This window comes from Lepus europaeus, chromosome 5 (assembly GCF_033115175.1).
Source record: "Lepus europaeus isolate LE1 chromosome 5, mLepTim1.pri, whole genome shotgun sequence".
NCBI lineage: Eukaryota > Metazoa > Chordata > Mammalia > Lagomorpha > Leporidae > Lepus > Lepus europaeus.
The window spans coordinates 151,707,835-151,849,148 of NC_084831.1; the positions used below are offsets into that span (position 1 = coordinate 151,707,835).

Here is a 141,314-nt window from a genome sequence, read left to right on the forward strand (position 1 = left end):
ATTGTATTATGGTTTTCCCCGGAGCCACTGCTGTCACCAACACAGCAGTGCCTGCTTTCTGTAGACCCTCCTTTCTATTTTCAAGCTGGTGACTTAGTAAATTCCTCCTTCTAAAAGGATTATAACATGAATGAAAAACAGAATAATGATTTAGGTAGAGATTATCTAAAATACAGATAGATAGTTTTGATCATGCATCCCCAGTGGGGGTAAAAGTTCTGGGAGGTTCAAAAAAAGGCTATTTTGTAAAAGCACAAAAATATATATAGTCCATAAACACATACATATGTTTAATGTTAAAATTTCAGGGAAGGCCGGCGCCGTGGCTCACTAGGCTAATCCTCCGCCTTGCTGCGCCGGCACACCGGGTTCTAGTCCCGGTCAGGGCGCTGGATTCTATCCCGGTTGCTCCTCTTCCAGGCCAGCTCTCTGCTGTGGCCCAGGAGTGCAGTGGAGGATGGCCCAAGTGCTTGGGCCCTGCACCCCATGGGAGACCAGGATAAGCACCTGGCTCCTGGCTTCGGATCAGTGTGGTGCGCCAGCCACAGCGGCCATTGGAGGGTGAACCAACGGCAAAAAGGAAGACCTTTCTCTCTGTCTCTCTCTCTCTCACTGTCCACTCTGTCAAAAAATAAATAAATAAATAAAATTTCAGGGAAAGGGATGATTAGGGAAAAAAACCTAATGAGGTTCTTTTGGAAGGTGATAAAGAAAAATAAGGAAACACTGCTGTAGAGATTCAATTGTCAAGTCAGAAATACCAAAGTTAACTCCATCTTTAATTTAAAGTCCTGGCAAAAATCTTGGCTTCTCCATTTTTTTTTTTTAAGATTTATTTTATTTATTTCAAGGCCGGCGCCGTGGCTCAACAGGCTAATCCTCCGCCTTGCGGCGCCGGCACACCGGGTTCTAGTCCCGGTCGGGGCACCGATCCTGTCCCGGTTGCCCCTCTTCCAGGCCAGCTCTCTGCTGTGGCCAGGGAGTGCAGTGGAGGATGGCCCAAGTGCTTGGGCCCTGCACCCCATGGGAGACCAGGAGAAGCACCTGGCTCCTGCCATCGGATCAGCGCGGTGCGCCGGCCGCAGCGCGCTACCGCGGCGGCCATTGGAGGGTGAACCAACGGCAAGGGAAGACCTTTCTCTCTGTCTCTCTCTCTCTCACTGTCCACTCTGCCTGTCAAAAAAAAAAAAAAAAAAAAAAAAAGATTTATTTTATTTATTTCAAAGACTGAGTTACAGAGAGAGGTAGAGACAGAGGTCTTCCATCTGCTGATTCACTACCCAGGTGGCCACAATGGCCGGAGCTGTGCTGATCCAAGCCAGGAGCCAGGAGCTTCTTCCGGGTCTCCCACGTGGGTGCAGGGGCCCAAGGACCTGGGCCATCTTCTGCTGCTTTCCCAGGCCATAGCAGAGAGCTGGATCGGAAGTGGAGCAGCCAGGACTAGAACCAGCGCCCATATGAGATGCTGGTGCTTCAGGCCAGGGCATTAACCCACTGCGCCACAGTGCCGGCCCGGCTCTTCCAGTTCTAACCAATGTACTTGAGAATGGCCCCAATTCTCTGGCTTTTAGTCAAAGCCACTAAAATGGTTCAGGTGTAAAGAAAACATTTGGATTAAACAAAGAAAAAAGTTTAAACATTGTTTATAATACACAGAGTACAAACCAAGAAAGTAAATTTATTTAAATTACTAAAATAGCTTTTAAAGTCATTTACAGATCAGCTACTGCAATTATTTTTCCTGAAAGATAGAAGTAACATATTATTTTAAAATTATTTGGGTTAGTGAAACATTTAATAAAAACATGTTTCTCTGTATAATATGTATATATAAAATAAGCCTTTTCAAAAACTCTTGTTTTATAATCCTCTATAAAACAAATCAGATGACCTGACTTCTGATAGGAACAAACTACAATTAGGGATATCAATTTACAAAAACTGGTAATCTCAGTGGAAAAACTTAGCCCATTATCTGTTACCAGTTGTGAGACCCTGAAAGGGTAAATGATGAAGCTCTAATACTCTAAAAAGAATATTTTCATTCGCGGGCCTATGGCTAACGACAAAACGAGGCAGATTCTGACTGAAAAGATGTTAAGAAAACCAAAGCAGCTGACAGATGAGAAAGCTCACTTACAGAAGCCAAGTTACCACTAAAATACTGTAGAGGTACAGAAGTATTTTACCATTCTTTTTCTGCGGTAAGGTCACCATGTTTGTGGCTTGAGGCACTCAACGGAATTTGTCCCGTGCATAGTACATCTTTATGTTTGCTGCGGAGTGTGATTAAAGGAGGCGCAGGAAATTAACATCTGTCTTCAGCAGCCCAGGAATAGCTGGTTAAGAAAGTTTAAATTCCTGAAACTAAATTTCTTAATTCAAAGCAATCGCTTCAGGATAAGTACAAAGGAAACTGCTCGGGATTTACCCACTTTTCAGAGCCAAATAAGCAAATACATTAAGCCTTGTGATACACAGGCTTTGAGAAACCTTGAAAGGTCGAGGACATTCTTAAAGGGGCGGGGAGCGGAGGGGGGAGAGAAAAGGCTGCGTAACAAACAAGCCCCAGCAGAATTGGCTGAGGTAGGAGTTCAGATACCTGTGCTGACCACCCTACCTCAGTGACGACTTGTAACAACATTTCATCTTGAAAATCCACCCCCACCCTTCCCCAGGTCAGCACTTCTCTCTCCCTTTGCCTCCTCCTCCCTACCCTTCAAAAACAAAGGGGAAACAGAATCCACACACACGCACACACACACAGATGACCTTTCATTACACTTGTTCCTGTACGCAGAGTCTAAGGAACTCAGGTCTGAATGACCCTACAGGAAACACAATGGGAAAACCCTCGCTTACATTCAGGGAGCTGCCTTCCTAATAATAATTCAACAAAACTCTGTGAGCAATCCAAGTTAAACGACCAGGAAGATTCCCTGAAGGCAGCCTCATGCCTCCCACGGGCCACCCCAGGCAGCTCGGCATGAGCGCTCCGTGGGCCGCGCATGGCTTCCACCTGCACACCCCGGACCCGCTCTCTGTCTACAGGGAATGACTCTCCCAAGTGACCGGTCATTAGCTAGGCCGAATACATGACTCAGATGTTCCATGTTTACAGAAGAGCTTAACTTCCTCTCAGAAGAAACCAGTGGTTTCACACAGAGCTTTGCACTTGGTGTCTGGTCCGCAGGCCCGCCGGGTTCTCGGGCTCAGGCAGGACTTGCTCCTCTTTGAGGCCTCACAGGCAAGCGCCCCCGCTGAGCGCAGCCTCGGGCTGCACAGGCAGGACCAAGTGCGAGATGCGGCTCCAGAGCCCGTTCAGCTTGTCTGGGTCCATGTCCTTGTAGGAGCTGGGTGTGTCCGCGCTGGTGAACTTGGCTCTCAGGAAATCCCTCACTTTCTCTTCGACTTCCTTTAAGCTGGGACTGGTGCCCAGCGTCTCCTCCTCCAGCAGGACGGTGAGCACTAAGGCCACGTCCTTGAAGGCCGCGTTCTCGTGGTCACAGTACTTGTAGAAGATGAGGGTGGCGCCCGCGGGCAGCGACTCGAAGCGGTGCACCACAGCCGCGCTCCGGCCGTTCCTGAAGCCGGCGCTCAGCTCCTGGTCCACCTCCTGCTTGACGGCGTCGCTGTCGCGGGCGGCCTGGCCGGCCCCGTCGATGCGGATGGCGCGGACGCTGCGGAAGGCCGAGTAGGCATCGGCGATGTGCTCGCCCAGGCAGCGCAGGGCCTGCTCGGCGTCGCGGGCCGCGGCAAGCAGCAGGATGGCGGGCTGTGGCCGCGGCCGGGAGGCGTTGAGGTGCCGCTCCAGCAGCGCCTGGCTCCTCCTCCAGAGCGCCTCGTCCTGGCCCCGGTACCGGCTCCTGAGCTGCTGCATCTGGTCCTGGAACTGCCGCACCGCGGCGGCCTCGGGCGCAGGAGCCGGCAGGACCCACAGCGCCGCGCAGGCCAGGGCTGCCAGCAGAGCCAGGAGGCCCCAGCACCGCGTCCTCGCCGGTCCGCTCGCTTCTGCCGAGACAAAGGCGCCCGTGAGTACCATTTCCCAGGCTCAAGGACCTCAGACACACGCCTCTCCGGTGTAAAGAGGGTGCTGTCTTCCAGGAAAACGTGCAGAACTTAAATATGTGCAAGGTACACAGGCCCGAGTAACACAATTTATAAAGTAAAACTATTATGGCCACTGCTGATAGCTGGGGAGATGAACAATATTAAAAGTCACTATAAAAAATTCTAATTTAGAAAATCAGTAGTTCACATGGTTTATTATCCAAGGCAGAATATTTCTGAAGTAAATAAAGGGGATAAAGAAAAGGCTGTAATAAAAGTGAACATTTTCCATGCATATTTGAGTCTTCAAAACGTTTGTGGAAAGTGTACATTATAAGAAAATGAGGCAAGGATTTATTTTGCATCAAAATAACACTTCCCTTTTAATTAAATTTTCTATGAACTTTCTAAAGTACCCTCATAACAGCTAGCTGTGCCTGATATTAACTGCACTAATGCCTACCTTTTTGTGATATGCAAGTTAACACTGGTAAAATTTAGTTTCCAACTCATTCCTAATTATTGGTAATAATATCAATTTATATTAATTTAGTACTTTTCAGTTTATAAAACTATTTCATATAATCAGTTTATATTATGATAGTAACAATAACACTTTTACACCTGTTACTGATTGCCTTAGGGTATTTGTACTAGAGCTCTTTTATGGGGATGGTCAGTTTTAATGTCCCCCATTCCCTTGTTAAATCCCAGTCCTGGAGTACTATCACCTCAATACTCTGTGTGTGAAGAGATGGGAGGCATACAGAGTACTTCTTCTGCATAGCACAGTACAAAGGTTGTCTTAAGTAAAAGAACTTTGTGCACCTGAGATGCAAATCGAATCTGTGCTTTTCTCACGCAATACCATTTTTACCTGACACAGCAAGTCAGACTTGGGTATTTGCTGCACATTTTTTTTGAATGAACAAATTAAGCTTATTACTTCTGGGAAAACAACTGGCAGCGGACTGAACATTCAAGTTTTCAAGTAAATATTAGGCCTCTGGAAATGTAAATCTGCCACCATGAGTTTGGTAGCTCCAAACACTTAAAAGCTTTTTTTTTTTTTTTCTTTTTGACAGGCAGAGTTAGTGAGAGAGAGAGAGACAGAGAGAAAGGTCTTCCTTCCATTGGTTCACCCCCTAAATGGCTGCTACAGTTGGTACGCCGTGCTGATCTGAAGCCAGGAGCCAGGTGCTTCTCCTGGTCTCCCATGGGGTGCAGGGCCCAACCACTTGGGCCATCCTCCACTGCCTTCCCGGGCCACAGCAGAGAGCTGGCCTGGAAGAGGGGCAACCAGGACAGAACCCGGCATCCCGATCAGGACTAGAACCCGGAGTGCCAGCGCCGCAGGCGGAGGATTAGCCTGGTGAGCCGTGGCGCCGGCCTCACTTAAAAGCCTTTTTAAAGTCTTAAGATTGCTGGCAGTATTAACAAATGTGATCTTTTACATCATGCTATGAAGGTGTCAACATTGGGAAGATCTATATATTAGTATTACCCAAATGTCCAGTGCATGACACTCCATTCAAAGTATAATAAAGATCAGTTAATTTTAATGTAATAGAGTACAAGTAAGTTCACTGGTATGCTTTCTTACTTCAAAATAACACTGAACAAATATCACTTGTGGGTTTTAGAGATTATCAGAGAGTATCTACAATTATCTGAAAAGGGCATTAAATTCTTCACATTTGTATGGAGTTGTTTTTTGCAGATACGTCAGTCAAAATGATATTTTGTAATAGGCTGAATATGCAGAAGCAAATTTAAGAATTCAGAGAGGACCAGTGCTATGGCGTAGCAGGTAAAGCCACCACCTGCAGTGCTGGCATCCCATATGGCTGCCTACTTGAGTCCTGGCTGCTCCTCTTCTGACCCAGCTCTCTGGTTAAGGCCTGGAAAAGGATCCAAAGACGGTCCAAGTGCTTGAGCCCCTGCACCCAAGTTGGAGACCTTGAAGAATCTCTTGGCTATGGCTACTGCGGCCATTTGGGGAGTGAACCAGCGGATGGAAGACCCCTATCTCTGTCTCTCTTTGTAACTGTTTTTCAAATAAATAAAATAAATCTTAAAAAAAATGCAGATGGGTATAATGTATATATTTTTTAACAAAAAAAGACCTTTGGGCTACTTTACTAGTACAAAGTGGTATCTGAGACCAAACTTTGAGATTAACTGCTAATTTTCTTAGCACTCAATTTCAGGATAGCAGGATTAGCAAATTAAAGGAATCTGTCTCAAGGCTATACAGAAGTAAGGCTTCCAACCCAGTTAAAATACCTTTAGTTTTGGTCTCTGGACAAGCAAAGGGGAAAACCAGATGTTGTTTCATAAAGTTTACTGTTCAACTATGGACCACCAATTTTAGAGACTCGTTTAATAAAAACTGACAAACTTACGTTGGCTGGAGGCTACCGGGGATTGGTTTCTGAATCCAAGCTCTGATTTCTGAATCCTGTTATCTAATGAAAGGAGAAATAAAGAGACTGTTAGGTTTCATAGTTTCCGTGTTTGTTTCTACTGCAGGAAGAAGACACAAACAGCATGAGGAGAAGGTGGAGACCAGCCAGAAGCAGCAGAGGAGCGGGCATCTGCCTGCCGGTCAGGCTGCCGCTCCCTGAGACACAGAGCTACTCCCCGCAGAGTTAGGCTCCGCCTGCAGCACTCTGATACGAAGTATACACTTCAGACTCAGTTGTGAGGAAGCCAGGATTACTTAATGGGACTGGTAAACTTCTGGGACCAAGTTAAGAAGACAAAGGAGATGGCACACCGTAATACAAGGAAACACATTGTACCGTCTGAAACACGGCCATATTCTGCACTGTTGCCTGGTGAAGATGCTGGAGAGGGGAAAGGGATAAAATGTGGATTATGGATTACTGAGCCTTCTGGATAAGATGTTTTGATATAAAATTCAATTTATGTGCTCTGAAGATGAGTTTTATTTCTTTGAAAGGCAGAATGACAGAGAGAAAGGGAGTGATAGAGACAAAAAGAGATCTTCCATCCCAAAAAAGGGCTACAACGAAGCCAGGAGCCAGGGACTCCATCTAGGTCTCCCATGAGTGGCAGGGACCAGGCACTTGGTCCATCCTCTGCTGCTTTCTCAGGGGCATTAGCAGGGAGCTGGAGTAGAGGTGGAGCAGCCGGGATTCAAACTTGTGTTCTGATATGGGATTCTGGTGTTCCAAGTATAGGCTTAACCTGCTGTGCAACAATGCCAGCTCCTAAAATTCAATCTTTTTTTTAAAAATAGATTTATTTATTTATTTGAAAATCAGTTACATAGAGAGGAGAGGCAGAGAGGGAGAGAGAGGTCTTTCATCTTTCACTCCCTAATTGGCTGCAGCTGCGCCTGAAGCCAGGCACTTCTTCCGGGTCTCCCATGGGTGCAGGGGCCCAAGGACTTGAGCCATCTTCTGTTTTCCCAGGCCACAGCAGAGAGCTGGATAGGAAGAGGAGCAGCCAGGACTAGAACCAGCGCACATATGGGATGCTGGCCCTTCAGGCCAGGGCATTAACCCACTTCACCATAGTGCCAGCCCCAAAAAACTCAATCTTAATCCTAACTATTTTCTACCTCAAACTGACTCATTTTCTTTGGGGCTTCTGTTTCAAATATTAGTAATATTTGTATAATCACATTAAATAACAACATTTTGTTAATAGACAAGTAATTCTGTTTTAGGTTTGTGGTTAATATTTTTTTTTGTACAACTCCATCAAATCTCTACTGCTCTCCTTACTTAAAAAGTATCCTTGGGGCTGGCACTGTGGGTAAATCCACAGCCTATGGTGCCAGCATCCCATATGGGAGCTGGTTTGAGTCCCAGCTGCTCCACTTCTGATCCAGCTCTCTGCTGTGGCCTGGGAAAGCAGTAGAAGATGGCCCAAGTTCTTGAGCCCCTGCACCCATGTGGGAGACCCGGGAGAAGCTCCTGGCTCCTGGCTTTGGACTGGCTCAGCTCCAGCTGTTGTGGTCCTCTGGGGAGTGAACCAGAGGATGGAAGCCCTCTCACTCTGTCTGTCCCTCTCTGTCTGTAATTCTGCCTCTTAATCACATAAAATCTTAAAAAAAAAAAAAAAAAAAAAAAAAAAGTGTCCTGGCCCTTCCTTTTCCTCTGCATCCCTCTTAGTAGCAGATTTTAACATCGAAGCCAGGGGCCTGCATTGTGGTGCAGTGGGTTAAGTCACTGCCTGTGACTTTGGCATTCCACATTGGAGTGTGGGTTTGAGATTCTGCTTCTCTCCTTCCAATACAGCTCCCTGCTAATATGCTTGGGAAGACAGTGGAAAACAGCCCAAGCACTGGGGTCCCTGCAACCCACGTGGGAGATGAGGATGGAGTTCTGGGCTCCTGGCTTCGGCTGGCCTGGCCTGGTCCAGCCCACGTGGGAGATGAGGATGGAGTTCTGGGCTCCTGGCTTCGGCTGGCCTGGCCTGGTCCAGCCCACATGGGAGATCAGGATGGAGCTCTGGGTTCCTGGCTTCGGCTGGCCTGGCCTGGTCCAGCCCAGGCTGTTGCAGCCATCTAGAGTGAATCTAGATGACAGATCTCTTTCTGTTACTCTGCCTTTCAAATAAACAAATCTAAAACAAAAAGATCTCAGTGGGAGGAAAGGGATGGCAAGAGATAGGGTTCTGAATCAGAGGCTGAGTTATCCCATGTGTACGGCCTACATTTACCAGTACCACCTTGTGTCATTTGCCCGGAGTTCAGTAACTTTTTTTTTTTTTTTAAGATTTATTTATTTGTTTGAAAGGCGGAGTTGGAAAGAGAGACAGAGAGGTCTTCCATCTGCTGATTCACTCCCCAGTTGGCTGCAACGGCTGGAGCTGCACCAACCTGAAGCTGCCAGGAACTTTTTCTGGGTCTTCCACATGGTTGCAGGGGCCCAAGTACTTGGGCCATCTTCTGCTGCTTTCCCAGGTGCGTTAGTAGGGAGCTAGATCAGAAGAGGAGCAGCTGGGACTCAAACCAGTGCCCATGAGATGCCAGCACTGCAGGTGGCGGCTTTGCCCTCTAGTCCACAGTGCCAGACCCAGTTTCATAACTTTTGTATATATGTGATCTGCCTGGTGTTTATCAATAGCTTTCATTTGAGAAACACTGCATAAAACAAGAATAATAAAATTACTACCACTGGGGTATAGCGGGTCAAGCCTCCTTTCTGTAGTGCTGGCATCCCATATGGGTGCTGGTTCCAGTCCCAGCTGTTCCTCTTCCGATCCAGCTCCCTGCTAACGTGACTGGAAAGCAGTGGAAGATGACTCAAGTGTTTGCATCCATGCACATGTATGGGAGACCAGGAAGAAGCCCTGGGCTCCTGGTTTTGGCCTGGACCTGCTCTTGCTGTTGCTGCCTTTTGGGGGATGAACCAGCAGATGGAAGATCTCTCTCTCTTCTCCTTCCCTCTCGCCCTGTAACTCTGCCTTTCAAACAAAATAAATAAATCTTATGAAAAAAAAAAAATAGCACCACGAAGATATAAAAATAGCCTTTTTGATCATATGACAACACCCCAAGTAAGAAAATGACATCAATCCTAACTCTAAGAGATATATTCTTTTTAATCACTAGTTTTTAGCTTAGGAAACTTTATTAAGAAGCTTCTAAGTTAGGCCACCAAAGTTACAACTGTGTTGCTTAAAAAAAAAAAAAAAAAAAAGACCTATAAAATCTAACCACACAAAACATCCCAAACCTATCAGATGTTTACCTTGAATATCTCTCTACATGGCTACAAAGATCAAACGACATAATACATGTGAAATGCTGAAGTGCTATTTTGTGTGATCATACTTATGATGACTAGCGAAAGATCACCTGATTTATAAGGGCTATAAAACAGGAATTTTTGAAAAGGCTTATTTTATACATACATTATCATACAGAGGAACAAATGTTTGTGACAACACTGACCCAAATAATTTTCAGATAATATGCTACTTAGGTCTTTCAGAAAAAAAATTGTAGTAGCTGATCTGTAAATGTCTTTAAAATTAGCTATTTTAGTAATTTGTGGCTGGTGCTGTGGCATAACAAGTTAAACTGCCGCCTGCAATGACAGCATCCCATGTGGCTGCCGGTTCAAGTTCAACTCCCTACTAATGGCCTGGGAAAGCAGCATATAACGGCCCAAGTCCTTGGGCCTCTGTACCCATGTGGAAGACCCGGATAAAACTCCTGGCTTCGGCCTGGTCTAGCCCTGACTGCTGTGGCCATTTAGGGAGTGAACCATAGGATGGAAGATTTGTCTCTCCCTCTCTCTCTCTAGCTTTGCCTTTCAGATAAAAAAATAAATCTACAAAAAATTAGCTAGTTTAGTAATTTAAATAAATTTACTTTCTTAATTGTACTCTGTTATAAACTTCATGTTTAAACTTTTTTTCTTTGATTAATCCAAGTGTTTTCTTTATATCTTGACAATTTTAGTGGCTAAAAGAAACAAAGCCAAAGATTTGGAGCCATTCACAAGTACATTGGTTAGAAATGGAAAAGCCATGATTTTCTTTCTCATGCAAGGATGTTTCATTATGAAGATAAGGTTAATTTAGGTACTTCTGGCTTGGTAAATGACATCGCTACAGCAGTGTATCTTGTTTTTCTTTATAACCTTCAAAAAGAGCCTCCAAATAGTTATTTTAAAAAGTCTGCTAATAACAAGAAGCAGGTATTGTAAAGAGTGGAATTTTCTATCATACACAGACTGTAATGCTGCTAGAACTGACAGCTTGTCACATTTAGACCCATCATTATGCACTGTCTCACACCACTATCCACAAAGGGTCTTCAAAAAGTTCACTGGAAAATGCAAATTACGAAAAAGCTATGCATGGATTTCACACCAAAATAAACTTCCCTGTTAATTTCATCTTCCGTGAAGTTTCTGAAGTACCTTCCTACATTCTATACCCAGTCCTTCTGTTACCTATCCAAGGAAATGGAAATCCCTAAACTGGTAATCACAGTTACACTTCATCTGTAAAATCACAAGCAACCTAAATGCATATCAGAGCACTCAATGTCTGTATGTGAGGAAATCAAGAAAAACAGCAAATGAGCTACTTACTTTGCATCCCAACCCTCATTCTCAAGGTTTGTTCGCCCCATTCCTGAGGGGTTTTTTGATATCCCGAGCCTAAAGCAAATGCACATATCAAAGTATCATTTCATACTCTTTGAAAGTTAACATATTATATTCTTTGTTATATATCTATCAGGAAGTCTAAGTAAAGTAGGAGAGAAAAACAATGAAAGCAATAGTTTGAGAAGTAAAAGATAATTTCAAGGGAGTGTATCAGTAAGGATTGAATCACTTTTTATAGCAAAACAGGTAGCAAAATAAATGCATCACCACCCACCAGAAAAAACTATGTGTAAGTCCTGTGTATGTGTAAGTGTAAGTCTATGAGAATGACTTAGAGGAAAAGTTCACCACCTCCTCTTGCCCAGAGCAATTACCACATGCAGTACCAATGTGTGTCAGAGAAGAAAAGCAAAGAGGGTAAAATGACTTAAAATTCTAACAGGATCTTTTGTTGGCAGTGTAACGTGGGGTTGGAACTGACCGCCTGAAGAGAGGGGCAGCCACCAGCCACTTACTCAGCACTGCAGGCTGCTTGTCACGGGCTCTGACATCTCCACCTGAGGCAGGAGACAGGGGTAAGGTCAGAAACATTCGGAATAGAAACAAAAGATAGGCTGTACAGACACTGCTCACTACTGCAGATCCAAACACACACAAAAACCCTTCTCTCACCAATCCCAAACATAAACACTAAATGTATGTATTCCCTTTCCTAAACTTTAAAATTACCAGGAAGTGGACAATAACAAGGACCCACTTTTAGGATCATTACCATCAAAATAATGGCAATGTATTATATGTTTACCAGGTGTCAAATGTAAATTTACTTAGTTCCTATGCTTTATGTGTGGTAGATACTATCATTACCTTTTTTACAAACTCATAATTTTATCAAGGTCATGTATCTGAAAGTAGCTGAGATACATGTCCAGGCAGTCCATACTAAATATCATGCCATATAGAACAGTATGTAATATATATGTAAATTTGTGGACATTACAAAGTAGCTATGCAGAAATGTTATTTAATGGTATTTAAGGATAATGCTAAAATGGTACAATGGAATAATTAGAAAATAACATTTAAAAATTACAAAAAAGTAGATTTTCAAATTATCTTTGAAGAAATAAGGTATTTTTTTTTTGACAGGCAGAGTGGACAGTGAGAGAGAAAGAGAGAGAAAGGTCTTCCTTTGCCGTTGGTTCACTCTCCAATGGCCGCCGTGGCTGGCGTGCTGCGGCTGGCGCACTACGCTGATCCGATGGCAGGAGCCAGGTGCTTCTCCTGGTCTCCCATGGGGTGCAGGGCCCAAGCACTTGGGCCATCCTCCACTGCACTCCCTGGCCACAGCAGAGAGCTGGCCTGGAAGAGAGGCAACCAGGACAGAATCCGGCTCCCCGACAGGGACTAGAACCCGGGGTGCTGGCGCAAGGCTGAGGATTAGCCTAGTGAGCCACGGCGCTGGCCCCGAAATAAGGTATTTTTACCCACTGATGATAAAGTATCAACGGAAATTTATTTTCAAATTTATTTTTTTGAATTCAAATGAAATACATGCTAGCTATAAAAAGGTACCATTCTAGGAATGCATAACATAAAATTCATGAATATTTGTTGAGTACCTACTATGTTCAAAACACTAAGTGTTAGGGATACCATGATATTAAAATTATGTATTTTTGGGGGGGCTGGTGCTGTGGCACAGTGGGTTGAGGCCCTGGCCTGAAGCGCCAGCATCCCATGTGGATGCCAATTCTAGTCCCGGCTGCTGTACTTCTGATCCAGCTCTCAGCTGTGGCCTGGGAAAGCAACAGAGGATGGCCCAAGTCCTTGGGCCCCTGCACCCATGTGGGAGACCCAGAAGTTCCTGGCCCCTGGCTTCGGATTGGTGTAGCTCTGGCCATTGCGGCCATCTGGGGATTGAACCAGTGGATGTAAGACCTCTCTCTCTTTCTCTATCTTTGCCTCTCCTCTCTCTGTGTAACTCTGACTTTCAAGTATAATAAATAAATCTTTAAAAAATAAGTAACTCATATTCTAGGACTTGATTTAAAAATGTAATACCAAAAAAAATCCTAAAAGTATTATTTTGCTTAACCTAAGAAACATACATACATCCACTATATTTCAAAATACCAAAAATAATGAACGAAAACAAAGAATGTCACTAATGATGTCACCATCCTCAACGAGTCACTGCTGGCACTCAGCACCTCACTTCCCAGTCACCGTAAACTTTGATGTGTTTGTTTACTCGACAGCACACAGAAGTCTCAGCAAAGTGAAGACTTCTGTAATGAATACTCACATGCCTACCACTTAGCTTACCATTCATTTTTTACTACATGTGCTTTTTTTTTTTTTTTTTTTTTTTGACAGGCAGAGTGGATAGTGAGAGACAGAGACAGAAAGGTCTTCCTTTTGCCGTTGGTTCACCCTCCAATGGCCGCTGTGGCCGGCGCATCTGCTGATCCGAAGCCAGGAGCCAGGTACTTCTGGTCTCCCATGCAGGTGCAGGACCCAAGGACTTGGGCCATCCTCCACTGCCTTCCCGGGCCATAGCAGAGAGCTGGCCTGGAAGAGGGGCAACCGGGAGAGAATCTGGCGCCCCAATCGGGACTAGAACCTGGTGTGCCAGCGCCGCAAGGCGGAGGATTAGCCTGTTAAGCCACGGCGCCGGCCTACATGTGCTTTATAATTCATTCATTCTTGCACACTTTTTCAAGAGTTACAATCACATATACAAAAAATTTTATAACTACTAGAGTATGGGCTCTAGACTACTAGAGGTGGGCTCAAACCACTACACTAGCCAATCTAAAAGCAATCGTACATTTATAGTGCAAGCAAAGATACTGAACAAATCACAGAAAACGGTCTTGTTTTTTAAATGGAAACTAAGGTTTGTAATATAAAGTAACTCAAGAAACAAATTAGAGAAGTAGGGAGATACTAAACGAAGTTGTGCATGTATAAATTTCACTTATATTAAATTGCAAAAGAGGATATTCAAAAATAAAAACAGAAGAGGCTGGTATTGTGGCACAGTAGGTTAAGTGCCTGCCACATGGGAATGCTGATTTGAGTCACACCTGCTCTGCTTCAGATCCAGTTCCCTGCTAATGGGCCTGGGAAAGTGGCAGCTGATGGCCTAAGTACCTAGACCCCTGCCACCCACGTGGGACAACTAGATGTGGTTTGGGCTCCTGGCTTTGATTGGCAATATTGCAGTCATCGGGGGAAGAAACCAGCAGATGGAAGATCATTTGCTAAATCTCTCTCTTTCCTTCCTTCTCTCTCATTCTGCCTGTCAAATAAATAAATCAATCTAAAAACAAACAAACAAACAAACAAACAAAACCCACCCCAGAAGCAGGCATTTGACTTAACAGTTTAGACACAGGTTAAGATGCTTGTAATGCCATTTCCAAGTGCCTGGGTCTGAGTCCTGGCTCTGTTTCAACCAGTGATGGGACTCTTGCCTGGCTCTTGAATGAAGTAAAGTAAGTAAAACTCCGAGAAAGTGAGAGCAGTACTTGACCAGGCCTACAGATACTCCGGTTAACACGTCCGTACGTACTTTGTGGTGACTGCCAAAGTGATTCTGGTTGATGACCAGATAATCTGGTGGTGTGATCTAAAAACAAACAAAACATATACTATAAATCATGACTTTAAAAATGCATATTTTATAAGAGAACAATGAATATTTAGTCAAAAGAGCAAAAACAGATAAATCCTAGGGAATCTAATACTTCAGCACACAATTTACCAAAAAACTGATTTTTTTTTTTTTTTGGGAGCAAATACTTTTTAATGGGTTATTTATCTTTTTTACAAATACAATGGAGGATCACGCAATGCTGCCTGCATTGGATGCAATCCTAGGCCACAAGTCTGCACACTCCTTTGCAACTGGTCCAGTGATGGCAGAACCTTTCATCTCGCCTTTATTGTTTACTATGACTCCTGCGTTATCTTCAAAATAAAGAAACACGCCATCTTTTCTCCGGTATGACTTTCGTTGTCGAATTACCACTGCTGGATGGACCTTCTTCCTGAGCTCCGGTTTGCCTTTCTTGACCGTGGCCATCACCATGTCACCCACACCAGCAGCGGGAAGTCTGTTCAGCCGTCCCTTGATCCCCTTCACGGAGATGATGTACAGATTTTTGGCTCCCGTGTTGTTGGCGCAGTTGATCACGGCGCCTACCGGAAGACCCAGGGAAATCCGAAATTTCGCGCCGGAGGACCCGCCACGTCCTCGCTTCGATTTTTAAAGAACCATATTTTATCTAAAAATCAATTATATCTTGCCTTTTTTAAGAATTTATTTGAAAGGTTGAGTTATAGAAAAGAGAGAGAGACAGAGAGATCTTCCATCTGCTGGTTCATTCCTCAAATGGCCACATCAGCCAGGACTGGGCCATGCTGAAGCCAGGAGCCAGGAGCTTTATCTGGGTCTCCCACATGGGTGCAGGGGCCCAAAGACTTGAGCCATCCTCTACTGCTTTCTCAGTGCATCAGTGGAGCAGTTGGGCCACTGCCAGTGCCATAGGCAGCAGTTTAATCCCACAGTGCCATACTGCCAGCCCCCTAACTTCTTCATTTAAAAGTTTTATTTGTTTATTTATTTGAAAGGCAGAGAGCCAGAGAGACAGACAGAAAGATTTCCCACTGCCATTCAACTCTTCAAATGTCTACAAAAGTTGGGACTACAGCAGACCAAAGCCACGAGCCAGGAACAAGATCTGGGTCTTCCTGTGAACGGCAGTGACACAACCGTTTAGGTCTTTACGTGCTGCCTCCCAGGATGTGCGTTAGAAGGAAGCTGTAATTGGCAGCAGAGCGGGGACGTGAACCCAGGGACGCGGGTGTGGAAGTAGGAATCTCTAATAGCATCGTAACTACTGCGCCAACCATTAGCCCTCCTCCAACTATTCTGTAAAGAAAAACCTGTAAGATATGGAACATGGGCATGAGCTAAGGAAATAATGCAATATTTGAGCTGGGGACAGTTTTTCAAAGTTTATAACAATAGCTCTTCTTGAAACCATTAATACCCATTTTTGCCTTAAAATTTTTTTCTCTCAAGTAGGTAATACATTATGTGCTTTAGTCTACTCTTAAAAACATTTTTTTGGGGGACTGGTAAAAGGGGTTAAGACTTCCCAAATGAACACTGGGTCGAGTCCTGGCTGCTCCACTTCCAATTCGGCTCCCTGCTAATGCATCTGGGAAAGCAGTGGAAGATGACCCAAGTGCTTGGGCCCCTGCACCCATGTGGGAGACCTGGATGAAGCTCCTGGCTCCTGATTCTTGGCTTCGGTGTGTTCTAGCCCAGCCACTGTGGCCATCTGAGGAGTGAACCAGAAGATGGAGATCTCTCTGTCTCTGTAACTCTTTCAAATAAATAAATCTTAAAAAATAACCAACAAAAAAACAAAATTTTTTCCATATAAAATAATTTAAAATTACATTTGTTTAGAAGTGATGAGACTGTTATTTTGGAAACCGCATTTGACACATAAAAGTATGGTGGCGCAAACTTTTTGACAATGTATTTACTTCTATTGCTAAAAATATTTTGGGGGAGCATTCGGTTCAGTGGTTAGGCAGCACTTGGATGCCTGGGTCCCACACATGAATTCCTGGGTTTGCGTCCCAGCTCTGCTGCAGCGCACTTTGCTAACGCACATCCTGGTGATGGCCCATGTACTTGGGTCCCCGTCACCCATTTGGGAGACCTGGATTGGGTTCCAGGCTCCTGGCTTGGGCTTAGCCCAGCCCTAGCTGTTGCCAGAATTTGAGGAACTATCTCCGTCTCTATGCAGTGAAAATATATAAAGCTAAAAAGCATTTTTAGATCATCAATCCCTGAAGCATTTTTCTAGCAATATATACATATATACATACACACAATATATACATACAATATATACATATATACATACACACACACATATATATATGCACTTAGAAATAATGTATTAACTAATGTGTTATGTGTATGTATATTGTAAAACAAAAATATACATGTAAAATGAATGAAATAAAAAATAAGTGCATATGAAACTTGGACACTTTCTTTCTAAATTCCTATGGATTGTCTTATATCTCTTTAGTGAAGACTGGCCCAGAACAAACCTAGGAAACCAGTATTCTTCTTAATATTTCTCAATATTTTGTTCTTGAGCTAGAGTTTTCTTTTGCATTTGGGTATGTATGCTTCAAAAGGCCACAAGAACTTACTAGAATTCTAAAAAGACACAGGACCTGGGATTTATGTAGTTCCAAATAGCTATATGCTGGCAGCAATGGTAGCAAATTCTTGGCTACATGAATAGTTTACTTGGTATCTAACTTTTTAGAGCTTTAGGTACACACATATGAAACTAATAACAGCACTTAATTTGAGTGTCTACCACGTGCCAGACTTTCCAAAGGCTTTGGATACATGAAATAATTTAATCCTCACAATGACCCAGATGGGAGGCTGAGGAACATGAAGTCCGGCGGTTATCTGAGGGCGTGCACCAGCAGGTGGGGCACGGGGCCCAGCATGTGGCTCCAGGGCTTGAGTTCCTAATCGTGCTCAGGTGCTGCATTTCTCCTTTCAGGATTTCTGTACCGCAAGAAGGGGGAAAAGGACGGGTGGGAAGTGCACAGACACCAAATGCCCATAAACCAGCGTCCGGGCTTGTTCTGAGAGTGGAATAATGACGCAAACACAGGAATTCCAGGAAGGCTCAAGGGATGGGGAGGGGGCAGGGGAGAGTTACTTTTCCACAGGACTAAAACATAAAGTTACTCATTTGGCATTGCCTAAAACCTCCACTGCAACATGGTGCCTGGTGGATGTTCCAGGGGCGTGTCTGCGGCTGCTGCGGTTAAGCCACGTAGGATTGGACCACCGGCAGGGATAGGTCCGCTTTGGTTCCAGACACGTGCACAGTGCGTGATCCCTATACTTTGCTCAAGGTGCCCCTGTGCGTGGTCCACCCATGCCTGCGTGACCTTTTCGCTGATTGGCTCCCCTACTGCGCATGTCTTTATAAGCTTTATAAGCCTGCACACGTCCTCAATAAAGCAGTTCCTGCTTCGACAGAACTCACGGGTGCTTGCTGTGTTCTTCACCCATCGACCTCACCCTTCCCGTTCGCCTTGTCGGGGAGTGCTTGTACTGTTCCCTGCTGGTCAGGGGCCAGCCTCAGGCTTAAGACCCCAACAGTTACTCATTATTTATGGGGTTTATAAATCGCCCAGAGGGGCCAGCACTGTGGCGCAGTGGGTATTGCTGCCGCTCGCAGTGCCAGCATCCCATTTGGGCGCCAGTTCTTGTCCCGGCTGCTCCACTTCCAATCCAGCTCTCTTCTTATGGCCTGGGAAGGCAGTGGGAGATGGCCCAAGTCCTTGGGCCCCTGCACCTACTAGGAGACCCGGAAGAAGCTCTTGGCTCCTGGCTTTGGATCAGTGCAGCTCTGGCCGTTGTGGCCAATTGGGGAGTGAACCAGCAGATGGAAGACTTCTCTTTCTCGCTCTCTCTGCCTCTCCTTCTCTCTCTGTGTAACTCTTCCAAATAAATAAATTTTTTAAAAAAATTACCCAGAATGCTCTTAAGCCCCAAATAGGTATTTTTTTTAAAGATTAATTTCCTTATTTGAAGGGCAGAATTACAGAGAAAGAGGGAGAGATGGAGACACACATATATACAGAGATTTTTTTTTCCACTGATTTATTTCCCAAAATGGCTACAATAGCTAGGACTGGGCCAGTCCAGGCCTGGGACTCCATCCAGATCTCCCATGTACTTGGGGCGTCTTGTACTACTTTCCCAGGCATATTAGCAGGAGGCTGGATCAGAAGTGGAGCAACTGGAACTCACACAGGTGCACATATGGGATATGCCAGTGTCACAGGTGGTAGTTTAACCCACTCTACCACAATGCCAGCCCCCAAATTAGTATTTTTTTCTCTGAGACATCACATTGCCTACTCGAGCACTGGTTAGAGTGCTGGCTACTCTGCTTCTGATCCAGCTTCCTGCTAATGCATTTGGGAAGGCAGCTGATGACGGCCTAAATGCTTGTGTTCTGCCACCCATGTTGCTGTACCTGAGTGAGTGCAAACAAAGGTGCAGCACACACTGATTCAATCTGATGGTCCTTTATTGCCGGCGGTGGAGAGTGGGCTCATGCCCCAAAGAACTCTCGACCCCGAGGCCCAAAGCAACAGGGTTTATAAAGGCGGAAAACCACAAAATCGGGAGGAATACATGGTTACTGGGGTCAAGCTGACCTAAAGCCTATGAGAAACTAATATCAATTATACTCTTGACAATTTCAACTATAATCTTGACATTAATCCAGCTCTCGGCTTAAATCCTATGCAGGACATAGACAAATTACATTTTTATCATTAACCTAGGTGCAGCCTATCCGCTTCCAAGCTTGAGCTATCATGCTAGGGGGTTTCTATGCTTTGCCAAGTGTGACGTAGTGGACTGCTATCGTCTGACTGTTTTAGATCACAGTTTCAGACCAGAGTCTCATGGGAGGGGGGGGGGGAGGTGCTTTCCCAGAATGGAGTCTCAGGTGCTCCAAAATGGAGTTCCTACTGTCAAGGTGTTACTTCAATGTGTGAGGGCCAGATGGGTTCCAGACTCCTGGCTTCAGCCTGGGCCAGGGCTGGCTGTTGTTGGCATTTACAGAGTGAACCAGCAGATGGAAGGTCAGTCTCTCTCTCTCTCTAAAAGAAAAAACTTTTTTCTTAAAAGAAAAAACTTCCTAAAAATAAGTAACAATTCTGATAGTGTGATGAGTCTCACTTGCAATATGATCAGTTTCTCTACAAAATTAAAACACACTCTTCTTTTGAGCATAAAAATATCTAATTTTCCCTAAATATCAAAGTAGGTGAAAAGTGTTTTATTTCTTTAGATATTACATGACCTCTCATGATCTGTTTAGTTATTATACAGCCATGAGAAATAGACAAGGAATGACTTCGATAATCAAAAGCAAAGTTTGTACGTTTTTAAAAACTTTTTTTGTTTGAGAGAGAGACGCACAGAGAGGGGGGTGTTCCCCACCTGCCGGTTCATTCCCAAAGCGCCTGCAGTGGCTACAGGCTGGCCAGGAGCTAGGAACTCACACACACGGGTGGCAGGAGCCCAATTCCTGAGCCATCACTGCTGCCTCCCAGGGTCTGCACTGGCAGGAAGTCAGGGTCAGGATCTGGAGTCGATTAACCCAGGCATTCTGATACGGGATGCAGGAATCTTACCTGCTGGCCCAAATGCCTATCCTTAACAAATTAGTTAAAAAAACAAAAACAAAAAAAAACAAAAAACAAACAAACAAAAAAACACCGAACTATTTTTCTCAAAAAGAAAACTCATACATATGTAAAGCAGTATTACCTCCAGAGTCCACAGAATCCCCGGATCTGACCTTGACAGTGGTGACATCGCTGAAAGAGCTCTCCTGATCGTCATCTTCAGTTTCTCCTACAGAGAAGCCAACGACATACCAATGTAGTCTTTATTCTAATGCTCAAAAGATCTGAATTCAACAAGCAATTCAACAGAATGAAGACGTTTAGAAGATCAGGTAGAGAACTGCTGCTTGTTTACTATGCTCGCTGTTTTGAATCACAAAGTCCTAATGAGTTAAAAGTAGCTCGATTGTTCTGTGTTCTCTGGGGCACATGACTATCTCCTCAACAAATACTCAGAGTTGTAGCTATCGGCTATCAGGGATTTAATATAGAGTAAAACAGAACACATGAGCATTTAACAGTGCAACAATTCTACTCCATGGGGGAGGGGAACCACAAGAGTAGTGGGGACTGTACGTGTGTTGCTATATGTGTACTTTGGGGAGGGTAGTGTACACACACACAAGCACAAACATTTCAGTATGGAGGTGACTAATCTCGGATTGTACAGGCTCAAAAGTGGACTAAAATCCGCTCTTGTACTTTTCAAACATAGACTGGTTATAAAAATTTGGAAAAGTTCTCATTTTAATACCACACTCAAAGGACATCCATGTCCCAAACAGAAAACACCAGCTTTGTTAAACTGAACTCAGATAAAAGCTTAAAATTCACAAAGGCTGTCCTTCAGTCTACCTGCTATATTCTGTTTTAATCGTTCAGGTAAATATAAACTTTTTTTCTGAAGCAAAAGATACTATTTTCTGCTCTCACTTCCTATGTACCTACCGAAATAGCTTCTTACATAAAGAAAAATACTTAGAATATACTGCATGATATTTAAAAAGAAATACCTTCTTCAGAGAAATTGACCTTTGGTTGGATAATGGTGGCTTCTAGAAGAGAAAAACAAACATGTTGTATAAAACATCAAAAGCTAAAGCTTATTTATGAATAAATGAGTAACTTTTCTATTAAATAATAGTAACTTATTTATAAATAAGAGTAACTAATTTATGAAAATGAACACCAAGACACACTAAATAAACTCTATTAAATCATGAAGAATCTATCTACTTCCTTCCATCTCAAAAATAAGCCCAACACAAACTAGAATCACAAGTGTTCACTTTCCCATCAGTCACACGTCTGTGTGACTCCATCCCCTGGCGTTGGCGCTGGCATTCTCACTCTACTTGCCAGGTTGCCCAGACAGTGCGAAGCCTAACTCACCCTGCTGAACTGACAGATCAGTTCTCTAGAGCACTGGTGTAGCCAGAGAGGAAGTCAGGTCAGACACCCTCTCTCTAGTTCCAGTAGGCCCGTACACATCACTGTTTCTCAGGGCAACTGATGATTTGAACAAAGATAACTGAGCAGAAAATGTCAGCTCTTAAATGCAGTATGTTTACTTGGGCTTTACTAACCCCAACCCCTTTAACATAAAATAAAGGGTGATATGCCAAAACACGAGCATTGCATAACTTCACTGAAACACTGCTGAGTGATCAAACGGGACAAGTCTATGATCCAGACTGCTCCAAAAAGCTGACGATGTCTCTTTTCAGCTTCCATCTCTACTTAGTTTTAACTTCTATTTGCTCTTTAAAAGGGGGTCAAAGTTGTCACTACCAAAACGGAGCAACCCATGCCAGAGTGACTGGGAGGCCATGTAAGCTCGTGCTGAGATCACAAAGCACGTGCAAACACTCCAGGTAAGGGGTGGCACTGTGGCGCAGCAGGGCAAGCTGCCACTGTGACACTGGCGCACCATACCGGAGCCAGGGCTCAATTCCTAGCCACCCTGCTTCCAATCCAAGCTAATCTGCCAACGCTCTGGGGAAACAGCAGACAATGGTGCCAGTGCGTCGGTCCCATCCCTGCTCTCTTGGCTGGAGTTATTGGTTTCTGGCTTCAGCCTAGGCCAGGCCTGGCTGCGGTAGTCATATGGGGGAGTGAACCAGTGGATGAAAAAGCTCTCTGTAATCCCTGTCACTCTGCCTTTCAGATTAAAAAAAAAATCCTTAAAAATTTCTGAGTCATTTCTATGAAGATATCTCAGTCTTACAAATGAGTAATCACCAACTCCTGCAATGAGTTCCTGTAGCCAGTGAGGTTTATTTCAACACAGCCATGTGGACTTCCCCTTGCCCCAGCCCTCTCCGATGAGCCTTTGCAACACTACAGCACATACAACCCAGATTGCAATCCCCCACTATTCCCAAATAAACTCTTTGTTTCAGTATCATTATGATAATGCTTAAGTTTTATATTATTCATTTCTTTACTAATATAGCATGCAAACAGAAGCTTTAAAAAAGTCAATCATCATCTTAATAATACTAAGTCCATAATACAACTTTGTAGATGCTAGTTTTCAAAAAAATCTTCATGTAAGTTATCTGATTCCATTTGGGGGGGTGAACCAACGGAAGGAAGACCTTTCTTTCTTTCTCTCTCACTGTCTAACTCTGCCTGTCCAAAACAAAAAGTTGTCTGATTCCCTTAACATCATTGAGGAAATTTTCCAGGACCAGCACTGTGGCACAGTGGGTTAAGCTGCTGCATACAATGCTGGCAGCCATATGGGCGCCTGTTCAAGTCCTAGGTGCTCCATTTCTGATCTAGCTCCCTGCTAATGTGCCTAGAAAAGAAGCAGAGAACAGCCCACGAGCTTGGGCCCCTGCACCCATGTAGGAGACCCAGAAGAGGCTCCTGGCTCCAGCCTGGCACAGCTCCAGCTGTTGCAGTCATTTGGGGAGTGAACCAGCGGATCTCTCTCTCTCTCTCTTTCTCTCTCTAACTCTGCCTTTCAAATAAAAATAAAAAGATGAAAATTTCCACAAGTAACCATTTCGTTCATTTTCATGATTTTAACCTAAGCTGCAAACAACATATACATAAATATTTAAACACAATCTGAAGAAGAATCATAGCCATCTATGACTACAATTTCATTTCCTTCTCATTACTCAGCTTCCTTTATTTTAAAACTGGTGGCTATATATAGAAGGTTAAAGCACTTAAATTTTTTTTTAAAAAGAGGTATTACTCTTCCCTATGCTCATGCAGAAGCTTTGAGAAATTAAAATCTTATTTGGAGCAAAAACGTCACCAACAACAAGTTGCTTTCAGAGATTACAAAGGCTGTGGCTCTAATAAATACATGGATAAACGGCAAAAAACTATGCTGTTAAGGAGCAGTTACTTTTCCAACAACCCCAACCAAACTGACCTTTATGTTTAAGAATAAATCACCTGTGATCAATGATTTTCTTTGGTAGAAGCCAACTTCTTTCTGTTCACTTTTTTTGTGTGGCCATGTTATTTTTTTATTTAAAGGAAAATACCAAATTCCAGCTATATCCAGCCTCTGAGACCCAGAAAATTACTTGGATATTTTGAAAGCATCTACAGTTCCGCTACAGCTACTATTTCCAGGGACACATGGGATGCGCTTGGAGTGAGGAGTGATGGTACTCAAGAAAATACAATCTGCTGACTCTGTGAAAATAAATGGGACTCAAGGAAATAAAACCTGTATTTTGTCTGGGGCGAAGGTAAGAAAATTCCAGAAATTTGGCTGCTGTGATTCATCAAGAGAAGACTAGACAGAAGACAAGAGTTTTTATTTCCTTTCTCCTTCTGCTGTCCACATAAGCTGGCAGGAATGGTGTAATAAACAGGCATCCAGGAAAGAATAGTAACAACTGTATTTACTCTCAGAATAACCAAGTAGCAATTTAGGAGATTGCAAGCTTTAGTCCTGCCACTGATACAACTCAAAGGTTGGCAAACTGATTCCATAAAGGGTCAAACAGTAAATATTCTGGATTTTGTAATCCACATACAGTGTCTGTCATAATCCTTAGTTCACAGACTATACAAAAACAGATCGTGGGGAGATTTTTACCCTGAGAACATAGTTTCCTGATTCCTGGTATGGACACCTTGAAGACTGTTCGTGGTCAATCACACTACAGGCTGAGTACCCCTCATCTGAAATGCTTGGGACAAGGTGTTTTAGATTTGGGGTTTATTTGGATTTTGGAATATTTGCACATCCATAAGGACATATGTTGGGGATGAGACTCAAGATTATCATGAAATTCACTTATATTTCATGTACAGCCGTTACACACGCAGTCTGAAGCTAATTTTCTAGAACAAAAGAACTCTGAGCATGAAATAGTCTCAGGTTACAGAACTGTCCACTTGTGTCTTGTCAATGCTCAACAACTTTTGGATTTGGAACATTTCGATTATTTGGAATAGGGAAGCTCAGTCTATACTGAGAACAGAGTCATGGTGAGGCATCGTGAAGGAGAGATTAAAGTCTGAGGATATCACTAGTATTCAAACCCCATGAATGGTCATTTCATATACTTCAAAATGTACTACTAATATCACTATCAAGTAATATCAATCTCACAGAAAACTTTTAAGTAGTTTGAATTATACATCATTTATAAAAATGATTTCTAATCTTGCGTACAAAGGAAAAGTGTTGCATTATTTCAACTCCAAGTTCTCTTCCAACTAAGAATGTATGGCTTAAAATACTGAGTTTTTAAATAGAACCCTTGGGAAACTCTGGTGGGTTAAAGTACACACGAGCAACTGCACACTGCGAGGATCATTTTTAGCACCCACATACTACAAATCCTTAATCTCTAAAGAAATCAGCCTGAGCTTAAGCAAAAGATGAATTTAATAGAGGAAGTTGCAACTACTTATAAAGAAAAATGACAGTTTCCTCTTTTTGCCTCATCTACAAGTTTAGAAAAGAAAATTTAAAACTAAGTTCAACCACATTTAATGTGGGTCCACTTAAAGCCAAGATCTTGGCATTCTATGTCCTATACCAAGACAAATGCTGAAAAGACTTTAATCCAGATCAACAAACATGGCAAAAGACATTGATTTTTATGGAAAATATCTCAAATATAGGTTCTAAATTAAGGGGAAAAATCTTAATTATTAAATCATTATCTTTCTCTTGACAATGTGAATTTAACAAATGCTAATAAAATGATCCCATATGTAAGGAAATTAAAAGACTCCATTGAGAGACTACTGGGACTCATAAGACAGTTTTGTAAAGTTGTAGGATATAAATATCAATACACAAAAATCAATAGCCTGTGTATACACACACAATGCCATTGCTGAGAAAGAGGAGGCAAGATCAGTCCCACTCACAGTAACTATAAAAGGAAAAAAAAATTCAAATACCTTGGAATCAGTTTAACCAAGGATATAAAAGATCTCTACAATTAAAGTTACAAAATATTAAAGAAAGAAATAGAAGATCACACAGACACACACACTCCGAAAAATCTTTCATTGTGGAGATTGGAAGAATAAATATCACCAAATTGTCCATACAACCAAAGCCATTTCAGATTCAATGCCATCCAAATCAAAATACAAAGGACATTCTCCTCAGATATAGAAAAAAAGGATGCTAAAGTTCATATGGAAACACAAGAGATCCCAAATACCTAAAGCAAAGACAGAGGTATCATAATACAGATCTCAAGATACAGTATGGGGGCCAGCGCTGCGGCTCAATAGGCTAATCCTCTGCCTGCAGCGCCGGCACACCAGGTTCTAGTCCCGGTCGGGGCACCAGATTCTGTCCCGGTTGCTCCTCTTCCAGCCCAGCTCTCTGCTGTGGCCCAGGAGGGCAGTGGAGGATGGCCCAAGTGCTTGGGCCCTGCACCCGACGGGAGACCAGGAGAAGCACCTGGCTCCTGCCTTCGGATCAGCGCGGTGCACCGGCTGCAATGCACCAGCCATAGCGGCCATTGGAGGGTGAATCAACGGTAAAAGAAGACCTTTCTCTCTGTCTCTCTCTCTCTCACTGTCCACTCTGCCTGTCAAAAATAAATAAATAAATAAATAAATAAGTAAAAGACACAGTATGGGGGCTGGTCCGGTGACTCAGTAGGTTAATCCTCCGCCTGCGGCGCCGGCATCCCATATGGGTGCTGGTTCTAGTCCCAGCTGCTCCTCTTCTTTTTTTTTTTTTTTTGACAGGCAGAGTGGACAGTGAGAGAGAGAGAGACAGAGAGAAAGGTCTTCCTTTTGCCGTTGGTTCACCCTCCAATGGCCGCCGCGGTAGCGCGCTGTGGCCGGCGCACCGCGCTGATCCGATGGCAGGAGCCAGGTGCTTCTCCTGGTCTCCCATGGGGTGCAGAGCCCAAACACTTGGGCTATCCTCCACTGCACTCCCTGGCCACAGCAGAGAGCTGGCCTGGAAGAGGGGCAACCGGGACAGGATCGGTGCCCCGACCGGGACTAGAACCCGGTGTGCCGGCGCCGCAAGGCGGAGGATTAGCCTGTTGAGCCACGGCGCCGGCCAGCTGCTCCTCTTCTGATTCAGCTCTCTGCTATGGCCTAGGAAAGCAGTGGAGGATGGCCCAAGTGTTTGGGCCTCTGCACCCGCATGGGTGTCCCAGAGGAAGTTCCTGGCTCCTGGCTTCGGATCAGCTCAGCTCCAGCCGTTGCAGCCATATGGGGAGTGAACCAGCAGGTGGAAGACCTTTCTCTCTGTCCCTCCCTCTCACTGTCTGTAATTTTACCTCTCAAATAAATAAATAAATAAATAAGATCTTAAGAAAAAAAGGACATACTACAGGGCAGTTATAATCAAAACAGCTTGTTACTCACACAAAAATAGACATGTAGACCACTGGAACAGAACAGAAGCCCTAGAAATTAATCCACACAGCTACAACCAACCAATCTTTGACAAACAAGCTAAAATCAATCCCTGGAGAAAGGACAGTTTCTTCAACAAATGGTACTGGGAAAATTGCGTCTATGCGTGAAGTATGAAACAAGACCCTAACTCTCATACCTTATATAAAAATCAACTCAGAATGGATCAAGGATCTAAATCTACAACCTGATACCACCAACTTACTAGAAGACAACATTGGGGAAACCCTGCAAGACACTGGCATAGAATAAGACCCTACGCACAGGCAATAAAAGCAAAAATAGACAAATGGGTTTATATCAAGTTAAGAAGCTTTTGCAGTGCCAAGGAAACACTCAACAACGTGAAGAGGCAACCGACAGAACGGGAGAAAATATTTGCAAACTACGTAACTAATAAAGGATTAATATCCAGTATATATAAAGAGCTCAAGAAACTCAACAACAACAAAACAAATAATTCATTTAATAAATGGCAAAGGACATGAACAGGCATTTTTCAAAGGATGAAACTCAAATGGCCAACAGATAAATGAAAAGATGCTCAGGATCACTAGTCATCAGGGAAATGCAAATAAAAAACTCAATGAGGTTTCACCACACCCCAGTTAGCATGGCTAACATCCAAAAATCAAAAAACAGTAAATGCTGGTGAGGTTGTGGGGGAAGAGGTACTCTAATACACTGTTGGTAAAAATGTAAACTAGTACAACCAGATGGAAGACAGAATGGAGATTCCCCAGAAATCTATAAATGGATGTCCTAGTCATCCTACTCCTGACTGAGAACTTACCCAAATGGAATGAAATCAGCTTGTGAAAGAGTTATCTGTACCCCCAGTTCACTGCAGCTGAATTCACAATAGCTAAGACATGGAAGCAACTCTGATGTCCATCAGCTGGTGACTGGATAAAGAAAATGTGGTATAATACACATACACTATGGAATTCTACTCAGCCATAAATAAATGAAATCAAATGAAATCCTCGCTTTTCCAACAAAACAGATGCAACTGGAAACTATTACACTTATTTTAACAAATCAGTCCCAGAAAGACAAGACCAATATCATATGTTTTTTCTGGCATATGGCAGTTAATACAGAATATAAAAAGATGCATAGGAACCAGCCAGACCTCTTGTAATGTGATTGCTGTTTTCAGCCCTTGTATGCACTCCTGTGGAACTGTGTGATGTCTTCCTACCTTTCACTTGTTGAATATCATGTTAGTGCCAAACTGAGCCTGTGATTATTGAGTAGATTGAAAACACGTCTTAGAAAAAATTAAAGAAAAAAAGAAAGAAAGGAAGGGGACTGAGAGAGGGAGTGGGGAGAAGGGAATTTTGGTTATCGTCTTAGAACTGTACCTATGAAATATGTGAAATCTATTCTCTTTATATTAATAAAAACTAAGTTCATTTGTTACTATACTCTTATATAAATTTAAATAAGATAATTATAGACAGAACAAAAAGCAAGGATAGTAAGGTCAGAAGGACAGTACCTACAAGCTGAGATAATGAATGAAGTAATATTCTTTTTTTTTTTTGATAGGCAGAGTGGACAGTGAGAGAGAGACAAAGAGAAAGGTCCTCCCTTTTGCCGTTGGTTCACCCTCCAATGGCCGCCGCGGTAGGCGTGCTGCGGCCGGTGCACCGTGCTGATCCGGTGGCAGGAGCCAGGTGCTTCTCCTGGTCTCCCATGGGGTGCAGGGCCCAAGCACTTGGGCCATCCTCCACTGCACTCCCTGGCCACAGCAGAGAGCTGGCCTGGAAGAGGGGCAGCCGGGACAGGATCGGTGCCCTGACCGGGACTAGAACCCGGTGTGCCGGCGCCGCAAGGCTGAGGATTAGCCTAGTGAGCCGCGGCGCCGGCCCGAATGAAGTAATATTCTAAAGCCAGTGCCCAAACGTGTACTCTTGCATTCTACTGATATTCAGAACTCTCAAAAACAACCTGTACGAATTAAAAGATAAACGAACCTAATTCACTCATTTTAGTATTTCCATTTGTTTTGTTTGCTGAATCTGCAAGAGAGAACAAGGAAAGGATTAGAATGGCACAGGAAATGCATCATATGGTTCTTGACCACAGCTTCAGCATCAAAACCTTAACAGATTTTATCATCACAGCATTTAAAAGGAGAGTCAACCATCTACTGGAAAAAAAAAACACCCAATGTAATTCTTAAAGGGAAGGCTGAGAAGCAACAGAAACTTAACGATAAGTTTCCTTTTTAGTTCTCATGATAAAGCATGCAATAAACACAGAAAATGAAGCAGAAGTAGATTTATTTGAGTGATCTTAATACTTTTCTTTCAGAGTCATGAACCCATTATATATTGTAAATATATTTTGTACAGTTTTAGTCAAAAAGAAATGTAACTGAGGCAGGGAAACTCTGCAGCTCTTAGCCACAAAGCCTCAGTCTTGTTACCAACAAATAACCACATCAACATATAAGGAATAAACATTTAAAAAGAATAAAGGAAGTCTTTTTTATACTGGTATGAATCTCCTGACATATGCTAAATAAAAATAGAAACAAGAAGGTGCAGAAAAGAGTACTTATCAGACCTACATCTGTGTTTAAAAGGGAGAAAAAAGATTATTTATAAGTGAATTTCCTTAAATCTCCATTTCGAGTTTTGAACCAAATGAACACACGTACCACTCTACATTTATAGAAAAATTTTTACAGTCAAAGCGATCTCTTACCAGATCGTGGGCTTCTTAGAGGGGGTCTACAGAGGCTGATTACGGGATCTTCACTCAACACTAATACAGGAAGAGAACACATTTAAAAATATGTAAAATGTGAAACACAGCAGATTGATTATGCAATCATTCCCATATTTATGTATCAAAAGCCGACGCAGCTTTTCTAGAAAACTAGAGACAGGCTTCTTCGCTAAGGGACAGCCTCATGCAAACTAGTGACAACAGTAAACCAAAGACAAGTTTCTTGCCATATGAAATTTATGATCAGGGAGGGTACTGGGGCACAGTGGGCTAAGCTAGACATTGTATCAGAATGCCTGGTTCAAGTCCCGTCTACTCCATGCTTCCAATCCAGTTTCCTGTTAACGTGCCAGGGAGGCAGTGGACGATGGCCCACGTACTCGATTGGGTTCCTGTTACCCATGTGCAAGACCTGGATGGAATTTTTGGCTCCTGACTTCAGCCTGACACAGCCTTGGCTATTCTGGGCATCTGGAGAGTGAACCTGGGGATGAAGAGATCTCTTTCTGTCTTTATCACTCTGCCTTTCAAATAAATAACTCTTTTTAAAAAATTATGGTCTTGGCTGGCGCTGTGGTTTAACAGGCTAATCTTCCACCTTGCGGCGCCGGCACACCGGGTTCTAGTCCCGGTCAGGGCGCCGGATTCTATCCCAGTTGCCCCTCTTCCAGGCCAGCTCTCTGCTATGGCCCGGGAAGGCAGTGGAGGATGGCCCAAGTCCTTGGGCCCTGCACCCGCATGGGAGACCAGAAGTACCTGGCTCCTGGCTTCGGATCAGCGAGATGCGCTGGCCGCAGCGGCCATTGGAGGGTGAACCAACGGCAAAAAGGAAGACCTTTCTCTCTGTCTCTCTCTATCTACTCTGCCTGTTAAAAACAAACAAACAAACAAAAATTATGGTCTTGATGGAGAAATTCAGCTTTTCCTCAGCAGACCAGATTTGCACCAAAGGAAAAGAATACTAAATAAAACGTTTATAAATTGTTAGTTAAGACTAGTATTTAGCCTGGTAGGTCTACCTGTTCCCTGTAATAGGGTTTGATACCCAGCTCTGGTTCCTGACTTCAGGTTCCTACTAGTGTAGACCCTGGGAAACAACAGTAACGGCTCGAGTTCCCACCACCCATGCAGCAGACCTGGGTTACAGGCTCTTGGCTCCCAGCTTCAGCCTCGGCCCAGCCCCAGTGGTTGTGCACATTTAGGGAGTGAATCACTCACTGGATTGGAGGTATTCTCCCATTCTCTCTTTGCCTCATCGTGTGTGTGTGTGTATAGAAAGAGAGAGAGACAGACAGACCAAGAGAGAGAGAAGGAGAAAGAGAGAAAAGCAAAAAAAAAGAGAGAGAGAGAAAAAGAGAAAGCAGCTGAAGGTGGCTCAAGTACTTGAGTCCCTGCCACCCATGCAGAACACATGGATGGAGTCCCTGGCTCCTGGCTCCAGCCTGGCCCAGTCCTGGCTGTTGCAATATTCGGAGAGTGAATCAGTGTATGGAAGATCTCTCTGTCTCTCCTCCTCCTTCACTCTACCTTTCAAATTAAATAAATCTTAAAAAAAAAAAAAAGGAAAAAGAAAGCCAAAGTTAAATTTAAAGTATACAATTTTACGAGGAAAAAGGGCCTATCCTTAAACTTCTAATTAACACAGATCTCCACCAAAAAGTGACTCCCATTTAAATTATTTCTTAACACTTTACAAGCATTTATTTAATAATTCCCTAAATTGTTTTTCCTTTTATTGAAAGGCATGAAGTGGGAATATGCCAAATAGTAGCTGTAGTTAGATTTTAAAAAGTATCTTTCCAGAGGAAGAGACAATGAGTCTCCCAAATCTCCCAAATATGGACATCTCTCTCTCTCTTTTAAAAAAAGATTTATTTATTTATTTATATGAAAGGCAGAGTTAGAGAAAAGAAAACACAGAGTGATCTTCCATTTGCTGGTTCACTCCCCAAATGGTCATGGCTGGACCAGGCTGAATCCAGGAGCCAGGAGCTTCTTCTGGGTCTCCCATGTAAGTACAGGGGCCTAAGCCTTTGGGCCAACTTCTACTGCTTTTCCAGACACATTAGCAGGGAGCTGGATCAGAAGTGGAATGCCATATGGATGCTGGCACTGCAGATGGTGGCTTAACCTACCACACCACAGTGCCAGCCCCAGAGAGGGATATTTTTATTGCTGATTATCAATAGCACAGTGCAGTCAGTATATAGTGCAGGTAAGACATGGGGTGGGGGGTGGGGAGATTCACTCAATCCATCATCTATACTGGGAAAGGTTGTGTCTTTTCGATTTCCAATTATATGATAAGATTTCTTGCGAAATGGAAATACATGTTAAGCAAAATTTGATGAACCTCACATCTCTTGTAAAGTTCTATGATAAAAACAAATCCCTTATGATCTATGTTTTCCAGTGTACAAAGTGATTTTGCCTGTGTGACTCATGTCTCCAGTAGCCCCGTGAGTTACCCAGGATAAATAATACAAAGTCCAAGGCTCAAGGTAGGAGTCCTGTGCTCTCTCCCCGTTATGCAAGCCATGTGCCTCATTAGCAGCCCTGAAATACAGGCCTAATACACATTCCAAAGACTGTTCAAGAGTTTTGATTCTATACAAGTTGATCATCCCTAATCTGAAAATCTGAAATGCTCCCAAATCCAAATTTTTTTGAGCACTTACATGATGCCACAAACTGGAAATTCCACAGCTAACTGCATATGACAAGTCATGATGAAAATAGTGTATAAAATTACCTTCAGGCTATGTACAAAAAGTGATTATACAAAACATAAATTAATTTCATGATTAAACTTTGGGCTCCATCCCTAAGGAATCTCATTTTATATATATAGGCAAATATTTCAAAATCTGAACAAAATATCTCAAGCACTTCTGGTCCCAAACATTTCAGATAAAAGCTATTCAGCCTGTAACAGTATTACCATGGTCTCTAGGCTGGTGCTCAACAGTCTTCATTACACCAGCACTTAACTCTATAATTTCTTAAAATTTACTTTGGATTGAAAAATTAATATACTTTTGTTTTTTCAAGTATAAGGGACACAGAACTGAATCTACTGTAAATAAATTCAAAATTATGGCTGTTTCAAATGGTTTGCAAAATCTGATTATAGCTTTCCATATAACATTTTTCTAAGATGGTTTATAATCTTTTTTTGGGGGAAGGTTTATTTATTTGAATGAGTTATAGAGAGAAATAGAGACAAAGAGAGGTGCAGGGGCTCAAGCACTTGTGTCATCTTCTGCTGCTTTCCTAGGCGCATTAGCAGGGAGCTGGATCAGAAGTGGAGCAGTCAGGACTTGAACCATAGCCCATGTGGGATGCTGGCACTGTAGGTCATGGCTTTTAACCCACTGCGCCACAGTGCTGGCCCCGGCTTATAATCTTAAAACCACTAACAAGGCCTATTAAAGGAATTAAGCAGGGGCCAGTACCATGGCACAGCAGGTCAAGCCACTGGTTGCAACGCCTACATCCCATATCAGAGTGCTAGTTATAGATTCGGCCGCTCTGCTTCTGATCCAGCTTCCTTTTTTTTTTTTTTTTTAAAAGATTTTATTTATTTGAAAGAGTTACAGAGAAAAGTAGAGACAGAGAGAAGGGTCTTCTATCCGCTGGTTCACTCCCCAGATTGCCGCAACAGCCAGAGCTGCGCCAATCCGGAGCCAGGAGCTTCTTCTGGGTCTCCCACGCAGGTGCAGGGACCCAAGGACTTGGGCTATCTTCTGCTGCTTTCCCAGGCCATAGCAGAGAACTCTGATCCAGCTTCCTTTAAATGCACCGGAGAAGATAGCCGATGACAGCCCAAATGCTTAAGCCCCTGACACCCACATGAGAGACCTGGATGAAATTCTTGACTCCTGGCGTCACTCTGGCCCAGTCCTGGCTGCTGTGGTCACTTGGAGAATGAACCACTGGATAGAAGGGCTCCCTCTCTCTGAAGCTGTGTCTTTCAAATAAATAAATCTTTTAATAAATAAGTTAATTGAGCAAATAACTGTTCATTTGAAACTGAAATTGATTCCAAATCAAGAACAGAATAGTTCAAATTATACAGTGTAATCTTATTAGATACCAATAAGCCAGGATCTGAGTAATAAAAACCAAGAATGCTCAGTTTCAATAGAGCTGTAATCACTTATTATTGTGTGACCTTCCTTATATCAATAAACAAGCAGATTGCAAAGAAATGGAACTGAAAGACAAAGAATAATTGAACTTAATCTTTAAAAAAAAAAAAGATTTTATTTATTTCTTTGACAGGTAGAGTTACAGACATTGAGAGAGAGACAGAGAGAAAGGTCTTCCTTCTCTAAATGGCCACAATGGCTGGAGCTGTGCCAATAGGAAGTCAGGAGCCAGGTGCCTCTTCCCGGTCTCCTATGCGGGTGCAGGGGCCCAAGCACCTGGGCCATCCTTCCACTGCTATCCCAGGCCACAGCAAAGAGCTGGACTGGAAGAGGAACAGCCAGGACTAGAACCAGTGCCCATATGGGGATGCTGGCGCTGCAGGTGGAGGTGTGCACCATGGCACATGCCCCTAATCTGAATTTATTCTTTTCCCCAGCTTTTCAAAATACTTTCAATACTTAAAAAACCATTTATATATATAAAATAATCGTCTATGTATCTATTTGAGAGAGAAAGCCAGAGCCCCAGCTGCTGGATCACTCACCAAACAATCCCAACAGATGAGGCTGGGCCAGGCTGAAGCTGGGAGTCAGGCAGGACCCAGTTCAGGTCTCTCACGTGGTTGGCAGGACCCAACTACTCGAGCCTTGAGCTGGTAGCTCACAGGGTCAGCATTACCAGGAGTCAGAGTTGGGAGCAGCGTCAGAATTCGAGCCCAGTTACTCCAGTGAGGGATGTGGGCGTCCCAAGCGGCACCTTAACCACTAGGTCGAGCATCCTCTCCCCCCAAATTTTAATTTTAATGTCTGTTAAAAGTATTTCTTTGTCTTTGTTTTTAAAGATTTATTTTATTTATTTGAAAGGCAGAGTTATAGAGAAAGAGGGAGAGACAGAGAGATCTTCCATCAGCTAGTTCACTCTCCAAATGGCCAGGTCTGGGACAGGGCAAAACCAGGAGCCTAGAACACTATCCAGGTCTCCCATGTAGGTGGCAGGGGCCCAAGCACTTGGGCCATCTTTTGCTGCTTTCCTGGACACATTAGCAGGGAGCTGGATCAGATGTGGAGCAGCCGTTACAGATGGTGGCTTAACCTGCTGTGCTATGATGCCAGCACCAAAAGTGTGATTTATCTGAAAGGCAGGCTGACAGAGAGGGACAGACAGAAAGTTGGCATACACTGGTTCACTCCCCAACGCCAGCAATAACCGGGGCTGGGTCAGGCCAAAGCCAAGAGAACCTGGAGCTCCATGTGGGGTTGCAGAGACCCAAGTCTGCTGTCTCAGGATGTACCAACGGGAAGCTGGATCAGACGTGCAGGAGTCAGGACTTGCACCAGCACTCTGACAATGGCATGTGGGCATCCCAAGCAGTGGCTTGACCCGCTACACCACTACGGCCATCTGTCATGTGCATTTTAAAAATCTGGAGGGGACAGCGCTGTAGCGTAGCAGGTAAAGCCGCCACCTATAGTGCTGGCACCCTATATGGACACCAGTTCGCGTCCTGGCTGCTCCACTTCCAGTCCAGCTCTCTGCTGTGGCCTGGGAAAGCAGAAGACAGCCCAAGTGCTTGCACCCTTGCCATTGCGGCCATCTGGGGAGTGACACATCGGATGGAAGACCTCTCTCTCTCTCTACCTCTGCCTCTCTGTAACTCTGCCTTTCAAATAAATAAATAAATCTTAAAAAAAAAAAAATCTGGAATGAGCTGGTGTTTAGCCTAGAGTTAAAATGGCCACGTTCTACATCGGCTCCAGTGGCCGACTCCAGCATCCTGCCTCCCATGTGGGAGATGTGCGCTGTGTTCCTGCTCCCAGATTCAGCCCTTGGCCCAGCCCTGGCCAAGCCAGGCATTTGGGAAATAAGCCAGTAGGTGACAGTTTGCTCTCCCTCCAGAAAAAAAACAAAAGGGTGCGTGTGTGTGTGTGTGCAGTATTGTAGCATAGTGGGTTAAGCCCTGCGTGTGATCCCAGCATCTCATATGGGTGTCCAATTCAAGTCCCAGCTGCTCCACTTCCACTCCAGCTCCCTGGTAGCATGCCTGGGAAAGCCGTGGAAGATGTCCTGAATACTTGGGTCCCTGTCACTCCTGTGGGAGACCCAGATGTATCTCCTGGCTCCTTGCTTCGGGTCCAGCTCTGGCCATTGCAGCCATTTGGGGAGTGAACCAGAGGATGGAAGATTTCTCGGTCTCACCCTACTTCTGTAACTCTGCTTTTAAAAGAAATAAATCATTAAAAAAGGAGAAAATAATGTTCTCTGTGCTTATAAAAAATAGTTGGCAGATAAACAGAAAAACAAAAAGTTACGCTTACCTGGAATCTCTTGTGTTCTCCTGACAGTTTTCTTTGAGTCTGTTTGGCTTAAAACAGTTTGGGAAGATGGTTCATCTTCTAAAGAACAGACAGAACCAGAGTTAACATTCAGAATATGTGACATTGCAAAGAATGACACAGGTTTTGCATATTTAACAGCAATATGCAAACATAACAAAAATATAAATAATCCATTTCTTTAGAAACACACACTTAAGTTCACTTAGGAGTCAGAATTCTTGTATGGGACAGAGTATAAATAATTCATACAAATATAAAAATAAACTAGTCGCTATTGTTTCTGTACAATAGAAAAATCTACTTTAGAAAATTAAACGGGAGGGAAGAATGGTTATCTTAGAATTGTACCTATGAAATACATGAAATTGTTCTCTTTACAACAATTCTTTAAAAGAAAATTAAAAAGATGGACTATAGTGTCAAAAATGATGCAGAGACAGCAGCTGGAAGAGTGAAATGTTGAGAAGATTTACGAAAATAGAGATCAAGTCCTTATATGTTTTTAAAAAGTGCTCACTGCATCAGGCTCTGGGGGAGTCAACACAAGGTAACAGGTGCTTAGCCCGCCTACCAGGTGCCCAGCAGGGGAGGAGAAACAAAATTAACACAAGTCCTTAAGTTACTATTTAGTCCATGTGTTAGGGTCCTCGCCTTCAACAAGTCTCCAATCTTCCCAGAGAGCGATAGGCTAACAGAAGATGGCAGAGGGTCTTGGGTGTCTATACCCAAAGTATGGACAGCAAGTCTTCAAAGGCGTCAGCCCGCTGTTGACAGATACAGATGCCCCGGCAGCCGTGCCCCGGGCTGACCGGGGCTGACCCTCGGGCTCTTTGTCTGCATCACAGGGCCCCGAGCGCACCTCACAGACGCCTGGACTTCACCTGCCTGCGACTGGGCGGCCAGGCGTGGGCGCGGGGCCGGGATTCGCGGGGCTGACCCACACTCATGGGCCCCACGCTCGCGGCCACGCGGACACCGCGGGGCTGACCCCCACTCATGGGCCCACGCTCGCGGCCACGCGGACAGAGGGGGCTGACCCACACTCATGGGCCCACGCTCGCGGCCACGCGGACAGAGGGGGCTGACCCACACTCATGGTCCATGCTCGCGGCCACACGCCCTGCCCAGCCCAGGCCGAGGGGCAGCTCCTGTCCTCACGTCCATCTCAGCGCCAGCTCCTGGGGCGGGGTCTCCACTCTCTCCCGCGAAGCGCCCCTTCTCCGTCCCCCACCCCCGCCCTCTCTCCCACGCGGATGGAGGAGGGGGACAGACTAGCGCGTCAGCTCGAACCCCGACTCCCCGGAGCACGGAAGGAAATGGAAGTGGCTCCGTCACAAACCATCCGCGGGAACTGAAACGCAAGCGAGCCGGGAAGAGACCCCCACCCCTGAGGCGACGGCCAGGGACGCGCAGGGGCCCGCAAGACCCCCTCGCCCCTTCTCCGGACCAGCGGACCGAGGCCCCATGGCGCCCGCCCCGCCGCCCGGGAAGAGACCCCCACCCCTGAGGCCCGCAAGACCGAGGCCCCCATCGCGCCCACCCCTCCGGCCCCGCCGGCCGGGAAGAGACCCCCACCCCTGAGGCCCGCAAGACCCCCTCGCCCCTTCTCCCGGCCCGCTGACCGAGGCCCCATGGCGCCCGCCCCGCCGGCCGGGAAGAGACCCCCACCCCTGAGGCGACAGCCAGGGACGCGCAGGGGCCCCCTCGCCCCTTCTCCCGGCCCGCGGACCGAGGCCCCCATGGCGCCCGCCCCGCCGCCCGGGAAGAGACCCCCACCCCTGAGGCCCGCAAGACCCCCTCGCCCCTTCTCCCGGCCCGCGGACCGAGGCCCCTCGGCGCCCGCCCCGCCGGCGGCCGCACCGCTCCCTCCGCCGCGCGCACCTTCCGAGGACTGAGAGTCTCGCAGCCCTCTCCGCGTCGTCATGGGAGACGCCTGTGCCGGGGGCTGCGGGGACAGCTGCTCCTGCAGCTGGCGGGTCGCCCTCCGCGTCTTCATCTCCCCGGCGTCCCGGGGTGGCGGCGGCCTCCGCTGCCGAGACCGGAGGTAGTAGGCGCTTCCTCTCAATTCCTCTTTCCCAGAGCCGGGCCGGAACTCTTCTGACGGGACTCGTCTTCCCGCCGGAGACCTTTCTCCGCCCACCCGGGGCGCGAAGTCGCCGTACACTTCTGGCGGCTCCTCGGAAAACCTCACTTCCCGTCGGCCCTGGCGCGACGGAAGCGTTCCGTGCGCAGGCGCGTCACCGCCGCCGCCATTGTGCGGGGCGAGCCGAGGCCGTCCCTCCCGCAGAGGGGCCCTGGGCGTGACGTGCAGCCCCCACGCCTCCCGCGCCAGCTCCGCCCGCCGCCCCTCGCCCGCCATGCTTGCTGACGTAGCTCGAGCGGATTGTGAAGATGGCTCTGCGGCCCCGAGAGTCTGCGGCCGGCGGTGGCGATGGCGTCTCTGGGGGGGTGTCGGGCGGTGGTCGCGGTGGTCAGGGAGGCAGCTGAGAGTCGCCGGGGCCGCCGCCTGCGTCGTCGCTGCGGTGCCGCGAAGCAGCCCCTGGGCCCATGGTGTGTCCTGCGGGCTGTGCTGGAGGCAGTGCCTGGCTGGGTCAGCTGCGCGTGGGGTCACTCCCGCCTCTTGGCTGGAGGCACCAAAGAGGAGGAGAAGGAGGAGGAAGGCGTCGCTGTCCTCGGCCGCGAGGGAGGGAGCGGCGGGGCGACGGAGCCGCGGCCGCGCCGAGGGCTGCGAGGGCACCTGCGGTCCTCGGGCCGCCGGCGGGGCGCTTTCCCTGGGACCCCCGCCCCCCTTGTGTTTGATTGACAGCTGCCTGGCGGTGCCCCCACGGCGGTGAGGATCAGAGACTTTTTGCCTAGGGCATCTGTCCAGGGCGACAGTTTGAGTTTCAAACCCCTAATGAAGACGGTGACCCGGGGCGAAACGCTGAAACACCTGTTGGCCGTGTGCGAAATGTCGGGGCGTTCTCGCTGGCTGGGTTTCCGCTGGCGGAGCGCGCCGGTAGCAGACAGGCGCCCGCTCTCAGCTTCGTTAGGGAGGCTGGTGGTGCGGCCTGTGTGCGCTGAGAACCGAACGCCTTCTTATTAAAGCTGCGATCCATTTGATGCTGGGAGTGACTTGTGCACTTGACTTATTTCTGACAAAAATACTGAAAAGTACTGGTGCTTGGTGATACCTGGCTTTTATGTATGTGTTAAGTACTGCTTTCTCTGTGAGGTGGCTTTTACTTTACTCATCACCACGTAATAGTGAAAGCTCTTTAACAGGTGTACTGCAGTTATTAAAATCTAAATTTTATAGGGTTACTAAAGTTCATATGGTGAGCATTAATGCCTGCATTAAGAGCCTTATTAAAACATTTACGGGTACAGGTGGCTATAGACTTGCATATAGGCTTGTAAAACGTAGATTTGGGGGCCCTGTTAAAGAGGAGAGGTTCTGTGTCCTGACCCATCACAGGTGAGATTCGCATGTTACTGAGTAATCAGTGCATCTTATTTTGTCATTAAAACGGAAGGTTTTCCAAGACACGAATGATGAGAACCTCACAGTAAAACCAGGGGCACAGTAACTAGCACTAACCCATGTGTTGGTGTAGAATTGCCCGTTTTCTCCAGAATATCCAAATACATCATCCTGGCTCTAACACAGTCCCCCACACCCAGCAGACTTACAGACTTTGACCCCTCTCTGTGAAGTAAAGCCAAACGCCAGCCAAATATTCTACTGTTGGTGCTTTCCAGACCACGAAGGTGACGCAAAGAGGTGACATGAGGGAGACTGTGGACTCAACCAATATTTTAAAGGTTTTGTCTGGCCCTCAACGCCTTAAGGAAGCCTGAACTCTGGATGCTAAAAGCAGTTCAGGAGTTTGTAGTGTGGAGAATTGAGTGAATCAACAGAGAAAGAGAAGAAATGCTTATTAAAGAATACACTCATTCAGGTATTGATTAAATTTCTGTGCCAGCAAAGATGAAGACAGTGTGACTCGGGGGTACCTGCCACATACTGAGGCAGATACACATCAAATATTATAGTTCACGTTGAATGGCATTAGTTCACATAACTAGCCGTTAGGGCTAGGGCTAGAATCCTGTTGTCACATTGGAGTTCTAAATAAAGCAGCTGATTTTATATGAGAAGCAGGGAGAAGGAGCTGTCTGAGGGTTCATTCACTCTCCCAGATGCCCACAGTGACCCCGGGGTGGGACAGAGCTGGGAGCCAGGAACTCATTCTGGGTCACCCATGTGAGTGGACCCAGCGACTTCACCATAGCCTGCTGCTCTCAGGGTGAGCCTTGTTAGTAAGACTGGAATAGGAGCGGATGCAGGAGTTTTAAATGCTAGGCCAGATGCCCCCCAAGCTGCTATTTTACTTTGTTACTTTATTTTTTGAGATTTAATAAGATGAGAATCAACTCCAGCCGGCGGGGCATGGAGGGGGCTTCCGAGAGAGGAAAACCCCAAAGGACCCCATGGCTCTGGGGTTTTGAAGTATAACTTTGAAGGAAAAAAAAACAACTTGACAATCAGATTGGCATTCAGTTACCAGGCAGGGACAAAAGCCATCACATACCTGTTTTACAATCCTTTATCCTGTCTGTCTTGCTCAGGATAAAACAGTTTCCAGAAGGGAGGGAGAGGTAATTTGTTTTCACAACACAGAGCTGCTATTTAGAATGGAAGTTCCTTTCACATAATTTCTGAGCAGGAGTTTCTTGTTTGAGTACACATAAGTTATTTAAAGACAAGGTCTCAGTGAATGCATTGTGCATAAATAGCTAGGCTATAATTAATAGAAACAGGTCACTTTTGAAAAGGTGGTTTTGTTGAGTCAGAGCGAGGTTTCCACCGCTGAGGGCTCCGATGGCCCCGGTGGGCGGGCGAGGCTGGCCCGGAGCTGGGTGGGCAGGAGCGGCGGGCACTCGGCCGACGCCTGGGGACGCGGGCCTCGCCGGCGGTGACAGGGGGAGTGGACTGCAGACCTAGAAGCTGGGTACGGCCACCTCCCCTTCTTAAAGGCCACGGCGGGACAAATGTGGCAGAACCCCGCGGAGAGCCATCGATGGCTGGTAGCCAGGAGCAGGGCTTTGCCCAGCCCGCTGCGTTCTTGGGTCCGCTGCGCACAGCCCTCAGTGTCGCGGCCGTGAAGTCGCTGTCCTCAGTGTCGCGGCCGTGATAGGCGCGGTTTTGGACCCGCTCTCGCTCCGCCATCCCCGCACACATTTAGTTATGCGGCAAGGCGCCCAGTGTAGGCAGCCCATAAACAAGTCATAGACAAGTCAAGGTCAGTCTTGGCTTGTGGAATTCCTGGGATGAAAAAAAGTCACCTATTCCCATGCTCCAGGAGAATGGTCAAACAAGAACACTCCGCTAAACTTAACTCTGTTATGACTGTGTTGCAGAAGCCTGATAAGTTGCTTGCCTGTGTTGTTCACTTCTGTGTTGCCTTGAGCTGCAGTTGGTAATGTATAAAATATCCCTGAGACGCTGGAATAAACGAGCCTTGATCAGACTTTTGTCTTGGCTCCATTCTCTGCGCCCTTGTCCCTCTTTTCATTCCCACTCCCTCCTTCAGGTTCCGTTCGACAGGTGCGGCTGGCCCGCATCAGCCCAGGAGCCAAGTGCTAGATGAAGCAGCCGGGTCGTGTTCGTGCCTGCCGCCGCCCTGCTCTGCGTGTCGGCCTCCTGGGTGGTTCCGGTGTGTGGACTGCTGGTCGGCAGCGGGGCAGGTGGCCCGGCGGCTCGCAGGAATGCCGGCGGCCCCTCAGGGGACGGGTGCCATGGGGCGTTAGCGCCAGCTGTCGCCGGGGCCTGGGCGGGGCGCCGGGGGCGGGGCCTTGGCGGGGCGGGGCAGAGGGAGGGGCGGGCCTGGGCGGGGCTCCGGGGGCGGGGCCGAGGGAGGGCGGGGCCTGGGCGGACGGGCCGGCGGGGCGGGGCGGGGCCGAGAGAGGGGCGGGGGCGGGGCAGGCCCTGGGCGCCTGGCGGGTGAGGGAAGGGGCGGGCCCTGGGCGGGGAGGGGGCGGGGCCGAGGGCCGTCCGTCCCGGCATTCCGCGGGCGCGGCCGAGCGAGCGCACAGTCACGTGAGCCACGACGCAGGACGTTCTGCCGCGGCGGCATTGGGGTGCAGCCCGGCGTCTTCGAGCGGACAGAAGCTCCGAGGGGCTCTGCTGGCGCGGACTGACGGCTCTGCGAGTGGGAAACCGCCGGGATCTGTGAGTAGACGGGACGGAAACACGGCTTTTGCGTGTCTTCTCCTCTGGAAAGGGCTTTGAGAAGCGCTCCCTCCCCACCCCCACCTCCTGCCGCGCAGTGAACGAGGTAGGTTGAGGGCACGGTTTTGGTTTTGGAGTTAAAGAAAAGCAAGCGAAATAGGATCTGGTCTATAATAGCGGACGGAGGTGGGAGCGAGTTCCCGATTGGAGCCGGAAGAGCGCAGACAGGATTCCTTGAAGCTGAACGTGCAGTGTGACCAGGGCTCCGTGGCGACTCCTCCCGTAACCTCCGTGCCCGCGGGGCCCAGGCGGTCGTCACTTTAACGCTTGAAACAGCTTCTCAGAAAGCCGTGCCGGAGCTCAGCAGGCCGGCCTGGGGCTGTAGCCAGACGCCGCCTTGACCGCATTGAGCACTTCTAGGTGTCCTGCTGGCGGTAGTACCTACCACCGGGGACGAAGGCCGCTCCTCGTGGTCCTTCCAGGTAGTAGTGCCTGTTACCTCCTTTATTTTAAAGGCTTATTTATTTACTTGAAAGAGTTACACAGAGAGGAGAGGCAGAGAGAGAGAGAAAGAGAGAGAGAGAGAGAGAGAGAGAGAGAGGTCTTCCATCCGCTGGTTCACTCCCCAATGGCCGCAACGGCCTGCGCTGATCCGAAGCCAAGAGCCAGGAGCTTCCTTCAGGTCTCCCACATGGGTGCAGGGGCCCAAGGTCTTGTGCCATCTTCCACTGCTTTCCCAGGCCATGGCAGAGAGCTGGATGGGAAGTGGAGCAGCCAGGACTCGAACCGGCGGCCAGACAGGTTGCCGGCACCGCAGGCGACGGCTTCAGCCCGCTCGGCCACAGCGCCTGCCCCTTGCCTGTTAAACTTCATACTGTGTACACAGCTCCAGAAATGAGTTATCTTCCTCTGATTAAGCAACCTAGCTTTGTTTTACCTGTCCGCAGGTTTTATATTTCTAAATTTTAGGTCTATGTGAGGGCGCCTTTCCTTGTCCTTTTTTAAGAACGAAGGCTGGCTCTGGCAGTCAGACTTATTTGTTTTGTTTTTTTCTTTCTTTTTTTTTTTTTTTTTTTTTGACAGGCAGAGTGGATAGTGAGAGAGAGACAGAGAGAAAGGTCTTCCTTTGCCGTTGGTTCACCCTCCAATGGCCGCTGCGGCCGGCGCACCGCGCTGATCCGAAGCCAGGAGCTTCTCCTGGTCTCCCATGGGGTGCAGGGCCCAAGGACTTGGGCCATCCTCCACTGCACTCCCAGGCCATAGCAGAGAGCTGGCCTGGAAGAGGGGCAACCGGGACAGAATCCGGTGCCCCGACCGGGACTAGAACCCGGTGTGCCGGCGCCGCAAGGCGGAGGATTAGTCTAGTGAGCCGGGCGCTGGCAGTTTTGTCTTTTAAGCACATGATGAATATATAAATGGTCCAGGGACACTTATTTACCGAAAAAGAAACTTTAGGGTGGAGAACTTCAAGGTTCTTGGAAGCCCTTGGGATTAGAACGGTTTGAAACACTAAGGTTTGCTATGAAAGCGTTAAAAGAGAGCCTCTCCAGTGATGTTAACTGTGGGGAATGCAGAGTCCGCAACTTGGTTATCAGTGTTGCCGCAGGTTTGTTGTGCAACCTTGCCTGACTCATTGTACTTAGTTTCTGTCCTGATGTACAGATAATACTAGCCGGAGAACTTCAATAATTAACGAGGTTACCAGAATTTAGCGAATAGAAGCGTGTTAGGTATTTTAATAGTGCATTGTGTCTTGGATGCAGTTCATTTTTGCTTAAACCCCATTCAATCCACATTTTTTTTGAGGTGCAACTTGAATTTTCTGAAGGATGCCTTGCTCAGGAAAACCTCGTCTGCTTGGAGGTTATACTCCAAGCCAGCCCTGAAAGCAAAGACTTGGAGATTCTATAGTCTCCAAGAATTTTTTTCTTTTTAGAGATTTTGTTTACTTGAAGGCAGAGTTACAGAGAGAGAAATAGAGCGCGCGCGAGTGAGTTAGAATTCAGTCACTCTGAATTCTAAAACTGCCGGTTTACTCCCCAAATGGCTGCACTGGCCGGTGCTGGGCCGATCTGAAGCCAGGAGCCAGGAGCTTCTTCTGGGTCTCCAATGTGGGTGCAGGGGCCCAAGTATGTGGGCCATCCTCTGCTGCTTTCCCAGGCCATCAGCAGGGAGCTGGATCGGAAGAGGAGCGGCTGGAACTCGAACTGGTGCCCATGGGATACCAGCTGCAGGCAGCGGCCCCTCCAAAGAATTTAAATCTATGCCACAGCACCAGCCCCTCTAAGAAATTTTAAAATTTGGCTTTTTAAAAAATTTTGCATCTAAAATTCTGTCAAAGTTTCACATTATTTCCATATTTTATAAATTGCTGATTAAAGTGTGTCCCACAAGAGACAATTCAACATGTTAGTTATAGTTTATCATATATTTTGCACAGTAGATCAGTCATTTGGGAATAAGGAAGTCTCTGGCATTGTGAACGTGGACTTCACAGACAGCTTGGTTCTGGCAGAGTGACTCGGCAGTTCACTTTGTCACTCTGAGCTCGTTTCCTCCTTAGTTAAGTGGGAATTCATTGGATCATTTGGAATACTAAGTGGAATATTTAAGGGTGCAGTCATTGGAAACATTATTGATTGGGTCTTCCTCCTCACTAATATTATTGGCACATGATTTTGGTAATCAAAATAGAAAGGACAAAAATTCACCAACATTCCAGACAAATCAAGATTGTTTTTCCTGTTTATCTCTGTCCCTTGACCATGATACATAAGAAGTTGAATTTGAATCATTAGTTTGTTAACTGCTGAGGGTTTTGTATTAATCCTACGAATAGGCCTGTCTGGTTCTTTATTCTGATCAGCTGGTGGAGCAGCAGCAGAACTTTTCCACTTGCTTTCCCCATTCCAAAAAGTAAAAACTCTAGCTGTGTTTTTCTTCAGTAGTTCGAGTGATAATGATGAACTATTTGAAAACTTTGCCCCCATAGCAAGTGTGGTACGTTATCTGGTTGAACTCTCACACTGTCTCTTTTGTCTAGATGGTGTTAATCCATTTGTGGTTAAGAAAACACAGGCACAGAATGAGTTCATGGTGTCAGAAGCAGGACAGTCTCACTTGGGCGTAGGCAGTTTGACTTTAGCTTTGGAATTCTATATTTGTAGACTGACTATTTGAATGTTGAGTCACACATTTGCGCAGAAATTGATCCTGGAGGATGACTTTCAACACAAATAAAAGTAATAGTATTTGTACTTTATAACTACTTTGACCCGTGACGCTTAAAAAAAAAGTTGTAGGAAAATAATAAAATAGGGAAGTATGTAGTGTGTTAAGAGATGAAGCCTTTCATTTGTGGTCTTTTTACTTAAAATAGTAGAAATAGGATTTTTTTTGACAGGCAGAGTTAGACATGAGAGAGACAGACAGAGAGAAAGGTCTTCCTTCCGTTGGTTCACCCTCCAAATGGCTGCTACGGCCAGCGCGTTGCACCGATCTGAAGCCAGGCTCAGGTGCTTCCTCCTGGTCTCCCATGCGGGTTCAGGGCCCAAGCTCTTGGGCCATCCTCCACTGCACTTCCGGGCCACTGGAAGAGGAGCAACTGGGACAGAACCGGCACCCCGACCGGGACTAGAACCCAGGGTGCCAGTGCCGCAGGTATTGGATTAGCCTAATGAGCTGTGGCGCCGGCCGAAAAATATGATTTATAAACAAGGGGAGTTATTAGGACTAAATTTTCCTTTGTTTAACTGGACATAATTTAAACTAGGGTTTATAATGAGGGTAGACTAACTTTGCTTTAAAGGGATGCCCCTTAAACAAGGTAGTGAGCACTGGAATCCTGTGGCAAATTGTTAAAACACAAATTCTTGCAGGAGACACAAGGATTCTGGTCTGTGGGTCCTGGGGTGGGGCCCAAGAATTTGTATTTCTAACAAGTTCCCAAGTGGTATTAATGATTCCTCACTAGTTAGTTTAGTAAGGAAACAATTATGAGGGTGCTTCAAAAACCTGATTTTTAGAGGGACCAGGACTTTTTGGAGAAGTAATTGATCCAGGACTGGGGTAAAGAAAATATAAGATGAGCCTGGAACGTCTCACGGTGAAGTTAAGGAAATGTTCAGAGTTTAGACCCTGGGGATCTGTTGAAGGAACATGGGAGATGATTTGGAGGAGTTCCCGAAGACCAAGTTGGGACAGTTAGAGCAACAAAATGAATAGTGAAGTGTAGGATTTTTAACCCATAAAAAGAAAGAAGTCCACACTGCGATAGCTGAGTAAATAAGTAGAGGAGAAGGAACTCTTCCTTAGAAGAATCCCAATCAGTAAACATAGAAAGAAGGAGGAAAATGGAAAAGTCACCATTAGGCAAATAGCACCATAGTGATTATTGTCAACAAAATCTGCCTGTGGTGCTAGTGGGTGGAAGTTTGAGAAAACCAGCTTTATTTACATGGTCTGATTTTCTCCCCTGAGGCAATTATTAACTTTGAAAGGAAAATACTGAGTGGTCAATAGAGACACCACATTGACCAACTGATCACTGTTAACATCACCAGTAGAAGATTTATGCAAACAAAACATCATTTCTGTGGTTTTTGTTATTCTTGCTCAAAATACATAACCTCTTTATCTTTGTAATCATAATACAATGTTGTACAAAGCCAAACTGAGGGACATTCTACACAATGACCAGTATTAAAAAATGTCAGGGTCCCAAAGACAAGGAAAGGCTGAGAACTGTCAAGATTGGAGACTAAGAACAGTAATGAGTAAACGCAGGGTGGGGTCCTGGGTTGGGAGGAGGTAGGAAGAGGGGTAGTAGGGACAGAAGAGTTTGTGTACAACTACTCCAGGCATCTAGTCTGTACAAAACAATTCCCTAAGGAAGTAATGGCGTTGCTGTTTGTTCCTAGTTTAGTACTTTTTCAAGCTTTCTTCCAAAAATCTGGAATAAGTCACCAGTTAGTAGGATTGAGTGTGAAATAGTAATACCAGGATGTGGTACAGAGGGATGGGTAAGACATAGATATTTAGTTTTGAACACAGACACAAATAGCTAGTAAAAATATAGAAATTTGAACTGTGGACTTTTGGTCCTTTAGGATAGCTTAGATGGAAATGTACCTGTATATTTCTAAGCTATTCTCCTTTATGGCCTTTCTCTCCCACCCACCCCACCCCCCACCAGGAAAGAATGCTAAAAACACAGATACACACACACACCTGTTTTGCTTGTCCATTCCTGGCATGAGAGAGAACATTCTTCAGCTGTTTTCTGGATCCTGTTTTTCATTTGACCTATCTGTTCTTAAGTGGGAACACTGTGTATGCTTCATAGTACCGAGTGAAGATGGTTATGCCTGTGTCTTCTCAATATTCTCAAGACTGCCAAATTAAACGTAGTTCTCACAAAAAATTGAAGATTTATTCAGGTGCACTTTTCTATTTCCAACAAAGAATTTAGATTATGTGAATTAAAAAAGAAGATTCTGTTTTTATATTCTGTAATCTTCCATAACCCAATTTAAAATTAGCTATAAAATATACATCTATTTTAAGATTTCACTGTATGTTTGACTTATTGGAGAATCGCATACAAGAGACCTTTAGGATCACTGAATAGCCTTAAGATACGATACCTGATGGAAGAAAATATTTAAAATGGGTATTCAAGATGGTCGAAAGCATTTGTAGTTTTTCGGTGTGCCTAGCTTTCGTTTTATGTGTCCTGTGAGTTGTTTGAAGCTGAAGTCCAAGGGATATATTGCCTAGAAAACTCGCCACAGTCCTGACTCAATCTGAAACCATCCTACCACTAAAAAGGAGGGAATGTTTGTCTCAAGGCAGATTTGAGCTTGCTTAATAGCAAAGAAGGAAGTAGGACGAGAATATTTTGGGAAGGTAGTTATTTAGTATTTATACAGCTGCCTAGGTTATTTGATGTTAAATTTCAGTAGATTAACTAGAACTGCATTTTCTATTTTTATATTAAAGTGCCATTTTCTTTTCTACATTTTTGCCTAATGAGGTTTCAGAAAAAATCTTAAGTTTGCATTAGTTCTTACAAACAAAAGCCCGATTCGTGTTTTGTTTTTGTGCATTATTTTGGGGGTAGTGCAGCTCTTTGAACTTTGTGATCTTTTGCCCACTGTTTTTGTTCACAAGGTTTGTTTGAAAATATAGGTATTCTAACACCTTTGGGCTTTGTAAATTTTCTCTAATCTCCATAAGCAATCTTTTTTTTTAAATTCATCTAAAAGCTGTTAGACTCCACCCAAAGCATAGTTCCAATCTTGATTTGATGGACACCTGAAAGTCCTAAAAAGATTTGCTTTGTAGCCATAATACTTGGCATCAGGCCCAGCATGTGGTGGTTTCCTCAATAACTTAAACAGTTATATTTAATACCAGTAGAGTAACGGAAGTTCTCGAGGTATTTTCAGCATGTGAGAATGGATATGGGCAGAGAAATGGGCCAGACCTTGAAATTTAGTCTAATTGCGAATTGTATCTTAAATCAACTGCTTGTGATGCCAATGGAGGTGAGGAAGGACATCAGTTCAGGACAGCTAAATCTTTTCCAACCTTCAACAAGCTTTTTATCTTATTGGAAGTTCTGATGGGCAGATTTACATGTCTGATTCATGAAAATGAGAATTAAATTTTTACTAGAGTGCACATTTTTGGATAGCTTTCAAAGGAGATTGGCGGGGAGGGAGTGCTGCTAGGAATACAAGTTGTCTTTGATAATAAAATGATAGGAACTGTTAATGCCTAATGGTTCTGAACCATTTCAAATTCCTTTGGGAGTCCAACGAAATATGAACATCTTTCTAGAAGAAATTTACATTTAAAAATTGTTATGTGCAATTTTGAGGGATTTAAGACTCAAACTTATTCTGGATCTTTTTGTGTGGAAGTGGAAAATTTATGTGGCGTGATTTCCCTCATCTCCACTTCAGTATATACATGGAAGAGTGTCTTGTAGCGTTGCAAACAGCCCATGAAAGGACTTTATGAAGATTAGCTGTCACTGCTTTAGGAAAGGCGTTATTTTGTACGGCAGTTGGGAGTACAGTTTCTGAAACCAGTTTGTCTGGATTCAGATCTGGTTTCTCTGCTGCCTATGTGATGTTGGTCAGGTTACTTAACTTTCTGTTTCATTAACCACAAAATGAGGATCATAATCGCTCATTGGATTATTGTAAGGGTTAATTGAGGTAATACATGTAAAGTGTTCAGAACAAGAGTGGGGTAACAGGGTTACTGTGTGGTGCTGACCACAGACCGCGTGAGGTTCCCAGGCTGCCTCTGCCCGGAGGGACCGTGCATTTTTCTCATTTCTGAAGTGCTGTGTGAAGTAGCAGCCTCCATGCACACAGATTCCTGCCTTTATGGAGTGTGCCGTGCCGGGCATTAAGCCTTTTCCACTTTTCTTTGAAGATTGCTTAAAACTTCATGAGAAGACAAAGATGAATATCTTTCTGTAGGGTTCCTCTTTATCTCAATCATGTCACCTGCTTTGCCTCTGAGCAGGGAAACTGCCTCCATTCTGGTGTGGTTTATCTCTTTCTGTATCCCATTGCTAATTGCACTTTCCATTATATTATATTTTTTTCCAAATGGAGATGTGGTTTTTAGGAGTCAGATACAGCGAAGATTCTTCTGGCTCCACCTGAGGAAAAATTAGGATTATCTTTGAGACTCACCGAATGCCTCCTCCATCCACCCCTGTCCCTCCCATCAGATGTAGCAATTATCCTGAGTTTTGTACTTATTTTTTCCTGCTTTTCTTTATTGCATATTTATCCTTTTTAAAAAAGATTTATTTATTTGAAAAGCAGAGTTACGGAGTGGGTGAGAGGCAGAGAGAGATCCATCTTCCATCTACCGGCTCAGTCCCCAAAAGGCTGGGGCTGGGCCAGGCTCCGGGTCTCCTGTGTGGGAGCAGGGGCCCAAGCACTTCGGCCATCTTCCTGCTGCTTGCCCAGGCGCATTAGCAGGGAAGATGAATCAGAAGTGGAACAGCCAGGACTGGAACTTGTGTTCATGTGGTTTGCTGGCATTGCAGGCAGCCACTTGTGCTACAACACCAGCCCCTACATATCTCTCTTTAAATGGTATATTAATTTGACATGCCTTTTAACTTTATGTAGATAGGAAGTTTATATAAGAATTTGTGTATGTGTGTATTTTCTACTTTTTTTTTTTTTTTTTTTGCTCAGTATTCTTAAGTTTCATCTGTGTCTGAGTGTACCATATTCCTTGTATAGCAATACCTTAATGTATCCATGCAGTCTACGGTCCAGGGACATTTGCTGTTATTTTGTTAGCACATAGTACCACCATGAATATTCCAAAAATGGTTGTACTCATTTACATTCCTGTGATTAGAATATAAGAATTCAAGTTGCCTTTTATTGTTTACTGCACTTAAAGAGCAGTAAACAGACAGAACAACCCTGCTGTCAGGGGATTTATATTTTAGTGGAGAGAAGTAGCTTAAGTATGTAATCTAGTAAAATGGTACATGGTTTATGGGGGGAAAAGTAAAGCGAGGGCGCGTAGGTGCTGTCTCACTGCTGTTAGAGCCACATGGAGGGTTAGAGTCTAAGGGGATGAATGTGGCCAGGAAGGCTCAGACTTCTTGTGGTTCATGTGAACAGAGATGCAGGTAGAGCTTGGGCCTGACACTCAGGCAGACAGTGGTAGTGAAGCTGCGAATGTTCAGGTGGGGGAGGGTGTGGACAGTCTTGCCAGGAGCATTTCTGGGGCCCCTCCCTTGGCTGGCACTCACCCAGCAGTGATGAGACTCAAGATTGAGGGAGGAGTGTGATGAGTGGCGTTATTCTGAGCCCTTGGCACTTGGGGCCTGTATTGGGTTGAAGGGCTGGGGGAAAGGCAGTTTGGCTGAAGTACGTGGACTGGTGGAGTTCTCTTGATTCAGGAATGCTTGCAGTCGGATGCTGGCTTGATGTTGGGGGGTTGGGGTAGAGTTATTCTGTCACTTGGAGCCTAGGGCTTTCTCTAGACGCCGGCAGTAGGGATGTGGAATCCTGGGGGAGAGATGATTTTGCCCAGAGTATGTGGAGTCCTTGTTGTCAAACCTAATTTTTGCCACTGTGGTAGATGTGAAATAGTATCTTGCTGGGTTTTAGTTTCATTTTCCTCTTTTCACCCTAGAAATTAAAAACTCAATGTCTTTTTAATGTCAGACTCAGTCATAAATTTACTTTCGCACTATGTTAAAGCGCTTCATGTCTGTGAGTTTTATTAGTCATCTGTATCATGACAAGACACCCAAGATTGAATTTCAGGAACTGAAACTTAATGTGGTGCTGCTTTGTCAACACACCTCAGGGGAATCTATTCCCTAAGCTGTCACCACCAAATATAAAGTGGATGAGTCAGAAGCCACCGCCTTGTCCACTCTGCCCCGGGAGCTGAGTTGGTTGTCCTCATCCATATGTTGTTAACGAATCTCAAAAAGCTCATCTATGCTGACTCTAGTTCATCTTTCAGGTTCCTATCAAAGTATGGGTCCTGTGACGCAGCACTGTCAGAGGCTCTTCAGTTGCTGTTTTAAATTCTGAGAATCACAGCTCCTCGTGACAGTCTGTAAGGAAAAGGCTTTGATTGAGAACAACAATGGCTATAACTCCTCCTTGTCAGGCCAGATCTGTATATGGTTATTCTGTTCTTGTTTTTTTTATTTCAAGATTGATTTATTTATTTGAAAGGCAGAGTTACAGTGAGAGAGAGAGAGACAGAGAGGCCTTCCATCTGCTGGTTCTCTCTCCAGATGGCCACAACAGCCAGGGAAAAGCCTGGAGCTTCATTCAGGTTTCCAAAGTGGGTGGCAGGAACCCAAGCACCTGGGTCATCTTCCCCTGCTTTCCCAGGCGCATTAGCAGGGAAGTGAAGCAGCTGGGGCTTGAGCTGGACACCCATATGGGATGGCAGCACTGCAGGCGGCAGTTTTACCCACGGCACCAGCCCCAATATTTATGCAGTTTTAACACCACACTTTGCATGGCGATCCCTTTTACTCTCACAAGATTGAGCTTCATTCAGAATATATGAAAACGCCGGAGACAGAGGGAGTATATATTGTACTTTGATGATCTGTGACCCTCCTTAGGTTACTCCCTATATCCTGTTTTTCCACTTTGTTTACGAGTTACATTTAGTGTCTTGAGGCTGTACAAGGGTAATGATAGCATCTGCAAATTCCAGCTGATTGACTGTGCAGTTTTCAAAAACAACTTAGGACTAATCCTTAGGGCTATGCCTTACTGCTTTCTCAAAATGACCATATGCATAAACCTGTAGAAATAATTGCAATGAGATGTTCCCTGGATAGTTTCTTTACAGGTTTCAAAAGGATTTCATCCAACTTCTGGTGATTATCTAACATTTTTGTAAACTTTTCCATGGACAAATTAAAGTCTATTATGGCAAGGCTGTCATCAGTCATGTGTCCCACACATTATGGGAATACCATATATGGCACCCATTTCACAGAGGAGATACACAAAAAATGCAGCAATTCCAAACTTTTACTAATATATAAGCATAATTAGACAGACTTTATTATTCCTAAAGTGCAAAAGGAGTAGAAAAAGGAAATACAGCACCCCTCCAGAAAGTAACTGGTGCTATTGTCAATTATACATGATCCAAAACTCTTCTCATGTTCGTATGAGCATAAGAATAACTCCCGCAAAATAAATTAGTTTGAACCTGCATTAAATTGACAAGGGAAAACCGTTGAGACAGTTCTCATCCACAGTGACCCAAGTAATTTTCACATGCATGTTTCTGATGATGTGAGCAACTGCCAAGCCCATATGAGTCGTCTGAAGTTTTATCATTTACAGGTGTGTGACGCATTCCCAGACCCTGCAACCAACTCCGCATCAGCTCCTTCTCAGACTGGGCCCTGGTTAAGGTCCTCCCAAGACAAACGCCACTGGATCCACGCTCAAGAGGACTCTACCAGGTTTCCCTGACCCCCTTACATCTCTGTAAAGCGCCAAGGCCTTAAGACTTGGGTACGTTTCACAACAGCAAGAGCACCGGTGCCGACACCAGACCCATTGGATCGCTCAGCTCTGCTGTTTCACCAAGCAGACAGAACCTTATCAACAGTGAGCCACGTGCCTCCGTGCGATACCACCAGCCTCGGCTAGAACCCTGGTTTTTCTTGAGAAGCTGGGATTTGAAGGAGCTATTCTGAGATCTGTGCTGCTAGTAAGTGACTGGTAACTTTATAGACTGGATTGATCCCTGAGGTCAGAGACTGAGTTACAATTGAGTGAAACATAGACTACAAAATCTTGAAGAATTTTATCAGGGTGCAAGCCAGGTTTAACCCTCTCCAAGTAAAGTTGGTTGAACTGAGAGATCACTAAACCAAACCTGTAATAGGACTGCTCACTTGGGTATCTGTCTTTGTCATATTTGCCTCTTGCTGTTACATTGCTACTTGTGCTGTCTTTGTAGGTCCCGATGTTCTCAGATAACTCACATTGCCCTGATTGTGGACAACAGTGGTTCCCTAGTCTAGAACTAGGCCACTGGTTGTACCAAACTGAGCTTGTTGAGAATGAATGTTACCAAGTGTTCTTAGACCGTATCAACAGGGCTGATTATTGCCCCGAGTGTTACCCTGATAATCCTGCTAATAGAAGCCTTGTTCTTCCATGGTCTTTCCCCCTTGAGTGGGCTCCACAAAACCTCACCAGGTGGACCTTTGAAAAAGCTTGTCACCCATTTCTTCTGGGTCCTCCGCTGGTTAGAAAAAGGATCCATGACTCCAGAATTGCTGGTTTTAACCCTGCTTTACAGCTGATCTTGACCAGAACAGACAAAACTTTAAACAAAAAACTTGGTCAAAGCAAGTAATTTCTGTAACGGTCAAGATCATGGAGACTCTAGAGTCTCCACAGATATGGAAAAATAACTTTTTAAAATCTGACCCAGATTCTCAGTACTTTGGGGAACTGCACCAGCTGTTGGATCTGCTTCCGTGGCCTACATACATTTTGTTCAGCATGAATTTAGGCAGTGTTCCAGCCAGACTGCTCATCTAGAACCAGAATAATCTATTTCCTCTATCAATGATGTGTTGGAACTAGCTTGTCCCACCCAAAAATTTCCACAGCCTAATCACTGACGTATGGCAAGATAGTCCTAGAGAAGAACCTGTACTATGTACTTTATAATGGTATTTCTAGTAATAACTTTTGTAGGGAAACGTCCTCATTGTAGCTGGATTCTACATTGTTCTGAAAATCTTAGTAAGAAACTACATTGTTCTGAATTTTATCTCTTACATATTGATCATTGGCTATATATCTATAATTTATTCATATATAAACATTTATTCATCATTGGCTCTGTTTGGCCCATCCTTATTGTGGCTCTGACCATACTGATAATTGGTCACCTTCAGAGAAGTTACATTCTGTTGGGTAAAACCTCCATGAGTTATTCAAAACCTTGTAGAAATGCCACCTGTCTACACTAACTTGGCTCCACAAAAATTCTATCCTGTCTTTGTGGGTGCCTAGCTTGCTGTGTCCCCTACCCTGGAAATGGAAGACTACTGTTACTGATCAGCTATGTGACAAAAAGAACTATCAAACCTGATTCCTTATAAATTATGAGCAGTCTGGGGGAGCCTGCCTTCTTAGAAGTAAGAAAATCTTGCTGGACGTTGGTGACATTATGGCCTTCACATGTTCATGTGAACATGAACATGGAACAGGAGCTGAAGTTAAGCAATTGAGACAGAGTTGCTGAAAACATCTGAGAGGCCACTGGGCAATTTTAAAATCCCATTGAAGATGCTGGGTAATCCAGGGCTTAAGTAGCAGGTCCACAGTGTGACCAAGGCCCCGGGTTCTCTCTGTGCTTCCCCTCTGGGATCTTTGTTTGCTTTTTGTCCTCATGGATATTTCCTCAGTGCTGACAATATGGCTTGTTGCTGCACCAGGCATTTCCAGAGGGTGGGAGGAAGGAGCAGAGGCTTTGTCCTTTCAAGTCCATCTTTCAGTTGGGAATAAAATCTGTCTCAACAGTCTCTAGCACGTTGCTTCTTACATCTCATCAGAAGGTACTGGTTCACGGGGAGCCTGGGAAAGCTGGCAAAGGGGTGCTGGGGCTTGGCATTGCCTGGGCGGGGCTCTTCCAGGAGGGAAGAGTGGGGAATGAATGGCTGTTGGTATGCAACAAGTCATACTTGCAATATGTTGTAAAAGCTAAAGTTACCTGTTAGTTTGTATAAAGAATGTAACCCAGAGATCCACCCTGTACCTGCCTTATGTCTGTCACCCTGGAGGTTCTCTCCTGTTATATTGCTGAATAAACTGTGTGGACTGCTGAACTGACTGAAGACGAGTTAGTTTATCATTAACCCTTAATTAAGAACTGCTTCCCTATCTAAAGGCTCTTCCTAAAAAAGTGAAAATTTACTTAAGATAGAGCTTTTGAGGATGGTGGGACTGCTCTTTTCATTGGTTAGAGAGTGCTCATGCTCCAAGGACACACATTAGGAAACACTCCACAAATAGTACCTTAGGAAATTCTTACACCACCACTTTCTGGACCAGACTTTGAGAAACTGTAGCAGCATGTCCATAGTGTATTTATCTGCCTTGAAAGGATGGGAGCTGAGCACTCCGCTACTGCATGGTAGTGCTACAGGTTCTCTGTCCCTAGTCCAAAATCCGAAATGCTCCAGAATCTGAAAATTGAGTGTCAGCTTTTGAATTTTGGATTTTTGGTTAAGGGTGCTTGTCTGAAAGTCTGTACAAATACTCTGAAATGTGAAAAACTGAAACCTGAAACACTTCTGGTCCCACACAGTTCAGATAAGGGAGACTCAGCCTGTACTTACTGTACTTTGCTCTACTGGTACAGACCATTTAATCAAGACTATTCTAGACCTCCTCATAAGCGATGTAGAATATGGGCAATAGAAAGGGGTACATATTAACCTTAAGGTTAAAGTTATTTTGCCTTCAAATGTGAATGTAATATCACATACTTGTTGTATAGTCAGCACTCAGAAGTCAACATTATGTGGTGGAGCTCATAAAATTGAGCAAAGGAGAAAACTTAGAAAGTATTTGTAGTTTATCAGCTTAGGTCTTTTAGGTATAACTTCATGTGGTTTAAAATATTACAGATTATTCCAGAATATCCCATAGTTTGTATGAGTAGTCAATTTTATTAAAATATAAGTGTGTTGCTAAAATTAGTTCTAAAGACACATGATCTGGAGAGGGACCTGAGTTATGGAAGGAAGACCAGACAAGCAGGTGGGCAAAAACAAGTCCATGGCTTCCTGAGATGCAGGTGGCAGTCTGCATGGCTCAGGGACATGATTCTGCCCCTTTCATCTTTCCATCTCCTGTGGCAGACCTGGAGTCTCCTGGAGTTTTTAAATGCTTTATACAAAAGTAAAAGTACGGCCTTGTAGCTAGCTGGGTTCTAATTCTGTCCTGATTCGGACTCTTTTTAAGATGTATTTATTTGAAAGCATTACAGAGAGAGGGAGAGACAGAGATCTTCCATCTGCTGGTTCACTCCCCAAATGACCACAATGACCAGGGCTGGGCCGGGCCAAAGTCAGGAGCCAGGAGCTTTATCCAGGTCTCCCACGTGTGTGGCAGGGACCCAAACACTTGGGTCATCTGCTGCTGCTTTTCCCAGTCCATTAGCAGAGGGCTGGATCAGAAGTGGAGCTGTGCGACTCAAACTGGGGCCCATATGGGATGCTGGTGCTGCAGGTGATAGCTTTGCTCACTTCACCACAACGCTGGCCCCACCGCTAAACTTTTAAATTTTTTATTTTATTCATTTGAAAAGCAGAGAGAGAGCTCCTCCATCTGTTGGTTCACCCTCCAAATGCTCACAATAGCTTGGACTGGGTCTTCCTGAAGCCAGGAACTCAATTCAGGTCTCCCGTGTGGGTGGCAGGGACCCAACTACTTGAGCCATTACCTGCTGCCTGCCTCCTAAGGTGCACATTAGCAGGAGGCTGGAATTGGGTGTGGAGCCAGGACTCAAACCTAGGCATTCTGATATGGGATGTGGGCATCTCAAGCAGTAGTCTTAACTGCCAGTCCAAACACCTGCCCCTTAGCTGTTGAGACTTCTAATTTCCCTTTCTCCCTTTTTGAAAAATACAAACATTGGTGCCTCCTGGTACCTGCTCCTCAGGTATCTTCCAGGCCTCCATGTTCTCCCCTTCTGTTCCTGGTCTCCATGGCAACACTGGAGGCTTGCAGGATGGAGTGGAGAATAGGTAAGGTTCCTCTGTGCTCTCAGCCACAGTTCTGTTCTCGCAGGCTGCTTTTCCATGTCCTGTCTCCTCCCAGCTGATTGTAGCAAAACTGGGAGGCTGTGGTTGAGGTGGTATTCACTGAACTCAAGAGAGCTGTCATTACAGGCCTTTCCTTTGATACTTTTCCTACAGAGGCTAGTTTATTACTCATTTGCAAAATCAGTGCACCAAACATACAGAAAGTACACAAAGTGGCAAAACAGTTGTGTACCCAGATCTCAAATATATTACCATTTTGCCACCTTAGTTTTTTTTTTTTTTTTTTGAGAAACTTCTGTAGTTGAAACCTCAGTTTTGTAGAAGCAAGCGCTGAAAGGAAGTTGATGTGTATGTTTTCCATTTATGTGTTTGTGATTTTTTGTTTTTAAAGATTTATTTATTTGAAAGGCAAAGTTACAGAGAGGCAGAGGCACAGAGAAAGAGAAAGAGGTCTTCCATCTGCTGGTTCACTCCCCAGATGGCCGCAACTGTTGGAGCTGCGCCGATCCGAAGCCAGGAGCCAGAAGCTTCTTCCGGGTCTCCCACGCAGGTGCAGGGGCCCAAGGACTTGGGCCATCTTCTACTGCTTTCCCAGGCCATAGCAGAGAGCTGGATCGGAAGTGGAGCAGCTGAGACTCGAACCGGTGGCCATATGGGATGCCGACACAGCAGGCAGCAGCTTTACCCACTGCGGCACAGCGCGGCCCCCTGTGTTTGTTTTTAAATCATATACAGTAATGTAAACAATAAACAGAGCCACAAAAATGCCTGAATAAAAATTCATTAGTATCAAGTTTATATATAAACAAACTACACATCAATTTTTAGTTACCCATACAGCACTTCACTTTGTGTCTTGGAGTCTTCTAACTTGGTTGTGTGACTGCAGGGCAAAGGTTTTTTAAAGCATGTGCCATTGTGCAGTGAGATGAAGCAGTGGGGTACATCTTAAAAGAGTGCAGGGCGGCCAAAGTTGGGAAGGACACAGGGAGACGAATTTGTGACCCTTTGTAGAAAAGTCCCAGGAAATAAAAATTAAAGACGCCATCCCAGCCTACCATCCAGTGCATTCCCCATTGATGGAGAATGAAACTTTACAACTTGAACCTATTTCAAGCCCTGATGCACAGTTAAAGCAAGGCGATCAATTTCTGTTGGAGATTTTAGGGTTACAGGAAAGTGGAGGTGACTGTCGGTGATGAGGCTGAATTTCATTTAAGTTGGAAAACGAACCATCATCACTTCTACCTATGGGGCCAATCAGCATTTCACAATTGAACTTGTAAGGGATTCACCAAAAGCTGACTTTGGTGCCAAATGAATTACATAGGTTTTTATCAGTTTCTTGTTGCAAACTAGCAAAGTTACCTTTTTTGGACATGCTTATGGAATGTTCCTTCCTATAGCTACAGAAAATCTCCAGCAATCCCATTTCATCTGCATCTCGTTATCCAGTCTAGAGGTTCTTACTGCATCTTCTGATTTGAACCGCATGTAGTTCAGAGGGGTCACCACCTCTGAAGCAGAGGCCTCCCATGTTGCTGTGGGTGCGAATGTGTCAAGAACCTCCCTCCCTGTAACTCAGCCTTTAATATAAATAAAAAGAATTTTGAAAACTCTCAGTGTTTGTTACACTTCTTCCTTGCAGCTGTGAGTGAGTGCCTCCTCAACTATGCACGTGACAAAGGGTCTGAATGAAGGCACGGGATGGGTGTGTAACAGGCAAAGTGTCTATGAAGCCTGTGTAAGATTTATGATTATGTGTGATGGTTCCTTTGTAGATTTTATTTGCAACCCAGTCACTAAGGAATGCATTATTAAAATTATATTTCTATAATTCATTTATTAGAGAGCACTCCGCTGGTTCACTCCTCAAATTCCTGCAATGCCTTGGGCTGGGCCGGGGCCGAAGCCTGGGAGCCAGGAATGTAATCTGGATCTCCCACATGAGTGACAAGAACCCAGTTACTGAGTTGTCCCTACTGCCTCCTGGGGTCTGGAGTCAAGAGCCAGAGCGGGGGATCAAGTCCAGGCACTGTGATGTGACGGGGCGTCTTAACCACTAGGCTGACTGCCCGCTTACAAATAATAAAATTTTGAAGGGATTCAATTCTGTTTGTTTCAAGTAAAGTTTTTGATAATTGTACAGGTTTTTATATGATCACAAATGGACCCATGGCTTCAATAAGGACATGAAAAAATTTTTGTTACTGAGAAAGATTTTCTCATACTGTTTTCAAAGTCGTACTCCTTCCCTCAGTAATCACTGGTTTTCTAACACAATAGATCATAATCATTTGCTGATGCTAGAACTTCCTATAAATGGAATCATTTGACAGTCTTCTGTGTGTGGTTTATTTCAGTCTTTTTTTTTTCATTCATTTTATGGCATGTATTGGTATTTGATTCATATTTTGTCTTATTTGAGTTATTCTGTAGTATGTTTCTTGAATTTTATGTAAATGCTGCAATTCTACTACAACTTTTGAGATAATCAGTTCATTTTAAATATAAGATTATGCTACAATTTTAAAGATAAATATGCCTGAGAGACAAAGCTCTTGCCTACTGGTTCACTCTGCAGATGCTCACAGCAGCCGGGGCTGGGCCAGGCCAAAGCCAGGAAATGGAAACTCAGTTCAGGTCTGTCACACAGGAACCCAGTTCCATGAGCCATCACTCTACCTCCGAGGGTCTGCATTAATGCAAAGCTGGGGTCAGGAGCTGGAGCCGGGTATCAAACCCACATACCCCCAGTGTGGGACGTGGGCATGTGAACTGCTGAACTAAATGTCCATCACCGTAATTTAAAAAAATTCCCTCATTAGCGAACCTCCAGGTTCCAATTTTTCCTCAGCTTATAAGGATATCTCTTAACTCCATGGTTTCAGACTTCTTTGAGAGACAGACATACCAGAGCTTCCGTCCAGCCAGTGATGCAGTGGGCAAATGCCTGACTCTTAGAGCTGGGTACTCAACCCGGATTTATCAGACAGGTGGCAGGGACCCACTGGAGCCATCCGCGCTGTTCCAAGGTTACGCATTAGCAGGAAACTAGAGTTGAAAATGTAGCCAGGTCTCCAATATGGGCGGGCTGCAGGCTGATAAGGCATGCTGGCTACCCAACCTGCAGTTTAACCTCGAGGCCAAATGCCTGCGCCTGGTCTTTCCTCATTTTCAGCGATCCTGTAAAAGATAGCCTGGGGCATGTGACTGGGCTTATCTGGCGTACATCTAAAGGCTGAGTTGCTGATTTGTGGAGTACGTGTGCCTTGCCTTGACTTGCCGTGTTGCTCTTCAAAGTTGCAGTAACAGGCTGCTTCGTTGCCAGTAGGGGCTCATGGTTCCCTGGATCTCTAAATCCTCAACCAAACCCAGCATTGCCTGACTTTTAATTTCTTGCCAGTCTCATGGTTGTGAACAGTGTCTCATCATTAATTTATTTTGCATTTCCTTGACTACTTTCCATATATATTTATTAGACTTTGAAGTTTTCTCTTTGTTTAAATCTTTGTTTATCCGTTTTGCCCACCTTTGCATAACATTTGTCTTCCACTTATTTGTGTATTCTGGATATTAATCTGCAGACTTTTTTCTAATTGGTGATTTCCTTTTAATATCTTGTGTAGAGATTAAAAGTGTACGATCATCACATTAGTCAGATTTTCCTTTTTGGTTTGTTTTATGCCTTATTTAGGGAACATGAGGTTATACAGCTGTTTGGTCATTTTTTCTCGGAGTCTCTTTTTGCTTTTTACATCTTTAGAATTGATGTCTGTGTGAGGTGGGAGGTAAAAAGTTTCCCCATTTGAATAATCACTTGTTGCCAAATGGTTCTTTCCCTTCTGTTAGATAGCCAGCCAGTTTCCTCTGCATCCGTGTGTGGATCACGACTCTCTAATCTGTTTACTGTCTGTTTTTGCACCAGTGCCCCGTTGCGTTTATCACCACAAGTTAACCAAGTCTGGATATCTGGCGAAGGGAGAGCCTCCTTTCTCCCTCAGAATGATCTCGCTCCCTGTGAATTGTAGGATCCAGCTTGTCCGTTCCACTAGAAAGCAATAGTAATCAAAAAACTTGAGAATTTTGTTTCAAATTCCATTGAATGTATGGATTTTGGGGGAAATTGCATCAGTGATTTTGAGTCTGTCTATATGCACCTGATGTCTCTGAGGATTTTTTAGATCCTTCAGTAGTTTTATACTTAGGTAGCTGAAGGTCTTTTTGTAGAAAGCAACTTTATTGAGGTGTATGTGGCACACACCTCTCTAGTTCTTGCTGCCTGTTGTTAGAATTATTACTAGTTTTTCTCAGTTTTATTACTAGATACTTTATGGTTTTTGTGCTTAGTATCTCTGTTTTCTAGAATTTTTATCACTGATACATAGGAAACTTGGTACTCACTGTTTTCTTGGTTTTAGCTCTAAGGAAAAAAAAATTTTTTTTTAAAGAAATCTGAAAAGGACTGGCAACATTTTTCTTTTCTTTTTATTTATTTATTTATTTTTTTTTATTTTTGACAGGCAGAGTGGATAGTGAGAGAGAGACAGAGAGAAAGGTCTTCCTTTTTGCCGTTGGTTCACCCTCCAATGGCCGCCGCGGCCAGCGCATTGTGCTGATCCGAAGCCAGGAGCCAGGTGCTTCCTCCTGGTCTCCCATGGGGTGCAGGGCCCAAGCACTTGGGCCATCCTCCACTGCCTTCCCGGGCCATAGCAGAGAGCTGGCTTGGAAGAGGGGCAACCGGGATAGAATCCGGCGCCCCAACCGGGACTAGAACCCGGTGTGCCGGCGCCGCAAGGTAGAGGATTAGCCCTTTAAGCCACGGCGCCAGCCAACATTTTTATTTTCTATCATGAAGTAGGATAGGGAAGAAACTTCACTGTCTGATGTGATGGGAAGTAAAAGGAGCCTGAAAGCCCAGCCTCGGGGACAAGATAAGAGGGGTGACAAGGACTCCAAGTCTGAGGCGGTCTGGGTGTGCATGCCAGCAGGGAAGGGGGTCTGCCCCACCCCTCCCCTCTCCTGCTGGATCCAGTATCACTGTTCATAGCCACTCAGGCTTTTATACGCTTTTTATGTAAATGGTGGAGTTCTTACTCCACACGGGGCATTTGCTATGACTTTTGGATTAAAAATTGTAATTTGTAAAATTAAGTTTTACAAAAGAATACTGTGAGAAAAACACAAAACAAGGCTAACTGACTAGACCGTCAACTGGGCTGTCAAAAAAATGACTCATTACAGAAGTCTTCTGTGCTGGGGGATATAATCCTTATAGTGACCCTCAGTCTCGTTTGTATAGATAGTGAGGGTCTGGAAACTTACTGATCAGTTTTTTTTTTTTTTTTTTTTTTTTTGACAGGCAGAGTTAATGAGAGACAGAGAGAAAGGTCTTCCTTTGCCGTTGGTTCACCCCCCCAAATGGCTGCTACGGCTGGTGCTGCACTGATCCGAAGCCAGGAGCCAGGTGCTTTACCTGGTCTCCCATGCGGGTGCAGGGACCCAAGCACTTGGGCCATCCTCCACTGCCTTCCCAGGCCACAGCAGAGAGCTGGCCTGGAAGAGGAGCAACCGGGACTAGAACCTGGTGTGCCGGCGCCGCAGGCGGAGGATTAGCCTAATGAGCTGTGGCACCAGCCTGATCAGTTTGTTTTTGACAGAAAATAAGATTTAACTATGAAAGGATATAATTAAGGGTTTTACTGCTAATAAACTGCCTCTTTGATATCTTTTGTAAAAACTTCTTGGTTCGTCTCGGTCCTCTCTGATCACATGAGAAGATCCTGTGTAAAAAGATACCTGCCTTCTATTCATGAAAGAACAGCGTGCGAAAGCCACTCGGAGGCAGTGCCGCAGCTCCAGACATGCACGTCCTAGCACCCAGGGTTTCAGCTTGGCCTGTGGTGGCCAAAGATGGGGAGTCACTTCCCTTCACTGACAGAGGCTGAGAGAACCTGCTGCACAAACCAGACAGACTGAACAAGCAATGCTGGGGGGGGGGGGGGGGATTTCCTGAATGGATAAAAAGTCATTTAATTTTTCTCATTCTATTTTAGTCACTATATGTTTACCTTGTTTCCTGGGCCTACCCGAAGTATGAGCCTGTTGGGACTTGGGGCCAGAAGAAAGCAAGACATCTTCACAAGGAACTCCAGACGCTAAAAAAAATATCCCCAAGTCTGAAGAGCTAGGACACAGACATGGCCGACAGTGGATTTACGGATCCTCGAGAGGGTAAGGCTAGTTGGGCAGCACTGGGGTTTGTGCTACGGGAAACTAGGGCTGGGCCGAAAGAGGGGCTCTCACACCGAAACCTGGAGGTCTGAAGTGAACTCAAACTCAGCGGATTAATTTGTGAGATTGGCCTTGTTCTTTCATAGTGACTGAATTTACCCGCAGTGCCAGATCCTAATTGTAAAGCAGACAACTGTTCTGGAGACTTCAACAGTTCAGCCCTGTCGTATCGGCAAATACAATGCATCTTTGAAAGGAGATGACAGACAATCCTTAGAGTTATGAAATAAAGCTGGAGGGAATGAATTACAGTGATGGGTAAAGATGGAACTTAACTTCTTCATCATATAGGAATGTATGAGAGGTTCAAAATAATCCAAATAGACTTTTCAGAAGGGAAAGTGGACATTTGTATTTAAAATCTTTTACACTGGAAGTTTTATTTTTGGGGCCCATGCACTTGAGCCATTTTCCAATGCTTTTCTAGGCCTTTAGCAGAGAGCTGGATCAAAAGAGGAGCAGCTGGGACATGGACCAGCACCCATAAGGGATGCCAGTGCCATTGGTGGAGGCTTAGCCCACTATATGCCACCATGCTGGCCCCCTACTATGGAAGTTTTTAAATATATAAAAGTAGACCAGTATAACAGTTGTCATGTTCTCAATATCCATCTTCAACTGTTATCAAATTAATGCTAATTTTGTTGCCTGCTGTGGATTATTGTAAATTCAGAACATATCATGTTATTTGTAAATATTCAATTTATGTCTCTGAGAGATTCTGTATTTTTTATTTATTATCATTTTTTAACAGATGTATTTATTTATTTGAAAGAGTTACAGAGAGAGAGAGAGAGACAGAGAGATCTTCCATCCTCTGATTTACTCTGCAAATGGCTGCAACGGCCAGGTCTGGGCCAGGCTGAAGCCAGGAGGTGGGCACTCCGTCTGGGACTCCCACCTGGGTGGCAGGGGGCCAAGCACCTGGGCCATCCTTTCCCATTCACAGGGAGTTGGATCAAAGTGGAGCAGCTAGGACTCAAACCACTACACACAGGGGATGCTAGCCGTGCAGGCGGTAGCTTAAGCTGCTGTGCCACAATGCATTCCTCCCCGCTTTGGAAAAAAAATTATTTATTCAAAAGGCAGAATTACAGCAGAGGGAGAGAATCTTCCATCTACTGATTGACTCCCTAAATGGCCACATGGCCAGGGCTTGGCCAGACTAAAATAGGATCCTAGTACTGGCGCCATAAACTAGGGTGTCAATATATTGGGGCAACAACAGGAGTCACTGTGCACTTGCTCCTCATGTGGGATGTCTGTCCTTAATGTGCTGTACATTGTGATTTAATGCTATAACTAGTACTCAAACAGTATGTTTCACTTTGTGTTTCTGTGTGGCTGCAAACTGTTGAAATCTCTACTTAATATATACTAAATTGATCTTCTGTATATAAAGAGAATTGAAAATGAATCTTGATGTGAATGGAAGAGGAGAGGGAGCAGGAGAGGGGAGGGTTGCGGGTGGGAGGGAAGTTGAGGGGGAGAAGCCATTGTAATCCATAAGCTGTACTTTGGAAATTTATATTCATTAAATAAAAGTTAAAAATAATAAATAAGTAAATAAATAAAACAGGAGCCTAGAACTCCATCTAAGTCTCCTACGTGGGTGGCAGGGGCCCAAGGGCTTGGGCCATCTTCAGCTGCTCTCCCAGGTACATTAGCAGGGAGCTGCATCAGAAGTGGATTTGAACTGGCGCCCACATGGGATTCTGGCATTGCAGGCAAAGGCTTAACATGCTGTGCCACAATGCCTGCCTCCTATTTTTAAAACGATTTATTTATTTGAAAGAATTACGGAGAGACAGAGCTCTTTCATCTGGGAGCTGGTTCACTCCCAGATGGCCACAACGGCTAGAGCTGGGCCAGGCCAAAGCCAGGAGCCAGGAGCTTCCTCCAGCTCTGATGTGAGTGCAGGAGCCCAAGCACTTGGGCTGTCTTCCACTGCTTTTCCAGGCCACTAGCAGAGAGCTGGATTGGAAGTGGAGCTGCTGGGACTTGAACTCGTGGCCATATGGGATGCTAGTGTCATAGGCGACAGCTTTACTCACTGTGCCTCAATGGCAGTCCCGGAAAGATCTAATTAAAAAAAAAAAATAACCAAGGTATCATCATCACAACCAAGATATTCATTATATCTGAAAAATAAATGAAGTTGATGGTCTCATAAATGTTCTGTAATGATTTATCTAACAATGTAAGCATCATTGCGCACTCAGAATAGTTGATTGATGGGTGTCTTAATCAATAGTTCACCCACCTTTTTTACCCTTTCCTGTCGTTCGTTTCTATTTCTTGATGTTACTAAAGAAACAAAAGTTTTGTTTTTTTTTTTTTTAAAAGATTTAGTTATTTATTGGAAAGGCAGGCAGAGTTACAGAGAGGCAGAGGCAGAGGCAGAGAGAGATAGAAAGGGAGAGCGATCCTCCATCTGGTAGTTCACTCACCAGATGGCATCAACCAGGAGCCAGGAGCTACTTCTGGGTCTGCTGTTTGAGCGCAGGGCCCAAGCGCCTGGGCTTCCCCCACCCCCAGGCACACGAGCAGGGAGCCGGATGGCAAACAGAGGAGCTGGGACCCAGCCCAGCGCCCGCAGGGAATGCTGGTACCCGCACCGTCCACAGCCCCAGCCCAGCAGAAGCTTGTTCCTTGGGCTTTCCCACATTCTGGGTCGTGCCGACGGCAGTCTGGAAGCTTGATTACACGCATGCCTCTCCCCTTGTGTTTCTTGGGAACCGGTGGTTAGTCCTGGAAGCTTGAGGAGATTGCAGTCCGGTTGTTGAGCAAGAACACTTCTGGGTGGGATCGTGTCCTTGCTGCTGATGGCATCTGGCTTTTCCTGTTTTTGTGACACTAAGGTTGGTCAGTGGTTTCGGTTTTCGGTCTGGATGAACCTTTCACATGAATAGTTTTAGCTGCCTTTGATGGTCATTGTCCTTTATGAGGGAAGGGGATATATGTAATACTACCAAGAGTTGGTTTGATCACTCAAAATTGTTCTACGTTAGTGTTATTTGTTAGATCTGCCAACACGATAGTAAGTCTGTGTTAATTATCTTGATTGAGCGCCCAGAGAAACAACATTTAGGAAGATGCCTTATAAACCACAAATACAGTTGTTTATCAAGGACCTTGTTGAACTAGGAAAATAGGGAGACATTTTCTCCAATAAAAATTGTGCATTTTTATGCCGGTAGACTCTCCAAAGGATTTGGAAAACGAGCCGTCAGTAAATCCTCACGCGCAGGAGACCACAGTCACAGCAAGTCCCCCTGCAGAAGCTCAGGCCCTGCCTCCTGCCTCTGACCTTGACAAAGACCACCACGAGGGGCACCCAGAGGGTCCAGAAAGTGCAGACGCAGGCGGCACATCAGAAGGCCCAGGTCCAGCAGACTTCGGAGACCATCCCAAGGCTACAGCAGAACGTGAGAGCAAGCCCGGTGTCCCGGATGGAGAACAAGGACATCAGGTGCCCTGGGGAAGTCTGGGGGAAGAACCCCTGGATCTGGATCCTAACTGTTCTCCAAGCGACGAGGTAGGAAGAGCAGGTGCACAGCCGGGGAGCAGCTCTGCGGCCTTCCCCGAGGGAGCGAGTGACGGAGCTGCGGCTGCTTTGGGGGCGCCCGCCGCAGCCTCCCAGGAGGCCCACGGTCCGGGTCCTGGCAGCACAGGTCTGGACAGCCGGGATGCGTTGAGGAGGCGACAGCCCGCTTCAGGTAAGAATCTACGCAGGAGCATCCAGGTTTGTGGTGCTGTTACGGAGGACGTAGCACAGGTCAAGGGCTTCTCAGAGACCTTTGGTGTCTCACAGATTAAGGCCTTTGATCCCCTCTGATACGGGGCGCGGGTGTCAAATCATGGCTGCCTCATGTAGGGCTATCATTCATTCATTCATCTTCAGAGTAGACATAACTGGAGTGAGCAGAGCTGTGTCCTTTGCACTCATTGTGTACCTCTGGCAATAAGCACACAGATCAACTCTATGAATATACATCTTTAAAGATTTATTTATTGGGCTGGCGCTGTGTAGCTGGTAAAGCCGCCACCTGCAGTGCCCGCAATCCCATATGGGTGCCACTTCGAGTCCCAGTTGCTCCACTTCTGATCCAGCTCTCTGCTATGACTGGGAAAGCAGTAGAGGATGGCTAAGTTCTCGGGCCCCTGCACCCACATGGGAGACCAGGAAAAAGCTCCTGGCTCCTGGCTATGGATTGGTGCATCTCTGGCCCTTGTGGCCAACTGGGGAATAAAGCAGCAGATGGAAGACCTCTCTCTCCCTCTCTGTCTCTCCTTTTCTCTCTGTGTGTAACTCACACTTTCAAATAAATAAATAAATCTTTAAAAAATTTATTTATAAATTTGAACGTCAGAGTTAGAGAGAGAGAGACAGGGAGAGAGAGATTCCTATCTGCTGGTTCACTTCCCAGATGGTCCAAGAGTCAGGGCTGAGCCAGACCAAAGCCAGGAGCTTCTTCTTGGTCTCCCATGTGGGTGGCCATCCAGGTCCCTCACATGGGTGGCAGGGTCCTGAACACTTGGGCCATCTTCCACTGTTTTTCCCAGGCCATTAGCTGGGAACTGAATTGGAAATGGAGCAGGGAGGACACAGTCCAATGCCCATTTGAAAGGCTGGCATCACAGGCAGTGGCTTTACCCACTGTGCCATGATGCCAGCCCCCATGAATATTTTTTGAGTGAGTGAATAAATGTGATTTATAACCATTTCTGTCATCAGAATTTTCATTATGTGGGTTCACTGTTGGTTGAAGAGAAAATCTTATTTAAAAAATGCAGTTTATATATGGGAAGCAACTTAAAATACAGTGGAATGAGGTCATCTATAATATTACTTTTTACTAAAGAATATAAAGTGTAGAAATCTTTTTGGTGGAGAGAGCTGGATCAAAAGAGGAGCAGCTGGGACATGGACCAGCACCCATAAGGGATGCCAGTGCCATTGGTGGAGGCTTAGCCCACTATATGCCACCATGCTGGCCCCCTACTATGGAAGTTTTTAAATATATAAAAGTAGACCAGTATAACAGTCGTCATGTTCTCAATATCCATCTTCAACTATTATCAAATTAATGCTAATTTTGTTGCCTGCTGTGGATTATTGTAAATTCAGAACATATCATGTTATTTGTAAATATTCAATTTATGTCTCTGAGAGATTCTGTATTTTTTATTTATTATCATTTTTTAACAGATGTATTTATTTATTTGAAAGAGTTACAGAGAGAGAGAGAGACAGAGAGATCTTCCATCCTCTGGTTTACTCTGCAAATGGCTGCAACGGCCAGGTCTGGGCCAGGCTGAAGCCAGGAGGCGGGCACTCCGTCTGGGACTCCCACCTGGGTGGCAGGGGGCCAAGCACCTGGGCCATCCTTTTCCATTCACAGGGAGTTGGATCAAAGTGGAGCAGCTAGGACTCAAACCACTACACACAGGGGATGCTAGCCGTGCAGGCGGTAGCTTAAGCTGCTGTGCCACAATGCATTCCTCCCCGCTTTGGAAAAAAAATTATTTATTCAAAAGGCAGAATTACAGCAGAGGGAGAGAATCTTCCATCTACTGACTGACTCCCCAAATGGCCACATGGCCAGGGCTTGGCCAGACCAAAACAGGAGCCTAGAACTCCATCTAAGTCTCCTATGTGGGTGGCAGGGGCCCAAGGGCTTGGACCATCTTCAGCTGCTCTCCCACGTGCATTAGCAGGGAGCTGCATCAGAAGTGGATTTGAACTGGCGCCCACATGGGATTCTGGCATTGCAGGCAAAGGCTTAACATGCTGTGCCACAATGCCTGCCTCCTATTTTTAAAACGATTTATTTATTTGAAAGAATTACGGAGAGACAGAGCTCTTTCATCTGGGAGCTGGTTCACTCCCAGATGGCCACAACGGCTAGAGCTGGGCCAGGCCAAAGCCAGGAGCCAGGAGCTTCCTCCAGCTCTGATGTGAGTGCAGGAGCCCAAGCACTTGGGCTGTCTTCCACTGCTTTTCCAGGCCACTAGCAGAGAGCTGGATTGGAAGTGGAGCTGCTGGGACTTGAACTCGTGGCCATATGGGATGCTAGTGTCATAGGCGACAGCTTTACTCACTGTGCCTCAATGGCAGTCCCGGAAAGATCCAATTTAAAAAAAAAAATAACCAAGATATCATCATCACAATCAAGATATTCATTATATCTGAAAAATAAATGAAGTTGATGGTCTCATAAATGTTCTGTAATGATTTATCTAACAATGTAAGCATCATTGCGCACTCAGAATAGTTGATTGATGGGTGTCTTAATCAATAGTTCACCCACCTTTTTTACCCTTTCCTGTTGTTCGTTTCTATTTCTTGATGTTACTAAAGAACCAAAAGTTGTTTTTTTTTTTTTTTTTTTTTTTTTAAGATTCAGTTATTTATTGGAAAGGCAGGCAGAGTTACAGAGAGGCAGAGAGAGATAGAAAGGGAGAGCGATCCTCCATCTGGTAGTTCACTCACCAGATGGCATCAACCAGGAGCCAGGAGCTGCTTCTGGGTCTGCTGTTTGAGCGCAGGGCCCAAGCGCCTGGGCTACCCCCACCCCCAGGCACACGAGCAGGGAGCCGGATGGCAAACAGAGGAGCTGGGACCCAGCCCAGCGCCCGCAGGGAATGCTGGTACCCGCACCGTCCACAGCCCCAGCCCAGCAGAAGCTTGTTCCTTGGGCTTTCCCACATTCTGGGTCGTGCTGACGGCAGTCTGGAAGCTTGATTACACGCATGCCTCTCCCCTTGTGTTTCTTGGGAACCGGTGGTTAGTCCTGGAAGCTTGAGGAGATTGCAGTCCGGTTGTTGAGCAAGAACACTTCTGGGTGGGATCGTGTCCTTGCTGCTGATGGCATCTGGCTTTTCCTGTTTTTGTGACACTAAGGTTGGTCAGTGGTTTCGGTTTTCGGTCTGGATGAACCTTTCACATGAATAGTTTTAGCTGCCTTTGATGGTCATTGTCCTTTATGAGGGAAGGGGATATATGTAATACTACCAAGAGTTGGTTTGATCCCTCGAAATTGTTCTACGTTAGTGTTATTTGTTAGATCTACCAACACGATAGTAAGTCTGTGTTAATTATCTTGATTGAGCGCCCAGAGAAACAACATTTAGGAAGATGCCTTATAAACCACAAATACAGTTGTTTATCAAGGACCTTGTTGAACTAGGAAAATAGGGAGACATTTTCTCCAATAAAAATTGTGCATTTTTATGCCGGTAGACTCTCCAAAGGATTTGGAAAACGAGCCGTCAGTAAATCCTCACGCGCAGGAGACCACAGTCACAGCAAGTCCCCCTGCAGAAGCTCAGGCCCTGCCTCCTGCCTCTGACCTTGACAAAGACCACCACGAGGGGCACCCAGAGGGTCCAGAAAGTGCAGACGCAGGCGGCACATCAGAGGGCCCAGGTCCAGCAGACTTCGGAGACCATCCCAAGGCTACAGCAGAATGTGAGAGCAAGCCCGGTGTCCCGGATGGAGAACAAGGACATCAGGTGCTTTGGGGAAGTCTGGGAGAAGAACCCCTGGATCTGGATCCTAACTGTTCTCCAAGCGACGAGGTAGGAAGAGCAGGTGCACAGCCGGGGAGCAGCTCTGCGGCCTTCCCCGAGGGAGCGAGTGACGGAGCTGCGGCTGCTTTGGGGGCGCCCGCCGCAGCCTCCCAGGAGGCCCACGGTCCGGGTCCTGGCAGCGCAGGTCTGGACAGCCGGGATGCGTTGAGGAGGCGACAGCCCGCTTCAGGTAAGAATCTACGCAGGAGCATCCAGGTTTGTGGTGCTGTTACGGAGGATGTAGCACAGGTCAAGGGCTTCTCAGAGACCTTTGGTGTCTCACAGGTTAAGGCCTTTGATCCCCTCTGATACGGGGCGCGGGTGTCAAATCATGGCTGCCTCATGTAGGGCTATCATTCATTCATTCATCTTCAGAGTAGACGTAACTGGAGTGAGCAGAGCTGTGTCATTTGCACTGATTGTGTACCTCTGGCAATAAGCACACAGATCAACTCTATGAATATATTTTAAAGATTTATTTATGGGGCCGGCGCTGTGTTGTGGATAAAGCCACCACCTGCAGTGCCCGCATCCCATATGGGTGCCACTTCAAGTCCCGACTGCTCCACTTCTGATCCAGCTCTCTGCTGTGGCCTGGGAAAGCAGTAGAGGATGGCTAAGTCCTCGGGCCCCTGTACTCACCTGGGAGATCAGGAAAAAGCTCCTGGCTCCTGGCTATGGATTGGTGCATCTCTGGCCCTTGTGGCCAATTGGGGAATAAAGCAGCAGATAGAAGACCTCTCTCCCTCTCTGTCTCTCCTTTTCTCTCTGTGTGTAACTCTGACTTTCAAATAAATAAATCTTTAAAAAAAATTGATATATTTATTTGAAAGTCAGCGTTAGAGAGAGAGAGACAGGGAGAGAGAGATTCCTGTGTGCAGGCTCACTTCCCAGATGGTCCAAGAGTCAGGGCTGAGCCAGGCTGAAGCCAGGAGCTTCTTCTTGGTCTCCCATGTGGGTGGCCATCCAGGTCCCTCACATGGGTGGCAGGGTCCTGAACACTTGGGCCATCTTCCACTGTTTTTCCCAGGCCATTAGCTGGGAACTGAATTGGAAATGGAGCAAGGAGGACATAGTCCAATGCCCATTTGAAAGGCAGGCAACACAGGCAGTGGCTTTACCCACTGTGCCATAATGCCAGTCCCCATGAATATTTTTTGAGTGGGTGAATAAATGTGATTCTGTAGACCATTATCTGTCATCAGAAGTTTCCATTATGTGGGTTCACTGTTGGGTGAAGAGAAAATGTGATTTAAAAATGCGGTTTATGTATGGGAAACAACTTAAAATACAGTGGAATGAGGTCATCTATAATATTACTTTTTACAAAAGAATATAAAATATAGAAATCTTTTCGGTGGGGTAATTTGGTGGGTAAAATAAAAGGGACACATGGTCTTCATTGGTGTACAGTCTGAAAATAATATTGTTCCTTTCCCCCCAGACACCGGAAGTCATGGACAGGAATCACAAAAACTAGAAGAAAACAAAGAGAATGCTCAGGACACCATACGAAAGATTAATATAAAGGATTTGTGGAGCTACGGTGAGAACAGACATGGTTTCAGTATAGAGTTGATTCATACTCAGTGTAAACACCTAGAAATTTAACAATTTAAAGTGGTTTTTTTTCTTAAGATTTATTATTTATTTGAAAGGCACAGTTGCAGAGAGGCAGAGAGAGAGGAGAGAGAGAGGTCTTCCATTCCCCAAATGGCCACAGTGGCTATAGCTGGGCTGATCTGAAGCCAGGAGCCAGGAGCTTCTTCTGGGTCTCCCACATGGGTACAGAGGCCCAAGGCATTGGGCCATATTCTGCTCGTTTCCCAGGCCATAGCAGAGAGCTGGATCAGAAGTGGAACAGCTGGTAGTGGAACCAGGGCCCATATGGGATGCCAGCACTGCAGGCGGCAGCTTTTCTCTCTGCATCACAGTGTCGGTCCCAATTTAAGCAGTTTTAACACTGTACTAATATATGTTTTTTTAAATGTTTGATAGTAACAGCAGAGTACAACAACAGAGTTGTAGGGATTTTTCACTAGAGGTGCTCACTGATATTTTGCTGTGCTTAATAATATGGAAATTCCCACAGTAGGATGGGCTTACAAGAAGCTAAAACTTCCCTTTTAGTTAGGATATTAACGTCTCAAGTGGCATTTTTAGGTTTTGATTCCTACAAAATATTTGTCTGCTGTAGGTGTTAGGTATTTTGACAAAGCAAAAGAAAATCCTGATAACTCATTTCTAAAGTCACATTGTTAGTTAAGACATGAAACACCTGAACTTCGGTTCTGCCTTTAACAAACATAGTTAGGGCTTTGAAACGCCCATGGCAAAATGGAATTAAAAGATGTTTACTTTGGTCTATAAAAAACTGTAAAAAATGTATGCATAGTTTTTGTAAAATGCATTTTCCACTAACTTTTTGAAGCCCCTCTTGTATTATATCTTGCAATAATTCAATCTGAAAAGAGATGAGAAGAAAGGTCTATCTGGTCGAAAAAAAGCTGCGATGGCTTAGGCAGAAGAAACTGAGCCCAGCCGACAACGATACAGCCTTGGAGGCCTGCCCGCATCCCTTCCCTCTGCCCCAGGCTCCGTGTCTGCCTCGAGTTCTCCCTCATCACCTCCGCTCTCATCCCTTGGCAGGTCCTGTCTTTCTGGGCTTCCTGGTTGCGGCTCTTGTGCTCAGTTCTGTGAACAGCTACTACTCCTCTCCAGCCCAGCAAGTGCCAAACAACCCAGCCCTGGAGGCCTTCTTGGCTCAGTTCAGCCAGTTAAAGGAGAAGTTCCCAGGGCAGAGCCCCTTCCTGTGGCAGAGAGGGCGCAAGTTCCTCCAGAAGCACCTCAACGCCTCCGAGCCCAGCGAGCCGGCCACCGTCATCTTCACGGCGGCCCGGGAGGGACGGGAGACCCTCAGGTGCCTGAGCCACCACGTGGCGGATGCCTATACCTCCTCCCAGCGGCTGTCTGCCCTTCAGCTCGACGGGGCCCAGCGAGCCTCGCAGGACAGCGACACGGTCAAGCTGTGGGTGGACTTGGAGCTGAGCTCGGGCTTCGAGAACGGCCACAAGGCTGCCGTGGTGCACCGCTTCGAATCCCTTCCTGCGGGCGCCACTTTGATTTTCTACAAGTACTGTGACCATGCGAACGCGGCCTTCAAAGACGTGGCCCTGGTCCTGACCGTCCTCCTGGAGGAGGAGACCTTGGAAGCTAGCGTGGGCCCGAGGGAGACGGAGGAAAAGGTCAGGGATCTGCTCTGGGCCAGGTTTACCAACTCGGACACGCCCAGCTCCTTCAACCACATGGACTCCGACAAGCTGAGTGGGCTGTGGAGCCGCATCTCACACCTGGTGCTGCCCGTGCAGCCCGTGAGGAGCATAGAGGAGCGGGGGTGCCTGCTGTGAGCTCAGCTCGGGGCTTGCTGGGGGGCCCAGGCGTGGGCAGAGTGCGTGAGGCCGTCCGTGTGTGTGGAAGGGGCTGGCAAACAGAAACGGCGTGGGAAGCACAGACGGATTTATTTCAGACAAAGGTTTTCATTTTCCGCCATAATTCTTTCTAATCTATGATGCTAAATATTGACCTTTTTTTTCCCTTTGCCTTTTATAAAGCAAATCAGGTTTGAAATACGGCATGGTCTATGAAACAGGAATTGTCTTTAATCCCAAAGTTATAGCAACAGAATCATCGCACAGGAAACTGCAGAGTGGTTTTTGTTTTCCTGGATGAGAGTAACAAGCCTTCTGGGTGGTGTTTGGACGTGGATGAAAGCAGTTAGAATTGTGGAGCAATGGTCATTTTAAAAACTTATATCACCTGTTAAGTATTTTAAAACTCACTTTAATAACCTGCTTATGGGATCACATTTTCTACTAACTTGCACTTTTGAGGAGTATGAAAACAGGAAATAAAAATGGACACCATCAACTCTTTACTGAAATTCTACACGCGAAGCACTACGCTTTTATTCCGTTAATGAGCCGAGGTAAAAGCAGCTCTACTCAAAGGCTGCTCTTAAAAATTGGACTCCATGGGGAAGTTGTTTGTAAGGGTAGGAGACAGAATTCCAGCTGGCTGTATCTTTACTTCTGCTGTCGAATTCTTCAGAGCAGTGACCCTCAGCTGTGTCAGCCAGTGCCCCCCACCCCTTACCCCAGAGAGTTTCTTCCTGTGACTCTCTTATCCTTGAATATTGGGGTTCTCTGTAAGATTGCATTAGAACAAAGAGCTTCTCTGATTAATAAAGTCTGAAAACCATTGAGTAAGTGAAACAAGAAGAGAACTCTTCGAGGACAGGAACTGGATAGGAAAAACAGTGAATGTACTGAAACAAGTAGGAAGAAGATAAAATACAGGTTCAGGGCTTAGATGCACTATTTGTGGAAGCTAATGATGTTTAAGTGAACAGCAGCATGTGTAAGCTGGCATATGGGCAGAAGTTTCTGGTGCTATTGGTTACTTCTGTTAATCGTTATTTCTGTCTCCCCGAATGGAATTTTGTAATCGTTAGGATGAGAGTCTGAGTGCCCCTACAACAGAACAAACCTTAATAACCAATCCAGTAGTAGATTTCATATGGTCACTCTGGCATCAGTGTAAACTATTTGCTACGTAGTGATGGAACATTGTATAACCTAGCTCATTTCTTGACCAGCTGGTTGGAAGTCCCATAAGGTTAGGGAACAGAAATGTAAGAGATGTTACACTTAGAGAAAGTAGAAATCGTAGGTTTTGAGATGCTTTAATGGCCAGTGCTAATGGCTGGGCCGTGTTCTGTGAGAGGACAGTCTTTGCTGGTTAGCATCTGAGTTCTGAGAGTAGAGCCCGAGTGGTGTTGCCCTAGCAGAGGTTCTGTCCCGTCTGTTCCATTACGTGGGCTGTCACCACGATCCGGCAATGGTTCAGCTAGGTTTTGTCTGATTCAATGAGGGCTCACACAGACACCCATTTTTATTTTTTATTTTTTTTTTCTTTTTAAAGAAGTCGTGATTAAAGTGTGGAAGGATTTTAGGAAACACTAAGAAATAGTTTCTTTACTGCTGCCTACAATGCTGACAATGACATGGGAAAGGATGTTTCTGCAGAAATCTGTCACAGGAATTGCATGGAAGTCTACTTTAACCGCGGCCTGAAGCTGCGCTCAGCGTGTGGGGCAGACCTGGAGAAGGCGCACGTCTGGGTCTCCGGAGGAGTCGTGTAGTGGGCCTGAGAAAAGACTTGAACACAAAGCATGGTGAATGTAATATCAGCGTCCATCCGGTATACGGTCAGAGGAGATTGGAGAGAACTCTATGAATTCGACGCAGTTGAAGGTTTTCTGTATTTCTCGCCCTTGCACGCGAGTGTGACATCACAGCGCCAGTGGTGCCTTGTGGAACTGTCGAGTGGGCCGGCTGGCCCGTGCTACCTCACGTGTGCACAGGAAGGTGTGCGTGTTCGGTCCACGTCTGTCCGTGACAGCTCACCGTGGAGACAGAGCTGCTGCTTCCTCCACCCAGCTGAATGTGGTTCCCCTGCGTCTCCTCTCAATGCCAGCTCCCGACAGTCCCAGCTTTGTTCTGCCATTCAGTCTTTGTTTGAAACCCTGTCCTTCCATGTGTAAGTGCAATCAGCGGAGGCTGTTGTCAGTCTTCTGTCCACCATTTCAAAATGATTTTCAGCCGCAGTGACTTAGCTCTGAGTCGTCTTATGAGTACAATGATTATTTTTAAAGCATAAAACTATATTTGTAAAAATTACAAATGTTTAGCATCTAATGTACACTTGGGTTAATTTCTATTTACTTTTTTCAAGTTCTTTACATTTTCCTTTGTGTTTTAGTTCCTCTTTCAGTATTGTAATGGGTAATTTCCTTCTTTGACTCAGAAAAATGTGGGGATTTGATAACCACACGTGATTCCTAAACTCACTGAATTATTATCTCAGAACAACCTTTATTATATTTCATATCAATGTCCTCAATCACTTCTTGAGTGGTAAGAGTCCTGAAACAAACAGGGGACCTGCCTTTGGACGGGAGTTTCTTCCCCACCCCCACCCCTTCCCTGGAGACGTAGGTTTCCGGTTAGTTTCCAGGACCTGGCAGAGGAGTGCCAGAGAGTCCATACCACAGCAGGTGGTAGTGCTGCTATTTCTGTGTTTGAGACCAACAAGGCCATCTGGACTGGTTTCATCGGGGGGCCCCAAGCTTCTGCTGGTTCGTGGGGCGCACACAGCCGTCCCCTGCCGCCCTCTGCCGCCCTCTCGGCTCATGCCCGGCGGGGCAGCGCCGGCCTCTGCGCGGGTTGTGACAGCTTGCAGCTGCTTGACTTTTGCTTTGATCTGTTCAACAGCACCAGCACAGTGAGCACTGACGGTAGCTTGTGACAAGCGTGGCGCGTGCGGGAGCTGGTGATGCGTCAGCTCTGTATTTGCGTCCCTCTGACCAAAGTCTTGGAACCTAACTGAAACTTGCTGTCTTATACTTGACGAGAAAAACGGGCTGTGCCAGTATTAATGCCAGAGTTCGTGTGTTCCCCTTTCTTACTGCCTTTGCATTTGTTTCTACAAATGTTGAAGAATGTGCCTTATTCAAATTACTTGTCTGGGTATTATAAAAAATAAATCTTAACACTTCTCAGTTGACTGATTTGTTTTTTTTTGACAGGCAGAGTGGATAGTGAGATAGAGAGAGACAGAGAGAAAGGTCTTCCTTTTTGCCGTTGGTTCACCCTCCAATGGCCGCTGCGGCCGGCGCACCGCACCGATCCGAAGCCAGGAGCCAGGTGCCTCTCCTGGTCTCCCATGGGGTGCAGGGCCCAAGCACTTGGGCCATCCTCCACTGCCTTCCTGGGCCGTAGCAGAGAGCTGGCCTGGAAGAGGGGCAACCGGGATAGAATCCGGCGCCCCGACTGGGACTAGAACCCGGTGTGCTGGTGCCACAAGGCGGAGGATTAGCCTGTTAAGCCATGGCGCCGGCCTGATTTTTTTTTTTTTTAAAGTTACTTAGGAGGCAGTGATCTAGAGACAGAGAGCCTGCATCCACTGGTCCGCTCTCCGGATGCCCCCCGTGGCTGGGGCTGGGGTCAGGAGCCAAGAACCTAGCCTAGGCCTCCCATGTGGATGGCAGGAGCCCAATGACTTGGAGGCATCACCACTGCCTCCCAGGGTCTGCATTGGCAAGAAACAAGCCAGGAAGCATGGGACATGGGCACCTTTCTTTTCTTTTTTTATTTTTTTTTTTAAGATTTATTTATGTATTTGAAAGGTAGAGTTATAGAGAAAGAAAGATCTTCCATCTGCTGGTTCACTCCCCAAATGGCCACAATGGCCAGAGCCGGGCCAAGTCGAAGCCAGGAGCTTGTAGCACGTCTCCCACATGGATGCAGCAGCTCAAGTACTTGGGCCATCTTCCACTGCTTTCCAAAGCGCATTGTCAGCCGGATCGGAAGTGGAGTAGCTGGGTCTCGAACCAGCACCCATGTGGGTTGCCAGCATTGCAGGAGACAGCTTAACTCTTTATGCCACAATGCCAGGCCTGATATGAGAGTATTATCTTAACTGTTAGGTTGCACCCAGTTGACTGATTCATGGTTTAAGTTCCCAGGAAATGGACATGTGGCCCTTCATGGTGGGACGTGAAACTGCCCTCGTTTAGCAGTCAACTGAAGAAAGAATCCTGGGAGACGCGGGTGCATTCGTGGCTGTCAGTGGAGTGGTATGGTGTAGATGTTGCCGAGCAGCCGGGCTGCTCCGGGTTGGCAGGACTTCAGTAGGGGAGAAAGAGTGGGGCAGTAAACACAGCTCTGGGAATTGCTCCTAACCCAGGGTGAACTGATGGGTTATGTGTCCAAATGGAGGCGGCCCTCATCTTGTTTGTTGTCAGCAGGGAGGTAGAACGTGTTAAGGATTATTTATCGGAAAGGCTGAGACAAATCTTGCATCTGCTGGTGCACTCCCCAAGTGCCTGCGGCAACCAGGACTGGGCCAGGATGAAGCTAGGAGCCAGGAACTCCACCCAGGTCTCATTCATGGGTGGCAGGAGCCCACGTACTTGGGCCAACATCAGCTGCCTTCCTGGCGCAGTATAAGGGAGCTGGATTGGAAGTGAAATTGCCTGGCCTCGAACTGGCACTCTGACTATGGGATGCTGGCGTCTCAAGCCACATTTTTTTTTTTTTTTTTGACAGGTAGAGTGGATAGTGAGATAGAGAGAGACAGAGAGAAAGGTCTTCCTTTTTGCCGTTGGTTCACCCTCTAATGGCTGCTGCGGCCGGCGCATCTCGCTGATCCGAAGCCAGGAGCCAGGTGCTTCTCCTGGTCTCCCATGTGGGTGCAGGACCCAAGCACTTGGGCCATCCTCCACTGCACTCCCGGGCCGTAGCAGAGAGCTGGACTGGAAGAAGGGCAACCGGGATAGAATCCGGCGCCCCAACTGGGACTAGAACCCGGTGTGCCGGTGCTACAAGGTGGAGGATTAGCCTGTTAAGCCACGGCGCCGGCCTCAAGCCACATCTTTAACCTGCGCAACAACACCGGCTCCCTTTTTCCTAGTATAGACAGTGGCCACTGTCTATACCCAACGAACACCAAAGGATTTGTTGATATATTTTACAGAAAAGTTTTCTAGCAAATCTGAATGGAACTTTGAAAGTCTGATTCTGTTCCTGTTAGAAAGGTAGGACTTCTGAGAACTAAGTATATCTTGATGAGCGGTGAGTGAAATGGGTGGAAGTCAGAAGAGAAGATGAGCCTAAATGCAAAGAACATAGGATTCCCTTAATACTGGTTGGAAACACCCATAGGTGAGCAACATGGTTTTCTTATTGCATCAACTCACCACTAGAGGGCGGTACATCTCTAAATACACTGGGCAGACTGAGAGGCTGTGAGGTAGTTATTGTGGAAATGGCGATTTTACACCAGAGACAGTAAGAATGATGTAGCCTGAAGTTACAGTCTGGGTCCTGGATGTTTGATGCCGAAGCGGCTCCATCAAGCGAAACTAAGAAAGATCTTGGCTACTAGGCCAAGATCATGTTTTGTGTATGTGTAAGACACTCATTACTGAGCAGTCCACCCACATGGTGTATAATTTTAGGGTGCTCAGAAGGCCTTATATACCCCGTGAAAAGGAAACACTTTGTAAAATATATATATGTGTGTATATATATATATATATATATATTTTTTTTTTTTTGAAAGGCAGAATGAGAGATCACTCATCCATTGGTTTACTCCCTAAATGCCTGCAACAGCCAGAGCTGGGCCAGGCCAAAGTCAGGATCTGGGAACTCTGTCTGGGTCTCCCATGTGGGTGGCAGGGGCCCAACTACTGGAGCCATCACCTGCTGCCTCCCAGGGTGCTCATTAGCACATCAGTGGGATTGGAAGTAGAGCTAGGACTCAGAGCCAGGCACCCCAGTATGGGTGCAGTGGGTGCAGGCGTCCCAAGGAGCATCTTAAATGCTGTGCCAAACATCTGGCCCCTGAAATGAGACACTTTAACTGTCTTTTTGACATATAGCCAGATGCTTTTTAGGATTCCTGATTTTTAAATACAAATCTATTTAAAATACACTGTTAATGTGGTACAACCTCTTGTTCCCCAAGATGCCACTTGAAGTTCTCACTTGGTGCTCTTCTGTAACCTCAAACACAAAACAATAATAAACACTCCAGGAAAATTTTAAAAGAGCCAGGGTCAAAAACGAGCCTGCATCTTCAAGGATCAAGTGGCGAATGGGGCTGCAGCCACAGCCTGCTGGCCCCCGCATACAGATCAGAGGCAGCTGGGAGCTTGAAACCAAGTAGAGGCACCAGGCTGCTTTTGTAACGATGCCCCTTGCTGTTGAGTGCTGGGAGACTGCTATTACCTGCAAATATTCAATTCTTATTTTGTCTCAAGCAGCCTTTTCAAAAAAAAATCTTGTTGGAACGTCTCACATAAAGGATGCTATAAACCATTTTCATAATTTTTAAAAATTATTTGGAAAGCAGAGTTAGAGAGAGAGAGAGAGAGAGAGAGAGAGAGAGATTTTCCTTCCACTGGTTCACTCCCCAGATGGCTGGGCCTAGCCAAAGCCAGGAGCCAGGGGATCCCTCAGTCTCCCACGCGGGTGCAGGGGTCCGAGCACTGGGGCCATCCTCTGCTGCTTTTCCCAGGCTGGAAGCAGGCAGCGGCCCTACCTGCTGTACCACAATGCCGGCACCCAGTTTTTATTTCTTCTCGGGTACAAAAAGTACCCTTTTGGCCCCTTAGGAAAAGGGGGAAGAGGAAGATGGCAGAGGTCCTACGATCTTCTGCAATGACCCCGTTCCAATGGCACTTGTGGCAGGGTGCAGGATGGAGAGGAAGGCAAAAGTGTGCTGGTGTTCGGTGGTGCTTGGCAAGTGGCCCAAATCCTGCCCTGATGCCTTTCCTAGGACTGGCAGAGTGTGGCCCTGGGTCAGTCTTATCGCCCATCTTCCAGTCGCCTTGCACCTGCAAGCTGCCTTGTCTCATCTTGAAGCGCAAATCAGTACCGCAAGCAACTGAGAATTATAGAAACACTTGCCTGAGCCCGAGCACCCAGCAACGTGCTAAAGCTGGGGTTTGGGGAGTGATTTTATTTCTTAAGAAGTTCGGGTCTGCCGGAGGAGTCCTGTGATGACGGCTTGTCAGGGAACAGGGTCCCCATAGCCTCCGGGGAAGGGTCCACAGCCGTGCCATCATTTCTATTTCTTCTCTGTGGGGCCTGGCCGGACCAGGCCAGGGGCTCAGGGCAGAGGAGAGCAGGTCCCTTAGAGCCAGTACTAGAGGGGTGATGGGCCAGGTGGGTGGCCGATCCTGCCCTCCAGAGGGGTTCTCCCTGGGTTCCTGGCCCTAGGAAGGTGGGGGTGGTGACCAGCTGCGAACTCCCCTCCCACCAGCACCTACAGTCCCCGCCCACTGCTGGAAGCCAGAGCTGACAGAGCCAGAGGGACAAGACCAGGAGCCTAGGCTGGCGAGGAAGGGCTGCAGGGGCTCCGGCTCCCTTCACACCCAGGCCTTGAACTTGGAAGCCAGTGAAACGCGGAGCTGAGCTCCTGAGTGGGTAAATGAACGCACCCTCCATCCACTCCGTGTGCTGGGGCAAACGTGAGGCCAAGGCAGCCGCAGGTTGATGGGACAGCAACTGGGGAAGAGGGTTCAAATGAACAGTGAGGTGGCTGTGAGCAGAGAGGTGGTTCCAGCGTAGGGACAGTGTAGGGAGAGGCAGTGAGGGCGAGGTGGCTCGGGAAAGGCCTGGGCACGAGTGGCACCGGGGAGAGTGACGCCCAGCCCAGAGCCCCATCTATCTACAAAGCTTCCTGAGGACCTGATGACCGCGTATGCCAGGGCTCGGGTCACTGGATCTGCACTGCAATGGAATCAGCTGGGCATCCTGATGCCCATTTTACAGGTGGGGAAATTGAGACCAGGGCCAACAAGTGGCGGAAAGTCCCCCAAGAAGTAGAGGAGACGGGGCTCAAGCTGACATCGGACTAGCAACCCTACCCTCGAAGCACCATAACCAGGTTGCTGTTGTGGCCAGGGCGCTTGGGCACAAGGCTGGGAGAAGGTCTAGGGTGGATTTGTGGCCAGGAGCACCTCTGTCCTCATCACACCAGCTGTGTGCTGGGCTGCTCAGTGCCCAGGGACCCTAAGGCTCAGGAGTCCGAGGTTCGAGCCAGGTGTTTTTTTTTTTTTTAAAGATTTATTTTATTTATTTGAAAGAGTTACAGAGAGAGGTAGAGAGAGAGAGAGAGAGAGAGAGAGGTCTTCCATCTGCTGGTTTGCTTCCCAGATGGCCACAATGGCCGGAGCTGTTCCGATCCGAAGCCAGGAGCCAGGAGCTTCTTCCGGGTCTCCCACGTAGGTGCAGGGTCCCAAGGACTTGGGCCATCTTCTACTGCTTTCCCAGGCCATAGCAGAGAGCTGGATCAGAAGAGGAGCAGCCAGGACTCGAACCGGCGCCCATATGGGATGCCAGCACTTCAGGCCAGGGCTTTAACCCGCTGTACCACAGCGCCGGCTCTGAGCCAGGTGTTTTGAAACTTGGCTCCCCACTGGGAGAGATGACTGGTGGTTCAGGGATGGTGGCCACTGGGACGGGGACCCATGGTGGAGAGGGGGCTGGGCAGGGAGGAGAGCGAGGCGCAGCTTGCATCCAACTGAGAAGGGTGGGCGAGGCGCCATCCATCCTTGTCACTGCTACCAGGAAGTGCCCAGGTCGGTGTCCGCGGCCCGAGGAGCTTGGGCCACTTGTCTGGGCACAGAGCCACAGAGGGACTCCTGGTTATGCCGCTCTGGCTGCTGTGCTGGCCGGGGAGACCCCAGGCCCAGGTGTGTATGGCTTGGTGATTTTTTCCCCTTGGGGAAAAAAAAATGAGCTCTGAACAGTATGTGTGAAGGTGAGTGCAGAAAACTGGGGGAAGTTTTTTTGGGGTTTATTTATTTATTTATTTATTTTTTATTTTTGACAGGCAGAGTGGACAGTAGAGGGAGACAGAGAGAAAGGTCTTCCTTTGCCGTTGGTTCACCCTCCAATGGCCGCCGCGGCTGGCGCGCTGCGGCCAGCGCACCGCGCCGATCCGATGGCAGGAGCCAGGTGCTTCTCCTGGTCTCCCATGGGGTGCAGGGCCCAAGAACTTGGGCCATCCTCCACTGCACTCCCTGGCCACAGCAGAGAGCTGGCCTGGAAGAGGGGCAACCAGGACAGGATCGGTGCCCCGACCGGGACTAGAACCCGGTGTGCCGGCGCCGCAAGGTGGAGGATTAGCCTAGTGAGCCGCGGCGCCGGCCTTGGGGTTTATTTTTATTCATTTATTTTTTTGCTTTGAGAGGGAGGGAGAGAAAGTGAGCCCTCTCTTCCCCAATCCATTAGTGCGTTCCCCCAGAAGCCCACAGTGGCCAGGGTTGGGCCAGGCTGAAGCTGGGAGCCAGGAGCCAGGTCTCCCCGATGAGTGACAGGGACCCACATTCCTGGGCCATCACCTGCTGCCTCCTGTGTAATACCTGAATGGAAAGCTGGCATTGGAAGTGGGGAGCCTGGCCGTGATACAGGATACAGGCATCTTAACTTCTAGGCCCAACGCCAGCCCCAGGCTGGGAAGTATTCATGGGGAAAGAAGCTTCTGGAAGTCCCTATAGAAACCCAGCGACCGGCAGGGCAGGCAAGGGGTCTGGGTTGCTGTGCTGTGGTTAACAGGACTGATGACGCCTGGGGTAGCAGAGCTGTGTTGGCCACACAGGCCCGCGGGTGGTGGGGTGCCAGGCCTGTGGTCTTGGCCACTGCTTCTGTGCCCCCGCTCCCTTCTTTGGGACGTGGACAGTAGAGTAGTCTGGGGCTGGAGCTGAGACAGGCAGAAGAGCCGGGCCAGGGTCATGCCCCCGCTGCCAAGCCCAAGGCCAAGCAGAAAAGCGAGGGCAGCCCTGTGGCGGGGGTATGCCAGGGAGAGGCTGGAGGTGAGTGGATGCCCGTTGCCCCCCGCCCCCTGCAATGAGACCGACCATAATCAAATCTCCTTTCCCAGCCAACAGCAAATCCTCCCTGGGTGAGGACTGACTGGGACAGTGCAGAGGGAGGGTACCTGCAACAAGGTGTATGGGGGCAACGGGGGGGTGGGGGGTTTGCTAACGCATGGGTAGGAGGGAGCCTCAGCTGTGGCCCCTGCTGTTGGAAACGGACAGCCTGGGGGTGCAAAGGGGGTGGCCTCCACCCCAGGCGAAGAAGGCAGGACCCCGCAGGGTTTCTATTTCAAACTCCTCTTTTATTTTGACATTCGCTTGGTTGCAACTCCAAGTTATCAAAGATGCAGGAGAAACCTGTAGCGGGAGCAGTGGACACAGGTGAGAAAGATGGGGGAGAGGGTTGAGTGCTCCCGGCTCCTCCTCCTGTTTCGGGTGCGGTTTGAAAAGTGTACAAATAGTGTCCCATGGTATAGACGTCACAGCTAAAAAGGCAGTGCCATGTGGTGGATGAGCCTCCTCCCAGCCAGTGTAGACCCTCGCAACCTCAGCAGGTGGCTGGGCCCGGGTCGGAGCCTGAGCCCTGAGCACCGGGGGCTGTGTGGGGACAGCTGCGGCCGGCCACCATCTCTCCAGTGCTGGAGGCTGGGACAGGGTGTTGTGCACGAAGGCCCCCCGGTAGGTCCCGCTGGGGTGAGGGTTGAGTGGGCTGTCTTGATTTTCCTGAAGGCAGGTGCTATGACACGGTGGTTTTGGTGAGGAGGGCTGTGGCTGTTGTGGCCAACTGGCTGTGGGGCTGCCGGGGAGCAAGGCACTGGGGTTGGTGGTCGGGCAGTGGGGAGGGCTGCTGGGCCCAGCAGAATGCCCAGGGCAGGGCTGGCACGGACGGGGTATGTGAAAGCCGTCCCCTCTGTGCTGGGCCACACATCTCATCACTGCCACCCCCACCTGCCCCCAGCTGCTTCCTGGTGCAAGAGAAAGGCTGGCCTTGGAGGGCCCTCAGTGGGCGGGTCAGACATGCTTGACATGGTTTTGTCTTTGATTTGTGTTTTATTGCGGCCTTTCATCCCTCACCAAGCATCCCTGCAGGGGCAGTGGCCTGGCTGTAAGATCTTTCTGGTGGAACACTCTGAAGGTCCCTCTGGGCAAACCCCGTTGCCCTGGAGAAAACAGTCTAGGTGAAATTGACTAATCCTAGCGCTAATGAGCCACTAAAATGCGACCAGAGCCCAGGCGGCCAAGTGCTGGCTTCGAGCCCCCTGCCTCCCCTCGGCTGCACCCAAGGAATCAAGACTTTGACAGAGGGGCCAGTTCCCACCCTGGGGCACCCCCTGTAGCGTCCAGGGACTCAGGAGTAGGCTGGGCTCCTGCGCCAGCAACCCGAAAAGCCATCAGATGCACTTTCCCAAAAAGCAAAAGGTCATTGTTATGAGAGGGAGTGGGGGCGGGACTTCACCAGGGCACTGGGGTATGGGAAGACCTGCCAGTCACTAGCCACACCCTTCTTGTCCTGCGTGGCCCTGCGCTGTGGCCCAGGAGAGGCTGCGGCTCTGCCTCTCCCAGCCAGCTGCGCGCCGGGCCATTGTGTCCACCTTTCCTTCATGCTGTCTGTGGGTCAGGGTTCCAGCGCCTGATGGGTTAAACACCCGGGGCGTCTGCTGGTGGTAAGGGGTGGGGTGGTGTTGCTATTTGGTGCAGGTCCCCACAGATGACCTTATGTGGCCTTAAAGTCAACCGCGCTGTGTTCCCTGAAGGAGGAGGCAGAAACAGGCGGTGTGTTCAGGCATCAACCACCCTACCGGAGCGGCCATGGCGCCGGCAGTAACCAAGATGCAAAACTGGCGTGTGCATTGTAGCCAGCAAGTCCTCAAGAGGTCCCTTTAACCTGCCTTGCCTTCTCCTGCATCCTGGAATGGCCTGGTCCCCACTTCTGCCCTTGCCCTGTGTGCCTCCAGAGTCCTTGTTTCGCCTTCCTGCTGCTCCTGTCCCGAGTCCAGCAAAACCAGGGGCTGTGGGGGGAGGGGCCAGTGACAGGGGTGGTGTGGGGGTGGGACGGCCAAAGGACTGTCCCACCCTCAAGCTACCAGGCCCATCTCTGGTTCCCAATGCCCGCGATGGCTTGGATGCCAGTGAACCTTCCGCTGTGGAGCAAGAAAACCCAAAGATATGGAGTCCTGTGGGGTCTCGGGAGGGCCAGCCCTGTCGCCATGGCCCCAGCTGGGCAGCTGCGTTGGTGCGTGTGCGGGGCGGGGGTGAAAGGGGTCACACATCTGTACTAATAGCCCTTGGATTGGTGAAGACCTCGCGCCCTGGGCAGGTCACCGGGTAACTCTGGGGCGCTGCGAGTTTGAGCGCTGGGGGTCCCCCCTCTTTGTAGCATGTGGGGGCAAAGGAGAGCCTCTCGCCTCCTCCGCCATTGGGCACCAGGTCAGCTGTCCGTATGTAGAAGGGGGAGCTGTACGGGGAGCAGGTGGCGCAGTGGCTCGCGGCCACCCCGCACGGCTGGCTGCACGGCTCGCCGAGGAGGGGCGCCAGGCCGCTTCTGCCGTCCAAGGCCTGGGAGCTGCAGGCGTTGCAGGCGGGGCCTCGGGGGCGCGCAGGCAGGTCGCGCTCCTCCTCTTCGTCTGTATCCTCAGCTGTGCTCTGCTTGCAGCAGTAATACTGGGGGCAGGGAGAGGAGTGCGGGCCGCTCAGCGCGCCTCTGCGCATGTGCAGGTGCAGGTGCAGGTGCAGGTGCAGGTGCAGGTGCGCGTCCCCACCCCCAAACTCCCGCTCCGCTGGGGGCCTGGGGTCCGAGCACCGGAGACCCCCCTGGTCCACGAGCGCATGTGACAGTCCCAGCTCTGGGAGGCCCGCGCTTCGTTCCCCTCCTTCTCAGCGTGTTAACTCTGCGCCGGGGTTGCGGGCCGAGAGGCAGGGGCCCCACGCACGCCGCGGTGAGGTCAGGGCCGCGTCTCCCCAGCGGGGTGCTCCTCCCGCCACCCGAGCACTCTCCGAGGTGCTGAAGGCGCCACACGCCTGCGGCCCAGCACGCGCGCTCTGGGTGACCCCAAGGGTGCACAGCTCCCCGCAGACCACCGTCCAACTCCCGGCCTCCTTGACGGGTGCCTCCCACGTTCCGGGGCCCCGGGCACTGACCTGGAGCCTACAGTAGCAAAGGACAGCGATGATGCACAGCAGGATCACCGTGGCTAGGATTCCGCCAGTGATCACAACCGTTCCCGCGGTCATCCGCCCGGCGCCCCATCAAACTGCAAAGACGCACGCGGAGGGTGAGGCGAGGCTGTGGCTGCCACGCTGGGCAGGGGGCGGCGGGGGGTCCTGCTGGGCGGCTAGAGGCAGGGGCCTGAGGGCGCAGGGGCTTCCTACGGACTGGCTGGGGCCTGGGACCCCTGGCATCTTCAGCCAGGGGGCTGGGGCTGGGGCGGGGTGGGGTCTGTGGCTGACCCAGGGCAGCGAGGAGGCAGCCAGCCAGTTCTGTTTCCAGCTGGTGTGCATTCCAAAGGGAGGTGGCTGGCTTTCTTCTCTCCCTTTCTTCTCTCCTTACACCTTCTTAAAGTCCCAAGACACAGGGACACTTAAAGTCCCAAGACACTGGGGGCTACAGGGCCGGCCTATAGAAGGCTGTGTGCGAGCAGGACAGAGTTAATTACCCTCATCTGTACACAGGGGAACAGGGGCTGGGATGCCACCTAGCATGGCTCTGTCCAAAGGCCAGGGTGCTTACCACCGCCCTCCCAGGCACAGACACCAGTGGTCCCTGAGCCCTCGGCCCTGGCTGGAGCAGAGATGGCCAAACCTCCAGAGTCCCACCGGGTTCTGCCCTGGCTCCAACCCCCACTCCTTTTGGGGGTGTCTCTGCTCTCCTTCAAACCCCCATGCAAAACAAAGGCCAGGTGAGCCCAGAGGGGCGGGTGGGCAGCATTCTGGCTACTAGAAGGTTGAGGCCACACCGGCCAGGAAGGGGCTGCGTGCTTGGGACCGAGACAGGCTCAGGGTGAGGGGCTGTCCTGGTCTTGTGCCGACTTCCTGAGCTCAGTGAGGATTTTCTGAACCTCCCAGGCATGCCGGGGACCAAGGGGGCAGGAGGGTGGGGACTTGGACTCTGGAGGGTGGAAGAAAGACCTTGGGCACTTACGTTCAGTAAGGGAATGCTGACCTGCAAGACAACAGAAGAGACAGAAGTGTTGGGAGAAGACAGTTACCCACTGCGAGAGGATGGTTCCCCCGATCCACCCCGACCCTCATCTGGCTTCCTTCCCTGCGTGGTGCAGCACCAGTGAGCCCACAGGTCTCCAGCGGCCCCCAGCAGCGAGAGATCACCACTGCCCTTGACTGTCCCCCAGGCATTGCCGAAGTCACCACTTTGCACCCAGGTGGGTCCCTGCCTCTGACCTCTGTGTCTCTGTTACTTCTCGCCACGCAGTGCACACCAAGCCTCTGCACTGTGCCCACTGAGCCGTGCGCCCCGGTGTGTTCACCCAGAGGAATTTCTTCACCCAAATATCCCAGCTGTCCAGGCCTGTGCTCCTGGCAGGCGACAGCCACCCAGGGGTGCCTGGCTGCTCACGGGGTGGTCTGGGGACCTGCAGCGAGTGCGTCAGAGATGGGGCCTCTCAGGGCCACCACGGGCCAAAGGCATCCGAGCAAGGTCGTCAGGGATGGATTTTACTTTAGACTGGGACAAGGACGTGGGCTAGTCGCCCTGATGTTAAAGCCCTCTTTTCTGACGTCTCCAGGTTTTCTCTTCTCTAGACGATGCCTTGCATCGCGAGCCTGCATTCGGCCAATTTGGACTCCAATCTTCTTCCTTGGCCTCTGAGACCCTTTCTGCCATCATCAGCTTAGCCTTGCAGCCACGCCACCTGAGGGGTACGTTCAGCTCAGGGCAAATTTCTATTCGGTTTATATTTGAAAGGCAGACAGACAGACAGACAGAGAGGGCGCTCCCAGCCACTGCTTCCCTCCCCAGATGCCCATGCTGAGGCCAAGGCTGAGTGCAACCCAGGTCTCCCACGGGCAAGGCAGGAACCCAATCACTTGTGTGTTTCCTGCTACCTCTCGGGGTATGCATCAGCAGGAAGTTGGGGTCAAGAGCTGGATTGAACCCAACCACTCTGATATGGGCATCTTTTTAAAAAATATTATTTGAGAGAGAGCGAGCGAGCGAGCTTTCATCTACTGGCTCATGCCCCCAAATGCCCACAATAGCCAGTGCTGGGCCAGTCCAGTGTCAAGAGCCTGGAACTCCATCTGAGTTTTCCGTGTGAGTGTTGGGGACACTGCTGCCTCCCAGGTGCACATTAGCAGGAAGCTGGATCAGGAGTGGAGGATTCAGGATTTGAACCAGGCACCCCAAATATGACATGTGGGTGCTCTAAGAGCTAAGTTAATTCCTGCATCAAATGCTTGCCCCTGGATGTGGGTGTCTGAATTGTTAGGACGAATGCCTGCCCTGGGTGCAAACTTCAGACAGAGCTATGGAGGCTGTGCCCTTCGCAGGTGCCTGCGTGCCCAGATGTCTTTCCTTCCTCCCCACCTGTCGTATCCTCTGCCATACGGGGCAGTCCTGGCTGTTAGGCGTAATGCCTGGCCATGGCAACACATGGCAGCCTTCCACTTCCGCGTAAGACAGTCGACCACAGCTCCCAGAGGAAGGGCTGCAGGGAGCCAGCGGAGGGTCAGCTGACCACAGGGGAGCTATCCTGCAGAGGAGGCTGTGTACGAGCTGAGTGTGTCCAGGAGACAAAGCGAATGACCCGGGCAGTGCAGGGTGTGGTTCCGGTACTGCAGGGGTTCATGAAAGGCTGTGCAGGCCAGGGGCAGGCCGGGGGCAGGCCAGGGGCAGGCCGGGGGTGGGTCAGGCCTGGAGTCAGATCTGACTCTTGTGGAAATGACGGGAGACCCTGGGGAGCTTTCAGGAGGGGGTCTCTGAGCTCTTTCTCGATTTTTATTTTTTGAAAATTTATCTATTTGAAAAGCAGAGTTCTAGAAGGAGAGAGGAAGAGAGACACAGAAAGGGCTTCCATCTACGGTTCACTCCCTAGATGGCTGCAATGGCTGGGCCTGGTCAAATCCAGGAGCCTGGAGCTCCATCCTGGTCTCCCACAGGGGTGCAGGGGCGCAGGGACTTGGGCCATCTTCTGCTGCTTTCCCAAGCACAATAGCAGGGAGCTGGATTGGAAGTAGAACAACCGGGACTTGAACTGGTGCCATATGGGATGCTGGTATCACAGGTGGCAGCTTAACTGCTACACTACAACATCGATCTCTTTGTTTAAATTCATCCCATCCTGAGGCCGGCGCAGTAGGTTAATCCTCTGCTTGTGGTGCCAGCATCCCATATGGGTGCTGGTTCTAGTCCCGGCTGCTTCTCTTCCCACCCCGCTCTCTGCTTTGGCCTGAGAAAGCAGAGGATGGCCCAAGTCCTTGGGGCCCTGCACCCACGTGGGAGACCCAGAGGAGGCTCCTGGCTCCTGGCTTCGAATCGGCTCAGCTCCAAGCGCTGTGGCCATTTGGGGAGTGAACCAGCAGATGGAAGACTCTCTCTCTCTCTCTCTCTCTCTCTCTCTCTCTCTCCCCCCACCCCCCGCCTCTCCTCTCTCTGTGTAACTCTGACTTTCAAATAAATAAATAAATCTTTAAAAAAATAAATCTTTCGGGATCATGGTTGAGTTACACTGTTTGCAGTCCCCCTGCAGCCTGGCCCACAGCAGGTGCTTTATAAAACTGGGTGATGTCTCGGACCAAGCAGTCATGACTCAAACTGACCACCAGGGGGCAGCAAGTGGTAGCTGTCAGAGCAGATTTACGCACCCCGGTACAAGGCCAGTCTGACTTTGATCAGATGCATGGCGGCTTGTGCGCAGAGGTTCACCGGGGTGTCTTGTTTGAGGGGGGCAGCAGATGAATGTCAGCGTAGAGGAGATTCACGTGCTCTCGCTGTAACGTCATTCCATCCTGCCCCGCTCTCCTGCCCACGCACCACCGAGGGTTGCTTAGGAGACAGAGCAGCTTATAGAGCTCCCCGACGGTGCCTGGAGCCCTCTCCCGCAGTACCCCAGAGGCTGCACAGTAGCAGCGAAAGTGCTTGGAATGGGGGCTCTCCCAGAGCAGGCTGAGCCAGGGCTCTCTGAGGCCCAGACCCCGTCGTGCCCCTGTTAACAAAAACCTCTAGCTCTCGAGGCACTAGAAGACCCCAGAGCCAGGAAAGGGAAGGCGCCGACACTTAATGGCCACTGTGGCAGAGCCGTAGATTGTTAGCCAGGAAGGCACACACACACAGGGCGTGAAGTGCACCTGCCAGGTCTCAGCCCGCTTCCCGGGGAGGCCCGGCGCTGGTGTCCAATTTGGCACTGAAATGCCCACATTCAGTGGCTCGCTCTTATTCCAGGTGGGCACACTTCGTCTTTGCGGTCACCTGCAAATGATAACTCCCTGCACCTGGGCAGCGCCTTCCAGCCTATCAACGGCTTCCATCTCCTCTTCCTGCTGGGGTGGGGGGCTTTCAGATGGCCCCGGACGACCCTGACCCCTGCTTCCTGGCCGTCGTGGGCTTCTGTTCTCCACGCCCTTGGGTGCGGGTGCGACCTGTGACTTGATTCTAACCGTGAGTACAGCAAAGGTCACAGGCTGGGACGTGGTCTCGTGCGACTCTCACTTCCTGCTTGCTTGCCAGCTGAGGAACCGAGGGTGGCCGTGGGCCTGTAGCCAGCTGGGGAGTGAAGCCCTCAACCCAATGGCCCCCACGGAACGAAGGAATCAGAGGTGAGAGTGTACGCTTTCCTATGAAACAGCCACCTTGGCTGATGCTTTTCGGTGCACAGGCCCTGGGCGGGGGACCCCATTGGCCATCCTGGATTCCCGGCTCGCAGAAATGTTCACATGATTTGTGCTGTTAGAAGCTGCTGAGTCTGGGCCAGGTGGTTATGCGGCTCAGGACGGCCAGTCCACCTCCTTGAGCCTCGAAACCCCCTCTCCCCGCCCAGTGCAGGAGGGGAAGCCAGGTGAGTCCGGGATTGGTCTAAAGCCACAGGACACCATGTCTGCATCAGGTCCCGGGGCTGGCCTGTGGCATGTCCATCATGCTCCTGCCTTGCGGTAGCTTCCTGAGGAGAGGAGAAAGAGGCCGTGTTCCCACCCAGGTCCCAGCAGATCCCGGACGCGCTGAGTCCATTGTGGCCATCTTGGTGGTCGGGGGCAGCCAAAGAGGACCGGGACCCCTAGGGCCTGTCCTTTGGAAGCTCCCCCTACCCCAGTCCATCACTGTCCCCACCCAGGGCCCAGACACCTCCTCTCGGCAGGGGGCGGGCTTTGCCTGTGTCTGGCACTTACGTGAACCAGCTGGAGGGCAGCGGCACGGTCACGCGGGGTGCACCTGCTGGGACAGCAGCCGGGAGTGCGTCATGGCCAAGGGCATCAGTTCCTGCCAGGGAAGACAGGGAGAGGTCAGAGGAGTGGGGCGGGGAAGGCTAGGACAGACAGGCCGCTGCTGGCCCCCGGCTGGGACTCCAAGGTCTCCAAGGGGCTGTGCTACCTGAGTGCTGTGGTTGCCCTGGCCTCTGAGGCCCAAGCTCCGTGTTCCCAGTGCCACTGTCTGGAACCCCAAGTCCCGTGCAGCCGCAGGGTGCTGGGCGGGGGCCTCAGTGGGGAGGGGGGCGTCCAGTTCGCCTCCCTCATGCTCCAGGGCAGACTTTCAGATCCCCTCGCAGGCGCGAGGGTCCTGACTGCCTGACCGGCCGTCCTGGGAGCAGGTGTTTGCGCTGGGGAGGGAGCCACACCCTCAGAGCCACCCTCCAAGGGGTCAGGGTGATGCCGTTTGGTTCTCTGGCTGGAGGCCCAGGACAGCGGGTCCAGCAGGAGCCAGGAGCAGAGCCCTGGGAGGGGTGAGAAGGGGCCACCGGCCATCCCCACAGCAGCCCTGACCGCCTGCTCTGTCCCTCCCAGCTCCAGCCACCATCTGCCTCCCACTAGTGTCTGTGCTGCTGACTGCTCTGTGCTGTTGGCCCTCTTCTCCGGAAACGGTGAGTCGCGGGTGGGGCTCTCCCTACCCGACAGGCAGACTACGGAGCGCGGGGTCAGGTGCGCCCCTCTCGCGCTCACGCAGTCCAGCACAGAAGGGTCAGTAGCCGGGTGGCTGCTGAGCGTGCAGGCTCCGCCCCCCTCTCCCCTGAGGAGGGCGAGGCGCTGGCAGGGGGCCAACAGAAAACCCCAGGCATTGGACCAGGAATGGGGCACTTGCCTGGGTTAAGGGAGCCTCAGGAGACCCGTGAACACATCCACTACACCAAGAGCCAGTTGCGAGCTTCTCCTGGCTCCCTGGCAGACCAGTGGGGCATGATAACGTGTTGTGATCTGAGGAGTACAACAACTGATCTGTGCTCGAGGTCCAACTTGATCAAAAAGAAAGGAGGAGGTTCTCGCCTCCTCCAGGGAGCCTTCTAGGATTGACTTAAAGCTACAGTTTTTTGTTTGATCTTCTAAGGCCTGTTTGTCCTCAGCTGTCTGCATTTATGGATGCACCGGCATCCTGTGGGTAGAGTGCTTCTTTAAAAAAAAAAAAAACAAAAAAAACAAAAACTTTAATTTATTTGAAAGGCATAGTGACAAAGAGAGGGAGAGTAGAGAGAAAGAGAGATCTTCCACCTGCTGGCTCACTCCCCAAATGGCCACAACAGCTAGGGCAGGGCCATGTCAAAGCCAGGAGCTCCATTGGGGTCTCCCACATGAGTGGCAGGGGCTCAAGCACTTCCCAGGGTGCACATTAGCAGGGAGCTGGATCAGAAGCTGAGCAGCTGGGATTTGAACTGGTGCACTGATACAGGATGCTGGCATTTGGGGTCTGAACCGGCGCGCTGATATAGGATGCTGGCATTTGGGGTCTGAACCGGCGCGCTGATATAGGATGCTGGCATTTGGGGTCTGAACCAGCAGGCTGATACAGGATGCTGGCATTTGGGGTCTGAACCAGCAGGCTGATACAGGATGCTGGCAATTGGGATCTGAACCGGCGCGCTGATATAGGATGCTGGCATTTGGGATCTGAACCAGCAGGCTGATACAGGATGCTGGCATTTGGGATCTGAACCGAGGTGGTGATATAGGATGCTGGCATTTGGGATCTGAACCGGCGCGCTGATACAGGATGCTGGCATTTGGGGTCTGAACCAGCAGGCTGATACAGGATGCTGGCATTGTAGGCGGTGCCTTAACCCACTGCACCACAACGCCGTGCACCTGCTTCCTTTCCTAGCTGGGAGTCTCGTGTTTTTAGGCTCCGCCCCAGCTGTCTGGTGTGGGGCAGTGACAGGTCTGATGTGGCGCTGGCCTGCCCGCCCCGAGCTGTCCCATGCACCGCTTCCATTCTGGCCTTGCTCCACTGTGTCTAGCGGAAGGAACATCAGGCCAGGAGTCTCCAGATTTGGGTACAAATTCTATTTTCTTTTTTTCAAATCAGTGTTCTGGCTTCTAGAACTTCTTGGAATATACATATTTTAATTTTTACTTCTCAGAAAGGCACAGAGACAGAGATTTTTTTTCCCCACCCACTGTTCAGTCCCTAAATGCTCACAACAGCCAGGGCTGGGCCAGGCTGAAGCCAGGAGCCCAGAGCTCAATCCAAGTGCCCCACAGGCATGGAACAGACCTAAGTACCTGAGCCATCGCCTGCTACCTCCAGGGTGTGCATTAACTGGACACAGGGCTGGGACTCAAACCCTGGCACTCCAATATGGGATAAAGTTGTCCCAGGCAGGCAGCAGACTCCTCTATTGTCTACATTCATAACCTGGGTGGCTTTGGACAGTGGGTGATCTTCTTGTGGCTTGTCTGCAAAACAGAGATAAATAAGACCTCTTCCTGGACAGGGGGCAGTGCATGGAGAAAGGGGGGAGGGTGCTCTTTAAAATGATGCTGCCTGTAATCCTCTGCCTTGCGGTGCTGGCACCCCGGGTTCTAGTCCCGGTTGGGGCCCCAGATTCTGTCCTGGTTTCCCTTCTTCCAGGCCAGCTCTCTGCTATGGCCCAGGAGGGCAGTGGAGGATGGCCCAAGTCCTTGGGCCCTACACCCACATGGGAGACCAGGAGAAGCACCTGGCTCCTGGCTTCGGATCAGCGCGGTGCGCCGGCCACAGCAGCCATTGGAGGGTGAACCAACAGTAAAGGAAGACCTTTCTCTCTGTCTCTCTCTCTCACTATCCACTCTGCCAGTCAAAAAAAAAAAAAAAAATGATGCTGCCTTCCAAGGGCTGGGGGGGTGCATGGTGCTCCACGTGGCGCACAGAAGAGATGGCCCCTCCTGCTCACTTGTCCCCCGATGAGGCTGGCTCTGCTCAGGTGTGGGTGGAAGCCTGGGAAGACCCGGACCACCCATCGCAAGAGAGAAGGAAGGGTGCCGGAGCGTGGGGTGGCAGGCAGATCAGAGAGCATGAGGAAGGAGGGGGAGGAGCCAGGCTGGTGGCTCTGCCGGGTGTCCTGTCCAGGCTACCATCCCAGCAGGAGGCTGGAGCCACGGGTGCCTGGGAGAACGGCAGCCCTGCACATAGATTTTGGGCTTCAGGTGAGCCCTGATCGAGGTCTGGGCAAAACCTGCCCTCGATCCTGCCCGAGGCATTCATCGAAGGGAAAAGCATTTGTCATTTCTCTTCCACGCTCTCCCCGCCGGCTGCTCAGGTCACAGCACCTGCTGAGGCTCCCGATCTGGCCTTATCCAGTGTCTCAGCGTGCTCGTGGAAGCTGTGTGGTGGCCTGCGTCTATTCTTCCCCTACTAAGTTACTGGGTACTAAGTGCAGCACTTGGCTTTGAGATGAAGGCAGAACCCCCACCTGGAGCTCACAGGGAGCGAGGACTGGAAACAACGGTGGACATGCCTGTCCCCGGCTTCCGGACCCAGCTGGCCTGGCCACCAGCAAAAGGTCGGGAGACAGGGTGATTACAGACCCTCCCAGACTCTCACCCGCAGCCCCTGTAGCCCACAGCCACACCAGGCGCACTCAGTGCTGGGGGAGACCAATAAGATCTGTAGCAGTGACAAAGCCAAATGGGACCCTGCTCCTCTCCACCAGGTGGCACTGTCTACATCCTTGATGCCTGTCTGCAGCGGGGCTGGGGTGACACAAAAGTGGCAGTGCCCCCCATGCACCATGCTGATCATGGGAGAAGGGTGGGCACAGGTGAGTGTGAGCTCCTGTGCGCCCCCTGGGCAGCTGGGGAGAGCTGTAGTTCTGGCCCAAAGCCACAGAACACACTGCTTTGCAGCCGCACCCGCTACCCCTTCACCCCACCCCCACCTGCTATGAGTCTGCAGCCCAGGAACTCAACAGATGCCCAGAGAAGGCCATTTCTGCACGAGCTCTCTGTGCTAATGAACAGGTGCACATGGGGTCTGGGGGGCGTGCTCCTGGCCGCCACCCCCTTCCCCGCTGCCCACCTGTGCCTGCTACAGAGCACGGCCTGGGCACCACCTGTCCCACCTCCTGAGGCCTCTCTGAGCTCTCTCCTGAGAAGGCAGGCTTTGCCGCTGGCCCTGTGACACCCACTGGGACCCCGTGGTCTACCTCTCTCTGTGGCTCTGTCTTTCAAATAAAATAAATCTTTAAAAACAAAAACAAAATATGAGTAGCAGGGAGTGGAAGACTTGCTCAGGCTTCCCCAGAGGGACAGGACTGGGGCCGGCGTTGAGGTGCAACAGGTTTAGCCTCTGCTTGCGTTGGAGTGCTGATTCAAGTCTTGGCTGTTCTGCTTCTTCTTTTTAAAAAAGATTTATTTTATTTATTTGAAAGAGTTACAGAGAGAAGTAGAGACAGAGAGAGAGGTCTTCCATTTGCCTGGTTCATTCCCCAGATGGCTGCAATGGCTGGAGCTGTGCCGATCCGAAGCCAGGAGCCAGGAGCTTCTTCCGGGTCTCCCACATGGGTGCAGGGCAAAAGGACTTGGGCCATCTTCTACTGCTTTCCCAGGCCACAGCAGAGAGCTGGACAGGAAGCAGAGCAGCCGGGACTAGAACTGGTGCCCATATGGGATGCCAGCGCTTCAGGCCAGGCCATTAACCCACTGCTCCACAACGCCGGCCCATCTCTGCTTCTGATCCAGCTCCCTGCTAATGCAGAAGGCAGCAGAAGATGCCCCAAGTGGTCGGGTTCCTGCCACCCACAAGAGCTCCTGGCTCCTGGCTTCTGCCTGGCCCAGCCCCGACGTTTGCAGGCACTTGGAGAGTGAACCAGCAGAGGGAAGATCTCCTCTCTCTCCCTTCCTCCCTCTCTGACACTCTGCCTTTCAAACAAATAAATCTCAGAAAGAATTTGAAGGAAAGGGATCAAACCAGGCCAAGGAAAATGTAGGCCAAATCCAAGACCGCGCTCTCAGAGGGCAGAACAAGCCCAGCAGGGCGGCTTGGGAACTTCAGTCCACATTGCAGGGGGAGGCTCCGGAGCTCCGAGCTGCTCCCCCGGCCCCCCACCTGCAGCGCCCAGCCCCATTATCCTGCTGGTGGGATCTAATCAGGCCAGGCTGAGGGCTTGTCCGGGCTGGAACAAGTCAGCTTCCGGGTTTGGAGGCTTTAAGAAGTACAGATGCAAATGGATTCATCTGGAATCCTGCATCACTTAACGACAACATCTTCACACGGGCGCAGGTGCCCCGAGCAGGACGGTCACACATCCGGCACCAGGTGACCAGTCAGGGAGGCAGTGGGCCTTCTGCCGAGGCACCCACTGGGGCCATCCTCTGCAGGATCCATGGGGAGGGTACCCAGGCGGGGGGTCCTCTGGGAGGGGGCTCCTGTAGCAAAACCCACCTGCTGGGCGGCAGCCCTGGGAGGGGCCCACCAGGTAGGGACTGGGCTGCCACTGCTCAGCCAGCTGCAAGGGGGCGCCCATCAGGGATTCCGAACGCGGGAGTCCCCTCCCCATCGCTGCCAGACCCCAGCGGAGGCCTGAAACCATGGATCCCGTAGATGCCCTATAGATGCCGTACGTTTGTCCCACACAGGCATCCGGGGACAAAGTGGAACGAATAGATTAGGCACAGCAAGAGAATGAAATGGGAGACTGCGCGCAGCACGCTGTCACAGAAGCCCTGTGATGTGGTCTCTAGGGATACTGTGCTGCCCTCAGCCTTCTTGCGAGGAGAGATGGTGCTGTACCTATGTGATGAGCTGGGTGGCGTGAACGGGGAGACGCTGTTGGGCTACCTAGGGGCTGTTGGAAGCCCTGTGATGCTGCGGGTCGGTCTGATAACGGAGGCAGCTACTGAATGACAAATGGGGAAGTAGCATTTGCAGCGTGGAAACGCTGGACGACGGGTTGAGTCATGCCCTGGGCTTGGTTTTCTTAACTCATTCGTTGGAAGTCCTTGTGAAGCGCCACAATAAACTCTTCTTTTTTTTTCTGATGAAAATACTGAAGCTATACTCGAGTATGCAATATAAGGGTACTTCAAAAAGTTTATGGAAAATGGAATTAGAGGATGAGTTCATTTGGATGCAAAAATAAGTTGAAATCCATGTCTACCAGGAAAAGTTCATGGAAAATGTGTATTATGAAAGACCAACCCCGGGATTCAAAATTCTTGTATTGGGAAGAAACAGTCCCCATGCGGTACGGTAGGTCTTTTGAACTTAGTCCTCTCTCTCTCTGGCTCCTGTACCTGCCTGAGTTACACAGTCTGATTTCTCTGACCGGAAACAGACCTGGGTGAGTCCCAGCGGGGACTCATTACCACTGGGCGTCCTGCAGCCTCGGTTGTGGGGGCGGCGTGTGCTAGTTCTAAACCTACAGCTGTGGGGGTGGAAACTGACGTGGTGGCTCCCCTAGGGGGCGCCCGTGGATCAGAGGATGCAGCTCGCCTGCTGGCTCCTTTGTGCAACAGGATAGCAAGCTGGGTGAAGGGGCCGGGCGTGGAGTCTTCCAGCTCCTCTGCTTTCTGTGAAGCTGCAGCTACCAGCTTAGACGGGGCAGATTTCCGACAAGAGGGGAGCTGGGAGGCACCACGCTGTTCGGATTCATACAAGTTAGAAAGGGACTGACCTGAATGTACTTAGACAGCGAGAGGAGCAGAAGAAAGGGCACAGAGAGGTATCTGGGGCACAGCCGGGAGGCTGCAGGGCGGGGAGACTTCAGACGGCTGCCATCTGTGCTGGTACTGGGGGAGACGGGGATGGGGAAGGCGGATTTTTAAAAAGCCGATTTCCTCTCCTTTGGGATCTTTCCAGAATCCTCAGTGAAGATTTTTCTGAGTATGTCTTGCGTATTAGATCTGAGTCTCTTTGAATGTGACACCTCGCCAAGGCTGAGCCACCAGGGCAATGTTTGTTTATTTATTTTGGTAATGGTGGTGGCTTTTAATTATACAGGAAGGTGGCTTCTCCAAGACAAGTAGTCGGAAGGCATTACCAGTCATTTCAGAGAGAGGGGGATGCCAAGCTATACAAAACTGAAAAGAAACAGATGGACTGACATTGATGCATTTCCTACAGTGCGTGTGTGTGTGTGTGTGTGCGTGCTACTGGGTGTTTTTCTGGAGGGGACCGTAGCTCTCATGGGGTATTTGCGGAAAGGTCTAGGACCATCAAATAAGATGATGAGCAGAAAGTGAAAAATGGCTAAAAAGATTACAAGTAATAAAGGAGGCTCCTGTCGTCAGACCTACAGGAAGAGGAAGGAAGAAAAAAATGTCAGTGATTAGTGGGTAATGCAGGAAACAATTTCTACAAGTAGAATCAAGCCGAATCTGGGGCTGTGTGTGTGAGCGTGTGTGTGTGTGCGTGTGTGAGTGTGTGTCTCTCTGTGTGTGTGCATGAGAGTGTGTGTGACTGTGTGTCCCTCTGTGTGTGTGTGTCTGTATGGATGAAACGGCCTCCAGGCCAGGCTCGGCCTGTGCACAAGGCCTCACGGAGCTCCCATGCTGCTGGGGAGGCCTGCAAACTGTATCCAAACTGGAAAAGGACATTCACTCTGCCCAGGCAACTCTACTTCCGAGGAACCCGGCCCACAGGGACCAGCACAGACACACGGATGTTACCGCTCCTGTAGCGGTACTGCTAGCCAGGCTTGATTAACTAACGATGGCCACTCCTTCAGAGAAATGGGGTGCTGGGCGATCTCACTGGGCTGTGAACCTCCCCCAGTGTATGTAAATCTAGATGGTATCTAGGTCAGTCATTCAGCAGGGCCTCTTTCTGAAGTCGACACACATGGTGTGGCTAAGCCCCCGCGTGGGACGCCTGCATCCTGTCTCTGAGTCCAGGGTCAGGTCCCAGCTGCTTTGCTTATGATCTCTCTTCTTGCCGGTGCACCTCGAAGGTAGCAGATCATGGCTCAAGTACTTGAGTTCTGTCTCCCTCATGGGAGACCCAGGTAGAGTTCTTAGTTTTTTTTTTTTTTTTAAAGATTGATTGATTTAAAAGCAGAGTTAGAGAGAGATCCTCCATCCGCTGGTTCACTCCCCAGATGTCTACAACAGCCAGGGATGAGCCAGGCCAAAGCCAGGAGCCAGGAGCTTCTTCCAGGTCTCCCATGTGGGTGCTGGGGCCCAAGCACTTGGGCCATCCTCCACTGCTTTTCCGGGTACATTAGCAGGGAGCCGGATCAGAAGTGGAGCAGCTGAGAATCTGACTGGAATCCGTACGGGATGCCGGCATTGCAGGTGGTGGATGAACCCATTTCATTATAAACAAATAAATCTTTAAAAAGAGAGGTGTGATAAGCAGATGTCTGAAGCTATGCTGGCATAACAGGGCTCACCATTTTGCAGCATATATATGTATATTTTTTGGCTAAGTAGGAGAGGTCCACTCAGACGATGAAAAGTACTGAGCAGTGAATACACAAACAGTATCATAGCCATGCATTAATGCTATCAGGTTTTATGCACTGTACAGAGTTGTATTGCTTTACTTTTATGCAACAGGTGAGGCTGGTGTGTTTGCAGCACCACCACCACAAACACGTGAGCAAGGCCTTGGGCTGGGGTGTCACTAGGCCAGGGGGATTCTTACATTGTGATCTCATCAGATCCCTGCCCTCATCGGCCGAAACCTCATATGGTGCCTGCCTATAACTGCAAAACTGTGATAAATGCTCATCATTAACATTCTTCCATGGAATACTACAGTTAGAAAGCGGAGGAATAAGAGTCCATGTATGTTGAAATTTGTGTGCATGAGATGAACACCTAACCTAGAAGAGGCTTATATTCTCTCAGAAATTCCTATTTCCTGAAATATATCCAGAAGGAGATGATCCAGAATCAGAAAGAGGCTAGAGTCAGAAATAAATATTTCCTCGCACAGTACCCACTGCAGTATTAACAGAGAAAAAGTTGGAAACAAACTAAATATCTAATGATACGGAAATTATTCATTTACTCATACCAGCCACTCAAGTGAGTAGTTATTAAGTTACACTTGTAAAGACTTTATTATGACACAATGTTGAAGTGGACGAATTTGGCCACAAGGTCATGTGAAACGTATCACAAGAAGGCAGGAAAAGTGGATGCTACGGGTGGAACAAACGAGGAGACGGCAAGCCCTGGCCCGCAGGGGCTTGGGGAGGGGATGACGGATCATCTGCAGGCCTCTGGACCATCCCTTCCTGGGATGTTTTTCGGTGCAGTTTGGTAAATTCCGCCTCGTTCTCTGGATCCGCTCCAGATCGCTCCACCCTCGTCTGCTCCCTTTGAGAATCCCTCCACCCCTCCTCTCGCCAGCTCAGTGAGTGTTCGTGGGCTTCTCTCTGGGGTGGGGGCCGGCTGCTGTCCTGGGTGTCGCACTTCCAGGGTGAGTAGCGAGGGCAGGAGCCCTGGCTTTGGAGGTAGGAGGCCCCATTAGGGTCACGGTTTCACGGTTCATTGGCACGTTGGCTAAGTCCCTCAGCCTCCTTGAATTCTGATTCCTAGAGTGATGCTCTTCCTACCTCATGTGGTTAGGCTCTCGCGCAAACACCTCCACTTCAGCGTGGCCCTGCTCCCCAGAGTCCACCCCGCGTCAGCTCCCTCTGAATCCCTTACCAGGTGTGAGCCCCTCCAAGGCAGCGAGGTGCCGTCTTTATCCCTCTGTCCCCCCGGCATCCGCAGAGGACTCTGAACACAGGCGGCATGCATGTGTGTGACATCAAAGTCACATACATAAGGCTCCCTATAGGCCCTCACAAAGAGGAGTACTGGATTTTTTAAACAATAGTCTCTCTCTCTGTCTCTCTCACACAAACACACACATGCACTTTTTTTTAAAAAAGATTATTTGAAATGCGGAGTTACAGAGAGAGATCTTCCATCCTCTGGTTCACTCCCCAAATGGCTGCAACAGCCAGAGCTAGGCCAATCCAAAGCCAGGAGCTTCATCCCAATCTCCCATGTAGGTGCAGGGGCCCAAGCACGTGGGCCATCCTCCGCTGCTTTCCCAGGCCTTTCACAGGGAACTGGATCAGAAGTGGAGCAGCCAAGACTCTAACCGGTACCCACATGGGATGCAGGCGCTGCAGACGGTGGCTTTACCTGCCGCACCACAGCGCCAGATCTGGTTTTTTAAGTTAGTATGCAGAGGGGGACTTGGGGACTGCCCAGTTTCACCTCACCTGCAGGGTTTCTGAGTGAGCCCACCCACCACCTGCCATAGAGGGGGCTGCTTTCAGATTCTGGGGAGCCCTTGGGTCTCTGTGGGCGGCCTGGTCATCGGTATTAAGGAGGGTATTGCTTCAGTGTGTTGCCAAAACTAGGACACTTTGAGTCAAAAGAGGCCTATTGTAATTATGCTGGAGAGCTGGCGCTGTGGTGTAGCGGGTAAAGCCGTCACCTGTAATACTGGCATCCCATAGGAGTGTCAGTTCAAGTCCTGGTTGCTCCACTTCCGATCCCGCTCCCTGCTAATGTGCCTGGGAAAGCAGCAGCAGCAGATGGCCCAAGTCACCTGCATGAGAGATCTGGAAGAGGCTCTTGGCTCCTGGGTTCAGATGGGCGCAGCTCTGGCCACTGCAGCCAACTGGGGAGTGAACCAGCAGATGGAAGACCTCTCTCTCTCTCTCCCCCTATGGATTAGCACTCCCTGTGATATAACCAGGATAGTATCTTTTTAAAAATTTATTTATTTGCGAGGCAGAGAGAGGTCTTCCATCTGCTGGTTCACTCCCCAGATGGCAACAGTGGCTAGAGCTGCACCGATCCGAAGCCAGGAGCCAGGACCTTCCGGATCTCCCACATGGGTGCAGGGGCCCAAGCACTTGGGCTTGCTTTCCCAGACCACAGCAGAGAGCTGGATTGGAAGTGGAGCAGCTGGGACTTGAACCGGCGCCCATATGGGATGGCGGCGCTGCAGACCCAGGCTACACTATAGCGCCGGCCCCAGCACCTTCATTTTAAGTGTTTCTTTGGATGATGCTCAATTCCTAAGACTCTGATTCTTTAATGGTGGGAACTTGGTGTCTTCTCTCCTTAAACTCCCTAAACTTTGCAACAAAGACAGGCCCGGAACTAAGGCTAAGCAGGACGTGGCAGAGAGTGTGGGAGCCGAGGAGGCTGGTTCCCCAGGCAGGTCCTGGCCCGTGGTGGGCTCCGGCCTCTCGGGAGGCCCCGGCTGTGCTCACCGTGGATGAAGCCTTGAAGGATTGGGGCTGGCGTCCTCCTCCAGCTCTTTGCGCTCAGAGAGGCACTGGCAGAGGACTGGGTTCACACACATAAATCCCCGTCCTTGGCAGTGAGAAAGAACTTCCATGTTAAATCAGAGCACGGCCGACGATGGCGCCCTAGCGCGTGCGGCTCTGCCCAGGTGCCCAGCGTGTCCTTGAAGGGAGCAGCAGGGGCCCGGCTCCCGGCACAGGGCTCATTTCCTTCCAGGGGAACTCTGCTTGTGTTGTTTTACCTTTCGATTCCCCATCGTGGATAAGCAAGCTGCTCCATCAAAGCCGGTTCCGAGACCTCCGAACCGAGGTGGGCTCTGCAGGGACATCTGAAACGCTGGGCCCAGACCTGGCTCCCCAGGAACCCCGAGATTTAAGAAGACATGCCCTAGAGCTAGGCTTCCACTGGCCTCTCCAGGCCCTGAGCCAGCGGCGCACAGACCGAGCCTGGGTGCTCTCTGTCTTGTTCCTGCCTCGCGTGATGTTAGTGCAGGTGCACACACACTCACTCACACACTCACACTCCTCTCCTGTGTCCGTACGTCACTATCTGGAGGCGTGAGCACCTTCTGAGTTGCATAGCGCATGGGCTCCTGGGACTTTGGAAAGTGTATTCTGCCTTAATGTACGATGTTGATTATGCTGTGGCCAAAGAACTGGTTGTGGCAACGTAGGCACCTGTGCAGACCTACTGTGTGCTCTCTGCCATTGGGATGTACTTGAAGGACCTTCAAAAAATTCACTGAAAATGTGTATTATGAAAAAACTATGCAAGGGGTTCCTCCCTCTTTCTCTCTTTTTTGGGGGGCACAAAAAATTCTTTTCTACCAACTTTTTGGAAAATGTATTTATTTATTTATTTGAAAGGCAGAGTTAGAGAGAGGCAGAGGCAGAGAGAAACAGAGAAAGGTCTTCTATCCACTGGTTCATCCCCCAAATGACCACAACAGCTGGAGCTGGGCCAATCTGAAGCCAGGAGCCAGGAGCTTCCTCCGGGTCTCCCATGTGGGTGCAGGGGCCCAAGGACTTGGGCCATCTTCTGCTGCTTTCCCAGGCCATAGCAGGGAGCAGGATAGGAAGAAGAGCAGCCGGAACTTGAACTGACGCCCATATGAGATGCCAGCACTGCAGGTGGTGGCTTTACCCACTATGCCACAGTGCCGGTCCCTCTACCAACTTTTTGAAGTACTCTCACACAGAGTGGACTGAATCCAGAGTGGGCCTGGGAAAACTCCCAACCAGTCAGGTGGGCAGTGGCTGCAGAAACCGGGGATGCTGAGCCTGACCCCGGGATGTTGGAGGAAGGACTGGGGAGACGGGCTCTGGTAACTCACCAAGTATCTGAAGACCTGGAAGGTTAGTTTTATTCTCTTTTTCTGTTCCATAAAACTATAGGACAGGGACTAGCCTCATGGCACAATGAGTTAAGCTGCTGCTTGTGATACCAGCATCCCATCTCGGAGCATCCATTCAAGTCCAGTCTGCTCCGTTTCCAATCCAGCTTCCTGCTAATGAGCATCCTGGGAGGCAGCAGGTGCTCAAGTACTTGGGTCCCTGCCACCCACACAGAAGACCCGGCGGGAGCTCCTGGCTCAGCCCTGGCTGTTGCGGCCATTTAGATAGTGAATCAGAGGATCGATCTCTCTTCTAATGCTCTCTGTTGCTCTGCCTTCCAAGTCAATAAATCCTTCAGAACGTACATGACGTCAGCCTTTGTAAACTCCTAATCCCATGCCCACAATCTCATCCATCCCCAGTGCCAAATCCTGTAAGGCCACCTTCCTGGGGCAGAGCCACTCCATGCTTCTGTCAAGATGCCAGCGCCCAGCGCGCTCTATTTTGTATTTGTCTCTTTGTCTCACCCCACTAGAGCCTGGGTCCTTGAGGGCAGGAACTGGGGTGCATTTTTGTATTTCGGTGGCTCATCCAGAGCAGCCCTTTCCTGCACGTTTGCAGAAGGAGTGAATGACTTTTTGGTAAGGGTTTAAAACACAGGAGCTCCAGTCCGTCTCACTGATGAGGTACCGGGGGCACAGGGGGAGCAGGTGACTGGCCTAAGGTCACACAAAGAACCGCTGAGTCCTGGTGCAGACGGTGGGTCTCGGGTCTCCCTGGGTCAAAGGCTAACCCCGTCTGCCGTGACAAGTGCAAAGGTGCTTAGGCCACAAGCAGATCCAAGCCCCTCTCATCGTCACTAGCTGCAAGGATACTTTCTGAAAAGTTTTGGGGGAAATGCAATGAAAAAAAGGAAAGATTATTTGGTAAAAAGAAACACTTGAAATTCATACGGTTTTTCCACAGTATGCATTTCCCGTGAACTTCTTGAATCTCACGCATGTCCCTTGTCACTGAGACTCTAAGATATCAAGAATGCAAAGTGTCCACCACAGACATTGTCCTTTCTGTCATCCAGATGAGGAAACAAGTTCAGAGACATTAAGGACCCAGTCCAAGGCCACACATCTACTAAGCGGCAGAGCCTGGACATGGACCCTGGTCTGCATGGGGTCCAAGCTCATTAACATAAAAATATTTCCAAAACCAGCAGGGTCCCTGCCACTCACGTGGGAGACCCAGACTGAAATCCAGGATTCCGGCTTCAGCCTCCGCCAACCCTGGCTGCTTCTGGCATTTAGGGAGTGAACCAATGGATGGAAGATCTCCCTGTTTTTCAAATAAAATGAAAATAAAATTTAAAAAGCTCACTAACATCTCCACTCTATTGCTCAACAGAATAAGCCTTTTAGGAATTATTATGAAGTGCTGTTTTTGGTAACAAAAGACAGAATTTTAGCTCAAGACCAAGGAACACTTCTCAGCAGTGGAAAAAATTGTAGAGACAGAAGTGAGGCGGGCATCACATCCGAATTGGAGGTGATCAGGCATATTCTGGGGGTGTGAGCTGAGCCAGGTGGTGCCCTAGCCGTTGCAGCCATTTGGGGAGTAAACCTGTAGATGGAAGCTCGCTCTCTATGTCTCTTCTCCTCCCTCTCTCTCTAACTCTGCCTTTCAGATAAAATTTAAATGTAAAATATTTTTTTTTTAAATGAAGCTAGCAGCTATCAAATAAGTAATGTTCCATCTTGCTACCTTGACAGATGAATTCCTGGTGGCACCGGCTCAGTTTATTCCAGGACTCCCTGGAGCACCGCTCAGAGGTGTGGCCACATGGGGTTTGCTGGCCCTGCCGCCAGGATGTACCCCGGCCCCCCTCTTTATCCGCCCTGCACTTGGTCCTGCACCCCTGAGGGTCCTGGTGTACATGGAGTCCACACTCCATCCACGGCCCCCAGAACTGCTTCTGAGCCAGCTTGCAGGCACAAGGCTATTTTCACTCACACAAGCACAGACCAGGAGGATGAGGCACGCTGTTAACTTGCAGGTTCAAGCCCGGGAAGCCCCTCTGGGAGGAGGTTAATGGGCTCTGCACGTGTAACACGTGTAGGCTGGGAGTAACAGTGTTTTTCTTTTCTCTCTTTTTTTTAATTAAGATTTATTTATTGGAAAGGCAGAGTGATGGGGGCCAGGGGGGAGAAGACAGATATATCTTCCATCCACTGCTTCACTCCCCAAATGGCTGAGGACCAGGTCAAAGCCAGGAGCCTGGAACTCCATCCGGGTCTCCCACATGGGTGCAGGGGTCCAAGTACCTGGGCCATCTTCGACTGCCTCCCAGGCACATCAGCAGGGAGCTGGACTGGAAGCAGAGGAGCTAGGACTTGAAATGGTGCCCCAATAGGGGATGGTAGTGTCGCAAGCCACGGCTGAAGCTACTGCATTACAATGCCTGTCCCCTTAGAGTTTTATTTCAAAGCAGAGGACTGGCATTTGGATTTACCAAATCTACAAACAGCTGTGTGGATGGTGGGACAGTTATTTACATTCAGAGTGATTCCCCTTGGCTGGAGAAGAATTTTTTTTTTGCCTTGATGATCCAGAGGCTGGAGGCCAGGGGAGCAGACGCTACACCTGCTGCTGATCACACATTGCTTGAAAAACAATCAGGTGTGGTTGCCAAAATTACCTTTTTTTTTTTTTTTTGACAGGCAGAGTGGACAGTGAGAGAGAGAGACAGAGAGAAAGGTCTTCCTTTTTGCCATTGGTTCACCTTCCAATGGCCGCCGCAGCTGGCGCGCTGCAGCCGGCGCACCGCGCTGATCCGATGGCAGGAGCCAGGTGCTTATCCTGGTCTCCCACGGAGTGCAGGGCCCAAGGACTTGGGCCATCCTCCACTGCACTCCCTGGCCACAGCAGAGAGCTGGCCTGGAAGAGGGGCAACCGGGACTAGAAGCTGGTGTGCCAGCGCCGCAAGGCGGAGGATTAGCCTGTTGAGCTGTGGCGCCGGCCATCCAAAATTACTTTTACAGAGAAACCCTGAGAAGCGCAGCGCTCCTGTGTGCATTTTCCAGAGCATCGAGCCCACGTCTGAACTTGCCTCCTAGAACCCCTGAGCTCAGGTCCCCTGCACCAGCAGGGCCCAGGCCTGGCTGGCATCAGTGCCACCGGGGAGCTTTGTAACTGCCCAGGTCCCGAGGTAGGTCCCACCTAGATTTGAGTGGGGAGGAAGTTCTGTGTTAAGTGCTTGCTTAGGGGGTGGGGTGGGGGTGGGTAAAAGAGCAGGAGTTGGGCGTGGCCACGGCCATTCACGCCGGATCAGGCCCCTCCTCTGTTCCCTGCCCCCCCATGTGCAGCCTGGCTGTGTGTGTGTGTGTGTGTGGTGGTGGTGCAGAGCGGCATCCTCTCTTAGTGCTGCCCTCCGGGGCCCGGGCTTATTTGATTACAGACCCATTTACCTGCACAGGCTGTGGGGGAGGGAGCCCTTGGGGGCAGGGGCTGTGTCTTGTTCCTGTCTCTGTCCCGGGTGCCTGGTGCAGGGACCAATGACACCTCGTGGCAGGGCTCTCTCTACACCCAGCTGAATAGACACACACGTGCTGGCACCTTGGTCTCTCACGTATGTCCGTTTTAGGTCAGGCAAGTCTCAAATAGATGTGTTTAGGGTAAGCTCTCCTTGCTCAAGGCCTAATAGCCCAGTTAAATAGTTTATTTACTGCAAATGAAGAGGAGCCTTGGACTAAAGAGATTGCTCAGGACCGGGAAGATTCTGCGTTGGGTTTGATACCACTTGTTCCATGACCACTTAATGTTTTTGAAATAATCTCATTTCAAACATTATTAATAGCACGGCTTTGGATGTCAAAGGATGTCAAGGTTTGCCTGATGGACTTGATCGAATTCACCCTTCCACATCCCTGGCCATTAGGAAGGTCTCGCTCCCGGTTCCTGGCAGCAGGCCGGCTGTGGTCAGAGACAGGCGGGGCAGGCAGCAGGCGGTAGAGCAGGCTCTGGCTCACTCCGCTGCCAGTCCCCCAGGAGAGGGCCTGGCCCCCAGGGCTCTTCCATGCACACAAATACATAAGGATGAGGACAGAGACCTTGGGCTGAGAAATGTCAGGAGCCAGACAGGGCACACCCGAATCCCTTGGGACTTGGGGCCTGCAGTCTGGGTCTCTTTGTGACCTTGGGAAAGCTAACTTGATCTCTCGGAACCTTGACATGTGTCTTTGGGGATGGGGACAGACACTTGGATCTTCTTCCTTTGCTTGACTTGAGGCGTGAACGGCACAATTCTGCCAGCGGCCTCGGAGACGGTCAGGTGCCACCCCTGTGTGGCTGGGAGCTCCTCTGCTGCTAAGCGAGGAACTAGGGCAGGGAAACAGGAGAAAGGGCGTGGCTCCTGGGCCCCCTCCACCCTGCCTTTGTTTCCCGCTCAGATCCGTGCACGACTCCGTGCAGTGTTCTCTTTTCTGGGTTGGAAAAGCACAAAGGTTCCTTTTAGCCAGCCTTCCAAAAGTGCATGGAAAATGGGTCCTATGGGTTGGCAAAACCTGCACGCAAGTAAGTATCTCTCAGTTCTCCTCTCCACGAACTTTCCGAAGCCCTCACACCTGCCGTGTGCCCGACTGTGGCCCGCCCGTCTTCCAGGAAGCCTGCAGCCAGGTGGCTGTACCTGTGCAGAAGCACCTGTGGCTTTGTGATGCCCCCTCCCCCGCCCCCCAGAGGCAGACATCTCCCCCGCACAGCTCCCTGTGCCAAATGTGTCTCCCTCTTCGTGTGAAGATGGCCAGTGTTGGAGCAGATTCCCAAGCCAATCACGTGTTACTATGGAGGTGTCCCTGTGAGCCACCAGCAATTATAACTGATGTCAGGTTTTTTTTAATATGCACAGGTGTAAGGGGCCGATCCATGGTACAGTAGGTTGATCCTCCGCCTGTGGCGCCGGCATCCCATATGGGCGCTGGTTCTAGTCCCGGCTGCTCCTCTTCTAATCCAGCTCTCTGCTGTGGCCTGGGAAAGCAGTAGAAGATGGCCCAAGTGCTTGGGCCCCTGCACCCACGTGGGAGACTTGGAAGAGGCTCCTGGCTTCGGATCAGCACAGCTCCGGCCGTGGCGGCCATCTGGGGAGTGAACCAGCGGAAGGAAGACCTTTCTCTTTCTCTCCCACTCACTGTCTGTAACTCTACCTCTCAAATAAATAAATAAAATCTTTAAAAAAATATTTGTGCAGGTGTAGAGAAGTTGCAAAGCACCCCAGGAGCAGAGTGTGCTGCAGTCCCTCAGAGCAGTCAGACTTAGGGTCAGACTCTGGGTTTGTCTTTCTGACGGCTCTGTGTCTGGCCTGGGGCAGCTGGGATCCCGGTGCTGTCGCTGTCACCCTCCAGAGGTTGGGGGAATTCAGCAGGGCTTGGCAAGGGTGGGGAAGGCTCACGGTCATCCGGCTGAGGTCTCGGGTGCTTCTGGGGAACAAGTCAGAACAGGAATGGCAGGAGAGTACAGAAATGAAAGGGCCCTTGGGGAACATGGAGCATTTTCTTAACCCAGCTGGAAGCCAGCGTGAGCTCGGAAGCAAGTTTGACGATGAAGAAGATGTAAAGGATTTCATCGATTAGGCTCCCAACAGGCTCCAGAACAGAACTATTTCTTGGGGCCAGCGCTGTGGTGCAGCAGGTTAAGCCGCCGCTTGCAGTGCCAGCATCCCATATGGGTGTCGATTCGAGTCCCCGCTCCCTGCTCATGCACCTGGGAAAGCAGTGGAGGATGGCCCAAGTGCCGTCTGCCATCTGCAGAGTTAGACAGAGAGAGAGAGGTCTTCTATCTGCTGGTTCACTCCTCAAACGGCTGCAATGACTGGGGACTGGCCAGGCCAAAACCAGGAGCCTGGAGTTTCATCCTGGGTCCCCATGCAAGTGCAGGAGCCCAAGCACTTGGGCCATCCTCCACTGCCCTCCCAGGCACATTAGCAGGGAGCAGGATTGGAAGTTGAGCAGTTGGGACTCAAACTGGTGCCCATATGGGATGCCAGCACTGCAGGTGGTGGCTTAACCCACTATACCACAGCACCAGCCCCAAAAAATCTTTCTTAAAAAAAGAACTAATTCTTTGTTCTGTGAGAAACGTGTGATGTTTTACACCTGTAATCCTCTATCACAAACAAGCAGTGGCTCTCCTTCCTCTCAGAGCTGTATTCACGGGACTTTCTGATTTGTTTTGTTTTTGTGCTAAAATCGCCTTCTCACGTGTTGATCTGCTTTATCTTTCATTGCAGATAGAGCAAGGTTCCCGGGTGCTTCTCTGTGGTTACACCGGGGGCCCCTGTCATGTATTGGTAGTTCCTCAAGGACTCTCTAGAGAAAACTGTATGATGTCTTTTTATTTATTTATTATTTATTTTAAAAATATTTATTTGAAAGACAACGTTACAGAGAGATGCAGAGCCAGAGAGAGAGAGCGGGGGGGAGAGAGGGAGGTCTTCCATCCACTGGTTCACTCCCCAAATGGCTGCAATGGCCAGAGCCGAGCTAATCCGAAGCCAGGGGCCAGGAGCTTCTTCCGGGTCTCCCATGCGGGTATGGGGGCCCAAGACTTGGACCATCTTCTACTGCTTTCCCAGGCCACAGCAGAGAGCTGGATCAAAAGTGGAGAGCCAGCACTTGAACCGGTGCCCATATGGGGTGGTGGTGCTACAGGCCAGGGCTTTAACCTGCTGTGCCACAGTGCTGGCCATATGATATCCTTTTCAATCCAACAAATTGGCCAAGGTCACAAAATACAGTAATCCTCAGCTTTGGGGAAGGGTGTGGACAACCGTCACAGGCCCACAGTGGAGGAGTTAGCAGCCTGGGCTCCTCCGGAAGGCAGCCTGGCCACCTGTGTCTTGGAGACCAACGGCTTCACAGATCCTCTTCAGCTTTAGACCCAAAGGAAGTGATTATGGCTTTTTTTTTTTTTTAAAGATTTATTTATTTATTTGAAAGTCAGAGAAGGAGAAGCAGAGAAAGAGAGAAAGAGAGAAAGGGAGAGAGAGAGAGAGAGAGAGAGAGAGAGAGAGAGAGAGGTCTTCTATCTGCCAGTTCACTCCCCAATTGGCCACAATGGCCGGAGCTGTGCCAATCCGAAGCCAGGAGCCAGGAGCTTCTTCCAGGTCTCCCACACAGGTGCAGGGGCACAAGGACTTGGGCCATCTTCTGCTGCCTTCCCAGGCCATAGCAGAGAGCTGGATCGGAAGTGGAGAAGTCAGGACTTGAACCGGCGCCCATATGGGATGCTGGCACTGCAGGTGGTGGCTTTCCCCGCTACACCACAGCGCGGGCCCCAGTGATTACGGCTTTACAGAGACATGCACGTCCACGGTGTTCAGTGCATCATTGTACGTGGGTGAGCATCTGGAAGCTGCCTACTGCGTAGCAACCAAGGGAACATTAAACACACGACGGTATGTCTCGAAAACTCTTAGCAAGTACTGCTGAGCAAGCAGGCTACCAAATGACACTCTTGAAACATGTCTCTGTCAAGAAAAGCAAATGTGTACACATACAGCCCAGGAAAAAGAGCCCGACTGTAGGAAGGTGCTTCAAAAAGCTCATGGTTAAATCCCCAGCCTGCAGCGCCAGCTCCCACACGGGCACCAGTTCCAGTCCTGGCTGCTCCACTTCCGATCCAGCTCTCTGCTATGGCCTGGGAAAGCAGTAGAGGATGGCCCACGTCCTTGGGCCCCTGTACCCGTGTGGGAGACCTGGAGGAAGCTCCTGGCTCCTGGCTTCAGATGGGCTCAGCTCCGGTGTTGCAACCACTTGGGGAGGGAACCAGCAGATGGTTCTCTCTGTCTCTACCTCTCTCTGTAACTCTTTCAAATAAATAAAACTAATATTTAAATAAACAAAAAAGCTCATGAGAAATGTGAATCGTATTTTAACTGCATTTTCAGGAACTTTCTGTAGCTTCCCGGCACCCTGAAGTATTAATTTTTTTTTCTTTTAAGTGGTGGGATGACAAAGGTATCGCTTCCCCTTGTGCTCCAGCTTTCTGCCTTGAGCTCCCACGTGCCTTTTATCCATGGTAATGAAATGATACAGAAAATCAACCGAACCCAAACCCAGCCTGGAGGCTGGGCGGCCTGACGGAGATTCAGGGTTTCGGGGGCACCTGAGGGCGCCGGCTGCTGACGGTAAACCCAGTGAACGCCTTTTCGATCCTGGTGAGATGAGCTCTCTCAAAGCAGAAACCTTGGTGGGGGAGAAGGGGGCGTGCGGGGAGGGCGGGCCGGGGAGACTGCCGCTTGTGGCTCCCAGATGCCTGTGTTTATAGCTTGTGCGGTGACCTTTCTGGTCCACCACACCTGATGGTTTCTTAATTGTTTTTGTTTTTGTTTTTTTTTGAAACAAGCAGTGGTCGCTTGTATCCCAGGCCACGAGGAGCAAACCCCATCAGGGGTCCTGGGTGAGGGGTGGGGGTGGGGACCAGGGGAACTCTGGACAGAGCTTCCCCGACACACTGGACACTCTCAACGATGGTGGGTTTACCACATCTGGGCTCACAGCGAGGCAATGCTGGGGGAGCTGGGATCTGAGCGAACACCTTCCTGATGTCCTATATTTACGTGTGTCCCCTCGGTGCCATCCATGGCCAGTTTCTAAGGTTGGGCAGCTTCGCTTTGGCACTTGGGACCACCCACCCGGTGGCCAGGCAGCAGAAGGGTCCCAGCTTGCCGACAGAACGGAGGGGACAGAGACGGGGAGGACTGGAGTCACTTGTGAAGTCAGAGAAGCAAGATAATCACAAGGCCAGGGCCTGGGAGGAGCAGCCTGCAGCTCGGGGCCAAGCTCCGGCCGCTGCCACGCGGCACAACTGCCAGCCATCTCCGCACGAGCACGGAGCTGCACAGTCTGTTCTTTCTCTGGGGTATGGCAGGAGATCGGCAAACATGGGTCCGTTTTTCCTTCTATTTTTGTGTCTCGTGGGTGCAGGGTTTATGCCTTTCCAAGATGTCAGACCCATCAAGGAAGGTGCCGGGCCCCTCTCCTGGGTCTGGGTACGTAGCGGGCCAGGGCAGAGCAGGAGAGAGCTGCCTTTGCTCCCAGCGGATGCATGGTAGCCATGCGCCAGGCTTTGCATTAACCACGAATTTGGGTTCCACCTCATAGCAAATCCGAGAAGGCAGAATTGTCTTCACTTCCAGTGAGTCAAGAGTTTATAATGATTGAAGCAACTTGCCTAAGACCACCGCACTGGCATGTGACAAGGCGGGGGGATCTGAGCGTGGGCAGCTGGCTTTGGATCCCAGGCTCTTACCTTCTCCACCACTGCCCTCCAAGAGGAGGCGGCTCCAACTCTAGGTGGGGACACAGGCAAGTTTAGCTCAGCAAGGTCAAGGCTGGGGAAGACAGGTGGTTCCAGAAAGTGCAAGGGGAGGGAGCGAGGGCAGGCTTGTCCTCAAATACAGTCCAGCTTCAAATTGTGCCCAGCTTGGGGGGCCGGCGCCGTGGCTCACGTGGTTAATCCTCCGCCTGCAGTGCCAGCATCCCATATGGGCGCCGGATTCTGTCCTGGTTGCTCCTCTTCCAGGTCAGCTCTCTGCTGTGGCCCGGGAGTGCAGTGGAGGATGGCCCAAGTGCTTGGGCCCTGCACCCTATGGGAGACCAGGAGAAGCACCTGGCTCCTGGCTTTGGACCAGCGCAGCACCTGCCGTGGCAGCCATTTGAGGGTTGAACCAATGGAAGGAAGACCTTTCTCTCTGTCTCTCTCACTGTCTATGACTCTACCTGTCAAATAAAAATAAAAATATTGTGCCCAGCTCGGACCTCGCCTCATCTTCCAGGAACTTTCCAGCCAAGGCACTGCAGACCAAAGCCAACCCCTGGTGCGGAGAGGCCAGGTGTGGAGGCAGGAATCTCACCCGCATGGCCCTCCTCAGGGATGTCTGTCCCAGAGGTGCACCCCACCCCCCCAGGTGAGGACAGCAGGTTTGAGCAGATTCCCAAGCCAACGAGGAGCAGTTGGGAATGTTCCTTACAGCCACTAGTTTATCTCATCAGGAAGTAAACTCACTTTTGGCTTTTTTCTTTTTCTTTTTTTAAGAAGATATATTTATTTGAAAGTCAGAGTTACACAGAGAGAGAAGGAGAGGCAGAGAGAGAGAGAGAGAGAGAGATCTTCTATCCTCTGGTTCACTCCCCAGTTGTCCATAATGGCCAGAGCTGCGCTGATTCGGAGCCAGGAGCTTCTTCTGGGTCTCCTATGTGGGTTCAGGGGCCCAAGGACTTGGGCCATCCTCTACTGCCTTCCCAGGCCATAGCAGAGAGCTGGATTGGAAGTGGAACAGCCGGGACTCGAACCGGCGCCATTATGGGATGCCGGCACTGCAGGCAAGCAGCTTTACCCACTACACCAGAGCGCTGGCCCTTGGCTTTTTTCTATGCTCAACTGTAGAACGTCTGGAAAGTATCACCAAGTGCAAAGTGTGTAGGAGTCCCACGTAGTGGTCACGGGGCCCTGTAGCCCTGGGACCAGATTCTGGATCTGCAGCTTAATTTCTATCTGACCTTGAGCAACTTCTTATTATTTTAAAAAGATTTTTATTTATTTATTTGAAAGAGAGAGAATATGAGAGAATCTTCCATGTGCTGGTCTTCTCCCCAAATGGCTGCATCAGCCAGGTCTGGGACCAGCAGCCAGGAGCTCCATCCCGGTCTCCCACATGGGTGGCAGGCACCCAAGCACGTGGGCCATCAGCTGCTGCCTTCCCAGGCCCATTAGCAGGAAGTTGGTGTGGAGGCAGAGGTGGCACAACTGGAACCAGCACTCTTATGAGATACCGGCGTTGGAAGCAGCAGCTTAACCCGCCACGCCGCAATGCCGGGCCCCTTGGGTGTCTTTTAAACCTTTCTGTATCCCACTTTCCTCGTATACTAATATGCTGACCTTTTCCTATATCTTCTATTATTTCAATGTAATGTTGAGAGATATATAGATATCTGATCACCGATTTTGACTTACAATACTTTCTAATGTACATTTAAAAAATAAACCTGGTCAAACTGTTATCACAAAGGATTTTCCAAAATGTCACTGCCACCCAGCAACAGAGGAGCTGGGGACAACGTACTCACCATAGCACCCTTGTTAGCATGGATCAGAAGGCTCAGACATATTGGCTGTCATTGACAATAACCACCTTGCCACCCAGAAGTGGCAGGTCACTTTCCCTGTATTTCACTCTTTAGAAGGTTGACACCATGCTGTCTGGACAGCCCACTGCCCTGCCTGCTGGTTTCCTGACCACCCAGCTGGTTTTGGACACATCGCAGGGTGCGATGAGACAGCGCCCTCTAGGGGTGGGAGGCCTGCACTGCAACCTCCCATTGCCTCTAGGGGTTGGGTGGTCTCAGAGCAGTTCTTAAACGTCTCTGGGACGTGGTTCCCTCTGCAGATGAAGATGTAGACTCAGGACCTTTAAGGGGTGTGATGGCAGGCTTGGCACTGTGAATTCTGGAAACTGGAGATGAAGTTCTTAGCAAGGAAGAGAGGAAAAAAAAAAAACTGTCCAGAACCCAGGCAAACGGCCTTTGAGAATCTCAAAGCTGTGCGAAGCCCAGCAGGTCCACCTACCCAGGGCAGGGGAGTCTCCGCCCCGTGCTGCCTGCACAAGCTTCCTTGTTCAAGTGCAGCCCCCAAGCACGCGGCCGTGCCCGGTCTCTGCCCCAGGCTCCCTCACATTTGTGTCCTGCCCATCCTCCCTACGTTGGCTAATTCAATGAGTCCCCGGTCTGTTAAATTAAGCCCACTGCTGCCCCTGCCAGAGTCCGCTAACAGCTCTAATTGGAAAAACAGCCTCAGCCTCTGCCCATCAGAGCTGATTATATCCACGCCAGAGGGGCCTGGACCTCGTCCGGGTTGCTCCCTGCACCAGCCCGGCCTGTGAGCTCATCCCGCCTGCTCCCTGGGGCGGTCTGCCTGCCATGCAGGACTCGTCCGGAGACGCCTTCCCCACGTCAGGAGCAGCAGCTGGCCCGCGGCGTCGCTGACGGCATAAACAAATTTGTGCTCCTCACAGGGAACTGGGAACGGCTCGTGCGCAAGGCGAACAGTCATTTGTCTCCAAGATGCATTCACCCCACCCCCTCACCCCCACAGTCCCAGTGGACTCTTTCAAACCAGAAGTGAGGATTTACTCCAAGAAAAGGGATTCTTGGGGGGGACCGGAGTTGTGGCATAGTTAAGACGCTGCCTGCGATGCTGGCATCCCATATGGGCACTGGTTCGAGTCCTGGCTGCTCCACTCCCGATCCAGCTCCCTGCTAATACGCCTGGAAAAGCAGCTCAGGATGGACCAAGTGCCTGGGCCCCTGCACCCACATGGGAGACCCAAACAAAGCTCCTGGTTTCGGCCTGGCCCAGCCTGCCCCGGCTGTTGTGGCCATGTAGGGAGTGAACCAGCAGATGGAAGACCTCTGGCTCTCCCTTGTCTTTCCTTCTCTCTCTGTAACTCTGCTTTTCAAGTAAATAATAAATCTTTTAAAAAAAGAAAAGGCAAAGGGACCGTTGCTGCCGGGAGCTACCCAGAGGGGCCAGGGTCTACCCATGGACCCATCCCTAGGGGCCTGCCCACTTGAACTTCACGGGGCAGAGCTGTCAATCAAACAACCCAGGGCTCTTTGAGTACCTGTTATGTCCTGGGCTGTGGCTAGGTGTGGGAGGAACCAGAAAGGAGAAGTAGAATCATGCCTCCCTGCCGAACCACTGTTTTCTCCAAGTTCTTATTTACTGTATCTCAGAGACAGAGATATATTGAGGTCTCATTTATGGGCTCACTCCACCAATGAGGCCAGGGCAGGACTAACGCTAGAGCTGGGAACTCAAACCCAGCCACTCCAGCCATCCCCTGAGACCACCCCCCCAGGTGTCCATTAGCAGGAAGCTGGAATTGGGAGTGGAGCTGGGACTCAAATCCAGGCATCCCAGCCAGTGTTGCAAACACTGAGCCAAATACCTGGCCCCTAAACATTTTTTTTGAGATAAAATCCACCCGACATAAAACTGAAATGTTAGCTGACTTGAATGTACAGTTCAGTGGTTTTTATTCATAGCGTTGAGCAAATGTAACCACAGTTGAAGTCCGGAACACGGCTGTCAGCCCCGGAAGAAATCCAGTACCAGTAAAGGGGTGACTCCTTCCCACCCAGGCCCTGGCTGCCACTTATCTGCCTTCCATCTCTATTAAGCTACTGGTTTTAAAAGCCATCTTGGGGGCCGGCGCTGTGGCGTAGCGGGTAAAGCTGCCATCTGCAGTGCCGGCATCCCATCTGGACGCCAGTTCGAGTCCCTGCTGCTCCATTTCTGGTCCAGCTCCCTGTTATGGCCTGGGAAAGCAGTGGAAGATGGCCCAAGTGCTTGGGCCCCTGCACCTGCGTGAGAGACCCAGAAGAAGCTCCTGGCTATGGATTGGCACAGCTCTGGCTGTTGAAGCCAACTGGGGAGTGAACCAGTGGTTGGTAGACCTCTCTATCTCCCTTTCTCTCTCTCTGCCTCTCTGTAACTCTGCCTTTCAAATGAATAAATAAATAAGTAAATCTTTAAAAAAGCCATCTTGTATACCCCTGGCCTTTACATTTTTCGGAACTGGCTCCCCAGAGGCCTTACATGCAGCAGCTGGGTGCTGTTCTGAGACCTCCAGGCATCTAAACACTGTAGCTTCCTAGGTTCCTGCTGCCTAGGGGGGGCTGACAAATCCCCTCTGTCCCATCACCAAGATGCCAAGAACTTCTTTGGCGCAAGTCTGGGAATACAACAGAAGTTGGCTTGTATAACTAGACACTGTTAAAAGTTTAACCAGCATCAAGAATCTCGGCCATTATTTTGGCATGGAGAATGAAGTGTTGCAGGCCAAAACAAGAAACCACGAAGGCAGTTCTTGCAAGTCCCTTTGGGGCAAGCACCTGTACAGTAACCTCACACCTGCAGGTCTCTCCGCAGACTCCGGCAGGTCTGGGTGGGGCCAAGAACGTACCCTTCTAACAGGGGCCAGGTGGTGCTGACCTGGGACCCCCGCTTGGAGAACCACGGACGTGGTGCTGCGTCGTCACCACTCCAGTAGTTAACTCATGGCCATGCAAGGAAGAGCACCCATGAGGCATTTGGCTTTGTTGTTTATCTAACTTCTTAGAGCTAACTGATTAAGCCATCTGGATGATGATCTTTGGCAAATAACACTGCTTCATTTCCACAGCAGTTTTTGCATTCAGAACGTTCCGCTTCGTACCTGGGAGCCAAGACCAGCAGTTCCTTAATGCGCTTGCAACAGGGCATAATTAAATCGTAAATAATTTTTCCTTTCCAGACAGAAGTGAGACTCTGAATGTACAGATGTTCTTTCCCACTGACTGTGGTCATCTCTGAGACCTACACACAGTCCTATGGCTCATCCAGAAGTGCCTCCTGTGTATAGGTGCCATGGTTTGTCACACTACTCACTGCCTGGCCCCAGCCTCTGTGCCATGCTCCAGGGATGGAGCCAATAGTCATGTACTTTGGGTCATGGCCAGCACGCTCTTCAGAGTATACACTCTGAAGTGTATACTTCAGCAGGTGGTGAGGCCAGGCCTGACAAGGTCACGGCCACATATCCATCGTGTAGCCATTCACCTTAGCCAGGGTTAAAATGCCACTTGTCACAGAGGCCTTGAGACCTGCGCTTGAAAACAGCACGAATCTGTTTATCTACAGTCAGACAGCAGGAGCCAATGGGAGCGAAGAAGCAGGAAGTAGGAGTGCTTGTTAGGATTTGCATTTGAGTCTCAAAAGTCCAGAAGGCAAGAACACGTTCTCTGGGTGTGGGAAATCCACTCCAGAGATGGACTTGGACTTTATTACCAGTCTTGCGAGATCGGGTGTCTGATGAGCAGGGACGCTTGGAGTACGGACAGCAAGCAATTGATATCCTAGCTCGCAGATCCCGCCCCCAGTTCCACACTGGCTCAGTACTATGGGGTGTACAGTCCTCCGAGAGGTCACCTGAATTACAAAGTTCCCCTCCTCCTTCTTCTCTGTATTTTAGTTTCCTCTGTGAGTTGGCTGCTCCATGGTTTGCCTAGCGAGTTTTGCTACATTGGCAAGTCAGCTGACAGTAATTTTCCATTCTGTGTTGAAAATGGACCACCAGACATCTCCGTACACTGCAGCGTTGTAATCTATTCGGACCCGTCCTCTGGTCACTGCCTGGGCTCCTCCTCCGAGACTCAGTAACCAGGTCCCACTGGGGTGTGGGTTTTTTGTTTTAAGACTTATTTATTTGAAAGGCAGAGTTGGAGAGAGAGAGAGAGAGAGAGAGAGAGAGAGAGATCTTCAACTCCCTGGTTCATTCCCCAGATGGCCACAAAGGCTGGGGTTGGGCCAGGCCAAAGCCAGGAGCCAGGAGCCAGGAGCTTCTTCCAGGTCCCCTACATGGATGCAGGGGCCCAAGCATTTGGGGCCATCCTCTGCTGCTTTCCCAGGCACATTAGCAGGGAGCTGGATTGGAAGTGGAGCAGCCGGGACTCGAACGGGTGCCCCTATAGGACGCCGGTGCCTCAGGCTGTGGCTTTATCTGCTGTACCACAGCGCCGGCCCCATCCTCTGGGGTTTTCTAAGGCCTCTAGGAGGAAGCAGCTCTCTGTGCCAGCTAAGAGTCACCCACAGTCCTCAACCCTCCCCAGTCTCCACTGAACTACCAGGGAGAACTTTGATGGGTCAGGGCAGTGGCACTTGGGCTCTCCAGGGGGTGCTTTAGCCTCAAAGGCCCAGCCCTGATGCTCAGCCCATTCATTCCGACTTATTCTGTTCTCGATCCCTCTCCTTGCCTAGGTTAACCCTTTCCCCAGATGCTCAAATTCACCCTTTCTGCTCCTGCTACCAAGATCCTGATTCAGGGTCTTACCCCTCACAGACTACTGCTGGTTTAAAATGTTTCCAATGTTTATTTATTTAAGAGTTGTTTACCTGAAAGGCAAATTTAGAGAGAGGGAGAGACAGAGAGATCTTCCATCCACTGATTCACTCCCAAAATGCCCACAATGGCCAGGGCTGGGCCAGGCTGAAGCCAGGAGCCAGAAGCATCATCCAGGTCTCCCATGCGGGTGCAGGGACCCAAGCACTTGGGCCATCCTCCCCTGCTTTCCCAGGTGCATTAGCAGGGAGCTGGATCGGAAGTGGAGCAGCTGGGACTTGAACTGGCACCCAAATGGGATGTCAGTGTACCCTGCTGTTCCACAATGCCAGCCCCACCAATTATTTATTTTGATATAACCTTTACTACTTTATTAATAATATACACGATAGTGAAGAAGAAAGTGGATGGGAAATAAAAACCACCCACTGTCAGCACCCCGGAAAGTTTCCATTAATATTTTCTATTTTTCAATACACGTGTGTACATTGAGGGCGTTCAGCTTTGTGAGTAACTTCCTAAAAAACACAGCAATGTCACTCCTCGGCCCTAATCTTAGGAAGGCTGCTTCAGCCGCTCAGATAAAGCCAGATAAAGCTACCTCCCTGCCTCTCTCTCCTTAAGAACCGCCCTGCGCAGCCCTGGGACGCTCGCTCAGAGCCTGCAGCAAGTCTGGGCCTGGCCAGCTGTCTGAAAGGCCAGAGTTTTTAGAGGGTGCAGTTGTGCCCTTGGCTCCTGCTGGGCCCCTGCCCCCGCCCCCCAACACGCGCTGCCGGCACACCCCTGCAGGTCTCTGAGCGTGCGGCCTGTGTTGATCCTCGCCCCTCTCCCCGCCCTGCCTCTGCCCAAGTGCGTCAGGACACCCAGATCCGGTCCTCACTTTGCTGGGACCCCATTGCCAGAAAGACACCGTTCCCTTTGCTTTGAGGGTGTGCAATGCTCCGCCCTTCGCCGAAGCCCCACCCCACTTCTAACCCCTAAATGCAGTCACTGACGCGCCCGCTGTCTCCTCTCTGGGATCTTTCGTGGCCAGACTGCAGCCTTACTTGTTCCTTATTCCATGGTGTGCTACTCACAAGGAGGTGCACGGGTTGGTTGCACTGCAACCGATGATGGCCGTGGAAGGCTTTGGGCTCGCTCGTTTTCACCTGATCTGTCCAGGGGTGGTGACCCCCTGGGATATGAGCAAGGTCACCCTGATCCCCCTACCTGGGCCATCTCTGGATTCTGGACTCAGATCTACACTCATGATAACCAAGAAGAGAAAATAATTCTCTTCTTATGAATTTTATTTACGTTTTATTTGAAAGGCAGAGAGAGAGAAAGATCGATCTTCCATCTGCTGGTTCACTCCCCAAATGCTCACACAGCCAGGCCAAAGCCAGGAGCAGGGAACTCCATCTGGGTCTCCCAAGTGGGTGGCAGGTGCCCAAGGACTTGAGCCATCACCTGCTGCCTCCCAGGGGGCTCATTAGCCGGAAGCTGGATCAGAAGCAGAGGAGCTAGACCTTGAACCAGGCTCTCTGTATGGGATTGTGGCATACCAAGCCATGACACTGCACCAAACTTGCACCCTGGAAAAAGCAGGGGGTGGGGGTGGTATAGTGACACACAGCCAATCGTAAGGTTGGTGCAAGAATTGCTGGGCACGGGCTGCAAATTTAACTCTGAGATTCTTAGCAACCAAAGCCGAAAGAGCAGTCAGTATGGAGATCCCTCAGAAAGCTAGAAACAATTCTATGTGAGGCAGCCATCCCACTCCTGGGAAAATACCCAAAGGAAATGAAATCAGCACATGAAGGCGTTACCTGCACTCCCATGTCTACACAGTAGCTCACATATGGAACCAACCCGGATGTCCACCAACTGATGTCTGGATAATGAAGATGTGGAATATATACTTGATGAAATAGTACTCAACCCTAAAAAAGGATAAATCCTGACATTGTGCTTAGCGAAATAAGCCAGACCCCAAAAGACAAATACTGCATTGTGGTAGAGGCCTTCCCAGGGTCAGAAAGGAGAAAAAGAGAGAGAGAGAGAGAGAGAGAGAGAGAGAGAGAAACTTGTCGTGGGAACGGAATGCAGTCATTATCCGTTTGCCTGTGAAGTTACTATCTGCTTGGGTTCCTGCTTGTTAGCCCCAAGCGATGGTGTTAACCCTTGCCAGACAGCACACAGCTCAGTATGTGTGGGAAAGAAACATTACCAGTGACTATGTACACATGCACAGTATTCCATCAATTCCTGTGGCCGCCCTGTAGCATCAGAATATCAATCAAACATGCATGTAGCCATACAAGGGAGACAAAGTAGTAAAAAACATATGGAAGGAAATCCACATATACGACTCCACTGAGAGAAGTTTCCAGAATTGGAAAACCCATGGTGATAGCGTGAAGACTGGGAAGAACTGCTTAAACTGGGGTTTCATTTTGGAGTGATGAAAATGTGGGACTAGGGGACCATGTTGTGGCATAGCAGTGCTGGCATCCCAACTCAGGTTCGAGTCCCGGCTGCTCCACTTCTGATCCAGCTCCCTGCTAATACGCCTGGGAAAGCAGTGGAAAATGGCCCAAGTGGTGGGAGAACCAGAGGAAGCTCCCAGCTCCTGACTTCAGATTGGCCCAACCCCAGCTGTTGGGGTCATTTGGGGGGCGAACCAGTGGATGGATGATCTTTCTCTGTCTCTCCCTGTCTTTCTGTAACTCTGCCTTTCAAATAAATAAGAAATAAAATCTTTTTAAAAAAAGAAAATGTGGGATCAGGTAGAAGCAGTATTGCACAATGATGTGGATGAACTAAATACCACTGGACCATACACCTCATTCAGATGGTCACTTCCATGTTATGTGAGCCTTGCTTCCACGCATTGCAAACACGTGGAGCGCACACCATCAGCAACTCACTCTTGGGGGCCGTTTCACAGTCACACAGCCACCGAGCAGGGCCATCAGCCTGGGAGAAATGAAGGAGCTCTGTGGGGCAGACACACCCTCTCCCGGAGCGAGCGGGTCAGGCTAGGGAAGGTGCAGGCGGCTTCCCCATCGTGGGACCCCTGCCCGTGACTTATACCGCCCTTCCCGGCCCACTGTGGGTCCTTTGTACCTGCTGGCTGTCTGAGCAGACCCCAGATTCACCGTGGGCCTCTGGCCTTCCCGTGTTCGCCGTCTCCCCCATGCCCTCCTCCATCTGATCCGCTCACCTGCCTCATCAGCTTTGATCTACAGCGGTGACCTCATGAGAATAAATTCCTCCTACCAAGGGCTCCGGGGGTGTCCTGTGGGTGCAGCCGGGCTTGGGCTTGGCCTAGTGGCCGCCTTCCCGAGCTCAGCCTGTCTTCCTCCTGCTCTTCCCTGCGAGACTAAAGACCACAACAGGGGAGCTGGTCTATGAGGTCCCTAAAGATAAGGGAGTTGCTTTTAAGTATTCAAATAGTTATCATTGACCAAATATGTTTTTAATTAAATTCCTCATAGATGTAACTGCATAGACACACATATAAGGACCAATAAATGAATAAATGCCTTCTATTTCCGTAATTTAGGAAAGCTGAAGTTTGGGGCCTGTGCTGTGGTGGTGTGGGCTAAGCCCCCGCCTGCAGTGCCGGCATCCCATATGGGCGCCGGTTCCTGTCCCTGCTGTTCCACTTCCAATCCAGCTCCCTGCTAATGCGCCTGGGAAAGCAGCAGAAGATGGCCTGAGTGCCTAGGCCCACGTCCCCATTGGGGAGACCCAGAGGGAACTCCTGGCTTCAGCCTGGCCCAGCCCCGGCTGTTGCAGCCATTTGGGGAATGAACCAGAGGATGGAAGACCTCTCTCTCTCTCTCTACCTCTCTCTGTCTCTCTAACTCTGCCTCTCAAATAAATAAAATCTTTTAAAAAAAGACCACAATCAGTCATGTGTCCATGAGCACAGCGCCTGCACTGGGCCTGGCCACACCTGGCGCTGTAGCTGTGGGCAGGCAGGCAGGACTCCCCAGCCACAGTTGTGAGTGTGCCCAGGGAGGTGCTGATCCATGGGACAGACAAACCTGGAGGTCCTGGGGGAGAGCCCCCCACCCCCGAGCTTGAAAGATTGCTAAGCTAAGAGAAAGGACTGGGTCAGGAGGAGTTGCCACAGAGGAGGGCTCCTCTGGGTCAAGGTCGCTGGCCCGGCAGCCTTGGCCGTGACTTCCACCTGGGCTGAGGGCGGGTCTGGACCTCCAGCCCCACAGGAACCAGGACTGGCGTGGCCTGCGCCAGCTCCGCCCCCAGTCAAAGCTCAGTCCTCTCCCCGAGCTTCCCCACTGTGGCCCCTTCCCTGCTGGGCTCAGCCGCTGACCTGCCCCCCCCTCCCCAGCGCCCCCACCTCCATTCCCTGTCTCTGTCACCCACCGGCTGTTATCTGCAGCTTGGGGGCTGACGCCTTTGGAGAATCTGGGGTAAGCCGTGGATGCGTTTCAGGAGAAGAGCACATGGAAGCCTGCCTTTAAGTTCAGGGACTTGGGGAGACTCCCTGAAGCCCCCACCTGAGCCCCGCTGGGAGCCCACGGGCTCAGAGCCAGGAAGACCAGGATCTGCCCCGCGGTCCCTGTTGCGCTTGCTTTTCTGTGCCCCCACCCCCTGGCTCCCCCTCTCCAGGCACCCCTTCTCCAGGGTGCAGCTCTGCTCCGGGTCCCCAGGGACGTCCTGTTTTCACCCTCACCATCAGCACCTTCCTCTGCTCCTTTACAAAAGCAGGTGAGCTCAGCACAGATGCCCGGGCTGGGGAGGCAGCAGCTGGTGCCAGCTCGCGCCTGGAGGGATGGAGCTGCAATAGGACAGGACGGGATTCTTGCACTATGCAGCAGTACCTCCTGTCCCCACTGTGCACACCGCAGCACTGGGGGAGCCTACAGTGTGCCCCTCCTTGCCCTGTTAGACACAAGGCCATTTCCATCGCTGGGTAGGTGGGCAAGGCCCCAAGAACAGGGCTGCTTCTTCAAGATACAGGCTTCAGGACCACACAGAGGCTTCACGAATCCTGGCCCCAGCTCCGGGGCCCACCCGTTAGTCCAGATGCCCATGCATTAGTGCCAGCCACACCTGGCAAGGGATGGGCTGCTTGGCGGGGGTCCTTACTGCTAATCACAAAGGCTCGGGAACGCTACGACACAGGCTGCTAACAGTTACACGACACAGGCTGACAGTAGGGGCTGCCGGTTGCTCATGACATCTCCCCTTCCTCATCAAAGAGCCTTGATTTTGTCTTCGTGACTTTGATTTTCATTTTGAGATAGTTGCGGATTTACCTGCCGTTATACACCACACAGAGAGATCCCACACACCCATCACCCGGTTTTCCCGAGTGGCAACAACTTGCAAAATGGTAGTGCAGGGGCAGGTGTTGTGGGAGAGCTACAGCAGCACAGCTTGGGAACACCCACGTTCCATGCTGGAGTGACAGCCAGAGTCCAGGCCGCTCCGTGTTTTGATCCAGCTGCTCGCTAATGTGTCCGGAAGGCAGCAGGGGATGGGGTTCCTGCCACCCATGTTGGAGATCCAGATGGAGTTCCCGGCTCCTGGCTTTAGCTTGGTCTCTTGCGAAGTCTGCTTCAGAGGGGCTGAGTCAGCGGGAAGAGGCCCCCTTTGGACCCGTCTGCTTTTCCTTCTGGTCCGCATTAGGATGTGATGGCGAGAGTTCTAGCAGCCACCTTGAGCCACGAGGTGATGTTAATGATGGAGAGCGCCATGTTCTAGAAGCTGAGACAGAAGCCAGGACACCATGGAGCTGCTTTATCAGCTCTGCCATGGAGTGCGGAGCTGAGGCCACAGCCATAGTTTTTTTTTTAAGTGAGGGAGAAACCGATTTCTATCTTGTTTAAGCCGTTTGAGTGGTTACACCCAGCTGAACCTTAGCCTAACATGAAGAAGGGTTTTCGGTTTCTAAGTTTGTTTGAGTCGTTACACGCAGCTGAACCTCAGCCTAACTTAAAGTGTTTCAGGTTTCTGGAGGCCGATGCTGTGGCGCACTAGGTTAATCCTCCGCCTGCAGTGCCGGCATCCCATATGGGCGCTTGTCCAAGTCCCGGCTCCTCCACTTCCGATCCAGCTCTCTGCTGTGGCCTGGGAGAGCAGTAGAAGATGGCCCAAGTGCTTGGGCCCTGCACCCACGTGGGAGACCCGGAAGAGGCTCCTGGCTCCTGGCCTCAGCCTGGCCCAGCCTTGGCCATTGTGACCATTTGAGGGAGTGAACGATGCTTGGAAGACCTCTCTCTGTAACTCTGCCTTTCGAATGATACAGAGAAAGAAATATCACGACAGATGTTTGGGCTGCAGACTGTGGCCTGACCTGTCCACTCCGAGGGATCATTTGACACAGCTGGGAAGGTGGTGTGGGTGTCAGGACTCATGACTGCGTGGCAGGGGGTGGGAGGGCGGGGCTGGCCAGACCGCTGTGTGCTAACTGGTGGAGCTAGGACTGTGGGAGGAGATAGTCGTGATGACGGTGCTACTCTGCTGGAGAGAGGGGTGCTAGCTTACCATGGGGGTCAGGAGCAATCTCCTAGGGAGTGGAGAAGCCAGCACGGTGCAGACAGAAGGAAAAGGCATGGGAACGGGGGGGGGGGGAGATAGAAGATTCTAGAAGATGGCGCCGTGAGAGGGCACAGGGTCCTAAAGGTGGGAGAGCCTGGGGCGGGAGGAGAGGCCACAGGGACCCTGCAGATGAAACCAGGGCGTGAAGGCAGCACAGCACAGCACAAGGGTGACAGACAGCACGCGCGCAGCGAGGCCCAGAGACCAGAGCTAAAGCTGATGGAGTGTGTGCCTCTGGAGGGCAGGCCGGCACCCAGACCTGGTGAGCCCTGGGTGCAGGGGTGACAGGGCTGCCAGCAGAGGGGAGGGGACGCTATGTCTTGGAGCCTGCACTCGGGCAGGAGCTGAGGGACCGCCGGGAAGTTCCTTGGATCAAAGAGGGGGTGTCCAGAGCGCACTGTAATAGTGGTGATTGGGGGGAGACGCAGCTACCCTGCGATGAGCAGGCCCTGCCAGCAGAGGGCAGCACCCGGAGAACTTCAGTGGTAACCAGGCCGGGGCTACATGCGGGATGACTTAGGATAGGAATAGCTGGGATACTGGGATCTGTTTATTGCAATCTGAATTTCTCTCTTTTTTCCGCTCTTGAAAATCAAATATAGTCTGTGAGTTCAAGAGTGTTCGTGAACTCTTACAGTAAGTGGGGCTGCGTGCTGGGGCGCGGGCATTTCCGGGTGAGTGCGGACCGAACACCACCTGTGCCGGAGGAATAGGACTTCTGCAGGCCAAGGGGTGGGGGAGGGATAGAGCGCTTGTGCAGTGGCCTGGAAATGAGGACGGGAACGGTGTGAGGAACTGAGAGAATTTCAGGGTGGCTGGGGCCCAGGGCAAGAGAAGGGTAGGGGTCAGAAAGACGGAGAACCAGGCAGAGCCAGACCAGCTCCCCAAGGGCTGACACTGTTGGAGCTCGGACTCCGGGATTTCGTGATGCGTACAGGCTTGGGAGGCAGGCCGGGAAGCAGAGAGAAGGTGAGCGTGCTGAGTCGGAATCAGTGAGGAGGAGCCACAGTAACCTAGGTAAGAGAGGACAGCGGCTGGGACGAGGGCAGTGGCCATGACCATGGGTTTGAGTGAGCGGAGGGGAGGTACTGCGGTGACAAACTCCATCATGGTCAGTGTTGGCTGGAGGTGGGGGGTTAAAGACAGGGATACAGGGTGAGCGAGTGAATGAATACCTAGGCAAACTTCATGCTGCCGCCAGAAACGATTCCACGTCAGGTGGATCCCGTGTCAGGTGGATTCCGTGTCAGGTGGATTCCGTGTCAGGTGGATCCCGTGTCAGGCAGATTCCATGCCAGGTGGATTCCGTGTCAGGTGGATTCCACGCTAGGTGGATTCCACGTCAGGTGGATTCCGTGTCAGGTGGATTCCACGTCAGGTGGATCCCGTGCCAGGTGGATTCCACGTCAGGTGGATCCCGTGTCAGGTGGATCCCGTGTCAGGTGGATTCCACATCAGGTGGATCCCGTGTCAGGTGGATTCCACGTCAGGTGGATCCCGTGCCAGGTGGATTCCACGTCAGGTGGATCCCGTGTCAGGTGGATTCCACATCAGGTGGATTCCGTGCCAGGTTTATCCCACGTCAGGTGGATCCCGTGTCAGGTGGATTCCACGTCAGGTGGATTCCGTGTCAGGTGGATCCCACAACAGGTGGATTCCACGCTAGGTGGATTCCACGCCAGGTGGATTCTGCATCAGGTGGATTCCACATTAGTGGCTCCTGGCTGCTAACCAGGATTGTCTGGCAGGACATTTCCCTGGTGCGAAAGCCGAGCCCGCCACGTGTGACACGCAGGACAGCTCTGTGGCGCCTGTTTGCTGGCCTCGTCCCACGTCTCGCGGGACTTTTCCTGGTACGGACTGTACAATGCTGGCTGTGGGACTTCATTCTCCAGAATCTTCCGGGGACGACAGCCCCAGACTACTGCCATCTCAGCAACAGTCTGCTGAGTTCCCAGAGTGGGCGGCAACGTGAGAACAGTGTTTTCTGAAAAGATTTTCTTTATTTGAAAGGCAGAGTGAGAGAGAGAAAGGGAGCGAGAGAGAGAGAGAACAATCTTCCATCTGCTGGTTCACTTCCCAAATGGCTACAACTGTCGGGGCTGGGCCAGGCTGAAGCCAGGAGCCAGGAGCTTCTTCCAGGTCTCCCAGGTGGGTGCAGGGGCCCAAGCACTTGGGCCATCCTCCACTGCTTTCCCAGGAGCATTAGCAGGGAGTTGAATCAGAAGTGGAGCAGCCGGGACTCGAACCAGCTCCCATATGGGATGCCAGCTTCGCAGGTAGTGGCTTGACCCACTACGCCACAATGCCAGCCCCCAGAATAATTTTTTTAAGAATAGAAACTTTTGTTCTCTAAAATTACAAACACAACAGTAAAGAGAACGGTATAATGAGCCTTGTTTCATTTCTGCCTTTCACCGATGATTCTGAAACACACTTAGATGTCACGTGTTTAATTAGCACGCACCTCTAAGTCTTTAAGAAAGAAACGACACCATCAATCTACCTAAACAAGTTGACAATGAAACCCTAATCTTCTAAAACATCCGACGTCCATACACAGAAGGCATGCGGCCACCCCAAAGCCAAAGCTGGATGTTCTGACAGACACACAGTCATCAGTAAGGCCCAGGTTGGCTCCATCACTGGCCTCTGTGGCCCCTGGACATCCTGAGGTCAGGTCAGACCAGAGCTCCCGGAACGCCAATGCCAGGAGCCAGGAGGTGATTGTAAAATCCTGAACACGTAGGTGTCTATTTACTGGCTGTGTGGTTTTGATGTGGGTGATCAGATGCAACAGGAGGGCTTAAAACTTCTGCAGTATAACCCCACGTCCATCAACAGGTGAGCAGATGAATAAAATGCTAGTCAACTTCTATGGTTCGTCCCCCAGGGTTCATATGTTGGCGACGTGGCCTCCACCGCGGCGGTATTAATGATGTAACCAGGCAGTTAGAGTTTAGGCGAACTACAATTCATGCACTATGCAATGCGACGCTCTCTCTTTAACTGTGGGTTTGATATGCCCACCTTCCCAGGATGCACCTGGGACCGGGGTGCCTGCTAAGACCCCGCCCATCTGCGTGGGTACCGCCCCCTTCCTTATAAAGAGAGGTAGCAGTTGGGCGAGAGCGCTCGTGGCCGCCGCAGACCTCACGCACAGGTGCCACTCGTGTGCGGGGAGTTGCTGCTCTCCGTGGCGGACGGGCCTCGATCGGACCTCTCCCGCTCTCCCACTCGCGATGGATCGTCCCAATTACAAGGTACTCTCCTCGTTCTTTGCTCTTCCTCTCGTTTGCGGGCAGCTGTATGCAGGCTATTTCTGTGGGGCGGCCCACACGCACGCGTATGCACGCTCATTCCCTCACTGGGAAATGAACTCTGTTCCTGTTTGCACACGACACCAGTCTAGCATGTCTAGCTCGGCGGGAGGCAAGAATCTGGATCAAAAGTTGGCATATGCATTGCCCACGTCGTTAAGAGGTGGTCAGTTATGGGGGGCGCGGCCCTTGGATAGTGTTACTGCTGACCTCACAGGGTGAGTGGGTTCTCCAGGGAGTGGGGTAGCAGGCGAGCGAGCCTGACACCTGCCTACCTTTCTGGCTTCCTGTCTCAGGGAGTGATCTCTCCCTGCCATACATGCTGGTACCACCACACTCTGGACAGAGGCCACCCAAGGGGCTGCCTCATCTCGGACTTACAGTCTCCAAAACTGTGAGTTAATGTAACCTCTTCCCCTCCCCCCCCATAAGTCCCAGCTGCAGGTGTTTAGTTACAACAGAAAATGGAGTACTACGCGTCCTTAGAAAAGAAGAAGTCTCGGTCTGCTAAGGTGGCTGAAGCTGGGACCTCATCAGTGAAATGATCCATTCACAGAAGGATGAGATCAGGGATGAAGGATCCACAGCCATGAACATGGCAGGACGGGCCATGGCTCCGGAGACAGGTAGGGAGCCGGGTCGCGCGTTAGCAGGTGTAGCGTGTGTGTTTTACAAGGTGAGTAAGCTGTGGGGCCCAGCAGTGAATGTTCTCAACACTACTGAGCTGTAGACTCAACAATGCTTATTAGCATTGGGTTTTCCACTGCAGTAAACAGGTCCGAGGCCCCCACACCTCGGGATGCTGTGACTGCTGGTTCTGTCGGAGAAGAGACTACGTGTTTGGCACCTCCCAGGCTTCTGCAGAGCCTCCTGGATGCCCGTGGCTGTACCCCAGTGGGCAGCAGGCAGGGGTGGGGGCGCCAGGCCCCGGGGCAGGTTCCGGCGGGTCCGAGCTGGGGGTCACACGAGATCCGAGAAACAGGAGCTTGGAAAACTGGAAGCCTTTTTCTTAAGGGCTGGCTGTCCTTGGGGAACGTTCTGGGCAGAATGGAGGCCCCGGCGGGCGGGCAGCCAGGCGCGGGATGAGAGGCGACAGGTAACAAATGTGTGGACCCTGGGGACAGCCGTGGCCGGCTGGGAGCCGTTTTCGGGTAGCTCAGGGCTGAACGGGCGCAGCCCCTCTCTACGCCGGCATGGACCAGAGGGAGCGCAGGGTGGCATGGGTGCCCTGGAGACCCCGGGTGGCCCTGCGGGGGCAGGGGAGAGGCCTTGCAGCCAGGACTCCTGCCCGAGGCTTCGTGAAAGTACTTGCTGGGGCCCATTCCGAGGTGTTGGTGCCCGGCTCTGGCTGGGCGGACCCGGGGCCCAGCGTCAAGGGCTTCTGTCTCTGGGGTCAGCGATGCTGCACCATGTGTGGGCTCCTGGGCACGGCAGGTGGGCACGGCGCCCTGTGTCTCCCAGGCAAGAACATGGACTGACTGGAGGGAGGCTCAAGATGGGAGTGATTTGCACCAGCGGCCGCTGTGGTCACTGGAGGGAGGAAGGAAGGTGGGGAAGACGCTTGCTATAAGCTGAGGGCTGCGTTTAAACTCTGGGAACACCTGAAGTGGGATCTAAGCGGCCCCGGATTCTGAGATCCTGTGATCTTTGCAATTCCTTAACAGGCAGGTGCTGACAAAGCAGCAGTCACGGCTCACACGGATCGGTTCCTTCTTAGGACACAGGCGCTATTTTGGATAAAAGCGCGTATCATGCACTGATTCATATAATTTGCATAGCAGCCCCTTGACGTAAGGATGATCACGAACCGTATTTTACAGACGGGGCCGCTGGGGCACAGGGAGTGAAGGGACCTGCCTCAGCCTGCACAGATGTGTGCGGGGTCCCGGATGTGCACCCTTCCTGTGTGCCCAAAGCCCATCTCCAACTACATGGGAGCCCACCGACATGGGAGCCCACCCGCCAAGGAGGCGGTGGGTTCTGGAGCAGTACCATATCGCTCAGGGTGGTCAGCCACCCTGGCGTGCCCAGGTCCCTGGGGGAGTCCCTGGATCAGAGTCTCGGTGCTACCATAGGGCTGGGTACATAAAGGAGTAGGTATGAAAGGAACATAAAGGGGTAGGGACTCCCTGAGATGACAGAATTTAAGCTGTTGGACAGCCAAGCTGTCTCTGTTTGAGGATCCGCGACGCCTGTCCACAGGATTTAGCCAAACAAGGCCCATTGCCCACTGGGGTTCAGTGCCTCCTTTCCTCAAAATGGCTCTACGCTTACTTTGCGCCCCCGCGTTGTCCCCACCCCCCTGCTCAGGTGTTAGAAGACCCAGTGGGATCCTGTTGCTGGTGCTTCCCTGGTTGGGGGTCAGCCCCACCCACACGGGGTCCCCCACCAGCTCTGGTTCCTACAGTGCCGCCGCCAGCTTGTTCTGTGAATCTTGTTTATTTTTGAGCCACAGAAAGATGATTTGACTGGTTCAGGTTTCTGTTTCGACGGAGAACTATTGCGACTTACTGAATAAAATGCACAGCTCTGTGTGTGTGTGTGCGCGCGCGAGAGAGAGGGAGAGGGGGAGGGGGAGGGGGAGGGGAAGAGAGAGAGAGGGGGTGAGAGAGAGAGAGAGAGAGAGAGAGAGAGCGCGAGCTTTTAGAGATACCATTAAAATGCAGTTCCACAATCCCAATGGGATGGGACTAGCCAGCAGACAGCAAACAGCTGAGGGTCAAGTGGGAGTCGGCCGACTCCTCCACCCCTGGCTGAGCCCCTCCGGAAAGACCTCTGCTCAGCCAGGAGAAGCCGTTTGTCTTGCAGCCACTGCACGGGTTCAAGCATTCATATTTTACTGCCGGTGTGTGTGTGTGTGTGTGTGTGGGGGGCGCGGTCTGGCCTCAGTTTCCACATCTGTGAAATGGGAGTTGCTCCACGGGGCTGACACAGTTCTCCAAAGTAGCCCAGGCCCTTCGTCAGAAGTCAGCTATTCTCAGGCCTCTGCTGACAAACGCTTAGAGCGGGAGAGAAGCAAAAAGGGTCCAGCCCCACTGCCTTCCTCTCTCAAAGGTCGGAATTGGCCAGTCCGGCGCTTCGCGGCCCCACTGCTCAGTTTTCACAGTTCTTCAGTGGCACCGGTGGCCTTGTAGTCCCAAAGTTGGTTTGTATTCTCGACCCATGGAAGCCGCTGTAGGACACCAGGAAGTGCTGGCTCCAGATACACCTGCTTTGCAAAACGACTGCTTTGAGCTGATTGTTTGCCGAAGTAGCGGACACTCCTACAGGAGAGATTCCGGAGTGGAGGAGTGGAGGAGAAGTCAGCCTTTTTTTTTTTTTTTTTTTTTGACAGGCAGAGTGGACAGTGAGAGAGAAAGACAGAGAGAAAGGTCTTCCTTTGCCGTTGGTTCACCCTCCAATGGCCGCCGTGGCCAGTGCACCACGCTGATCCAAAGCCAGGAGCCAGGTGCTTCTCCTGGTCTCCCATGTGGGTGCAGGGCCCAAGCACCTGGGCCATCCTCCACTGCCCTCCCGGGCCACAGCAGAGAGCTAGACTGGAAGAGGGGCAACCGGGACAGGATCGGTGCCCCGACCGGGACTAGAACCCGGTGTGCCGGCGCCGCAAGGCGGAGGATTAGCCTGTAAGCCACAGCGCCGGCCTGAAGTCAGCCTCTTCTAAGGGAAAGGTATGTCTTTATAGGAATTCTCCATGGGGAGGCAGGTCTCCCTTGCAGCACCCAGAACAGGAGCCTAACTCACAAGGAGGTCCTAGCCAGGGAGAAGGCGCCGACTTAGCTCTGCACAGCAAGTCCGACTCTCGTCCTTTCTGGTCAGTCCCCTGTAGCTGCTCCCTCCCCCTCTTCACTGTGGTGGTATGCCAATCTCTCGGAGAGGTGCGCCCCTTCCTCATGGAGCCCCCGTGTCTGGGTGAGGCACACAGCGGGCTGTTTCTGTGAGTTCTGCATCAGTAGATTCAACCAAGTGTGTAACAAAAATACTCAGAGAAGGCCGGCACCGTGGCTCACTAGGCTAATCCTCCGCCTGTGGCGCCAGCACACCGGGTTCTAGTCCTGGTCGGGGCACCGGGTTCTGTCCCAGTTGCCCCTCTTCCAGGCCAGCTCTCTGCTGTGGCCTGGGAGTGCAGTGGAGGATGGCCCAAGTCCTTGGGCCCTGCACCCGCATGGGAGACCAGGAGGAAGCACCTGGCTCCTGGCTTCGGATCGGCGCAGTGCACCGGCCATAGCAGCCATTTGGGGGGTGAACCAACTGAAAAGGAAGACCTTTCTCTCTGTCTCTCTCTCTCTCACTAACTCTGCCTGTCAAAAATAAAAAATAAATACTCAGAGAAAACTGGCATGTATCCTCAACGCTTGGAGACTTTTTTGGTCATCATTCCCTAAACAACACGGTCTACCAACTGTTTACATAGCATTGGCATTGTATTGGGGCTCAGGAGTAACCTAGAGATGATTGAAGTCTGCAGGAGGCTCTGTGCTGGCACTGTGCGGGTTCACACCTGGGGCCTGAGCGTTCACAGATGTGGGTACCCCAGGAGGGAGGGGCCTGTGGATACGGAGGGGCAGTGGTACATAGCCGTCGGACTTCAGTTTCGCTCTGATCAGTCTGTCTTTTGTTATGGGGGTCCCAGCTAAGAGCTCTGAGGGCCTCTTAGAGGGAAAATGACTTCTCCCTCCCCGACACCAGGAACTCCTGCAAGGGAGCACTGACCTGTGCGCCGGACACACTGCCGTTTGTTCTCGTTGCTGGCCGGCGAGGGCAGCGCTGGAGGCAGGGGGATGAGATATTTTCCTGTGTACAGAGAGGAAGATGACTAAGGAGATCAGGGACGCGACCGAAGCTTCCCTCGGTTTCTACTTGCTGACCCAATAACCAGTCTTGAGCATCCCTCAAGTTGACAGTGCACACGGAGGAAAACACTCTTCACTTGAGCGAGGGAAAGCTGTCAGTTTGATACAATCATGAAGGGAAAAAAAAAAAAAAGCGGTTCTCCCATAAGTGGCCCAGAAAGCTGTGCTGGCCGGGCCGCCTCCTCCTCCTCCTCCTCCTCCTCCGTGTCCCTGGACCAGTGAGCGACAGGAGCGACGGCCAGGACAAAGAAGGGCCTTCCTAAGTGACTGATTTCCAAAGGAGACTAGCAGCCGTGGAGCTCTGCGGGGGAGCTCGTGTCCCTCCTCCCCCAGTCGTGACAGGCCTGCCCCATATACCCAGCCTGACCCCAATTCTCTCCAGCTCCCCTTGTAGGCCTGTGCGTGTTCATCTCCCGGAAGGAGATGGAAGGATCTATGGAATGCTAGCTACATTCATTAGTAGCAGCTGTTTCATGAGCGGGGTTCCTGATGTGATTACCTCTCCCTGTCTTGCTCTGATTATAGGAACTTTGAGAATCATTCTTTCTTTTGTTCATTCACCCGTCCAGCCACTCAACAAGAGCGTAGGACAGCTACTTCCCGCTGGGCGACTTCTAAGCCAAAATCAATAGGGCATTTTCCAAGCTTAAAAATGCCTGGCTCTCACAACATCCATTACCTAGAGAAGTGGAAGGGGCGGCAGTGGTCAGTGCCAAGGCAGCGAGGTGCAAAGCCCAGCTCTGATATTTACTATTGCTCCTTCTCTCTCAGCCTCAGCGGCTTTAAATTGCTCAGCGGCAATAATTGCTCAGAGCGAGACAGGACAGAAGCAGGGCTTACGCAATTAAGCCGCTCCCGCCCTGATGCATATACCTCTCTTTATCTACAGGAGCAAGAAGGGTCCAGACCCAACCACAAAAGACCCCCTGCTTAGAGACTTCCCTAATCTCTGCAGAGCCAGCTATGACCCCTGTATGACCTTCCTGGGTGGCAGTAGTGAGCACCTGTGTAGAACCCGGAGCCAAGGGCTGTGTGCTGCGGGGTATGAGCCAGAGACCAGGAGGTCATGGCCGTGCCGCCCCAACCTCAGCCAGCGGCTGGGACGTCCCCCTGTGCGCTCAAGCATAAACCCTCAGTCAACCTCGTCCTGAAGGATGTCGGCCCCTTGTCAGTTCCATTGCAAGGGAGTCAAAGAACCTCACGCTGGTCCCAGCCGCACTCTGTGAAGTTGAATGGGGAAGCGGAGTGGGTGCTTTGGTGCAGCAGTTACACCTGCTTGTGCTGCCTACATCCTATGTCGCAGTGCCTGGGTTCAAGTCCTGCCTTCCCTCTGATTCCAGCTTCCTGCTAACAAGCATGCTGGGAGGCGGCAGCGATGGCTCGAGTTGTTGGATTGCTGCCATCCGTGTGGGTGGCCCAGGTGAAGTTCCCGGTCCCTGGCTGCAGCCTTGCCCGTCCTGGGTTGTTGTGGGCATTTGTGCGGTGAACCAGAGGATTGGAGATCTCTGTCTTTCAAATTAAAAAAATTTTTAAGTGGCACAGTGTATATAGAATTATACTCAATGCTGGCACATACAAGACATTGTTGGCTTAAAGAAAATGACTCAACAATTCAGTTGACCCGTGAATACTCTCTGCTCCTAACAGCCCACACCCCCAGGCAATCTTCTCTTTTGAGTTCCCTCTGCTCCCTAGGCAGTGTTCCTGGAGCCGTAGTCCTCTGGTGAGCAGCCCTGTATTTATTCTGACAGCTGGGCTGGGCCATTTGGAGACTATGATCAGTATCAAAGTCACCCTGGAGGCTCCGGGAGCTTGTCCGGGGAGGGATACATAAAGTCCAGTTAATAAATAAACACACAGACATCAAGGCTGCCGGCTGTCGTAGTAACAAGACTTGATGTTTTCCTGGCTCCTGTCATCTTTGGGACTGAAGGCACTTAATGAATTAGTCTCGCTTGCAGAGCTCCTGGAGAAAAATACTGCCGTGTCTGCAACACACAGTCACGGGGACCGGCCAGAGGCCAGGCGCTCTGGTGGACACAGCCACCAGATCCCCAGGGCAGCTCAGCTCTGTGTGTTCTTATCACAAAAGCAACAGCTGTATGTTAGAAAAATTTAAAGTTACAGGAGTCAGAAATTAAAATCCCCAGTAACTCCGCCCACTTGGAGATAAACACAGTTCACATTTTGTAACACCCTCATATATACTACTCACATGTATTAGGGTTATACGGTGTTCATGCTGTCTTATAATTGTTTATGAGACACAGAGAGAAAGCTCTCATCTACTCTGTATATGGTTCCTTCCCCATTTGCCTGCACTGGCCAGGGCTGGCTTGAGGCTGGAGCTTGGAGCTGGATACTCAGCTCTGGTCTCCTGTGTGAGTGGCAGCTTTACAGTTACTTGAGCCATAGTCACTTCCACCCAGTACTTGCATTAGGAGGAAGACAATCAGGAGCCAGAGCTAGGGATCAAACCCAGGCACTCTGATATGGGACATGGGCATCTTTTTTTGAGAGGCAGAGTTACACACACACACACACACACAGAGAATCTTCCACCTGCTGGTTCACCCCCCAGATGGCTGCAATGGTTGGAGCTGGGCTGATCTGAAGACAGGAGCTTCCTCCGGATCTCCCACGTGCATGCAGGGGCCCAACACTTGGGCCATCCTCTGCCACTTTCCCAGGCCATAAGCGGGGAGCTGGACTGGAAGGGGAGCAGCTGGGACTCAAACCGGTGCCCATATGGGATGCCGGCACTGCAAGCAGAGGCTTAACCTACTACGCCACAGCACCCGCCCTGGGCATGGGCATCTTAATTGCTAAGTAAAGGCTCACTTCCCTGTCTTATAACTTAACAAAATAGCACAATTAATGTGTTTCGACATCATTTTGACGTGACTGCCACGAGCAGGCATTTAACCTTGTGATCAAGCTGCCAGAGGTCAAGCTGCCTCATCCCACATGGGAATGCCTGCTGTCAGATTTCAGCTCTGTTCCCGACTCCAGCCTCCTGCCAGTCACACCCTGGGAAGCAGCAGGTGATGGTGCTAGTGGTTGAGTCCCTGTCGCTCACGTGGGGACCTGGATAGAGTTCCCAGCTCCTGGCTTCAGCTATTGTGGGCATCTGGGGAGAAAAAGAGTAGGTGGGAGACCTGTTTACTACAGAGATGTCCTGTTGTTCCCATTCAGTTGGTATTAGTTACTGAAACTGTGAGATCAGCCTGTGTCTCCTGCTCTGACGGTTCCGGAGCGCGTGGAGGAGTGGCGGGTTTGTAAAGCGCACACTGCTTGGTTGTCAGGGGGAAGAAGACGCTCTGGAGTCAGGTCGTGGGGAACCTCACAGTACAGACAGAGGGGCACTGAGAGCTTACGCAGCTGGGGACTTTAGAAAGAGTCCCCTGAGAGCAAGAGGGGCTACACTGCAGGAGACCAGACAGGGTGCTGGACACCGCACCCTTCTCATCCGCTCCGGCTTTCACCTTGCCGTCGGCTGCCCCCCGAGACACAAAGGCCACATGCACTGGCAGGACGTGGCTCCTGCAGACCCCTCCGGCCTGCTCTCTCAGCTGTCGCTGGCCTGGCTGTTGGCGTCTGCCCTGCCATGCTGTTGGGTCCTCTGGGGCACTGCGCATTGTGCCAGGCCTGGTGAGCCCACTCTCTCCTGTTTCACTTGGGTTGCTGATTGTTGGAAACCAGCCTCGGTTTCATGGCCTCCAGTTTTCTCTGATTCTCCCCTGCCCCCCAGGCTGGATTGGCTTCCCTTCCTCAGACCTCAGCCCCTCAAGCTACAGAACCACAGCACCTCTGTACCCTGCTACCACTTTGTGTCTCTCTCTCCACTGGCTTTGGAGCTGCCTAAGTCAGTGGTGTGGTTTTGTTTTAAAGGCGGAGTTAGAGAAGGAGAGACAGAGAGATCTTCCATCCACTGGTTCATTCCCCAGATGGCTGCAAGGACTGGGGCTGGACCAGGTAGAAGCTAGGAGCTTCTTCCAGGTCTCCCATGTGGGTGCAGAGGCCCAAGCACTTGGCCATCTTCTGCTGCTTTCCCAGGTGCAACAGCAGGGAGCTGGTTCGGAAGTAGAGCAGCCGGGACTCGAACAAGCACCCATATGGGATGCCGACGCTGTAGACCGTGGCTTTACCTGCTGCGCCACAGCACCGGCCTGATACAGGTCAGTGTCTTACACATCAGGCATATGATGGACACTCAATCAATGTTACCGAATAAGGTAAAAGGCGTCCCAAAAGAGAACAGCCAACCTGTGGATCTGACCAAAATGCATGAGGCTCCAGGAA

At 49.8% G+C, this 141,314-nt stretch overlaps 4 protein-coding genes and 1 pseudogene across 9 annotated transcripts; 2 read left to right on the forward strand and 3 right to left on the reverse strand.

Annotated features, from left to right (window-relative positions):
- Positions 1-1,658: 1,658 nt before the first annotated feature.
- TOR1AIP1 (torsin 1A interacting protein 1) lies at positions 1,659-39,131 on the reverse strand. Of its 4 annotated transcripts, none has more exons than XM_062192945.1 (12): positions 38,426-39,131; positions 36,524-36,601; positions 30,033-30,092; positions 29,297-29,341; positions 21,443-21,484; positions 20,572-20,658; positions 14,731-14,787; positions 11,666-11,707; positions 11,133-11,201; positions 6,855-6,899; positions 6,456-6,518; positions 1,659-4,008 (listed from the first exon to the last, which is right to left on the reverse strand). In XM_062192945.1, the coding sequence occupies exons 1-12, from the start codon at positions 38,901-38,903 to the stop codon at positions 3,242-3,244; spliced, it is 1,833 nt and encodes a 610-aa protein (XP_062048929.1). In that variant the 5' UTR covers positions 38,904-39,131; the 3' UTR covers positions 1,659-3,241. The 4 variants fall into 4 exon arrangements, with proteins under 4 accessions (XP_062048929.1, XP_062048928.1, XP_062048931.1 ...); XM_062192944.1 differs by having other exon boundaries at positions 1,659-4,011; XM_062192947.1 differs by lacking the exon at positions 6,855-6,899 and having other exon boundaries at positions 38,426-39,130.
- On the reverse strand, positions 14,934-15,438 carry LOC133760521 (large ribosomal subunit protein uL14-like; annotated as a pseudogene).
- A 3,501-nt stretch (positions 39,132-42,632) lies between the features above and the next one.
- Positions 42,633-78,586, forward strand: LOC133760446 (torsin-1A-interacting protein 2-like). Of its 3 annotated transcripts, none has more exons than XM_062192949.1 (6): positions 42,633-42,758; positions 64,155-64,332; positions 67,593-68,111; positions 71,639-72,157; positions 73,412-73,513; positions 74,617-78,586. In XM_062192949.1, the coding sequence occupies exons 2-6, from the start codon at positions 64,299-64,301 to the stop codon at positions 75,372-75,374; spliced, it is 1,932 nt and encodes a 643-aa protein (XP_062048933.1). In that variant the 5' UTR covers positions 42,633-42,758; positions 64,155-64,298; the 3' UTR covers positions 75,375-78,586. The 3 variants fall into 3 exon arrangements, with proteins under 3 accessions (XP_062048933.1, XP_062048935.1, XP_062048932.1); XM_062192951.1 differs by lacking the exon at positions 42,633-42,758 and adding an exon at positions 42,775-42,864; XM_062192948.1 differs by lacking the exon at positions 42,633-42,758 and adding an exon at positions 53,929-54,017.
- Positions 54,015-56,158, forward strand: LOC133760447 (torsin-1A-interacting protein 2). Its single transcript, XM_062192952.1, has one exon. The coding sequence runs from the start codon at positions 54,276-54,278 to the stop codon at positions 54,669-54,671; it is 396 nt and encodes a 131-aa protein (XP_062048936.1). The 5' UTR covers positions 54,015-54,275; the 3' UTR covers positions 54,672-56,158.
- Positions 78,587-87,679: 9,093 nt separating the features above from the next.
- On the reverse strand, positions 87,680-88,648 carry LOC133761176 (protein FAM163A). Its single transcript, XM_062193830.1, has 2 exons — positions 88,556-88,648; positions 87,680-88,078 (listed from the first exon to the last, which is right to left on the reverse strand). Exons 1-2 carry the CDS (start codon positions 88,646-88,648, stop codon positions 87,680-87,682), a joined length of 492 nt encoding a protein of 163 aa, XP_062049814.1.
- Between the last annotated feature and the right edge of the window lie 52,666 nt (positions 88,649-141,314).

Excerpts from the sequence above, each read along its gene's own strand:
- TOR1AIP1 (XM_062192944.1), bottom strand. The coding sequence starts at position 38,903 with ATGGCGGGCGAGGGGCGGCGGGCGGAGCTGGCGCGGGAGGCGTGGGGG. Across the intron at positions 30,093-36,523 it reads GAGAACACAAGAGATTCCAG|TGTTGAGTGAAGATCCCGTA; the intron begins GTAAGCGTAACT and ends TTCCTGTATTAG. Across the intron at positions 11,202-11,665 it reads CAAGCAGCCTGCAGTGCTGA|GCTCGGGATATCAAAAAACC; the intron begins GTAAGTGGCTGG and ends CATTTGCTTTAG.
- LOC133760446 (XM_062192949.1), top strand. The coding sequence starts at position 64,299 with ATGGCCGACAGTGGATTTACGGATCCTCGAGAGG. Across the intron at positions 68,112-71,638 it reads GAGGCGACAGCCCGCTTCAG|ACTCTCCAAAGGATTTGGAA; the intron begins GTAAGAATCTAC and ends TTATGCCGGTAG. Across the intron at positions 72,158-73,411 it reads GAGGCGACAGCCCGCTTCAG|ACACCGGAAGTCATGGACAG; the intron begins GTAAGAATCTAC and ends CTTTCCCCCCAG.
- LOC133760447 (XM_062192952.1), top strand. The coding sequence starts at position 54,276 with ATGTTCTCAGATAACTCACATTGCCCTGATTGTGGACAACAGTGGTTC.
- LOC133761176 (XM_062193830.1), bottom strand. The coding sequence starts at position 88,648 with ATGACCGCGGGAACGGTTGTGATCACTGGCGGAATCCTAGCCACGGTG. Across the intron at positions 88,079-88,555 it reads TTTGCTACTGTAGGCTCCAG|TATTACTGCTGCAAGCAGAG; the intron begins GTCAGTGCCCGG and ends CCCTGCCCCCAG.